The sequence below is a fragment of the Galendromus occidentalis genome, unplaced genomic scaffold (genome assembly GCF_000255335.2).
Source record: "Galendromus occidentalis unplaced genomic scaffold, Mocc_1.1 scf7180000077073, whole genome shotgun sequence".
Taxonomy (NCBI): domain Eukaryota; kingdom Metazoa; phylum Arthropoda; class Arachnida; order Mesostigmata; family Phytoseiidae; genus Galendromus; species Galendromus occidentalis.
In genome coordinates, this window is record NW_003805061.1 from 533336 (window position 1) to 676206 (window position 142871).

The 142871-nt window shown below is 51.8% G+C and overlaps 5 protein-coding genes and 1 non-coding gene across 6 annotated transcripts; 2 read left to right on the top strand and 4 right to left on the bottom strand.

Moving 5' to 3' along the window:
* The first annotated feature begins 57007 nt into the window (after positions 1-57007).
* rau (RA domain-containing protein rau) lies at positions 57008-117688 on the top strand. Its single transcript, XM_029110686.1, has 6 exons — positions 57008-57220; positions 115348-115525; positions 115696-115844; positions 116216-116348; positions 116468-116627; positions 116733-117688. Exons 1-6 carry the CDS (start codon positions 57008-57010, stop codon positions 117046-117048), a joined length of 1149 nt encoding a protein of 382 aa, XP_028966519.1. The 3' UTR covers positions 117049-117688.
* Positions 117689-119031: 1343 nt separating this feature from the next.
* Positions 119032-125737, bottom strand: LOC100902011 (iroquois-class homeodomain protein IRX-4). Its single transcript, XM_003740638.1, has 7 exons — positions 125675-125737; positions 125034-125180; positions 121614-121702; positions 120467-120638; positions 120146-120287; positions 119853-120002; positions 119032-119114 (listed from the first exon to the last, which is right to left on the bottom strand). Exons 1-7 carry the CDS (start codon positions 125735-125737, stop codon positions 119032-119034), a joined length of 846 nt encoding a protein of 281 aa, XP_003740686.1.
* Positions 125738-131691: 5954 nt separating this feature from the next.
* Cluap1 (clusterin associated protein 1) lies at positions 131692-134232 on the bottom strand. The gene is made up of 9 exons (XM_029110694.1): positions 134223-134232; positions 133955-134034; positions 133222-133470; positions 132915-133103; positions 132701-132841; positions 132439-132611; positions 132209-132350; positions 131936-132112; positions 131692-131829 (listed from the first exon to the last, which is right to left on the bottom strand). Exons 1-9 carry the CDS (start codon positions 134230-134232, stop codon positions 131692-131694), a joined length of 1299 nt encoding a protein of 432 aa, XP_028966527.1.
* LOC100902302 (ribonuclease H2 subunit A) lies at positions 134207-135901 on the top strand. The gene is made up of 5 exons (XM_003740640.2): positions 134207-134470; positions 134563-134716; positions 134864-135033; positions 135173-135302; positions 135404-135901. Exons 1-5 carry the CDS (start codon positions 134300-134302, stop codon positions 135664-135666), a joined length of 888 nt encoding a protein of 295 aa, XP_003740688.1. The 5' UTR covers positions 134207-134299; the 3' UTR covers positions 135667-135901.
* l(2)dtl (WD40 domain-containing protein denticleless) lies at positions 135840-138533 on the bottom strand. Its single transcript, XM_003740641.2, has 10 exons — positions 138437-138533; positions 138244-138314; positions 138017-138143; positions 137719-137907; positions 137436-137615; positions 137085-137297; positions 136874-136977; positions 136621-136746; positions 136286-136510; positions 135840-136178 (listed from the first exon to the last, which is right to left on the bottom strand). Exons 1-10 carry the CDS (start codon positions 138531-138533, stop codon positions 135942-135944), a joined length of 1569 nt encoding a protein of 522 aa, XP_003740689.1. The 3' UTR covers positions 135840-135941.
* Positions 138534-141121: 2588 nt separating this feature from the next.
* Positions 141122-141295, bottom strand: LOC114828054 (U1 spliceosomal RNA). Its single transcript, XR_003777085.1, has one exon. It is a non-coding gene; the product is annotated as a U1 spliceosomal RNA (small nuclear RNA).
* Positions 141296-142871: the final 1576 nt, after the last annotated feature.

The following is a 142871-nucleotide window of genomic DNA, read 5'->3' on the forward strand; positions in this document are numbered from 1 at the left end:
CCCCGCTTACCCGTTTCCCCGCTTACCCGTTTCCCCACTTTCTCGTTTGCCCGTTTACCCGCTTACCCGTTTCCCCGCCTTCTTGTTTCCCCGCTTGCCCGATTCCCCGCTTACCCGTTTCCCCGCTCGCCCGTTTCCCCGCTTGCCGTTTCCCCGCTTGCCGTTTCCCCGCTTGCCGTTCCCCCGGAGGTCTGCAGCTCTAGGATCGCGGTCATAGTCGACATGAAGTCTCCGCGACATGCTTTTTCTCGGAGATCGCTCCCCTCAATATGCGGGGATACCGTGGATTCAGAGTACGAGATACAGGATATAGAGGGACGAAACGCGGATGTGCTTACACGGGTAGCGTCGCTTCGGAACTCAACTCGCCGGGATAGCGCTGTTCCTCTTTCGTCCATCCCATCGGAAGCTCGATTGCCCTTCGGGGAACTCCGATTCTCGGTTGCGTCCGCGAGACTGTTGGAAGGTGTGCGCAGCACCACTACGAATCTTCCCGCCGCGTTTCGCCATTGTACTATTCCATCTAGAATCTAGAGAAGATAACGAAGAGAAGAGATTGACACTGCTGCACCGCTTGTTCACGGTGGTTCACATTCCAACAGGTTATGGGCCCAGGCCACCATGTGTGAAAGAGTCGAAACATTGAGGATAGAATGTTGACGAAGGCTGTGCGAGTGCCTATGCGAAATCAATAGAAGTGAACCGAGTGAAAAAGAAATTTCCTCAACCGCGGCGTGGTGACGGAAAGGAGCCCGGCGGGAGGATGGTCAACGAGGACTCAGAATCGCGTCTGTCTTCGCGTCTGGATGAGGTTCATCAGGAGCTCTGAAGAGCCGACACCTGAGCTTTCGCCAAAAGAGACTATTGAGGAAAACACCGCGACAGGCGAAACGGGAGAGAGACGCAGGTGGAGGAAGACCTGTGTTGGGTTGATTTGTGTTCAGAAAAGATCTATTGGAGTGTAGAACTGTGAATGTACGAATCCCGAGAATGAGCATGGCGTGAATGCACGACTAGCTGGAAAGCGATGTTGGTTGCTGCTGGACTCGATGAGAGCTAAAGACAGATCTGGTATCGAGAAAGCTTTGAATGCTGTCTTCGATGAGCACACCATGGTTTCGTCAATCATTTGGCAAGAATCTGAAGGAGGACCGAGGCTTAAGGTAGCGGGTCCGGGCGATGAGATGAGAGGACCGATGCTTGATGTAGCGGGTCTGGTGGACAGCTTGAGAGGACCGATGCTTGATGTAGCGGGTCCGGGTGATGAGATGAGGGGACCGATGCTTGATGTAGCGGGTCCGGGTGATGAGATGAGGGGACCGATGCTTGATGTAGCGGGTCCGGGATCGAGGCTCAATGTAGCAGGTCCACCTCGACGCAAAATCGAAGTCGAATATGGACCCTGAGGGGGACCGAGTGGAAGGGATCCGATGAGACGATGCCACGTGAGGCAAGGTTGGAATGAGATGTTGGATGGTGATGAAGGAACGACGCCATGAGAGGCTGGCCGTGATGAGATGGTCGGTCGAGATGATGAACCCGTGCCATGTGTGGCAGGTTCAGATCAGCTGAAGGGTCGAAATGGGAGACCAATGCCATTCGAGGCATGTTGGAATGGAGCATCGAGCGATGGCTGAGGCACGGCTCAATTGCCCGCCAGCCTTTTTCGGAACGCAGACGGAAACGCTGGAAGCGTCGTTGAGAGCGCTGGGAGCGCAGATGGAAACGCTGGGAGCGTTGAGGACGCTAAGAGCGTAGATGAGAATGCTGGGAGCGTTAGTGGCGCTCGGCGCGCGGACAAAGGCTGCTCGGGAAGCGTCGGGAATTCGAGAAAACTGGATGGGGGCTCGGGGAGCACCGGAAATATCCGACCGTGCCGGGGTCAGGACAGAGATCAAAGTCAGCGGAACACCGAGCTGTCACTACCCATCGATTATACAAGACCAAAACTGGATCGCGGAGTGCTGCGGAATGCCAGAGAACTTCGCGAACGATGGGAGTACTTCAGATAAGTAGAACCTAAGTTGAATTTTCTTAGAGGGTGCCTCATCCACCTTGAATGAGCTCCCAGGTTTTGAAGCAAGGGGGAGCCTTCGAGATCGCGCTCCACTTCGGAGGATCTTCGTGGTTCTGCGCAAGGGGGAGTGTTGGAAGGTGTCCGCAGCACCACTACGAATCTTCCCGCCGCGCTTCGCCATTGTACTATTCCATCTAGAGAAGATAACGAAGAGAAGAGATTGACACTGCTGCACCGCTTGTTCACGGTGGTTCACATTCCAACAGAGACTCGAATGACGTACGTACTAGGATGTTTCAGCCGAGCGCGCAGCTGGGTGCGGGCGTCGGCGGATCCAGGATTTCTTTGAGTAGCGTGAAGGGGAAGGCGGTCAATGCATCATTGGGGTGAAGGGGCGGATCGGTCTTCACGTGCTTCTGTTACGTGGAAGCTTCAAGAAGACGGAATACTTATGGGAGGGAGAGATCACTCGATTCTCCACGTCCTGACCCGCCCCTGGATGGAAGCCCGCTCAGATCGGCCTCTTGGAACTTGAAGAAAGGATCTCGACCCTCCAATGGAAGGTGATCCTATCTGAGAGCCTTTGTGTTTGGAACTCATGCGACCATCAGCCACGAATGGATGATAGCGGGAATCAAGCACGTTGAAGCGATACCTTTGGCCTCTCGAAACGATGAAGGCGCACATAGTTTTCTCGCACGCTGACGCTGCGCAATTGACGAACTAATCTTCCATGTTTGAAGTACGATCCTGGTTAAATTGTAATTAACCAGGAGATTAGTATCCATCTCCAGGAATATGTACGGGTAGTGCAATATCCTCAATGCAACACCTGAATGCATAATCATACAATCGATGCAACGAAATCATCTGAGTGAGATCAGAATCGGTTCACATCTATGAATCGATTCCATGATTGAATCGTCCTTGAATAATGACACGCCCGGCAAGGCTGCTATGCGCTCTTCATCTTCACAACGATATGTTGCGCCAATCATCGCCGGATTTACCTCCATCTCATTCAACCGATTTCTGCGGAAAATTGAACTTTCTTCGTTTCTCGGAGGGAGATCCGTTCGCGCGGGATTTCCGCTGAAGTTCCCCAAGTATCAGGGAGCAATGACCCGTGGATCGAGCATCAATGGAAGACAGACGTGATGGAGTTGCAATGGCAGGAACCGGTTCTCAGTTCTGCGGAGGCGGCATGGTGTCCAGAATAGGCACCCAGTCTGTCGCGGAGCTCACGCGAGGTGAATACCGGGCTAAACAATTTGGCGGCGGAAACGATGTTCGAGAGAATGGAAAATTACACGCCGGAAACTAATGGAGCTTTCCAAAGAGGAAAACTCCGCTCCTTCGCGACGGTCGCTGAACAGATTCCCCTGACAGAACAAGCGCCATTGAGATAGCCGGGAGAACCGGGGTTCAGCTGCGCGCAGTGTGGGAGCTCACCGGCATTCAAGAAAATGCTCACATGCGAGGGCGAGATTATCTCCTGCAATAAAGGAGTTGGGCTCGACAGCAAAGCCTCCCACCTACCTCACTAGTTTCCTTCCATCTCTACATTGGTTCAAAGCCCCATAACTCGCCACGGGTGAAGAGAGGTCGTCCAGAGCTTGAACCTGAGCATCTGAGGCGGCGCGAGCGTTCCTACTGGAATCATAATCAAGAATCGCTTCATGAATCACCCCGCCTTGTGCCGTGAAAGACCTAATCATATATCGTCTTCAAGGTCCGATCTCTAGGGACTTCCATTTCAGGCTTTTGATAACACGGAGAAACTTTTTCGGGTCGACCCTCGGCAATGCCCCGGTGTTTTGCGTTTCCGCTCCAGGCTCGGAGCTTTGTACATGAAGCGTCGAAAGGACGACTCAGCCGTGTCCGTGGCCTCAGTATTCGAGCTATCGGTAGAATTCCCTCGATGTTAACAGCGGAGGATTCTGATACTCTCACCCGTTGTCCGTCTCCCGAGTCCACACTGAGACTCTGAGCGCGCGCTTGGCTTTGACTCGATCTAGCTTCATACTCCAGGAATAGAAGTCGGTGGGGGTGAGAGACCGAAGTTTGATGCTTTGCGGCACAGAGAGAGTAGAAGTGACAACCACTGTCAGCAAAAGTGGTACCTCCCGCCACAAGCAGACTCCTTCAGAATGACCTGATTGTGATGAGATAGAGCTTTCGTTCATCGAAAGAGTCATCAGGGAATCGAGCAGATAAAAAGTTAATGATGGGCGCCCTCCCGAGATGAGACAAAGTTCAATGGGAGTCCGCGAGCTCAGATAGATCGTCCCGAAATTCAATCACTTTGATGCCGGGACCAGCTTTGAAACTGACGACCTTCGCGTCCTCATCGGGCCGTCAGGAATGAAGTTCCCCGATCGTGAGCCATTCTTGCCTTGGGGAGGCACGCCCAGCAATTCTAGGAACTCTGACCTCATCACGTCACAGAGGTCCGAATCGATGCTACTAATCTACCGCGACCGAACTTGCTGACGCAAACTCCTCTCGGGGGACATCTTGAAGGTTAGCCTTTCAATGATATCTACGAGATTCGGAGACTAGGGTCAAGAGCAATGATCCAATTTCTTTGAATGATGGGAATATGGAGGAATCTATGCCCTTCCCATGTAAGTAAATATATGGAGGCAGGTTGTATTTATGGATGTACATAAGTACGTTCCCCACTGAGTGAGGCGAAGCATCGCGAAGTTGTTGTAAATGTCTGACGAATCGAATCGTCTCTCTTCACGTGTTCCTCTGGAATCGTCCTCAGCCGATCGAGGCGTATTCCGTGAGCGTGACTCCCCTGATGTAGCCTCTCGGACTCCTGTATGATCTCGTTCTCGACTAGCTGAGACTAGGCATTGCAGCGGTTTCTAACCGCGGCTAAAAATCGCGATTAACCGCTCGAAATCGCGGTTTTTAATCGTGATCAATCGCATGTATATTTCGATTAATAATCGCAAATCGAGGCCCGCCAATCCCGACGTCAAAAGGCCTGAGGATCAGTCATAGCTCCTTCAAAATGTCTCGAAAATTATTCTCCAGCCTATTACCGAATACGAGAACGAATGAAATATGATTTCCAGAAGAATTTTCCGACAATTGGCTCAGCTCCGAGAATAGCTCGAGGAATATCATCTTCGATCTCGGATCTCGGCGCACAGCACGTAACATTGAGATTTCACGTCCGAAGGCAGGTTGGATGTAGACCTGGCAGCGGCGGAGCGCGCATCGGCGTTTTCGTTGCTCAAGCGTTCTAAATCGAAACATCAACGATACTCTCTGCTCGTGCTGCGAGAGCCATCAAACGCTCCCGGCTTGATCATTGTCTTAGAGAGTACATCTTCTCTGAAATTCGTTGGACTCCATGATCCTTCCAACTCTTGATTCATTAAACACACAAACGGGAGATTCCATTCTCTGAGTGAGCTCGTCATCTCCCTTTCCCCCCCCGAAAGCCTCAAACAAGCTTCAAATAAGCTACAATAGAAATAGATCCATGTTCACATGCTGATTTCGCCTCAGATTACTCGCTGGAGCGATCGCGGTTATTTGCGATTATTATCGCGGTTAGCGGTTTTTCGGCTCCGGTCAATCGAAACCGCGGCTTTCCTGAATTGCGGTTATTTGCAATGCCTAGCTGAGACTCGTATCTCTGGGAAAATTCTAGTCTCCGATGAGAAGTTCTGGTGAAGTGGCTCTTTGCCATCGTACGTTTTCCGTGTCCCCACTCCTATGTATCATCATTTGCCTTCGCTCCAGCACTGAGCGCCAACGCGCCCGCCCAAGGTTTCCCCTTCCGATGGAGGTGCGAGGTTCGAACATCCAAAGTCCGAGCTATGGAAGCGTCAAGCCGTTTCAGGAACACTCATGATTCATGATAGACCACATGTTCGATCCTTTCTCTGTGTTCTCGGTTGAAGTTAACTCTCCGATACGAACTTACCGACTCCTTGCCCGGATCGGATGACACTGCTCACGACAGCTCCTCTGCCGTCTCTGTTTTATTTAACGGGTCGGAGCTTCGTCTCTACAGCAGAAGAGCACAGGCGAACCCGACCGGCACGCTTCAATGCGTTTCCAAACTTTCAATCGGAGTATCGATGGTGCCCGACGGGTGGAATCGATCTCCAGGCGTCTTGTGCGACTTCAGTATTCCGGCGTACAGTTTGGGGCTCGTGTGCATTGCTAGTCTGCCCACGTCTCGTTCCCCCTCGGCCCTGCACGGATGTAGTCCTTACAGAGAAGGGTAGTTACGGTGCGTCGGATGCCACCTCGAGGGAGAACTCCGGTGAATATCACTCCTATGATGAGAACGATCCAAAATGCCTTTATTCGCATAGCGCACTGAGTATGCTGTATGATATGAGCATACGATATCCTATACAATGGATTATATAATTATAATACACCATCGGGTAGACGATCTTGATTGAGATCTAGATCTGAACGATCTGAAATTCTATGCCGCCGTCCGCTGGATCGGGAATCGCTTCAGATCACGACTTCCGAGGCTTTCGATGCCGGGGATCATTGTTCGAATTTCTGGAGTCCTCGTTGTCCCGACGCGACCGGGATTGTGTGGGCGGCTGTTGGAATGACTTCAGTCCATCGAGGGATGGAGGCTAGGGAGAAATTGTTTCTGCCTCCTCTCCGAGTAGGACCCTGACGGAGAATGCCATTTGGATCAGCCGGACGTATACGATCCGTTCGGAGGCTTTTTCCCCCGTTTTCCGTTGCGCATGCCTTATGACGGTGATGGGAAAGTCGATATGAGAGCGCGTGGAATTCATGCTCTGCGGAACATGCCCTGGGGTAGACACGGTGCTCGCGCGGGTATTTCTCGACGGCAGAGGGTCTCCTCAGGCACCGGCGTCGGCTCATCCAGTCATGTTAAGTCTTCAGCGATCTTCTTCGCCTCCAGATGAGAGCCCGGATGTGTTCGAGCGAAACTCCTCGGAAGGGATTCCCGCTACATCGGGAGCTCAGCGAATCCTTCCCAGTCTCAATCGCGGAGGAAGGAATTCCTGGAGGGCGATCCCAGGTCGAGACCGCCTGATCGCACGGCTCGCCGTGCGAGAACCAGTTTCTCTACCTGCAAACAAAAGGAATAGTTCAGCAGCAAGGCAGCGCAACATTTCCGCTACCCTCGAGCACGCCGAGGATCATTTCTCTCCAGAAGATGACGATCATCTCACCAGGGATTCGCGAGTCATCCGCTCGATGGCGCACTTCCGGCTTCGATCATGGAGCAGGGAATTCGGTGTGGGAATCGTTCGTGAGTCTACTGCGGAGGCAACAGCCTGCGAGCCCACGACGAGGAGTCTTTCGGCAGCCGAATCCTCGGAAGACTCAGACTCGGTCACATGCATCCGGAATATGGCGGAGAGAGCGCTCAAGGCTTCCCGTCAGGCCGAAAGTTGGGTCAGCGCGAGAAGGAAGGTTGCGGGCATCGGACAGAGTAGCTCCTTTGAGAAAACGCATCGCTTAGCACGTGGAGTTGCTCAAGCCTGAAGAGGATCATAGGTCGGAAGATCTCTGAGCGGCTCAATCTCCTCCGGACGGCAATGCGACGACCCGAGCTCAACGATGGTCTCCGGGTTCGCAGACCGGTCGCGACCATGAGCTCGACGAGCCTTCCGTTTCACGGAATCCTTGTACACACTTCGCAGCCAATAGCAAAACAACAAGAAGAGTCCGAGAAGGACGAATAACGATCCCACAACCAAACGACCCCAACCTTCGTCTATCGTGGTGAAGACGCTCAGGCTCAGAAGAAACATGAGGGCGCTGGAAGTAATCCAGCAACAACCTTCACAGCTTTGACAACAGGGTCCATCATCCAGATGATTCCCCACTGTCGGGGATGTCAAGGACCCTCGATAGCGAGCGGTCAGGAACATGATGAGCTGCTGGCACAGGCCACAGGCACTGGAGCTCTGGAACTCACATGCGAGACCTCACTTCTGTGCTTATAGAATACATTCCCGCTTTCAGCGGTCTGTCGCGGATCACGTGACGTTCGTGTTGTTTGAACGTCACGAATGGAAACCGCGGCAACCAACGCCACCTACGTTTATGACCCCCGCCGTGAGTGCACTTGACCGTGATGACGAAGTTTAGTTAGGGAAAGAGCATCTGATCTCGTGGGGGTAGCGCTGTTCTCTCGCTAGACCTCTCTCTGGGGTCATGGAGAGTCTCATCGGAGGAGCGGACGATAATCGTTGGGTGTTCGGGATGCAACTCTTGCCTCACATGGGCGTGTTCGGGTGCCTTTGTAAGACAGAAATTCCTGAGGGTGAGGGTACCGGGCCAGGTCACATGAGCCGACGAGGGCCCGACTTGTCAGCGCGGCCCCAGGCACATCTTGCGCGAACTCGCCTCAGCAGCGCTGTTCCAGCCCATGACACCAATCCGTGAGGTGTCAGACACAGCTTGATGAAGTTTCGTTTTGTGATATTAACGGAGGGGAGAAGACTTCATGAATTCCCCGATGTGGAGCGAGACGACGCGGTCCTGGCCGCGAACAGTATCTCATCGGGGTTTCCCGGGCCTGTCGGGCAATCTCACGCGATTGATCTTGACCGGGAGAGTCTCTCGAACTCGAACGACTTCCTCGTTCCAATCGAGCGCAATCGTGTTTTCGGACCTCCAGAGAGGGCATGCTTTGTTCTCGTTCCCTTCAGTCTATTCGAAAAACCTCACCTCCAGCAGGCCTTCGCCCCGCCCCGATTAGGGGAAAACAATGGCCGCGACAGTTTCTCTTGTTTCAGGGACGAGAGCGATCGATTGTTGAACTCGATTGATTTCGGGATCCGTTGGCGAGAAGCCTCGGGGTCATGAAGCCTTGCTTCTCTCCAGAATCCCCATCGTGAATCCTCCTTTCGATTAGGGGCGAGGCATCGGAATCGTGCGCTATTAAAGCACTTATGTAATGATTCCGCGATTCTGAAGTGACTTTTGACGTCTCATTAAATTACTCAAGAGGAATTAGAAGCGATGATCCTCATCTTGGCTGGATACTTCTCTGTTGGGCTCACAGCCACGATCTGGGATTGGCTCGCGATGAGCGGTCGGTCACGGGGATGTACCGTCAGTCCGCATACAGAAGAGCTCAGGCTTAGATATTCGGGTGGAACGTTTTGTAAAAGTCTGCATTCCGTTCCACGGATCTGACTCTTAACTCGCGCGCTCGAACGCTTCGTTCCAAGGAGGGAATCGTTCCGAAAATGCAGGTTCCCAACTCATCAGTCGAGGGGGTTTTCCGGTAGGATTGTCCTGGCTGACTGAATTGAAATGGAGAGATGGTGCCACAAAATATTCTGTGGTCGATCGCAAGACCGCTGAGCATAGCCAAATCTTACAGTCTAAACTGACGGAATCACCAGCCTCTTTTCGTCTCGGATTAGTGGGGCGCCCGATCCGAACCGGGTACCCAACAATGATGCGAGATGAATGAGAACGCTGTGAGAGCGATAAGTTCGGCAAGATGATTTGCTGGAATGATGCGCGCATTTGCTCAAAAGTTCGCGAGCGAGAACGCTGGTTGAAATCGCGCTGGAAGGCTGTCTCATTGTTCCCCGAGGACCGAGCTCTCACTGAGGTCATAAAGTTAAAAACACGGAGATTGACGGCGCTTCGGGCCGAGGCCATTGATATCCCGATCGGAGAGGCACGTTTGAGCCGGCACAGTGGATGGCGCTAACAATTCCGTCCCTCATCGGCTCTTGATGGTGGGAATCGCCTTCGCATCCGTAAGCCACATGCGAAAGAGGAGGCCGAGACACTGGCTTCAGGATCGTTGAGCAACTATTATGATTCGACATTAACCATCAATACGTCCAGTAACCCTTTTCACCCAGTCTGCGAAAACAGCACTGAGCGATTGAGTTATTGATTGGTTTGCCCGATGTAGATCAGGAGAGATCATGGAATACCCGTGTCGATCCGTTGAGGTTCCAAGAAGCCTCAGGAAGACGCATGAATTGCATCTTCTCGGAGCACGAGGCCAACACAATGCGAGTAAAGACGTTTCGTATCGGTTCCATCGTCCTCCGTAATTTTCCGGGGTACAAACTAATAATCCTCAATTTTCAATTCACTTCGTACACCGAAACACCATTCCTTTCTCAGCCCGGGAGCTCTGCCGCAGATACTCATGATCCGGAACAGTGTTCTGTGAGCGCATTCGATAGCTGCGCGAGAATATCGGGGAATATATCGAGGATTGATGCGTTGATGGTTCCATGATCTAATCAACGGTGCTGCCGGCGCCCGCGGCCCCAAAGCGCAGCTTCCGAATCAACGAAAGTACCTTCCAATGACCTGAGCGAGAATACGGGAGAGGAGCTCTGAATGGATGAGTGAGCCCAGGGACAGTAAAACGACGTACAGTGAATTCGAGTCTCCGTAATTCTGGCGAGTCGCAGGATTCGGCGACATCAAGCGATAAACCGCTACCAAAAGTTTTGACGATATGTTTCTGGAGGCCGGCTCGCATCGGAGGAACCTCTCAAAGGGTTTTTCTGAATCTTCTCCTTGTGGAGTATAGAAAATATCATCGACATTACCTCAAATCTGGATGGTTTCATAGGGTGGCGGTGGATCGTCCTCACGAGGCGTTCGCGGAACTTCACTGGCTACGGATACTGCAGCCTCCACTTGAATGATGGCGATCCTGTTCGTTTCGCGGTCTATCCTCTGGGCTGTCTTGATGTTTTTCTCAAGGGAAGCCTTGTACAATAATCTCATCCAGTAGCAAAACGCCAAGGCTGATGCCAATATCAGCATGGAAACTCCCACGAATATTCCTGCCCACTGAACGTGGAAGTGAGTGAACGCACTCACCGCGAGCCAGACAGCGACGACAATCCACGAGATCCAACAGAAGTCCTCACAGAAGGTTTTGCCTTGAAATGAGGTAGTCAGCGGCGCGCGATACCGAGTGATAAGGAACATCGTCCCTGCCTATGCCGCGCGATGAGTTCGGGAGCACTCTGGGAGGACTCAGTGGATCTCGTCGCACGTGGAAATCGGATGTAGTGAGGACCGCACCGGCGTGAAGTCGACTCCGAGGGCGCTAGCGATCGATGACTCACGCTCGACTGTTACTCCCCGAGACCCGACATACGCCGCTGTGACGTCGCTTGTAGCCTTCACCGATGTCCTTTTGTGACGTAAACTCGGAAAGAACATTGGGGATTGCCACCGGGAGCGTGACTCCAGCCAAAGAACGTCAAAGTACCATATGTTCGATCAGGCTGCCGTGACGACTCTGGTGTGGAGGGGAAGCTCCGAAGGGAACTTACGTAATACGATGCTCTGACGCCGGAGTTTTCTGGATCGTGATTCCGCGCAAGAGTTCTCGCAGCCCATATCGGCAACGAATCATCGACGACTGGACTCCCGTTGCCAATTAAAGCTTCCGTGAGCGTCGTGGAAGGGGAAACCAATGAACTCGCGAAATTCACGGTTTCCGTGTCTCTCGGACACGGTGCATGTGATTCTGCCCCCAATTCGGCACATCAGTAATCGAAGGATGGAGAAGAGGATATTTTTCGAGCTTTTGGATTTGATCGCCGCCATAGACTCAAGAAAAGGTCCGGGTCCGTCCGGACCTCAACTCGGATTTTTTCGCAACAATTTTTCTTCCAGCCTCCGGTTCTCCAGGCGGGGGGTCTTACTTCCCTCGGGCTTCTATCGGAACACCCATCCGCAAGTCGTTTCCGACACTATATGGTCAGAGCAATCCGACTCCCCTCATTTTCGACCAATCCTGATGCGGAGATTTGAAGCAGTAATCCGTGCACGTTTCGTGCGGTTCTTCAGCCTCATAGTCCATGGCGTAATCAGTGACGTGCCGTCGGGTACAGGATCGCGATGGCGGCGGATCAAGATGCGGCAATTCCGACGTCAGAAGTTCTGAGGGGACATTATTGATCGCTCTGATTGAATGGAGCATCGTGTAGCCGCGAGGGTATCGACGAAGGCCGAGGTTCTGCCTTTGACGCTCGTACGGGGAGAGCGTCGATGGACTGCGTCGTAATCATGGTTGTCCAGCACGTAACCGTGAGAAAAACAGCTCTCTCTCAAAGACACGAGTCTAGGCAACGATCATTATCGAGGATATTAGTAACGAGCCTGTTGCCCGTTGCTCCGAGATCTACACCACTCGTTCAATAGAACGTCCAGTCTCCCGACATGGCCCTGCAGAGGAAACTGCTGCTCTACAACATCAAGCTGATTGGGCCGAGCTCGTTCCGGTTAGACGGCTTCGGCAACAAAGTTCTCGACGGAGCCGTAATGATGTTGCCCCCACCAAACAGACAGACGGATTCAATCGGGCTTGACGGAGCGATCTGACATCCGATCGCAACAACTACGCAAGCAGGGCCTCCGGAACGCTCTCACGTTGGATCGCTGGAAAAAAAGACGGATCCTCTGCGCAAAAGCAGATGTTCATGATGATTCCTTTTTCCGATGAATTCCATATCCACCCATCAGCTGATACGGAAGAAGGCCCTCGACTTCATCATTCCGGATTTTACTCGGCAATAATTCCGAAATTGTGTGGAGGAATTCAGGATCCGTGATCTCATCCCACCCCACATCACGTTCCCCGACGGGCAGTATTGGTCGATCGAAAATGAGAGAATCTGATCCCGAATGTTGCCCCGAGCACCCATTGAGCTTCGGCGCATAATTCTCCGAAAGATAAATGGGAATCAGCTTCAACTGAGGGTGAAATTCCCTATGCTCGCCCCTTGGGGGATTACGTAAATCACCACGCGCCGGTTCGAGCTCGCAGCACCTACGAAGTTATGCAGGTAAATCAGAAAACCTACGTCAGCCACCACCTTCAAGACCGTCCGCCATTTCATGACAGTATCCTTGCAGGGGAGCTCGAGCGAAATCGACCAGCTACGGTCTAGTATGTAGGTATTTACATTTTATTCGGAAAAGCGACATGGCCGTGATGCCCACGAATAAACTCCATGGGAGCCTCGCGGAATCGCCGGTTTCATTATGGGTAACGGAAATCATACGGGGACAGGCGCTCTGATCTGCAGCCACAGGAATTCGGAACACGAAATGCCACACCGCGTCACGATATATCTCGTGTCTCAATCTCGTTCTGCGCACCACCTCCATCACCTCAGCGGTCGATCATCAGCGGAGATTGCGGAAATCGATGCCCGGTAATTACTCCTATCGGCGCGAGAAGAATCATGTCCGAATGCACGCCCTGTGGAGCATTCGTAACGCCGCTCGTGTATCCGAAGGATCCGGAAAATCGAAACGTCAAATGCTTCGCTTAGGGAGCAGCGCTGTCTCAAGGGTCCATTCGAGACTAATCTCCCGGGTGCACGCCTCGATGCCACTCTCAAGCTGCTGTTCCGCAGCATCATCCGACCTCTGGCGGTCGGTACGACATACTCCGAGCCATTTCAACCATTTTCCCATTTTCTGCCGTTTTTCCGTACACAAGGACCGGACTTGGATCTCGAGTCCTTCCCCCTTGTCGCTCCCCTCCGGGCCCCGAGGGTATTCAGGAAGGCTCGAAAGCAGTCTGTTGAGTGGACGGAGTGGAAATGGCGGGCTTGAACTTCTTATCGAGGCATCAAGGTATCCGATCAGAAGGGAGTTCCGACTACCGCGCGGCGTTCCGAGGAGGATCTGACCTCTGGAAGGACCTCGCTCAAGCTTCATTGTCAGAGAAGTCGAATTTCGGAGATGGAGCATAGAATCGACTACCCCGACCCCGAAACTTTTTCCCGAACTATGTCACATCCATCTTTTTCTGCTCTTGCCCGAACCAGAGCTCTTTCGCTGCAGAGCTTGTGTAGGATCATTATGCGCAGAGACCTCGCCTGAACGCCTTCCGCCCTATTCGCCTTGCGAACGTGACATAGGAACAGGAAACCCACCGAATTTCGCTTGGCTTCGTACACCATAGAAGGAAACCCGAGTGCGAGTAAATTGACCCTTTGGTTTGCGCCGGTCTTCATAGCGACCTCGCGTCGATTCCTGTTCCGAATCCGATTCGGGTTCATCATCAGAATCCTGACATAGATCGTAAATCGTGCACCTCGGGAGTGTACTACACGGTGAGCATGGATTCCGTGAGTCCGGAGAAGAGAATCAAGAATTATATCTCCGAAGCTGGAAATATTCGGCAGATGTCAGCGCGATTCTCGCTTTTCGCTCAGCGGGGACCTCCCCGGAGTGTTCGGTAGATTCCGGGCACCTCCAGAGTGACGTTTCCGAGGCAACGTCAGCGGGTGGGTAGGAAATGCTCTCCTCATGAGTGCCGCGGGGGGCAACGGAAGTCGTCACTTCTCGAGACACGGAAGCGTTCCTTCGGTCGGGGATCGGACGGGGATCGGAATAAACTTCCTCCGATTAGTTTGGCTCAGGAATTTCGGTCGTCTCGCTATCGTGGATCAAGATTCGAGGCTGCGGGGTCTAGAGTCGCTCGAGGAGTCCGCGCACAATCATGCGCTCGGAAAGCTCCACGACGTTCATGGAGTATGTACTATGTATCGCTTGCTGGACCAGCATGCAGGTTTCGAGGACATACTCGATCACTCCGGCGACAGTCCGGGACCGAAAGTTCCCGGGGAGCGCTCGTTCCACCCACTGATTCGATTTCTGAGCGAAACTACCCGCCTAAATATCGAATTGCCTCTCCGGGAACTCGAACCTGGATCAAAGAATTCCGACTTCGAGGCTCTTGAAGACCGTCTCGGGATAGGCTCATTCCCGGAATGAGAATTCCATATTCGCTCTAATGACTCCCGAGGAACACGGCTCTCGAAACCCTCTAAAACTGGGATGACGTTCTACATTCGGAATTTCCAGAGACATCCGAGGCCAGCTCGTATCCGAAGCTTCAATCAGACGTGCATTCGAGACTTCCCCTTTCATGTGCAAAAATACACGTCATCCTGTACTCTGCGTGAGAGCACGGATTTCCAAGGTCTCCGATGCTATACAATAAGCTGTAGGTGCATTGTGTTCGTTCAGAAAAGAAGAATGAAAGCTGCCATCTGCTGCAGATTCTAGCGGGTAGAAAGAGCCTCTCCTTCGCTCGAACACTCACGGCAGGCTTTCGAAGGAAATCAGATTCGACATCGTGTTGCAACTCTCTTTACAAAGGTGTGTAGCTCTGACTTGGTTTACCTTGGGGAAATCTCGTGCGCTCTATTATTTCATTTTCCGGTCAGCGCATTCAATCGAGCACGCAGCGCGTGTCGTGTACGTCGAGACGTCGCATCATTCTAAGAGAATCATCCCGCTGTGGTTTTACCAAATGCGAACAGACGAGGCCTTGAATGCGTGAATCATTATTTCATTCCAGCGTGACGCAACAGGAAGCCAACCATCGGGAATCTTTCAAGATCTGAGTATTGCTCCCTTTCCCAGCCCCAGAGCCCAGAGACTCGCGGCATCATGAGGAGTCACTGAGTCTTCCCCGTCCGGAAGAAGCGATTCTCGTTTTCGCAGCTGATAAATGACCTACGTTGGGAAACGGCGCAGTCTGATCTGAGAATCTTTTCACGATTGTCTCTTGACCATACTTTGGAGGGAATTCATCCAGTCCGTGTTCACGTTGGAGGTATTGCGACCCACTCGGCATGAGGTCCGGTGTGTGCAAAGGCTGCGAGTTTTCTCGGTATAGTTTCCCGAGCTATGGTTGGGCCCGAGCAGCGAAGTCGGGAACCTGCGTGTGCCGGCCTTCACGTCGGCTTCATTATCATGATAATTATTATGAGGGGAAGGAACGTCGCGCCTCGCAAGGCTCCGGCTAGACGAGGATGTACTCATCCTTCGAAAACCATAGTCTCTCGGAGCACTGCGCGTCCGCGTATCACAATCCCAGGAAGTAGCCTGCGTAAGAGAGAAGATCCGCTGCTTATTATGAGCAACGTGACCAGAAGCATAATCGACCAAGTCCAGCAAACGCCCGCATGGGATATGCTATTCGGATTCGCTCCGCCTGGAGCAATCAGAGGATATCGGGCAACGAGCATTTGTTGACGAGCACGTTCGGCAAGCTGCACGAGCTCTGGTTGCCCGCGGTGTACTGAGACACTCGGCTCACTGATTGAAAGTACCGGAATCGACAAACGTCGTCACCATAGGCTCTCAGTACGTGTTAAGAGTTCGCCCGTCTCCGCAGGCGTCAATGCAATCAATCGGGAGGCGACGCTTTCGGTAGGGATCGCAAATGCCAAAGCGTTTTACCGCACACGAGACCATCCCGGTTGTTGACCCTAAGTCGGGAGCACGTATCAACTTCTCATCGTGCTGCGAGCTCACAACCTTATTCCTGGGAGAGCTCCTCCAACTCTGAGGCAGAACCTCCACCTATTCGCTTCGGGAAAAAGACGATTATTCAAATATTGTTTAGGAAAAGCTTTCCCACCTCAGCTGCGACAGCTTCTGTATCAGACATTCAAGTCTTACAATCGAAGCCTGAATTCTTCATAAGGGGCACCGTTCATAACTTGCTTTCTAGGAGCTTCGAGGGTCTGATGATCGGCCATTTACACGATCGGAGTCGCTCCCTCGGCGGACTCTGTCCCGCATAAACACATGGGGCCCCGGTGCTTCCAGGAACTTCGACTGTCGAGAGATCTCGGAGGGAATCTTGAATGGCTAATTTCTCTTGGCTGTCCACAGATAGTCGACATTGCCGGATGGCCTCTTCTCGTTCAGACTCCGGGAAGTTCACATGAGCGAGACCGATCTCGGACAAACGTACGGAACTGAAAGGAAGTTGTAGCTTGGAATGCACCTCAGAATAATTCTTGTTCTGTTGGCCATCTCCTGTATCAACTTCATGGTGAAAAAGACGAGTCCCAGTTTCCCTTCCCATGCCAATCGGGCTGGCGAGATCGTGGTTTTCATTCTTATTCTTTCCTCTGGATATAAACCGCGGAAGGGCCCAGTACCGCCCAGAGATATCGCCGCCAGAATCTCCGCATCCGTAAATTCGTCTAGGAGATTTTGTTAATGCCCTGGCGAGCGATTTTCATCTGACGAAGAGGAAGGGCACAAGTCTGACGACATTCATCCTTTCTGGAGTCGGGGGAGGGTGACCTTCGCCGTTACTTCGGAAACCACTTCTGACAACGACTCGGTAAGAGCAAAACGCTTCTCCGATTACATTCGACGAGACTGAAACCGGAGCCCGTACAAGATCAGCGGAGCGAGAGCGCTGCAAAGCAAGCTTAACAGGAATCACTTTATCCTGCGAGCTTCCCGGCGCTTTTCATGGGTAATGCGCGTCAAAACTCCCACGCTCGGGGTTCTATGTCCCGCGACAAAAGCTCCCGACGGCGATTGCTGCTCCGTAGCTTCCCTGCTCTGCCCAAGCCTAGTGATCGACGGCTTCCCAAGCTCTACGCAGGTCGCAGGTTCTTCTATGGTAGCGGGATCCATGTCACAATAAAAGAATGTCATCCCCATCCGCACTGGACCGCGCCTTGTGGGGCGTGATGCAAAAGGAAATTTCGAGTGCTGATCGCAGACCTTGGATAAGCAGTCATCAATCATTTCTCGCGATCGTTGTTATCCATCCATACTCGTTCCAGCAGAAAGTTCCAATTCCATGGGGTCAGCGTAGCCGATGAAGCCGGAGGAGTCAGGAGATATCTATGCCGAGAGTCATTCGAGACGCCGGCGCCGTCTGAGCGACAGCTTGGTTGAGAATCGCATCTCCTCCGGAGTGATTGAAATTTCATATCTTCGCCCATGATTGACTCCTGAATCACTGATTTCGACCCACGTGACTAAAGGTCTCAACCGGTTTTCCTAGAGACAGGGGAGGATTCTCCGCTTGATTGCGCCGCTGAAAAGTACTCGAGAGACGGTTTATGGATTGAACGGTTTTCATGCGGAGACAGTTTCCTGGCGGCGGCTGGAGCTCGCATCCTCGTCGAGTCGCGTTGGAAACTCGACACGCGCAGTCTCGCGTTATGGAGCTTCTCTCCGTCTGCTCCGCTGAGAGGCGTCATCCCGTTTGCTTGGGACTGTGGAACGTATGCCTCTTGGATCATTCTTGGGCACCTCCAGAAGAGTCCGCGAAACGATTCGCCTGTGGGGAATTATCTTTCTCGGAGCGTTTACGACGAATTTCTAGCGACATCTGAGTTTTGAACAGACCAAGAGAGAATCTCTGGAATCGAACACCGTGAGCTTATGCTGTGGGGCGCGTCGGCCGCGTTATCTCTCGCTGAGCGAGGAACTCGGCGGCCCCTCGCCGCATTACTCCAAAAGGTTCCATTGGCTTATTCTCTTTATCCTTTTCCACATCCCCCCGACGTAGTTCTACAGACTTTGACACGACGGGAATTCTGTGCCCACCAATGAACTCATAAAGGCAAAACTGAAGTCCCTCGCTACTCCGCATTGTGGCGCGAATGGACGCAGATTGTCGGGAATCCCAGTAGACTGCTCCTGTATAATGAACATACTAGATTATACATTCATGTACCTACTTGTATCCTCTATCAGCGATGCCCTCCGATGGGACCAAGTCTCGAGATCAGGAAAAGCACTCTCGATGAGACAATTATGCTTGGTCGTTGAGCTCCCTGAAGCCATTCCGTTGATATTCCGATTTCCTGTATCACCACGATGAAGCAAAACGATCGAAAGCAACTCGCTCGAGAGAGCTCAGCGAAGCTTTATTCGGATAATCAACACAATGAAAATTTGTTCGGTATCCTAAACAATCGGTTGAATATCTAGATCTACAAATGTATGTTTGGTCACGAAGGTTCGGAGTCGGGAGATTTGCTGATCCGTCATGGCTGAATGAGTTGGGGGATATTCTCCCTGGAAGAAATCGAGTCTTCAAGCGAGACCCCGGGATCGCTCGGGGGAAAGTCGATATCACATCTTCATTGGAACGATTGCTTCCCATGTTCACATCCATGACCGGGCTTTGAATTTCCTTCCAGTTTCCAGCATTCGATCCTTGGATTCCGCTCGGATACAGATCATGCCTACATTCTTCGTGGGTCTCCATAAAAGTTCCGAGGCTCATCGACGCTCCTCGACGCTCGACTGTCACAATCATTCTAGTGCGCTAAGCATTAAATCGATCGCCTCTGGAAGCTCGCAGCGAACATCTCGCGAATGGATACCTCGCAGAGCGGCCGCTTATGGTCATTAGATCCTCACTTTTGCAAAGTATCGAGGCAATGTTCCTGATTTACATATTCTCATCTAGCCTGATTTATGCGGCTTCCCGCGGAGAAAGGAAGGCAAAATGAGCGGCGATGACCCTCGTCACGAGCTGCTGTCGCGGCCATCTCTCCTCTTCCCTAATCGTTACACGGGATTCTCGTGCAGTAAAAGTGTCCGAAGGGTGGCAGCGACGAGTACAAATCGTGTCGGCCGCTTTCCGTCAAGACACACCAGGATCACTATAGCTTCCGAGGAGCCGTTCGATTCTTGAACCCTTCGCATTTCTGTCCTCGTGGACTTCGGTCGCTCTCTGAAATGCTTCATCTTTAGTCAGCTTCGCAGAAACGATAACGGCGAGTGCAATCGACGAAATTAGAAGAGCGATGTGTACGGCCAATCCTTCGGCGACGGCGGTGGGAATCCGCTTAGAATCTCAGAAAAAGGAAACCCACAGGTGGCAAGTTCTTCGCCAGCCCGTATCGTTGTTGAAATCCCGCTTCCCAGCGCACCCTCCACCCTCGACAGTGGAAAACGAGTCTAAACGAAAGAGCTACGAGTCCGATGTGCCCGGTTAGCGTGGGTCGACACGCTCCCGAACCTTCACCCTTCGCGGACCGCTGGCTGAGGGTAACTCGTGAGCGTGCGAGTCGCATCGTGACGCAACGGGACCTATCGGAGCTCCAGTGACTCATCCAGAAACTTTGTATAGAAACTATATATATCGCATGAACGAGCGATACCCGTGGCATCTCGCGACGATAAGTTCGCTGTCCCCGAAAAGCACCGATCGGTGGCCGTGACAGCAGAGGTGACTATCGGAATACTAGGGCAGAGGAGCCGAGAAGCCAAGGCCACTGGGACGAATCCCTGGTAGGTAAAACATCTCCATTAGGCTTCATCATATCCGCGCGGCGAACCGCGGTCAGTGTTCTCGGTCGAGGAAAGGTTTGCTTGGTACCATCAATCTCTGTCATAGGGCAGGTGTGCGAGAGCAGTATTCAACCTTCAGCAGGACTCGTGACACAGAAGACACTGATGGAACAGAGAGATGACGGCGGAGCCACACGTTTTGCCCATGGGATGATAATAATTACTGAATCGGATATGCATTAGCCATATATGGAGTCCATCGACAGAAAACCTTCGGGAGATCGGCGGTGGATCTCAGTTTCCTTCTCAACCGGCATGGCCGATTCGGTGAAGGCGCTAAATGATCCGTCGCGATCGGGTTAAACTCCGATCAGATGTCCAGCCATGCGTCATCCGAGACCGAACGTCCTTGGGATCGGGTCCTGATTCAGTTGCCCTCAGAGGGAAGACCTCGTAGAGCGGGTATGGAATCGACTCGACAAATTCCGACCTGCTCATCACGAGCTTCGTGACTCCGATTAACCCTACCTCTAGGGGATCACAGAAGCTAGAGCACGCGATTGAGCGAGCTCACACCGCTAGATTGAGAGCCCGCTCTCGCGCCACCTGCTCATCGGAGACACCAAAACGTCCAATTGGATACTCGCAGAGAACGGATAAATCCGCGAGATGTGTGGCGCATCCTTCCACATTCTCTACGCACTCCGACTCCTTGACAATCAGGAGCCTTATCCATCCCAGTTATTGGACTCGAGTAACACACTATTTTCGTTCTGATAGCTTTCGAGATCAAGATGTCTTCTTATGTTTCGGCCCCCCGCCTCTAAACTTTTCAATCACCGGGGTACAATGCTTCAATGCCAGCGGAGGCTCCGCTCTCTGACTCCAAGGTTTTCAAAAGAAGGCACCCTCTTACCAAAATTGATCTGGATGTGTATCAGCCCAGCTATCCAATACACAGCAGACGACCGGAGAGCTCTGACAGTTTGTGGAAAAGTAGCTTGAAGGGCTCAGTCGACTCGCCTGATGCGATGCTCCCGTGCTTGACATTCTAGCAGGTCGGCGCGGATACGAGGACGAGAATGCATTAAGAGCCCTCTGACGTGGAGACATGCACGCAATTTAATAAATGTTCAGCGTCCTCGTATAGAATATTAAACTCAAACTCGTTTCATTCCGGCTGTTAGCAGCGCATCTGACTGCGTTCTGCCGAGTCCGCGGCTCCGCTCAGTGCACTGGGCCATCCGATGAGGACTCCTCAGTGGAACGCGGGTTGCGTCCTGCGCATGAAACGCGTGACTCCCTCCTGCAGAGGATTTTTTGGAGCCCGGCTCAGAATTCCACCGACTGAGTGTTCTGGCTCCGAGTACGCAACTGTCATTGCCATCGTTCCGACCCGGCGCTGATACAGCGGGGCTACGAAACGGGATCTAGATCTACTTGTCAATAGTGAGCTCAGGCAAAAGCGAACGCGTCAAGATCTTTTGCGCGAGAACGGCTGAAGGAGCTGGTCAGAGAAACCAGAAAAAAAAAACAGATCTTATCAGCTCACCAGATAGAGGTCTCCCCTCATCGTTCAGTTGTCTACCTGACCAGCGGAGACTGACAAGAATCCGTCTCGGGGAAACAACTCGACCCGTGATCTCCGATGACCTCGAGGTTCGGGTCCGTCACTGTCAGGTTTGTACAATGAGTTATAGGTACGACTTGTGTGAACAGATGCCCTATTCGCCCCGCTCCGCCTCCCCGTCAGACCGGTCGATGGAACCATCGCCATGCCTAGCAGCGGTCGTCCTCGGGTGCCGCCGTGCCTCATCGTGAACAAACCGGTCGGTGATCTGCGTAGAAGGAATCGCAAGCCTGAACCGACGCGACGGTACAGGTAGGGACTAGCAGCCTATGAATGGGTACCCCATTTGCGTACAGAGTCCGTCTGGTGAGAGCACGCCACACTCGACATACCGACGCTTCTTCCTTCGTGCTCGCTTGTTTGCTCGCGTTTCCGTTTCCAAGGCGGTGTGCAGCGGATCACCCGAGCACGATTCCGTTCGACGCACATCTTTCTCCTCATTGAGCACCGGCCATTTCGAAGCCTTTGTGGCCGGTGTCCCAACACGGTTTTGAGTCGAGCGAGAATTGAACACTTCGCTCCGGGCTTCGAGGTCGCTTAGTAGTTCCTTAATCGAAAAAGTTCCATTACGGCTCGGGAATCGGCGATGGGAATTCGCAGCGAGCTCCGAGAAGCCATTCGGAGAGGGAGCGGGAAACCATTGTTTCGCGATAGTCGGCAGATCTTCAAAACCCCGCGGTCATCTCGGCCCTTATTCACAAGCGGCTGGAAGCTTCGTTGGCCCAAGCACTCCGGTACCACAATCGTACAACCGAGTGTCCCAAGCGGTCTGAGACCGAAATTCATGATTCTTCCACGGTTGTAACAGGAAGTGGAATTCTCTCCAAACGAAGAGCCGGCTTCTCGAATCTATCAAAAGTACGTACGTTGCCGAAATTCGGAAGGGAGCTCGGTCAGCTGTTCAGGTCAGAAGCCCTAGCGACGCGAACCACGGCTCGACTCATGAGTTCGGGACTGTCCCCGAGAATTCGACGCACTCGACCAGGAATTCGGAATCTCCAAAAGGATCCATACAGACTCACTCAGTCTCCCAACCAATTTTGGGCCAGGAGGAATGCATTAATCGTCTACGGAAGTTGTTGCCAGGGAAAAGCTTCAATTGAAACGGGAATCTCGATCGGGAAGACGGTCGTTGCACGTTTCCTTCGTCCCCGTCCCGCACCTCTCCTCGCGCACTGACCCCACGGTGATTTGATGGAAATTGGCAGCGGGTGAAAACGGGACCAGAATTTTTCCGGGGAATCAGAGAGGAGTTCGAAGCTTGACCTGTGAGGCCCAATCGTTGTCTTCACTCAGCTGAGCCTGGACACTCCGACGCCATCGAGAGGAGCAGAGGCGCTCCCTGCGCGGTCCGGGGAGCATGGGGGGTTTAGTGAACGAGCGAGGCTTCACACGACACGACGATCATCCGGATTACGCTGGACATCGTCCGCTGACGGCTGCCGCTGATTCCGTCATATCGTCCGAACAGCTTTGGAGTATACTTTGGAACGATTAAGGTCATCTTGGTTCAGGGGAAACTCTTCATTCGCTACCGTATCTACCTAGCACACACAACCATAGAGGATTCGATACGTGGGTTCGTTAGGTATCTGATTGTATCCAATGCGAGGCGGGAATAATATCCACAAGCGGTAGGGGAGGGAGGGCGTCCCTGCTTCCACTTTCCTCAGAACACTCCTCCCGCAGGTAAAATAATTGTCGTCGATTAACATTCTTCGTTCAATATCCGTCCGGTTAGAGACCGTAAACGGTATGCGATGAAATAGCACCGAGGTTAACAGGGTAAGTCTCACTAGATGCGTTGTTCCCGTGGCTGATATCCAAATTGGTCGGTGGAGCTATATAGATGCAAATGTATGGTATGTAGAACATGCCGAGGCAGGTACACCCAGTTTAATAAATGAGTAGCACACTCGGGACCTTAGGACGAGCCCTGTTGATTCCAGATGTGTAGAATATTAAATTCCACTCGCGCAGCATACTTGATTCACAGCAGACTATGCAGAGTAGGTTTCTTGATCTCGCACTTGTGGCACACGAGCTTCCGCAAAATGTGGCGGAGTCCCGGAGAGGTTCCGGTCCTGTCGATCCGAATTCGATGACATTCCAATTTCTTCTACGTCTCGGAAGTTCCTCCACGCTCCAATCGAGTCTAATCGAATTGCGTTCGAGAGACGGAAGGGACTCTCGACTTCATCCAATTGAGTCACCGAGTCGTATTGATTTCGGACAGTTGTAAAAATTCCATCCGGCTGATATGGTTGAGGGCAGGGAATGGGACCGATAGCCGAGAAGAAATACGGGGAGTGCCCAGGCATCCGGTAGCTCGAAACTTTGTTCGCCGGAGCAGCGAATGGATGCCCGTTCACTCGCAGCACTTGCATTCGATGCACAGGACCTCGAGCTGCAGCTCAGACGGACACCGGGTCGTCGCGTTGCTCGGACGTTTGCTCCTGAACGTCCCGCCGTTTTCTCTTGATACATTGAGAAATTTTCTCCTGGATCAGCTTGAGAACACCGAGCGCCGTGACGGTGACCGCAGCCGCAAGCAGGCCCATGGCCACACGGCGGTTGCTTTGCAGGAACACGACACACAGCATTAGGCAGATGCAAACGACCGACGTCAAAGACGTTACCCAGAACGTTCGGGTGCACTGGATGCCGGGTTGGCCATGGCCCTTCATGCGGCCTCGGTATCGGACCATCATTTTGAAGTTCGGCGGAAGCAGACACCGCGCCGAGAAGCACTTGGAGAGGCGTTAAACCGAGAGACGGTGGTGATGAGCTTGGGTCGCTGTTGTGGCCGCTGCTGCTGCTGCTTTTCCTCCTCGACCGAGTGAACTGACACTGAACTCGAAGTCGACGGCGGGTGGAGTTTTCGGCGACGACAACGACGACCGCTGCGGCGACGTCAGCGGCGGCTGCGGGAGCAGCGGCGGAGAACCGGTAACGTGAAAAATGTACGGAGGCGATCGATACCTCACTCGCGATCAGCTGTTGGCCGTCTGGCCTGTTTGTGTTGTCGTCGTCGTCGACGTCAACGACGACGGCGGCGGCGGCGGCGGCAACGTCGTTCCCGAAGGAGATCCCGAGGTGCACGAGGTGGTGGCGTCGGTTTGTCGGGAGCCAGCTAGGGTTTTGATCAACATTTTGCGAAGTTCTCTCTCATCGGCACGCAGTGGAACGGGCGCTTTTTACGCTCTCCACGACAGATCGCTGCTCCAACTAACGAGAATTTTAGACTAGCTCTGTTTACGCGCACGTAGCCGCGTACTTGGCTAGGCAACGGTGACGGCAGCAGCAGCAGCCCAGGACGAGGAGCAGCCCAGTGTGCAAGAGCGTGGTGGACACCGAAGTGCGAGGACGCGCGGAAGGCGGCTTGAGGCTACCGTAGGCATCCATTGGAGTAGTGGACAGATGTCCTTGGTCACGTTTGTGAAAGGCCGGTCCTTACCCTCCCTTACCGATAAGTGGCCTACGCCAAAAGTCTCAATAGGTCCCCGTGCGGCTACAGGTTGTCCACTCGCACACTCACGCACTCGGTCAATTTTTCGCCGGCGAACTCATTCGCTTCTCTAGTGCTCCGCTATCCCCCAACGACCTCAGATCCTTGTCCAACGGCCGCGGGAAACTTCGGACCGGCGTTTATCAACGCAGTCCCTTTCCTCCCCGATTGGGTCATGGCGAGTGTTGCAGCGAGGAGCTGTCCTCAATTGGCGTGATCTCAGTCATGAGAGCACGATCTCCCGGCTACGAGCTAAGGATTTTCATTTCGACGACGACGATTATCGGGCTTCTGCATGAAGAGCGAGTGAAAACATGGACAGCATTGGAACATCCCAAAATTCCTTTCCTGTTCTCCTCGACTCGGTGTGTCCCGATTGGAGGGAGTTCGGGGGAGGGCGGGAGCGCGATTGCCTTCGAACGAAGGGCAGGTGGTCGAGTAAGCGGCGGTCGTGGTCGAGCTTTGCACGTATTTGACATCGGCTTACGTTGACAGACGGCCTTTCGGGACTATCTTTCGAAAGACAGGACGGGACTACTTCCCTGAACTCGGTGTGAGCAGGACCACGCAGGGAGGAGAAGGACGACGCTTTAGGGAGCTCGGATGCATCCGACCGGTACCGACAATGGATCCAGTCTTCCCTGAACGCCATGAAATTAAGATGAGGAATTCGAGGCGGACCCAGAGTCTCCCACGGTGCACGTCCACGAAAGGCTCACTGAAAAAAAGCCCCCGGGCTGCTCGCCCGGCTGGTCCTTCCCATACCTGTTTTCGAGTGTATGCAGGTCAGGCGACTGGCGAGCTGACCTTTGCTCGCATTCTCCTTCTGCTCTACGAGAGAGGCAGGTGCTGAAAGAACGAAAGCTTTCCAAGCGCAGTTTGTTTAGCCCAGAAGCCGTTCGAAATTCCACTTTAAAAAGCCTCCACATTCAACAGCTGAGGGCTCTGAGCTCTCGGTCGGATGTTTGTTTGGAATAGTTCCGCTGCGAAAAGACGCTCCTCGCGAGTGTCGGACACGCTCGATGGATTCCTCGCTCCAGGAGTTCTACTGAAACCTCGGATCAGGCTCCGTAGCCTCGGACTACCACTGTCGGGAGCCGTACATTCATTCTGTAAGAGCTTGGAGCGCGGGCGCGAAAAACGTGATCGCTGCAGACGGCGGCGACGGCCTTGAGTGCGGCTTGACCGACTTTGTGGACTTTGTGCTTGTTTGTTGGCTCATTGCTCTTGGTAGGAGCCCCTATATCGGGCTTGCATGGGAACTCGATGACGGACAAGCATCTCGAATTCCAGGCCAGACTCCTCCAGTCCTGACTGAGATATTCACACGACAAAGATACGCGGATTCGGTAAAAAATCAGAACCCCGCGGTCTCCATTCTTTGTGGATGAGTTTCTGTCTGACGGACGGAAGTCGGATCCCGAGAATCTCGTCCGTCTGATCTTTTTGGAGGTAGAGACGCTGACACTCGCTGAAGACCTCGGAGTGGTCGTCCGGGCTCCTCGAGTTGTGCATCTTCGAGTGCAGGGACTTAGTTCGTGCTAAGCTGGTGAGGGTCTCCGAACCCCGTTCTCTGACCCTCCCTCGAAACACACCCTTTCCACCTGAGGGCTTGACTTGCGCTTCCCTCTCCAGCGTACGGAGTTCACTTCACCGCGAAACTTGAGCCGGTACGCTCATAAAGAGCTAAGGCTCCTAGCTGTTTTAGCGCACCCCCTCAAAATGCTAGTGCTGCACTACCGAAAAAACATCGGCACCGAAGTTCCTCAGCTCGACAGAAAATGCTGCGTTTTACCGAGTACGATCATCATGATCCTCGTTGGCTTTTGCGTCATGATCTTCGGCCTCCTGATTGTGATTGTGAGTTTGATCGGACAGGATCATAAGGACTCGTGGACTTGGGAGATGCGGCACGCGGATCCCATTGGATTACTGCACGTGATTTTCGGAATTTTGTGGTTGATATTTACGTTCGTCAGGTGGATTCTCATGGAGCCACCACCGAGAAGAAAAAAGCGCAAGGGACGCCTGGTCAGCCACGAAGCGCATTTGCTTCCCGCGCAGTTCCCGCCTCCTGGGAAAACTTACACGCTGCAAGTTTTCGATCCAGATTCGGACCTGATTTCGTCCTGAAAGTTCCCGCGGGAACCGATTTACCTCTCCGTGTATAGATGACGTCGCGTCGGAGCAACAGATCGTCGATCGCGCTCCGAGGCATCGCTGTGCATCAAGCCAAGTTAGTTCGCGGACGGCTTCCGAGCAGTCGAATCTCATCGCGAGCATCGAATCTCATATGAGCTTTCCAGCTCATATGTGGAAAACTGTGAACGTGCTCAGGGAATGGATGAGACGAGTCATCGACGAATGGAAAGAGCACCAGATCGAACAATAACTCCGAATGGCACATGAGAGCCTCACCAGTGTTAATGAGGGTGGACGTGTATATTTGTGTCGTCATCCAGAGAGAGGGCAATGTAAAGAGAAGAAATTCTATTTTTTAATTGTTGTGATAAATGATGACGCGATTCGGGGCGACCGCTCTCAGGTTGCTTCGAGAATCGTACAAATACGATGAAATTTTCAATCTCCAGACCACTTTCATTTCGGAGGAGAACCATCGGAATTCTCAACTGATGTTCCAGTGATTTCCAGAGAGATCTGTCGAGAGGATACTGTGTTCTCCAGAGCCGAGCACCACATTCGAGTCGCTCGGCTCGATCGCCTCAGCGATCATCTTCCTCGCGCGAAAGTTCTGTCTACATACGTCGCAAAGTTCCGCTGTATTGAAGGCAACTCGAGAACGATGACACCCTGTGCGAGACCCAGGAGTTTTCCCAATCCTATCCCGTACCTTGGAGTTTCTTTTCAGACAATCGATAAGATGAGGGGGAGCCAGATTTCCACACAAGGAATTTTAGGTTTCCTCGGAATGCACAATCAAGGGTGAGCTCCTCCTGAAGAATTGAATTATCCAGGTATTGATGGCGGACCCCCCTCGTCCTCGGCTGGGAACCGTGCGCATTGTTGGAGACCTCAGGAGACAGGAATCTCGGATGTCCCGGAACTCAGGCATCTCAGATATTCCTTCGGAGACCTTCGGAGGAATCCGGCGAATTCCTTTCCTCGACACTGCACTTTTTAATAAGATCTGAGTGGGACGGGAAATTTCCATAATCTGACGCAAGCAACGCGCAGCCGAAATCGAACAATGTCCTGGCTTCAGGCCTCCCATGATCCCGACGACCCAGAGGAATAAGAACGTCCGTGCAGAGGCATCACCCAAAATCCTCTATCCAGCGGCTTTCAGCGTCGATATTCCCGAAATTATCTCTCGGCACGAGTTCTTTAATGGAACACGTCACGGAATTCCCGGAGACACGTCGTTCTTGAGGAGAGTTTCAAGAAAGCCGTCCAGGAGCTAATATAATCTGCACGCAACAGCGTACATGTTATAGCTCCACTGCTGCAGTCGTGCCTCAAGACGCCGCGCCGTGTCTGCAGTGAGACGTAGAGGGGGCCATAGCAGCCGGGTTTATCGGCCGATGTTGCCCTCCGACTTCTTCTGAGTGCGTTCCGCTTCCTATCCCTTCGGTGTGTGTGTGTGCGTATTTTCTGTCCGGAAACTCAGACATCTCCGTTCAACGGCTCGAGATGCTCGAGGCGAGAGCGCGATCCGGGCTCAGCACATTCTGGTGACGACGGAATCCCCCGGCCCGTATGTGACAAGTAGATGCCGAAAGAAAACACTTGCCATTGTGGGACGCGTCCTCGAAACATCGTCCCTCAATGTCACAAGACCCTATTTACAATGGAACGATTGACCGGCGCGGCACGACCGGCGTGCACGGATGCGTTCTGCATGTTTTGGTTGGGGACGATTGTCGTGCTGTGCGCATCGGGGGCCGGTCTGGCGGCTTTGACGCAATACTTCGAAGCAGGACTGATCCTCTTCTGTGGCGGGACCGTTCTCGCAGTGGTCATGTGGACGTTCTTCCTCCGAGCGATAGCCATGAGCACCAGAGTGGCTCATTCGGAAGCGGAGCTTTCTTCTGGCGACGACAATGCGACTGCCACGTCTCCCAAAGACGCCATCCCGTAAATGACGGCTGCCGGGTCGTCGTCTGCGTGATTGCATATTTCCTCGGTGGACTGCCCAAATAAAACGAGATGGATCCATCCGTACACGAGAGAAGACGAGTTGTCCTCTGTCATCACAAGAATATCTTGTTTCCCTTCCAAAAAGCCGTCGCTTACGTCACTCGTTCGTAACGGTGGCTTAGGGATGAGAGCTGCGTACATCCGTCGGGACCTAGATCCGACGGTCGCTTGGCTGAAATGGACGCGGCCTAAAACAGCCAATCTCTGTTCCCGATATTGGCCCTCTCCGAAGCAAACGGACCGAGCTGAAAAGATGTCGAAGATAGGGGACGAAGGTTCTGCCTATCTCGTTATAAGTCGGGTGGAGCCGAAACAGTCGGCCCATGTGTCGGGTGTCATGCACCATTGTTGTTCCTGCTGCAGCTGCAAGTTTTGATGTTTTCTTTTCCGGTCATTGCATTGAGACAAGCCCCGTGCCTCTCCGTGTTCCTCTCGAAGCCCTCGCCGACGGCCACGGTCGAATCGGCTTCGCCATCCAGCCGGTGGGAAACAAATTGCGCGATGAGCGGCCCAGAGTTGTTGTTCCTCGGCGCGCAAGTGCTCCGAGGCCAATCAGTCGTGGCTTCCCCAACGCCCATGGCCCAGAGACTGTTCGTTTCGTCGCTCCCCGATAAGGTGGTCGTTGCGCAGATTGCGAGCTGAAAAGATCTGCGGTCGTTTTGGAAAACATCGCAGGAACAGTGAACGTTGTCGAAACTGCGTCGGATACGGCGGCCTCCGCACAAGGAACAAATATTCCCGCCGCGCCGCTTCGCTCATCTAGTCACGGCGGCGCTGGGCTCGAGAGGATGGTCCGTAATTGGCGAAGGGAAATGACAACGACGGACGACGACGACGACAACAGCGATCCAGCGATCGAAGGGATGTCGACATGTCCAGCGTTGACTTTATTGGCAGGCGGGTCGTTTCTCGCAAAGCCAGGTTTGGAGCTTTTCGGACTTTACTAGGATTGGGGTTCATCGCTGCGATACACGGAGCTGCCGCGTTCAGCTGCAAACTAAACATTTTCCACGCTCCATCGGAGCTCAATATGGGCCCGAATGCTCCGACACCCCATGGCAGAGTTTTTCGGCAGCGTCTTCGAATTTTTCGCGCCGTCGGCCGGCCGCTCTGTCGGCGGCTTTTGCCCTCCGAACATCAAAGCGGTTGACGTCGAGGATTGTTGCAAAATGCTGAAATATTAGCGCTCGGGACCGTTCGTTCGTCTGATACAGCGGCTCAACAGCGGGGAGAATCCCCCAAAAGCACACGATTCCCTCACTACGAGGTACAGTTCTCCAAAGTCTTCAGGAGCTCGGCTTCTGATGCTGAGAACGCGCAGAACCTCATTCCTCTGCCGCTGCTCCCGCCATGGATGGTGAGCGTTAAAGGGAGCTTGTGAGGGATCGACGTGGGAATACGTCCCCGAGTCCACCGAGTTTCGCCTTCCTGGCCGCGTTAGAGCGAGCCTTCCCCCATCCTATTCCTTCATGGACGGAGTCTTATTGGCAGCCGGCTTGCTCGAGGTAACCGCTCGACAGGTGACGGGAGCCTCCGCCTTGATTTCCGAAACTTATAGGCGATAATGAATGCGGCGAGACCTCGTATCACTCACGAGTGAGAAGCTTGTACGTCGACGACGCGTCGGCAGCCCCCATCAAATCCATCCGCATTCGTCCGACTTCCGATTCAATGACGCGTGCCTCGGGGCTGCTCAATCGTACGGAAGCTTCCGCAGTCCACTCAAACACGACTGGGTGCTCCGTCTCGCTCAGTCAGCGTACTCTGACGGGTGTGTAGTGCTGACCGAGTCATGGAACGATTGATGTCGACGCGGATTCCCCGATATGACCGATGACCGCGCGGTAAACGATTCTCTCGGGATCGAGAATTCATCGACAAACTCTTCAAGCTAACAGCTTGTCTGCCTGATCGATCCATTGACCGATCGCGCTCCGCAGAGTCGCATAGCGAGTTCACTGCCGTTGTGGGTTTCGAACTCGGGGCACCAGAACGGCCCCGAACCTCTGGTGGAAGATCGGGTTTTTTATTGAATCTTACTCCGGGTAGTGCCGTAATAAACAAGTAGTGTTACCGAGTCAGCGGTGATTGCTCCAGCTCTAGGAGCTTCGCACAAGGCTCGTCGGAAGTGGCGGCGAGTTGAGCCTTCTATTATTTACGGCTATGTAACGTCGCATGCGGCCTCGATGACCAACGAACGGGCTAACACGAGCGTTTCTCTAGGCGTAGGCCGACCCTTGTGTGAACAGCCACTTCGCTCGGTACACAAGAGTAATATTGAGGCTTGATTTGCATTGGCGAATGTCTACTCCGTCGAGCACTAAGAATAATGGTACGTCGTTCCGACCTCGAGCAGTTGTCCGCCGTTCCGACCTCGAGCACTTGTCCGTCGTCACTCGCTCGGTTTTCCCGGTCGATTCGACGGTGATTGCGGCTGACTTCGATCGACCGGCAAAGATGCGGAAGAGAAGATCAATGAAGCAACTTGGAACAGGAGGAGCTCAAGCACGAGCGCGAATACTTACTCAATCCCGGCCTCTCTGGACAGAGTCCTCGAAGCTCAGGTGGCTGCTCGAACAGCTCGAATTAAAGTATGCGTCAATAATAATAAATAATCGGCTTAGTCGGAATCACTGGAAATCGCCCGCTGTCGCGCGCCGTGATCAAAACGCGATCAGCTGCTCACCCTCTATTCTCAGAGATCGCGGTCGTGGGGAACGGTGATGTTTGTATTGCAGTTATACGGGGGAAGAGGTGACTTATATTCGATCAGTTGCCGTCGTGACACACCACATTTTGATTCGGAATCTCCGCAAGCCCGGCGATTCCTAGAGTCGGGGGATCCAGAGGAGAGCCTATTTCCAGATCAGCCTTCGGTGAAGTGAGCCGCATCGACGGGACTTCCCGTGAGCGGGGAGCAGGAACGAGCTCTCGATCCTTACCCCTCCTTGCTTGTGGATGCTGGCAGCGGGAAGAAAATAAAAATTCATAACCCGAGCTTTCGCTCAAGACTCAATTGCTTGTTAGGGAAAGGTGTTTCCGGTCGACTGGAGCGAGCGCTTGTTTCCCAAGAGGAATTTCGCGCATCGCCGAACGCTGTCTCATCGATGGAAGCCGCGCCGCCGTTCACCAGGATGCTGCTAACAACTTGTCTCGGGAACTAATTTCTGCTCGTTCGGACAGAGAACACCCGCGTAGGTGAGTGCTGTAGCAAGATGCGGCCGCTTGCAGAAGACCGATAATTGGTTGTGATGCACGAGGCTGTATCTGGTGTGATCGTCGAGGGTTATTCCGAGCGAGATCCGATAACCTGGGAGGTACAGGAGATATTTAGCTGCCGGCTGTGATTCTTCTGTAGAATAGACAAGTTCATGAGCGCGCTTTCCGTGTACTGGAGCGCCCTCTGGAGAGAATATGAATAAAGTAGCGCCACGCGCAGTCAGTGAGAGTCAGCCATACGAGGAGGGTGTTCTTCCTTTAAGTAGAACGAAGTACTATACTACATTGGCGCAGTCGGCAGGATCGTTTGTGCAACGAAAACTTAAGTGAATCATGGAGGAATTCATCACGGCTGTGGAAGGACGATTCTTCCTGAACACGGGTGATGTTCCGGCGATCCCGTGGCATCGGTGGATCGAGGAATTCGAGTGCCGATTAGCAGCCAAGGAGACTGTTCTGGATAACGCGAAACATGCGCAGCTGAAATACTACTGCGGCTCAGAAGCCCGAAGACGCATTGAAGGACTGGAGCTACCCTTCACCGACGGTACGACGGAGTACGAGAAGCTCAAGGTGAAGCTGGCACACCGATTCCTAGACGTCAAGGGGAACATTTCGGCCTACATCCAGTTCACCGAACGCCGACAACGCCCCGGTGAGAGCACGGAGGCATTCATAACTGACCTCCGCGAATTGGCCTCTTGGGTCAATTTCGATGCCTTGAAGAACGAAGATTTAGTCGCTTGTGCCCTGGCTAGGAGTACCAACGTCCCGCAAGTGGCGGAAGAGCTACATCGACACCAAAAACGACTCAACTCGCAGCAATTAATCGACCGAGCCATCGAAATAACCAGCAACCTGAAATCGAAAAGCGACATTTGTTCTCGAATCCTGCCGAGGGTTTCAGATAACCCCTTCAACCGCTCGACGCCAGAACTGGAAAACGCGCCGGAGGCGATGGAGGTGGATCTCGCTTCCGCGCGGCGCCGTCCTCGATTTTCAGTGGAAGCGCGAGGCTCCGGACCGACGACACCGCTGACGTCGTATAATAGAAATGCTACACCTCGCGGAAGAGGCAGGCCGCGTAGCTGCACACGATGTGGTTCAACACAGCATGGACCTAATTATCCATACTGTAAAGCTGTCAACGAAAGATGCGACAATTGTAACCGCATCGGACATTATCATCGCGTCTGCCCAAACCCAAGCGCACCAGGGACCAGCAATCGGCGGAACATGGTCAACTCAATTGAAACTCAGGACGATTGCGCCGCTCTGAATCAGATGTACGACTGCATTGAAACGCAATCGGCGCAAAATCAAGAGGTTACTTCAATGAATAAAAACGGAATGCGTTTCGTCTACTCAACAAGTCTTAATTCCGGGCAAATGAGTGCCAATGTCAAAGTCAACAATCACCCCGTTCGGTTCATCATCGATAGCGGAGCCGCAGCTTCGCTCATAAACTGCAAAGACATACCGACATCGAAACTGGGACGGCTGAACCCGTCATCAATCGATCTCAGATCATACGGCGGGGATCCCGTCGAGGTGATTGGAGAGGTACAATGCACCCTCGACTTCCTTGATAAGTCGATAAGTTGCAAGATGTTCGTTGTCCGGGGAGACAGAAAATCTATCTTGGGCTTGGACGCATTAAGTTTGCTGAAGATTCGGATAAACTGCAGTGAAAAAAAATGCGAAACGGTGAACAGCGTGGCCCGAAAACAAACGGTACTCTCGGGTTGCCTCAAAGAATTCGGCGACTTGTTCTCTGGGAGGCTCGGTCTCGTCAAAACACATCAACATCGAGTGAAAGTGAAACCTGACGCTCTTCCAATCCGACAACCGATGAGGCGAATGCCGTTCGCTGTGCGAGAACACGTAGAGCGGAAGGTGGGAGAACTACTGCAGCTCGATGTCATTGAGCCGTTCCAAACAAGCGAATGGCTCTCACCCCTGGTCGTGGTCAAGAAAAAGAATGGTGATTTGCGGATTTGTGTTGACCTCCGTAGAGTTAACGAAGCTATCGTGCCGGACGCTTTCCCACTCCCACATTTCGACGACTTGTTCGCTCAACTTAGAGGTGCTGTCTGTTTTACGAAACTGGATTTGAACTCTGCGTACCACCAAGTCCTGCTCGCTGAAGAATCCCGAGACCTGACAGCTTTCGTCACACCGCAAGGCGTTTTCCGATACAAAAGAATCTGTTTTGGTCTCGCATCCGCACCTTCGGCCTTCCAGGCAATCATGCGAGACGTACTAGCAGGGCTTCCAGGTGTACTCATCTACCTTGACGATATCCTCGTGGTCGGATGCACGGAAAAAGAACACGATGCTCGACTGCATAAAGTGCTCGACCGGATACGTATTGCTGGTATGACCCTAAACGCGAAATGCGTCATCCGCGCTTCAGAAATTGATTTCCTCGGTTTCCACGTCTCAGCCAAAGGTATCCGGCCGTGCCAGGACAATCTGGAAGCCATACAGAAATTACCTACACCGACTAATGCTTCCCAGGTCAAATCCGTCCTCGGTACCTGCTCGTTTTATATGAAGCTCGTGCCAAATTTCTCTGATCTGGTAGAACCAATGCGACGCCTGGTCAAAGAGAATACACCTTTCCGCTGGGGTGTCGAACAAGAAAAGGCTTTCAAAAGAATGAAGGAGGAAGTGACCGGAGCCTGTCCTCTGGCTATATTCGATGCCAGGCTACCGACAATTGTGGCCTGCGACGCGTCTAATATTGGACTTGGCTGCGTGCTGCTACAACGGCACACATCAGGTGAAAAACCCGTAGCGTACGCTTCGCGGTCACTTAATAGCGCTCAAACTAAATACTCTACGGGTGAAAAAGAAGCTCTCGCATGCCTTTTCGCCATTGAACACTGGCACGTTTATCTGTGGGGAAGACGGTTCACTTTGCGAACCGATCATCGAGCACTGGTAACCTTGCTTGGACCTAAAGGAAACGGACGTGGACCTTTGAGAATCGGTCGTTGGCTCGAAAAACTTCGAAACTACAATTTCAATGTCGAATATCAGCGCGGCAGCACTCACAACGTACCGGACATGTTATCACGTTTACCCCTGCCGGAAACTTTCGAGCTAGAAGATCCCGCACAGATGGTGGTGGCCGCGATCGAAGAAAAACTGAAACCCTTCACTTGGAAAGAGATAGCTGAACACACCGCGAAGGATACGGAGCTATCACAAATGATGACTGCGCTCACAGCGAAATCAGGAAAGACAAATGGAGGATTCAACTCGATAGCAGCTGATCTCGCGTGTGTGGATGGAGTACTGCTCAAAGAGGATCGAATTGCTCTCCCAGCCGATCTTCGCATGCGTGCTTTCCACCTGGCGCACAACGACGCTCATCCCGGAATCGTTCGAACCAAACATCGCCTGCGCACCAGATACTGGTGGCCGTCCATGGACTCCTTCATTGAAAAAGCTGTACGAGCTTGTGAAGTCTGCATAAGCCACGATAAAACGGCCGTCCCCCACACCGCCCCAATGATACCGACAAGACTACCGGATGGACCGTGGCAACGACTCGCAATTGATATTCGCGGACCAGACAGTACTTTGGGGAGCCAATCCAAATTCGCGATAGCCTTGATTGACTACTATTCGAAGTGGGCAGAGGTCGAACTTACAAACGAAGTGACCTCCAATCGAGTCATCACATTTCTTCGCCGCATTTTCAATCGCGAAGGAATTCCAAACGTCTTGGTTTCCGATAACGGAGTACAATTCACATCTCGGGAGTTCCAAGAGTTTCTCGCCGAACACGGTGTCGAGCACTTCAGAAGCGCTAATTATCATCCAATCGGCAATGGTCTGGTAGAGCGTTTCAACCGTTCACTAGGTCACATGCTACAGACCGCCAAGATGCTTGGTGGGAATCTACGGGACCGTCTGGTCGAGATACTCGGTTCATACAATTCCACCGCTCAAGCAACAACAGGGCTTTCCCCGGCTGAACTCCTCCACGGGAGGCTACCAAAAACCAAACTCGACGTCAGCGGACAATACCCAATATCGTTTGATGCTGACGAAATTGGAACCCAGGCTTTTCGGGCGAAAGTGGACGACAAACAAATGAAACAGAAAATCTACGCCGATTCGCGGAGGGCTGCTAAATCTCACGAACTACAGGAAGGCGACTTGGTACGCATAAAAAAACCTCTCGTTGCGAAGGGGGGGAAGAAGTACTCGGAACCAGTCCAGATCACGGAAAAGATTGGGACGGACACCTTCCGAACGTCTGATGACCGTACTTGGCACAATAACCGATTAGTCCCTGTCGGAAGCCGCGCACAGAGTCCTGCAACGACGGCCATTTCGGGCTCGTATTTCGACTCGGATGTCCCAATACCTTCCGAGGCACCACGGTTAGAACGCCAAGAACGCCCCTCAATCTCAAGAGACGAGTCGGTCTCTTCAGTCGTGGCTACCGAGACTGCTCACAATCCCGAGCCGCTGGGGCACTTCATCGGAAGTGATCAGCTTGAGCAGGCAGCTGTCGCAGGGGATCGCGACCCTTCGAACGAGGTAGTCGAAGTCGAAGCGGTTGGTCAACCACAAATGCCCAAAGAAACCCGGCCAGTCGCCGATGACTGCTCTGGCCCAGACGATGGGTCCGAGCATGGTTCTGCGACGGAAACGCTAATCGGGTCAGATGATACGCTCACGGCTCCGGACGATATCGAAGAGCCTGGGAAGCGTCCGAGGTCAGTCAGCTCGGAAAACGTCGCTCCGGCAGACCCTCCGAAACGAATAAGGACAGACCCGGTCGATCTCGATGATGTGTGCGCGTTCCTGGGACTTGATAGATTGGAATTCTAGTTCTTTTATAGGGAGGGGAGTGTAGAATAGACAAGTTCATGAGCGCGCTTTCCGTGTACTGGAGCGCCCTCTGGAGAGAATATGAATAAAGTAGCGCCACGCGCAGTCAGTGAGAGTCAGCCATACGAGGAGGGTGTTCTTCCTTTAAGTAGAACGAAGTACTATACTACATCTTCACTGTGGGACTCGAGCTCGATGTGATGCGGGAACAGCTTCCGACTCCAACTCCGTTCGGATTCGGGGACTTCTTCTGGCGGAACATATTCAATTCGGGCTCTTTCCTTTCCCGTCTCCCGTACTCCATGTCGAAACGTCGCCCATTTCGGGGCGAAACCGCGTCATCAAGCTCTAAGCGAGCCCTCAGTTGAAGGATTGCGCCCACGACGGATTCAGAATCCGGATGAAGTCAAGTTAATCAAGGCCGGGGGCCTGCGAATCCATAACTCTCTCCTGTCCAACAGCGTCGTTCTACGGAGAGGTAGGTAAGTTGTGGAGTCGGATCCCACACTTGCTCCAGGAATGCAAGAGCGCTTGATGACTCGTCGATCGTTATCCATCCGTTCCCATTGGGTTGCGCCGACAATCCTATGATTTTCCCGGGAATCGAACATGAGGAAAAACGGAGGATTTTCCCGCTAATAAGAAACAGGAGCGAACTTATCGACGGCATTCCGGCTCTTGTCTCGTGTAGGTATCTGGAAGCCGTAAGGAAAGTTCTCGAGAGAGCACCTTCTCCATCAGGAATTCGTGCACGTAGCCTGTAGGAGCTGAATGCGAATTCCTCCGCGTTCTGGGTCTGATTAGGGAAATTTTTCTCCCTTGACTAAACATCACTCCCGATGCCCGCCCGGCTCTGGGAAATTACTTCCCTCGCCATGGTCTCGATTGAGGGATCCTTGAGAAGAGCCGTATGAACTCCCTTGTTCGAAAATGACCGGGGAGTTCATCCTCTTCATACCGGTGTCGCCGACGCAATCCTGCTGTCAACGCCACCCAGATTGCCGGGAGTTCAGAATATCAGCTCGCGCATCGGACAATTTGCGATTTTAGGGACGCTCTAGAGGGAGATCTCGAGGGATTTGCGAAAGCCTCGCTCAGGCGCTCGTCGTCAACCTGCCGATATTGGCTGACTCTGCTCGGACGTTCTTACCTCGCTCCGGACTAGGATCACGGCGAGCGATTATGCAAGTTTGGTGAGGCCAGCGAAACTCTTTGAGAGGACAGCGGAATCGATCATGGAGGCTCGAGCGAAACTTGGGAATATCTCCTTCGAGTCTCGACTCTCGAACTCCGAAAACATTGTCGGCGTCAGGAGCACATGGAGGACCGGAGCACGCTCCGTGACCGCGACCAATGCGCAGAAAGCCGCAGCCATGTGGCGGGTTCCTTGACTTCTGCAGCCCAGGCCCAGTCGAGACCTCCGCTTCGATGGTGCGATCCGCCTTCGATTTCCTAGACCAGAGAGTTCGATCCGAAGTGTGTCATCCGTTCACCGAGTCGTTAACGAGGATCCACTGCCGGAGGCCAGTCGGCGGGCAGAGCAGTTATTGTTCCGGACATTTTGAAAGACAGGACCCTTATTTGCTCGTCTTGATCCTCCTGCTGTTGCTGCTGTGTAATTCCCGCCGTCTACGTGGTTTCGCGCACTCCTATCGACCTTCGATTCTTATCCTGTCATTTTCGCAATATCCTCGTATCCCCGACCCGCATCACGTTCAGATAAACACTGGAAGAGCTTCACTTCTAGAACTAGCGTGATCATGGGAAGCGTCTCCTCGGGAGGGTCTCAGCGTGAGGTGTCGTGTTCGATTTCTCGTGCGGGCTCCGAGCATACGCAGGCCCGACGCTGGGCTCTGTCGTTTTCCATCCTCGTCAAGATTCCCTAGATCCGAACGTGACATACATGCGTGACACACATTGTCCGTACGGAGCTGGCAGAGCCCGGTGTTACTCGGATGACCCGGAGAGTTGATGCTCCATTTACTTTCCTTGCCGGCTAGTGTCCGCGAGCGAAGGCACGCGATGTGCTATTCCACCATTCATTATTCCTGACCGGACTCTCAACATACAAGCAGGCCTGTTTCCCAGCAGCTCGCTCCGCCGGTACGCATCGCATTCATAAATTTAGCTGGCCAGTCGACGTCGACTTACGTCATCGTTCCCATCAGTTCGTAATTACGCGCCTGTCGAACCAGTCAGAATCAACGTGCCCGTAAGGGTCCCGCACGCCAACATGTTCCAGCACCCCACGAGCGAAATGCAGCGACGACAGTCGGGATCGACGGAATGAACTTCCAGCCTCTCTTAGGTTCCGAAATGCAGGTTCTTCGATCCCGTGTTCTGCAGGTGAGCTCTCGGCATGAGTTATGCGTCCGAGTCCCGCGAAAGTTCTGCAAGAACGTCATACGTCGGCCATGTAAGACCTAGGGTGGGCCCTCGCGGTAGGTGACGGTAGATGAAGGGAGTCAAGGCCGTCCAGGATGACCTTTACTGACAGAGGCCGGCCTCCAGATTGTGCAGATTCAACTAGTCGAAGGAGGGAAGGTGGAGAGTCGTAATCACGTGAGGAGCGGATCCGGAGCACTCAGCGAAGATTCATCGCTAGCGAATTTGTCGACTTCGTCCCGGCGCGGGACCCGATTCCGAGAAAGTAGGTCTGACTGGGGAAATGCCAGAAATAGTCGAGAATTCGGAGATTGAAGGTTTCAGGATCGAGCGGAATACCAGGGCCCCCAATCGAACGCGCCTGGGCTAATTCGATTGCACGGAATGATTCCAATACACAGAGAGAGTTCGGATTGGAGCTCCGAGCTAACGCTTCGAAGCGCCGGCGCCGTCGACAGACTTAAAAAAAATCTCATCGCGAGAGAATCCTCCCCCACTCGTCGGGAACATCGTCTACGGAAGCTCGTAGGTCTCCTTTCCTTCTCTCTTCCGCGGGCGAGACCGGGCAACAGATGTAGTCGAAGAATCCGAAGGCATTCTTATTCCTTTCCCTCCCTACGTCGAGACGTCGTCGTTGCCACGGATGGTCGCAGTCGTCGACGTCGCCCGCCCTCGATTCTGGCATGACTCTACGCTCTATCCCTTTCAAACGGATGTCTCCGAGAGAATTCATCGTTGTTCGCTCATTCCCAGCGCGAGGGAAATGTGCAACAGCGCTGGCTGGCGGAACATGGCAGGGAATCAGAGGGAACCGAAGAATGTTCCAACGGCGAAATATTTGCATACACCCACAAAATAATCATTCCAGACACGCCTCGCCTCGCAATGCTCCCGGCCGCTATGTTTTCCGTGCGTCGTCTAGACATCAACGCTCGGCACCAGGGCATTTCTCGCTCTGAAGGCTACGCTTCCCGGACAGAATCTCGTATTGTGGCCGTCTCCCATCGGACGCGGGGTGATCTAGAGCGCATGCGGCCCGATTTGGCTGATTGTGTGGGCGAGGCGTGGGATCCGGCAGACCCATGAGCGGAACACAGCCATGGCAAGAGTCCGGCTCCCCGGAACAGCCCGCGAGCCTTCTGTCAGTCTCTTTCGCCGTACCATTCATTGTCACGATGTCAATGATTCTTCGCGCGGAGAGTCTGTCATGACTCATGGGTCCGCACGAGAAGTCGACCGGAGAGGAATGCGCCCGCTATTGAATTGAAATAACTTCTCTCCGAGTCAGAGACGAGTCGAAGGCACTTGGAGAGAACGATACCGGAAAGGCCTATATAAACGATAGCTATTTCCACTGCGAGCGGGAGCCCCTTTCGTCGCGATCTTCCATTTGTCGGCGGTAGACGAATTGCTCTCAAGCCATGTAGGAGTCCGAGCCCATGAACCACATTTGCCCTTCCGGATATTCCCGGCACATTAAGCCCGGATATATGAGAACGGCGAACACAGACGCATGACAAATACGAAGACAGAGGGAAGCAGAAACGGAAGGAAGAAATGGGAGCGAGTTCTATACGAGGAACCATTCCCGTGACCCGCACTAAAACTTCGCCTCGGAAGTTCGGGAACCTTCTGCGGGTCGGAGCTCTCAGACGCTGTTCCCTACGCAAGTTCTTCGGAGAACAACTTGACGAGATGTACCGAGCAGGGAATTCCGCTCCGCATTTCATTTGTTTCTCACTCATTGCCTCAGTTAGAGTAGAATAGGAATTCTCCGTGTCTTCAAGGCTGGAATAAAATGATCGGAGCCCGGAGGGAGCATTAAAATCGATGCGGGACGAGGAGCTTCAGTCTATGATGGCGTGATGTGGAGAGAAGACGGAGACAGCTCATAGCTCCGAGCTCAGCTCAGACAGCATTAGAGTAGACGAGACGGACGAACTTTCGAGTGCAAGTTTGGTGTGTGCTTGAGATATCGACTTGTTTCCTGTCCTTTTCTGTTGTACGCCTACTTCTGACCGTAAGAGGCCGAACCACACAAGGACATTTGTTCGAGTCCAGAGGTTTCGAGATTTCCGAACGGATGCTGAAGTTTTTCGAAGGCTAAGGTACTGAGTCTGAGCAATCGCTTGAACTCGCTGACTGGGGTCCCTCCATTGAAGCATTCAGATCCCCCGAAGTTCGCAACGAGACAATCGATGCTCCGAGCCCTAGGTACGCGGAGCTGCGTCACCGAGGTAGGCCATGGACAATCCAAACCGAATCTCGCGGATTTGAACTAGGGGAGCATGTGAGAATACAGGAGCGAACTTTGAGCCGGGTTTGTTTTGGCTGAAATCCAATTTGACCTCGGGAGCCACTCGCATAGAACGGAAAAAATCCTAGCTTTCCTGTCAAAGTTGAATTGGACGATGTTGACGCCTCGTCCGCGAAGCGGCGGACTTACATCATTCGTGCAGGCGAACGGCCACCACCTGCCGCTCGTTTCCCGCGCTGAGTGACGAGCGAACAGAGTAGAGCTCGACATCTAGATGGTACCGACTCTGAGCTTTCATCTCGGAAGATGTGAGGAGAACGGTCTTGTGACTCGACGAGAAGTCTCGCGTTTCGATTCGGGCAGAGTTCCAATGATTTTATTCGGAATTCCCTTCAGCTTTCTTATGCTCTGCGACTGGGCCAGCCCCACCTCCGGAGGTTCCTCCAAGCTTCATCGAGGGCTCGACCGGTAGCACTTCGAAGAAGAGCTTATATGTACGTATGTCCGATGCTCCATGAATCAGAACGCTTTATATTCACGATGCATTCCTGGACCGAGCTTTGTCTCAGGCTAACACGTCGGTGTCCCATTGGGTTCCACCGGACCAATTCAGTGAGCGGATCCGCTGAAAGAAAACGAGCCATCCCCATTTTCGACTTTTTTCCTCTTGTCGTGCGAACGGAGGAAGGCTCCTTCAGATGTCCGGAGTCGCGCTGGAGACTTTCTCAGCGCGACATGAGCTCTTGAATTCCGTGTCGTTCTTATGGCACATTGCGACGAGCAGGAAAATACGACTTCATGGCCGAGAAATGTAAGACCGTTCGAGGAGCCATCCAAATGGGCAGGAGTCAGCGACGGCCGCGATGTACATAAATATCCGCTGCAGAACTCATGGTCGCTCGACTACGACTTTCTCATCGAGCTCATTGTCAGAGGAATTCCGAATCCGGAGCTGTAAAACTCCCTGAGCTGTGCTCCTGATCCTCCTCTTTGTTCGAATTCGTTGATTGCGATTCCTTTGTCGGCGGGACTTCAGATGATTGCACGTGATAACGGCGAGTGTCTTTGTGACGTCTCCCGATCTCTTCTGCGGATCCCATTACGGAGCATTCGCGCAGCCTGGCCGCAGGAAGCATCTACATACTACTTCTGCTCGGATCTTCTGCGATTCTATTCTTCCTCCGACGATTTTTTTCTCCGAATGTGAGGGGTATCCTCGCGTCCATGCGATGATCAGCGATCCAGACTCGCGGATTGGATTCCCGAAAGTCTTCTGAGCGAGAGCTTGACGAAAGCGGTCGAGTAGAAATGATATCTTCGAATCGAAGAGGATCTGATCTCTGACTGCGGAACGGAATTCCCCGGAATCGAGATTTTCCGTCTGGGTCTCGCTTCAATGCTCTTGTTTCCCCGCAATCCTTCAGATGATCGACAATCGCAGCTCTTCTCGAGCGGGGATGCGCGAAAAACAATGATCGAAGCTGACTTCGATGGGACATGGGACGGAACAATAGTCGGAGATCCGATATTGAATTTTCGACTCGGGTCTGCTGACGCCTTGCTCGTTCCTTTCCAACTGGTCGAGAATGCTGGAGCGATTCGTATGCTTTGAATTGTTCCCAATCAAGGTGAAGTCGCTGACGGAGCGAGTCCTTTATCTGGTGCTCGGAGTCGATACATCAGCGTCTGCTCGGTCGCTTCATTGCTTCCCTCGACTGCTTCTCACCCTTTGAAAAGCCGAAAATACTCAGTCAGCGTTCTGCTAAGTCAGATCGCTTCGGGAGGCGAATAAGCATCTCGATCCTAGCTAGACACAGCCCTCATCTCGGGGAGAAATTGTCGGGAATCCACGCATTCTCCCAAGATCTTTGTACTCCGGGCATCCTTCTGTCTCGGTTGATACAGCTCACTCAGCTCGAGATCACCATATTTCGATGGATATTTCGTGCGAGATATGTGGAGGGAAGCCTCGACTCGGTCCCTGGTCCCCAGAAGCAATTCCCTTCGTTCATCGCTTGCGACCGACACCGAAAAAGACCGTTGAGACCAGACCACTGCGATGCTGGCGGTATTCCTGAAGGCGGGGCTCCTCCGAAATAAAGTTTCAGGAGTACCGTCTGAAACGAGGAGCCTTATAAAGTCAGCTGCTCGATTCGGAAGGAAGACCGCCGAGTTTGGAAAATCTCCAGGGAGTCCCTGGATAGGAACGAATTGGACAACCCGACGAGTGGAGGAATAACATCATTCTCTGACCCCGAGCGATGGTGAGATGAGTGGGTTCTGGAGAAAGGCTACTCGCTGCGAAGCAGACAACAACTCGGAGTGAATGTGAGAACAGCAATGTATCCGCTGCTCCCGGGACGGGAATTCTTTCCAGTTCATCGATTCGACTCGCTTGGCTCCGTCTCTCGCCGTAGGCATCTGCGAATTGGGCTGCCATCCCGCGTGAATTCGATTTAGAATTGCTTCGGCGTCCGAAACTCTTCGGGACTTTGAAAATAACTGACTCAGGTCAGTGAAGACATCTCAATGTTCGATCTGCGGAAGGCCCTAGGCAGTGACAGAGGGGCGGTGGCGTAGTGTTCATAAGTCCGGAATTCATTACGGGCTCTCGACAGCGAGGGGAATTCAAACGATGTCACTTACATCTCGAATTGCGAGCGTTGACGCTCTGGGGCTCAGGCGCCCCGGACGCTAATCGCCAATCGTGTGGATCGGACCCGTTTTGAAAGCGCATACATACCCGTTCGCGAGGACATCCGCTCCTGCAGTGGACGATCCAATTATACTCACGCGCCATTCTCGAGGCAGCCTGCGGAAATCCGATGCAGGTGGCTATTATGCAACATGCGATTCCGGGACGGCACTCTCGGGATGGAATTCATCCTCGGGAAGGATTCCCCCGCGAGAACCAGTACACGTAGAGGAGAATGGGGCAATGGATGAGTAGCCCCGACGAAACTGTTGAAAGCTCTCATGGATTTCAGTTTTGCGCTGCGGGACCTTCCTTCCAAACGTGCTCTCCATGCACACATCTGAATGAGCAACGTAACCGCAATCTCTTCAGTGCTCCGAATTTCCCGCCTGTGTTCAATCAATGTTTCGGTCATCCCGAGGGCTAACGGAGCGACTCTAGGTCTCCTAGAAGATCACAGTCCTCCGTCCTGTGCTGGGAGCCAATCGGGGCTGATGGAAATCGACGATGTTCCTCTTCGTTGCGAATGAGGCCGAAAGCAGCAACGCTTCTGACGGCTCTCCGACCAGGAACAAAGGGATGCGGACGAGGCCTGGCGGGATTCGAGACTTTCGAGTAAACCCTCTAATGGTGTTTCGAGCAAGGCTAGCGGTCGGAAAAAACGTATGGTATCCAGCGCTCCGAGCGGGCTTGCGCTGTGCAACCCCCGGTCGGCCATAAAAGGTTCGGGCTTTTATTAGGAGTCTTATTAGCTGCTTGGTTCGCCACTGAATTATTTGGGTGAACCGGCCAAGCGTAACGTTCAGCCACAGCTGCGCTGGCTACAGCTGCGACCGCTCGCAAGAGAGAGAACCGAGGGGTGATGTCACATCGAAATGTCGACCCGTATATGATTTTCCCTGTACGGATATGAGAAAGAAAAAAAACGGGACGTCGCCGTGAAAACCGGAGCGGCAAAAGAAGCCTTACAGTTTCTCCGCGAGGAGAAGGTAGGTTAAAAAGTCTTCACTGATCTCGTTCTCGGTGATCAGATACATGCGCCATATAATATGCTTTTCCCAATGATGATGGCCGGCTCTACGGAATTTTCTTCCAGGGTTCGCACATTCGTTCCACCCATCCTTACTGTGACTTATCTATGGGAGATTCTGGGCCAGAAAATACAGCAATTACGTATCGTGGTGACCATAGTCTCGGGAAGTTGACTGCGCTGACCCCTGTCCCTAGTCAAAGGAGATGCTCATTCTTGCGGCACCACTTTTTCTAGTCCTCCCTGGCTATATCACGTTTTCGCCCCGTATGTCGCGCAAGCGAAAAAGTGAAAATTTCGACGACCTCGCTGAGAGATTCCCTGAGTTTTACGGCACCGACTGATCAAACGCAAACGAAGACATGAGGATTCGCCCCCAGGAATAGGTTGGCCTGAGAAGGGGAGAAAGTCCCGCTCGTCACGGGCGGCTTTTCTTCATTTTTCTCCCGTTTCTTTTTTTTTCCGCCTGGGAAGCTCCGGCATGAGATGACTATGGGCGGGCTCCTCTTTCTGGACTAGTTCATGACTGGGATGACGGGAATCAAGGGGGGCGTCTGAGTTTTCCAAGCGGATTACGATGAATGCATCCCGGAGCTCTTGTTCCCTCTCTCAGCGACGTACACGGAATGTGGCGTCTTCGGAACTTCGAGAGTTGGCTGCCAGGGGCCTCCCCCTCGAACGTTGAGAAAGAATTGGGATCCTAGTGGAATGGGGTGTATTGGATAATTTGGGAGACTGGTATAGATTATCGAAACATTCTCCCTCCTGGTCTCTTTTGGCAGTGGACAAGACCATCTCACGAAGTCGTACCGATACCGGTTCCAGACCCGCCCCGAGCTAACATGATGCAAAAAAGGAGTGTCGGAGTCGGCTCATCCATCGATTAGTCAGAACTCCCTATCCGATGGCGGAGACGGGGGTATCGCTTCGCAATTCTGAATGGGGAATCTCTCCAGCTAGGGTTGTAATCGTTCCACGGAAGCCCCGAGAGCCTCTCTCCCGTGTCGTTCGCGGGAGAGAGGGCTTTAGATAAACTACAGGTCCGAACAGCTTTCACATGACATGCGGACATGGATCGACCATATTGACGTTGTTTCGAACGGGAGGTCGTAACACTGGATCCCGAAGTAGGCCGGTTCCTACGGGAGGCCTTGAAGAGCCAATCGGAAGCCGGAGGAGCGATTGTTGTGTTTCTCTCGGGAACTCCATGGTTCCGTCCTCGAGCGAACGCCACCGTGGCTTTCGCAGGCCCGCTGTATCCGAGGAACGCCCCGATATTCATTGCCCCGCTTGAGTACCTCGAATAATAAGGAGCTCCCCGTCGATTCGCGAATTTTTCACCGATGTGGGGCTCAACAAGATAGGATGCTGCGTCAAGAATACGGTGGCCGGAGGCTCGGTATGCAGATCAAGGAAGGTTCCATACATCCTACATCGTTCGAAACCGTTCAAGTGCCACCGACCGGGATTCCCAAGATTTTCGGGTAAACTTAGGGACGCCGGCGTCCCTTAGTGGCGCTATGACGGTTTGAGGCGAATGGCAACGTACAGAGTTGGTCCCTTGGTCTCCCTCGTTGTTGACGCTATTAAATGCCAGATCTTGCGAAGTGATCCACCTAGACCTGATATATGTATATATACGCAAAATGAGATCAGTCTCGGGTTCGCGCGAATACCTTCGGATTTGAGACCGCTGCGATGAGGTCATCTCCCCAATCGAAGTATCGCAATCTGCGCTTCATCGAAAATGGAGGTTATATCCAGAATTTCAAGTGCTTGGCTAAATTGAGGAATCGTTGATGAGCTCCTTTCCGCCTTGTTTTATGTCTCTAGAAAGCATATCCCGAGCACGGGAAAATGCTTTCTCCACGCCTCAGAATCTTGGGAAAAAAGCCCCCGCCAGCTCGTTCTCCTCGAGCTTCCCGCTCACTGCGATCAGCGACACAGTCCGTTGAAGCGGGAATCCCCGACAGAAAGAACGATCATCTTCCTCCACATTATCCGTACCACCACGAAACTGAGGTGGGAACGAGGATGATGATGATGATTATGATGACGCCGTTTTTTCGTCAGGGGCATTAGTCTGATTACGATGCGTCAAATCTACCCTAACCATTGACCCTAACCCCGAGACGGTTCTCGTGTCGAGGTTGGGAGAATTTGATGCACGGAACAGCACCAACGAGAATTACAACGCGCCGATGATGGTAGCGCTCACAGAAAAAAAAAGCTCTTAATACAATGCTCGCTCTGGCCGCGGAGGTGAGTCCGAGCGTCTTGGGAATGCCCGTCAGACTTGAATCTAATTGCTCCATAATGTCACCAGTACAATGTTCATCCATTCCTTTGCAGGAGCGACCTTGTGTGAAATTGCGCGCGACTCAGACGCAGCAACCTCTCAGGCCCGAAAAAACTTGAAAGATACGCGAACAACGGAATAAACCGAAGACAAGTTTCCGCGAAGACATCAGAAAATTTCACACAAGCGCATGAAGCGTAATTATAATATTATCGTGTTAATTATCATGCTATGAATGAGTAAATAATTTTATTATAATTATCAATCTTGATGTTATTATCCCGCGAGACGCTCCTCCGAGTCATTTCGTCCCACTCCGCGAGGAGAATCGTTCATCAATCTCAAATAAGGCACCCGACCACCTCGATTCGCTGATGTCTCCACGGATTCCCTCTGTGCGCTTTCTCGCCGTCGGCACGCGCATGGAATTTCCGGAAATTTTTTAGTCCTCCAAATTTCTCAGATGACATGTGAGTCAGAGAGTCCGCGTGCGGATTCTGGACTACGGTGGAGAAGATCCGTGATTAGCCGCTAACGATGAAATGCTTGATGGAAGGCCGAGTGTCACGTTCCACCGGACGTGACCTGAGCTCTGAGAGCTTCGGCTCTTCGTATCTCCGGAATCGTGACCCATTCCGGTTTGCTGGGAACAAGTGAGGAAGTGGGAACAGGAAGGAGTTTGGGAGTAATGGAGGGATAAACGTCCAAGCAGCTGGCCGACAGGAGTAGATTGGAGAAAAAGCTCTTGGAGGGCTTTCGGGCCGCGCGGCCTCCGACGACTTTGGCAGAGCCCGCGTAACGAGGGGACCTACAAGAAAACGGCCCCCAATGAGCCGGAGCTCGGAGGAATCTTTCTACGCCCAGCGGCCCAAGTCGACCATGTGCTTCGCCGCGAGATCGGCTGACCGCCCGACCCGCCGAAGCGCTCACGTTTTCCCGTTTTCTGTGTCTCCGACCATGGGAAAAACGGGCTACACCAGTAGAATTTCGGGACTCATTACATTTATGCTCGAATCCCTTTCTCGGCACTTTAGGAGGAACAACAGTCGAGGAAAGCGGCCGATCCGAGTGTATGTCTTCTCTCAGCTCCTGTTATTTTCCAACGCTTGTGGCGGCAGAAGCATGTATCAGAAAAAAAGCTCCGTGAAAGTATGGTGGAAGATCCCGTAAATAATAGCCTGCCTTCTCGCATGGCTCCGAATTCCGAAACCGGGAAGAAAAGCAGTGGGAACCACTGATCCGGTCACCCCTTCTTCCAGAATGCGGCTGTCACAACGCGAAACGGCACTGATATCCGTCTTTCTTTGTTCTTCGGATCCCGAGTTTTCCACATCCATCACCGGGAATACTACGGGTCGTCACGGGGACTTTCATCAAACAATTGACAGTTCAACCATGGACCACGCACACGGTCCAGGTGCACTCAGGAGGCGCTTAAGGATTTCGATAGGAAACAAAATCGCGGAACGGAGATTGAACGACCAGTCTCAGGATCGCGATGCGCTTCTGGATATTTGACCTCGCAATCAAGCTGGCCGCGTCTATCGAGCCCCCGGGGCTTTTCTGCGAAGAGAGACGGTGGATAACCCGGAGGATGCTCGGAAATAAACGAATATGGGGATCTCAGGCGGAGTCTCGGGCGAGAACGTCCCGTAAAATCGAACCCACCCATGGAGCGAATCGGATCGCTTCCCGCGCCGACAAAAAATATCCAGGAGAGATGGAGGGCATGGGGGAGTAACCTTGTGTATAATCCCTTATCTTTGTCAAAGGAGCGTTTCAAATGTGGGGTTCTGAAGTCTGAAATCTGAAGTACGGGAAGTCCCCCGAGATTCCACCGCCGGTCACTAATGTCGCCACCGATCCGCGTCCTCACCGCTCACTCGAGAGCTTGAGCTGTCATGATATTTGTTCCCGCGAAATTCTCCGAAAGCAGCGAAATACCGCGACGACAAACAATGAACGCGCTTGTTCAAGAGCCCTGTGCACACCGGAAGCAGAATGATCCGGTTCTCAGGCATATCTCCCTCGGAGCTTACGCCGGAGATACACACCCAAGACTGAACAGCATTATTGGAGATTTTCCCTCAAACCTCTCGGGAGATCAAGTCGCGGGAACTCCATCCGAGACAGTCGTCGTGGAAGCTCACATGCATCAGAGTGAAGGAAAACTACGCACCGGATTTCCTTTGTGAGTTCCCGTCGAGCTTCCCGGGCAGGAGCCGAAGAGAGTTGACAAAGAGAGGAGGGAGCAACGACTGGAAACATAGGGCCGCACCTGACTTATACTTATGGGGAATAGGATACTCCCCGGGACACTCAGGCATACGTGGAAAAACTTGTTCCTGGATGTTCCCTTTGTTCCGAAGGCTGGTCATTGGAAAGAGGAAATTGGGGGAGGATCGCGGCCTGGCGACACTCCGATTGGATTGAGCTCTTGGCCAGGTACTCGGAGAAAATATTTTTCCCTCCGCGATCCTTCCGATCTCACCACAAGGGCCCAACAGGTCCAAGGCGCGGGATCAGGCATCCGAGCTCGGTCGGCCATCACCTGACCGCTGAGAGATCTTTTCCGGCATTTTCCCGAGCTGAGAGGCACCTTGAGGTTTCCGGAGGATGTGCCACTGTCGGCTCTGCGTCGGTCAAGGCTGAACTCGCCGGAGAGAGGACAGAGTCGTCGACGGAGTGAGTACGCTCATGTAGGAAGCGCTCGTTCCATACCGAAAATGACAACTTGTGTTCAGAGAGGGATCATTTGGAGCTTCCAACAAGTTTTTCTCCCGGAGAATGGGACACACCCTCATCCTCGGTTTTAGCGTTGGAAGGCTTCTCCTTCAGACTCCATAAAAAGGCTCCCCGGCTTGCAATTCATCCCTGCTAGCACATGGGAGACGGTAAGCTCTTCAGCAAACGAGCCACTTTCTTCTTCCAAAACGTTAATTAAAAGAGCCTAGAAGGACAAAGACGGTGTAGCTTAGAAGGCTGTCGGTCGACACTGTCTGTAGAGGCTCCCTCCTGCTCCAAATTGCTGAGCTACCGCTTTTACCGAGTATATTCGGTCCGATATCCGGCAGCCTGCAGAGCAGGCCTGATTTTCTTTCGAGAGCGTGGGTCGCCATGATATCATGCACGAGCACAAGATTCTAGCAAGAAAAAGGTCAGGATAAGGCTCCTCGAATAGATGACAATGTACCAGTGATGAGCGCGGCTTTCAGCCGAGTGAGAGACCTCGTCTCGTGATATATGTTCCTTCCGGTGATATACTACCTGATCCTCTCGTTTCAATCCCGGCCCACTCATTTCTTGTCTGATGATTATCATACGTGATCATCACCGCTCGCCAATGCCGCTCGAAATGCTGCGCAGAATCCAAGCTCTCGTCGCTGCACTAAGAAGAGCAGTGCAACAAACAAGATTACCGGAGCCTCGCAACCAGATACGACCTATCCGAGACAGGCAGGATCTCGGCTGAGTGTCAGCAGAGGAATGTCCGCTGATGCATTGCGGTGAACATCGGCGGAAATACTCGGGCGATGATGGAAAACTCGCTACGGTGTTAGGCAGAAACGAGCCAATGCAACGAGGGAAATTAGCGACAAGGAATGAGACGCGCGAGGGCTCCGTCCCATGGCTAACCCCACGGTATCCCGCAGTGTCGCGCAGTTCGGAATTTCTTGAATAAGTCTGCCACGTCACTCAATTTGTCTACAAGGCGATGTACTGACTATGACTCATAGCGACACGAACATTTACCGTGAAGGAATAGGTATTCTTGCGGGCCACTTGCAGATCTCCCCTCCTCCGCAGTCCGGTGACGGCGTCGATCTCATCTGAGGTCGCTTGGGGCTGTGCAAGTCTTTCTGCCCGGGTTTCTCCGTCTTTCCCATGCTCAAATCATGGCGGTTGCTGGAGGTTTCTTCTCGCAGTACTGACTATGGAGTCTCCTGCGCGAATAATCCTGGCATTTTGATTAGAGGTCGAACACAATGGACTGCTCGATCAGTGGCTTATCGCAATCTCTTTCCGAACCGGGAATTTACTCAGCGAGAGCCCCGATCCTGGAATTAATTCGGTAAAAAATAAGAGCAGATAAAATTGAGATAGGGAGAATTGTTTAGAAAGGGTCGGGAGCCCTTTCGAGATCCCCATAATTTTCCCCACAGAGTCTAGTGTCGAGCAGATTCAGCATCTGAGACTTCCTGAGAGTCTCGATCCAGATTCTCAGCGTCTTATGGCATGCGAAATACGTATCTTGCACGGTCATTTGCTCTCAAAAGAGCATGATGCGGAACCTTTGAAATTGAGAGATCGCCCCAATCGAAGAAGAGGCGCGGGAGTCGTTGAGCGCGATCGACCCATTATTGAAGCCCCATCGCTCTCCGCTAAGCCCCATCTCGGAACCCGCTCAGAGAGGAACAGTGGCTGAGAAGCGGAGCTCTCCGGGGCAGTGCTCCCGCATCCACTCCTATCAGGACTGTTTCTCGTTAGCTCGGGGCTGACGGAATCAGTTCGAGCCTACAGCACTGGAACAAACAAAAGCAAGGCGCTCAAGTGAGCCGCAATCAAAGCCAGACTTAGGAGTGGGTTTAGAGCCCCTCGGAACAGTAAGCTCGTTTCATGACACGACGCTCTGATGGACTTGACGTTTCCCAGAGCTTCCTTCGGTTCCCCCGAACCCAGCAGACTTCTTTCTCAACCTCTGCGGCGGAGCTCTCGTCGTGTTTTCCCGTGCGTCTGTTTTGGGAAGGCGCAACAGTTCCTCGATTGCCTCATCATTGAGCATTTTCGTCGTCTACTCCGCGCTACTTCGTGTTCCGCTAACGTCTGTCGGTGCAATGCGACCATTGCCGGCAGCCGCAAGCGTCGTGCATGCGATCGAATTGGACGGAGGGGTTCCGCGAGTTTCTCCGGAAATCGTGAGAGGGAACGGTGAACGAAGAGATTCCCGGTCGTGGCGGTAGTTGCAGTGAACACAAGACAAAAAGTTTCCGCGAACGTTCCATGTGGACGACGGGTTTCTTTCTTCTTTTCGACCTCTTCCTCCAGCCCCCACGAGAGTGGACGCTCACCCGACGCAGAGCCAATCAACTCGGGAGAACGAAGTACATTATTCTAATCAGATCAACGAATAGTTCTCCTGGAAAAAAAGTTGGGTACTAGCTCTGCTGTTGTGGGCGTGGCTCTGATTGACTTTTCGAAACTTCGAGCTTTGTCAAGCAAGTCTGACGAGCTGTTGTACATACAAGTCTACTCTTCGATGCATCCATTCGTCGCGTTCCGCCGCCCAGCTCGTGCAGCAATTCAGATGCGCGGATGAGCTTTCCGAAAGACGCGTAGGCGAGTGGACACATCGCGGAGGGGCGACCGCATGATTCTGGAAAAACACTCTGGGGAGCAGTGGGAGCCTCGGAGTCGCTGTTCCATAATTCACCGCATCAGGGTGCGAGTCATGGATGGTGTCCCGGGAAAAATAGTGGAATAAGTCACCTTGCCCTCGAGCTGACGTTGAGGCCTGAGTGGCCGGAGCTTCGAGTGCACCTCGTTCCACTATATTCTCTCTAGTATCAACATAACTTCGTCGGGACGTCAACGTCCCGTGTCAGGGAAAAAAATTCTGTGATGAGAACGGGACTCTCCGGTGGACGGGGGCACTCCCGGAGGCGTGAGCACTGGTGTTCGACACCAGGAATGAAGTTCTGTGTGGAGCATCGGAGGAGCGGATATGCGTAATTTACATCAGGTCCACGTTTTTACGCGGTGTCCGACTCCCTCACATGAACACATTTGATATCTTTCCATGGCCCACCGCATAGTGATCGAACCATAGCAAACGATGATCATCGGAGCAAGCTTGAATGATTCGCCTAAAATTCCAAGTGTGAGGCCCGTTTGGCGGATCATTCGACTTCAAAATCCCGATAATCCTCTCGAAAGTGTAGCGCGACTCTGTGGCCTATCGATCGTCATGGGTCTGAACATTATTGAGAGATTCCGATGCCGGACCCGCACGACTGAATCACAACTGGCTGTTGAGCTCGGATCGCTTTATGAGACACGTCCGGCTTGCTATCGATGCGCGTTTTCGCTGAGGTTGAGTGAAATTCCTCCAATAGATCCGAGCTGGCTCGTGTCAAAAAGCGTCGGGCGACTCGAGCGATTCTCGGATACCACCTCGGGTGACAAATTGAGCGGGGGTTATCGAAGAAAACAGTAAACTTGATAACCTTTCCCACACGAATCTTCGGCACTACCGAATTCCAAAGACGGCGACGATGAAGGAAGAGAAAGGAGGAGTGAGAATAAACGAATCCGAAATTTTACGCTGCTTGCACTCAATACCGGCGGTGTTTTATGTTCCTTTGATCTCTTGCAGGAGCTCGTCTTTCCGAAACAGAAGCCGAAAGACATTGAAACAGGTAATTATAATTTTATAGTAAACCTTCGATGCCGCTGGCTTTGCATCCAGTAGGATCACTTCTCAGAAAATGAAAACGCACAAAAAACCCGCGAATTAGATTCTCCACGACATCCACGGATGAGTCAGGGTTAGCAATGACGGCCGCCATCTACTGGAAGTCCTTCCGAGTGCCTCCTTCGACGGTGCTTCGTTCAGGCATCGATCTTTACCGGGTGATTTATGTCGCCGTGCGATACCCATCATCCGCGTTAAAAAACCGTGATAATGCAAGCGATTCATTTTTTCATGGAGCAAGGAGTCGAATGACTAATTATTCAAAGTTTTATCTATCCAGCGCGATCTTCTTCATGACACGAAAGCGATGATACGACGCGACGGCGCGATAAAGTGTGGGAAACAAGCGGTTCATCCAGGGACTACGCATCTTCTGTTTCTTCGGCGAGCTGACGAACCGCATGTCTCGATTGTACTAAGTAACGGTCGCTTCGAACACTGAACATCTTTTCGAGGCAAATCGAGGAAACCTCATCAGCGTCAAATTGACGTTCCCGCGGCTTCCCCATGGAAGTCTCATGAGATCAGGCTTCTTCTCTCTTCACTATGGAAACATGATTATGGCCCGTCGTAACGGAAACGTTGCTTCCGCTCCCCTACGGCCCCGCCATTCCGTTCGCCGCTCCGCGTAATACAATCCCGCTCAAGATTCCACCGAAAACACACGCGTATTGAACTTCGACTCCCACTCCGATGAGAATCGGCACAGAGGAAATCAGCACTGAACGAAACGGAGAGGAATGATTCGCGTATATTATGACCGCCGCGGCGCCAGACGATATGACAATTCGAGTGATGAGCACGCGATGCTTTCTGGAAAACCTTCCATCAGCAGAACGCTGATAATGTGCGCCGAAAACTCCACTTGAGCACCTCGGGGGTACGCGGACTGTCGCTTGGAGAATTCCCGATAATTTGTGCAGAGCTGCCGCTCCTGGGCGAGCCTCAATCACAAACCTGGATGGAGTTCTGATTGCAATAGTTGCCACAAAAAAAAACTTGTGGAAATTGTTCTGCTTATAGAGTCGACATACTTTCGCCTGCGACACTCGGGTATCTCATCGGGAGTTCAGTCCGGAGCTCCTGGCAGATCGAATCGTCATAGGGTCTGGAGTCTCACCTGCCAGCCGAAAACCATCGATTAGCTACGGAATTCGAAACTCAGCTCCCCTCCCGCGTTCCATAGAGCGAATAAACCATAGCCCGACGCAGTACCCACCCGAAAATCGTGCCGCTCTAACCGAAAGACTTGCGAGGGAACCGAGGAAACCCCGGAAACGGACTCACTTCGTTCGATGACAAATATATGTTCCTCATGCATCGCAGATCTTGCCACGAGCCAAGATGAATTCATTGGAATGGTGATCGACTCGAGGAAATACCTCTCCCGCGGTTTCAGCTCAAAGAGGTGGAACAATGACAACGAGATCTCTGCTCTCTGAACGAGTGACCGCGATGCTTTCGGCAGATGCATCTGAATCGGAAGCGGAAAAGCGGAGGGTACCTCCGCTGAAGCGCGGCGAGTTTCTCATTCGCCATGATCGAGGATATTTCATGTCCATGAATTTCTTCCGTGAGAATCATTCATCTATCTCACTGGGTCGTCCAGCATTATCTCTCGATTCCCTCTCGATCGCTTAGTTCCAAAGCTCCGTCGGCGGACAATCTTCCACCTGGAGCGAATAAAACTGACGTCTTGGCGCGGTATGCGACCATATTAAAATTCCAGAACGAAGAAATACGCTCCTCCAGGAGTACATACGGGTGGGCTGTCAAAGTTTCCGCGGCTAAATCTGTCTTCGGGCTATATACCTCCGGCCACCACTGCCGCCGCTGCTGTCAATTTCGTGATGGGGAAAACAGGGAGCTGACTCTCCCCAAGGACATCGGACGTTATTCGTTAATCCCATACGTACATATGAAGCGCCCTTGAGACGGATATCTTGAACGAGCCAGCGGGGACGTCTCCCGTCCGCGTTCCACAAACGAAGTCTGCTTTTCGCTAGCTCCTACGGGCCCATTCGCGCAGAGACTCTCCTTGTTTCAATTCTGACAGAACAGTTTTCCCCTCTGGCTTTATTTTCAGCTGATTCGCGACCATAGCGGGGCTATTGCCGGCCGAGCGGTTGGCGATCGTCATGTGGAGCCCTCACCCTAGTGGAGAGTGAAGCGAATCCCAAAACAGATTCCATGCTGCCCATCCACCAGTTGCTCTTGGACCCGCGGTCGCTCCGCGCCAGTTTGTGTTTCGTGATAACTTCGTACTTTTGACACAATGGATACATAGAGCGTGCAGGTGTCGTTTCTGATGTTGTCGACTTGCTCCATTGAGAATACGTGCTAATTCATCAGTCGTCCGTGACTCCCTTCGACTGGCAGTTGGATACGCTCCTGACAACACTGGCTGCAACATGTTGAAGCACGTTCATAGCTCGACAACCTCGTTGTTCCGTTGCGGGAAACCGATCGCCAAGGACTCGTTGAGTCTCAACTCAACGATCAGCCTGAGTTCGGGGAGCAACTCCGCCAATCTCGAGCTGGCGAGTTCCCGCTCGTCGAGTACGTGCTCGCTACATGATTCGCTCAGCCTAACAGGATCCCCCCAGAAGCCTCAAGTGAAAAAGGTAAGGCCCCGTCGAACATGTTCACCGTGGAATAAAATTCCAGCGGCCCATTTTTCCCAGCCCCCTCGCATTCTCCTACCGCTCGAAAAAAAATATCGTCGAAGATCCGTAGAACTCGTCGGATGGGGTCTCAAGCTGACTCAGACTCTAAAGGCATCAGCCCGAATAGATCTAGGCTACGGGATTGTAGGCCACCAGAGCCCAGAACTGCTCGATTATTATCAGAGCCATTTTCAAATCGGGATCGCATGGCTCTTTTTGGAGAAAGTTTTTGACGTAGCGCCTTACATCGTCTCCAAATCTGGCAGACGGACCTCAGATCATTTCTGTGAGGGCGACGCGATGGACAATCGGAAATCGGACCCTCCAAATGATTTTCGTAGCAAACCTTGACCAACCTAGTGCGTGGGTCGCTGGTCAACAACAGGAAGGGAACGTGCCTAGTGCGGGACTTGTGGTCAAGTTGGAAGTGAAAGCTGGAATTAGCGAGCATGTTTGCGCAATGGTCAGCTCTGCGGAAAGTATTCCTGGAAAGCCCTTTTCGTACAATGACTTGTTGCAGCCGAACAGTAGCAACAGCATCGGGCGGCGACCGGTGGTTGTTCCGGCTGACGCGGTTGAACACGTAAAAATCTGGTCTCTTGCTCAGCGTATTTGCTTCCAGAAGAAGTTACGCGTTTTTGTCTTGGATTCACTTCATTGTTTCAACTCCTGCGGTGATGGCCGTCGACTGTGATGGCGGTTGCAGCTGCCGCACGCACGCACGTTTCGCGTGTCCATAAGCCTTTTCGCTGGTCTTCCCCTTATGTGTTTTCTCTCGACGTTGCGGAAAATGCACTTTTTGCGCTAGCATACCGGACGGATTTGCCAGAAACAAGCCTCCACACGTTTCAAAGTGGAATCCTTTCTCCCGCGACGCCCAAGGATTCACCTGGTCGTGTCCGCACTCCGAGAGCTCGCTCGAGCCATATCTGTCCTAAACAGCTCTCGTCAAAGAATCGGAAATATTTCCGGAATTCGCGAGCTCCGAACTCCGCGTCGGGATCTGTTGGATGAGACCGAAAAATATTTGCTGATGCGGTCGAGACTTCAGCACCGTCCGATCGGGACATCCGTGGTCGCATCCTCGAGGTCTCCGGTGCTCGCTGAGGAACTCTGAGAATAGTGGAGACAGGGGAAAACGGAAGAAGGCGCGTTATTCTCAATGAGTCGATTCCGCCTTCCGCTGAACTTCAAAAACTTCCACGGCATCGTCACGACGGGATCGGCTGCGCGATGTCCAAGCTCGGGGTGGCGGGTACCTTGACGCTGGTGCCGACATCCAGACTTGAAATGGTCGTCTATGCCAGAGCCTCAATGAATGAGTCCCGAATTAACCTTTGGCGTTTTTTTCCTTTCTCTTCCGCACCACAAAAAATTAAAAATAAATTCCGCTTTCAAATGCTTGTTAGGCTCATCCCGGTTCATTTTTAGGTTGAGCGACTCCGCTCAACGTAACCTGCGGGGTCCCAAAAATGACTAAGTAAGCTTCGCAGAACAGGGCCTTCCGTGCAGGTAGCCTTACCGTAGGCTACAATCGTTTTTTTCTCTCCGTGATCCGGCGCAGTTTTCCGTGGTTCGGTGAAGTTCGCCATTCGGGCCGTACTCCCATCCTTGAATGACGTAATCATCATGGTTCCACGGAAGGCCACCGGATGTCTCCCGATTCAAAATTCAGCACCAGCTGAATCGAGATCACTCATCAAAAAAAATAGGTCCATCCGGCTCGCGTGACGTGTCGACAGCGGCGGCGACGCGCGACGTCTAGCGCCAGAGATGGACGAGGACGAAGTGAATCACGGACCGTCTGCCAGCGGATCTCCGATTCATACATCATGTTGGCAACTATATGGATTTGATGCCCATGGGTCTAATGTTTTTCTAAACTAAGTTCGCGCATCATCATCATGATGATCACGGTTATGAGCGCAGCATATTGATCATTAACGTGATATCGAAGGGCTATCGAGGCTTTCTTCGACAAAACCGTTAGCCCCAGACTTGGAGCAGCGTCGGGCCAAGTTTTGTGAGTTGGACGCTCGCTTGCTTGCTTGGCTAGCTCTTTGTCTGGTGGCGAGGCGACGCTCGACTCCAACTGAGAGAGGAAGCTCCTCATTCAAGCACCGGTCGTCGCCAGCTGGCTCTCAATTCAGAGGCTGAATCGGAGCCTCAGCTCAGCTGGTTTGAAAATCAGAGCATCACCCCCGATGAACCAGATGCTTCTCCTTCCCTCGAGCCGAAGGTCTAGTCTGGTGGCCGCAGGCCATGATACTGTGTATGAATGGGCTCAAAGTCATGTTTGTGTTTATTCAGATGTCATGGACGGGCGTAAACAGCCTAAACCGAAACTTTCGATGGGAACGTAGCGCCAGCGATCTCGGTCGGGTCTTGTGATTGCAAAGTTCCCTGCTGACGGTAGACAAGGACCGTCGTCGGAGGACAGGAGACGACGAGCCCTCGAGTTCGCTAGTGGGGGACTCGAGCGAAATCTCCTCAGCCGGCCGACCCTCGGTCAACGGCACTGTGCCGGAATATGGCCATGGAGGAACTAGCAACAGTATTACGATGAAACTTGATTGGACGTTCTTTCGCTCGCTCGCTCCTTCGTTCGTCCGTCCGCGTGTCGCTCGTCTGTCTTGTTGTCGTCGGCATCTTACATTGTCGTCCCGGGGCCGTGGGACTGCCAGTTCCACGTCGATCGAGCGTCGCGGTGGGGAAAAGAATTTCCCACTGGGACGACCTGTGTGGAAGAGCCTCGTCGCCACAGCAGATGCTGTTTTGTTAGAAGTCAGCCGGAGTCGATGCGGAAAGTTTGAGGCGGGGTTCTTCTGTTTGTGGGAATGACCCACCGAATGTCCGCCGCACCGGCCTGAAGAACGGCTTTGGTGATGCGCACGACGGTTAGGGTGGTCATGATGTGATCACTCAGGGACAATGAAAATTGTTTGTCGCCCTGATAAAGCCCGACCGGACGGGGAAATGTGGAAGTTTATCTCGCCGAGAAAATTCCAATTCGATCTGATTCAATCCGGTCGCACGCTACCAGATAAAACGGAGCCCGAGTCGTTGTCCTTATCAGTATTGGACCTTTGCGAACATCTGGAGATGCTCATGTCGATTACAGCAGATACGATAATGAAAGACGGTCAAGCGACCGATTTCCCGATCGTTCGCCATCGCATACTATAACGGAATTTCGAGACATGACCGTCCATGCGATGTTCGCTGCGTCAACACCGCTGCGCTAACCGGGCACTGTCTCTGTACGGCTCGGTCTGCTTCGCGCAGGCAAAATGTCTCCATCGCGCTGGTTTCGCGGAAAATCGCAACGATCGTCATCAGCACGACGAGCTCTAGATTAATCATCGTATTTGAGCTCTTTATTCAAATATTAAACTTCAACCAAGCATCAGAAAATCGACGGCTACCGACTGCGAACCAATACGGAACCTAGAGCCGATATCTTCTGTATCGGCTGCCGTACGTGATCCAAATGTCGGGATCCGAATGAACGTACGAATTTCTGTATAGTTCATGTATCCACGGTATTCACCAGTCATGCCGGGTGACGATGGTTGCAACGATCATTGCGGAACAGAACCGAGGGAGTGCCGGTCAGGTGTTTGTGACTCATGAGCGTAAAATACAGGAGCGGACCGAATTCAGAAGCGGGCAATTCCGGAAAGTATTTATTTAAGCCGCGTGACGAAAACACCTGATCTCTCCCGGGTTAACTAGGGTCAGAGACTAAATTCAGACGTTTTTCGCTATTTCTATTGTAGCTGTGTGCTCCGGTGTCACTTTTACCCGGAGCCGGCTCGTTCCCGCATTGTTGTCTCAAGTTGGCGGATTCCATTCGAATTACCCTTGGAAACTCGCGGAAAGCGTAGAATCTCGGCAATGGTTGCTCCTTGCCTATTCCCGCGGAATGCATTAATTTCATCAGCGGTGGACATCTTCTCGTGCGCTTCTGGTGGGTAATTCGCATCACCACGATAGCTACTTGTCGCTCGCTCGTTCACTCGTCCGTCCGCCGCGCCACCGTGGTCGTCGATGTCTCTTTCCCGAGGTCAGGCTTCGTATCTTCTGCTCCGTGTCTCGGAGTTCCTAAATTCCACTCGATTTCCATCATCTGTGCGCAGAATCGACGGGCGATCCACTCCGTTCCGTCTTTCACTGACTCAGCCCGGTCCCCCGATCAGGGCTTCCTTTCCCCTTTTCGGCTATCAGTCATCGCTCGGGGCGTTTTGAATTTCCCTATTGTTTTTGTTGCTGTCGTCGTCGCATCGCTGCGCGGGAACGGTCGCGTCAAGGAAAAACGACGCCAACGACGGCCGAATAAGCCACGCTTCCAACGGCAGCCATTGCGGGAACGCTGCGACGGCGGCCTGTTCTTCGGCTCCTCAATATCCTGATCGCTAATCGAAACTGCTGTTGCGTACATCGCTCAGATGATGATCCATCAGAGTGTCACCCAGGCTCTGGAGAGAGTAGCCGATAGTTTCATGCTTTACCGCTATCCGTAGTAATGGTACACAGTCGAAGCTACGCCACCGAAGATGCCCGCGGCCGATTGCCCCTCGTCAAAACAATGTCACTAATGTCGTCCATTAATGAATTCACGAATGCAAACATCGATCTTCGGCTGCTGCAGACGACAACAAAACCACGGAATGTCATACCGTCGAGTCATTCGCTGGGGCGTTGATCAAAACAGACATTCCTACCCACCGACAGCACGCGACTCCCCGATGGAGAGAGTGGAAGAGCGTTCCGAGCTCTATATCCTATCCTCCATGAAATTCCGTCCCCGATGACGTGCAATGCGTCTCGTGGAAGTAGCTCCAACGATGGGAAGAACGCGTCTGAGACATACACAAATCGAATTGCGTGAGAATTTTATGAGAGACTATATAATAGTCGATTTCTCCAAACTTCCGTGGCTCTTCAAGTCTGATAAGGATGGATGCATGGATCCGAGACGGTCTCCGTGCCAATCCTGCCCTGTACGAGCCATCAATCTCACCGGTTGATTTAGCACGTATCTCCCGAGGTCGCATGTCTTGCTCAAGTCATCCTCAACCAGAGCGGCTCCAGTGGCGGCATCGCTGAGTTTTGAGACAAATGGTTACGTGAGGTATCCAAAGGATTGCATCTCAAGTTTCCATACCGTTGCCCCCATATCCCTCTGCGAACCTCAAGCTCTAGGCTTCAAATGAAACCCACCATCAGTCAGACGATGGCATCCCGAAACGAGGGAGAAAAAATGTCCTTGGTCGGAATTTCCGAAGTGAGGTCGCTGGAATGAGATGTCAACAGGTTTTCAGCAGTGAAACGGAGAAAAATGTGACTGGCTCGGCGACTTCCACTCAAAAACCACCAAGTCTCAGAATATTGAATTCCCCATGAGCACAATGGTCATTTCACATGACATGTCCGTGGACTTGCTGCTTTTTCCCAATCTTCCACTTTCCAAAGAAACCTCGAGGCTGTAGTGTCACGACAGCCTGATGATTTGTATTTGAGCAGCGGATCCCTATAATTAGCTCTGGTGTATTTGGAGCTAGACGCGTGCCCAAGTCTACATCTTGGTAATAAAGCATATTTATCAATTACTGAATTCCTATGGGTCGCCGTCGTCCATTCGGCGTAGGGAGGCGATATTGTCAGGCTTCCGAATGAGAGAGAAAGCGAGACCAAACGATGGGCATTGATCTGTCTGGGGTTGGGCCTACCTGTCTGGCTGACAGATTAAGTAACTGCCTTATTTCCAAATTAAAGGAAATTTGTCCAAGCAAGAACAAGAACACAGGCTGATTGATGAAGACTCTACCTCCGATATTTATATAATACAAATTACGCTGCGTCTTTCACCGTAACATAATCGGCGGAGGTTTTAAACGGCACTGAACGCGCCGCTGGAAGAAGACTCGATATCAAGTGTCGTCCGCCTTCGGATTGCATCTGCTCTGGCCAGATTTCGTTCGCAGTCGGTGGCATCCCGTTCTAGAATCCGTATACGATGCCACGACGGTGAATGGATAGGTGGCTGGATGCAGCTGCGTCTAGAAAATGGATTCGTCTTGTTATACAATATACCGAAGCCACCGATGCTGGATTTTTACCCACTCTGCGAGCTGCTCTCACAGTCAGATTCGCTAAAGTACCTCATGGTCGATCCGGAATTTTGAATCTCAGCAAACCGCTGGATTCTTCTGAGAATCCGATTGATTGAATGCTTTCACTGGGGGATCAATCGATCTCATGCCGCGGTTCGAGTTGTGGCATAACTACCGATTCATCTCCTCAAATCGGAAGAAGAAACTTCTTGCCAAAGCTCAATCTCGGCTCCCTGATCGCTGATCAACAGCCATTGATTCGGGTCCTTGCTGCGCAAAGAAGGAGCATACTGACAGAATTCGGGGAGAGAAGGTCGCGCGCAAAGCTAATTGACGTCGAAATTTGCGGTTTTCAAGTCAGCCATTTGTTAGAAAGGGGTCATCTCCGCTCAGCTCGGCTTGATCGTCAGTCAGTCCTTCAGCAAGTCGTCCTCTCATCAGTCAGTCGTCATTCGGTGATTCACTTCATCCGGACGAGCAGCGAGCCGGCGCTTAGCGCGTTCATCGTTCTCTATGCTCTGCGGCAAGCATCCATTTGTGTCATAAATTCCGGAGCTGTCTCGGAGTGAGATGTCAAGTTCTTTTGTGTTTCAAAAACCACCCCAATCTAATTATTACAGCTTTGAGCATATACTATCAAAGCCGAGGAAATAACAATGCGTCGTAGTGGTTGCGGCTTGCACACTTTCCAGTTCTTCCATCAGAGGGCTAGCACCATCATTTGCTTTCTTTTCTAGCGAGGAAGTATTGTATGTGAGTGTGTGGCTTCTTGACTCCGTGTTTTTTTTCGGTCAAGACAACGCTTCCCGACGGAGCATGGGGGCAAGGCGTCTAGGTGGCAAAGGTGAGCCGACGCTTGGCGAACGCCTGCCGACGGCCCGAGGAGCTCTGGAATTGTTGTTGCTTGCTCGTAGGGTAGCTAGTAAATTACGCCATTTAGCGGACTTTCAAGAGCTACTGCTATCAGTGTTTAGAACAATTGAGCCGTGATCATGGGGCGGGCTGAGCAAGGAGCCGAGTGGACGGCGAATTCGCTCGCTCATCCGCTTGCTGCGCGGCTCCTGCAGCTGTCTGTCTAACCAGAAGGGTCATACGGGCTTCTCGGGGCTCGCGAGACGGAGAAGTGACAACAGAGAAAACCGAGGGACCTACGAGCGACAGCGACGAGCAAACAGATGAGCCACTGTGGTCCGGTTTCGGACGGTTCCATGCACAAACAGTAGTTACACATAGCAAGGCAAGCAAATTAAAGTTTTGCCGGAATTTCCATCAAGGTCCTGAGCGGCGTCGTTTCCGACGGATGAAGCACATGGACGAAGCTCGTCGACGAAACGCTCCATGAATGAATGACTCGGCGGCAAGAGTTGTCGGGATTCCACTGAGGGGAAAATCTCATTCTGTTGTTCGCAACAGCGCATTCTGTGGAAAAGCACCGAATAGTCAGCGGTTTCGCTAACGACTCCGTTGCCCAAACACAAGCAGAAAAATGATATTTGATGACTGAGGAAGCTTGAGCGAGGTAAACACCTTCAGATTTCGTCGAGTGAAAAAAAAATCCACCCGGTTACCACCGATCGTCTCCAACGGAATTTTCCTCTCCGAGGATGAGAGAAAATCACTCACAGAAAGCGATTACGTGACGACCGGTGCAGGTGAATGAGGGAGTGAGCAAATCATACGGCGCCGGTCCACGACGAGATTCCGGCAGAAAAACGGGCATCGTTCGTTCGGCCAACTGCTGAGTGAATGAGCCATACGAGTGGGGCTCCGGCTGCGTGAATCTGTCAAAATATTGTCACGCTTGTCTGCGCAATCCATCTGTTTCGACTTTTGCTTTCGTTGTTGCTCTCGGGTTTTCGCGGTGTCTTCGGTCAACAGTTGGTGGACGCGCTTACGGTTCCTACTTCGTCTTCTCCTCGGGTCGTGATCGTAGTGATTCCAGTCATCGAGTGAATGCCATGCCATGGTAGTAGCGGTCGCCATACTATCGAAAGAGTGAGCGGGGCTAGCGGTCGCGCTGGATCCGGTGGTCGTGGCCGGTGGTGATGCTGCCGTTGTCGTTGTTGACGGAGGTGGTAGGGACGTCGCGGTTGTGTCTTCTTCAACTGGTAGTCGTCGTCGCCGCCGCCGATGTCTCAGTCGTCGAACAACGGTTTATCACGGGATCCGTTCGATGATCGACGGTCGGTCGGTCGGCCAGTCAGCGAGCTAGCATTCTTCTTCACCGTATTTTTCTCTTGCCTCTGCTGGGTGGATGAATGGAAAGCCAATCTACTGACAGATGCCACAAATGTCATTACGAAACTTTGACACTAAATTACGGTCAGGCCACTTTTTCCTAGTTTCTTCTTTATTTTCTCTATTCGTTCACTAAGATTCCGGCAACCTCTCTTTTCGAATATGACTGGCGCGATGTGAATATAGGGTCTATGTCGTGCTGTCGCTCCTCGTCGTGTTCCACGTATGACAGGCAATAGTGTGCGCAACGCTGGTCGTCATTTGCCGCTGGATGATTGATCTCGATACGAGAAATACATAGATCTGAGAAAGCATCCGCCCTCAAGTACCTGGGAGCATCAAGAGGTACTAGAATGAAGATGAGATTTCTGCGAGAGATCTCGTGATTGATTCGAGTGGACATCTCCCTTTGACGGCGGGAAGATCCAAGGCCAGAGCCCGAACGAAAAGGGAAACGATCGCTGTTGAAGAAGACTGCGGAGGTCACGGCAGGGAGCAAACTCCGGGTACGAATCGGAGGAATAAGCTCGAAAGTGCGCCCGGAGTTTTTTCGCTTAACGTTTTCCAATATGATCCGAAATTGGGAATCCTCTGCCCACAGTACCAAACAATCGATGGTGGTACAGTCAGTGGTTCTCCTCTGAGAAGCCGAGTGACCTGCTCGAGGGACAAGGACCGGGCAATTCGACTCGAGTCTCCTTGCCTCTCCATAGGGGCGGATGCTCGCTTCTCCAGACTCGCCCTCGCAATGACTGAGGATTCCGAGATTTCGGTCCGAGAATGGCTCCAGGTTCCGTGTCATGTCGGGAGGATGGAGCGTTAATTATGCACGGTGCGTTTCCCCTGAGGACGTCAAATGATATTTGCGACGTCTGGCCGGAAGGAGATAATGGACGAGCTCACGAATCTCTTACGGATTAAAATTAGATTCAGCGTTGCACTCAGTTCGCGACCGCCTTTCTTCGCCCGAGAGCGGCCGCGCCGCCCCTGTCCTGAAGGGCGCCGGCCCGTACCCTGAAGGGCGAAATGCTCACTGATCCCTTCTGCTGATGCTCGGAAACAGCTCTTTCTGCGGTTCTAGATGAAATTCCTCCCATTCTACTAGGCGGCGGATGGATCCGTTGTGGCGTGGAAAGCCCCATAGAATTTCCGCATCCGAATCGAATGGAGGTTTTTCTTCAAATAGTTCTGGGACATGGTGTGGTCACTTTCGATCGATTCGGTGCACTTCAAATCGAATGACGATCATAAAACCGACGGGAGTAGCCGGATCGAATCGGGGAAGCTTCTTATGAGAGTGGATTGATGACGTTCGGATCGATCATTGAAAGATTTCTCCGATATTTTCAATGGAAAATGCACAAAGTCGATCGAGGAGAGTTCCTTCATCGCTTCGTCGCGATAATCATCGGGAATGAAATGGATGACTCCCGTCGGCGTTCCAACTCGTTCATTCTGTCTAGGAACACTGATGCAAATTGAATGAACGAATTTCTGATGAGTTTCATCGAAAATTGAAGTCATTACATTGCTCGACGTCTTTTTATCGTATGCTCGACACGTCCGGATAGAGCCTGAATAAGAATGCGTCTACATTCTCAGTCCACGTCTTTTTTCTCTAACAAGCCTGTTCCGGAGCGGGTTTTTCAGGGGCCCGGAAACCGGGGTGCGATTCCGTGAGGACCGGTGCAGTTCCCTGAGGACCGACCACGAATCGTGGATGCGGTTCCGCGGCAAGAGCTCTCCCCTGCGTTTGTTTTAGGAAAAACTTCGTTTTTCTCCGCAAGTCCGCGACTGTGCGTTCGCATGAGTTCGTGTCGACTAGACATCGTTGTCGGGGGCTGAGTTCTCGGTAGCGTTGACCAGCTAAAAACGTCGATCGCCCTCTGAGTGGAGGCAACTTCGATGTCGATATGCCGCTTCTAAGGCAGTCCGGATGGAATGGAGTTTTTTCCCACCGCTGGGAACCGAGGGAAGTTTTCCGCTCGTTGTATAATACAAAATTCTTGTTACTTGCCAGTTATGCTTCGCAGTCCGTGGCCTTTGCACTCGAAGGCCTCGGAGCTACTTGTAATAATTTATCCTTTCAAAGGCTCCGATCCCAGCAATCCGCTTTGCGGTGGACCTTGATTGGCTTCGTCGTTTCCCTGCTCGACAGTCGGTCAGGTGCGTCGGAGATTCAGAAGCGGAGATCGGCGCAGAAATTAACGAGACTCGCGAGCGAGACTTGCCGCGTGTAACTTGCTCGACGAAATCGCACTTGATCGACGCGGCGGATTGAGAAACGTGATACGTACTGATGAGATTCAAATAATCCCCGCTAATCTCAAAGTCTCTCCGGGACGAAGTTGTGCTTGACTGAACTTACAAATTACATTGCTTCTGAAACGGGGCCTAAGTCTGTCAACTTCAAAGCTCTCAGAAATCCCGGTTTCGAGCATACGCCGAGCCGACCGACTCAGTCGGCCGATGTGTTCTTCGGTGGGCGGACGCGAGCAGATCACTGCTCCGCGCGGGAGTCTGCCTGAAGCGTGCCAGATATAGGTGATGAGTGATGACCTCGAAGATGCTCCCAGCCGGATTCCAGATGCATCCATTGCTACTTTCAAAATTTATCCTCAGGTAATCGCTGGGCAGTAAGGGTCGAATCTCGATGTCCCGAAACACCGAGATCGTAACGAGTAACGAGGCTCCATGTTTCCTCGTGCTCATGCGGGCATTACACTCCGATTGCGGCGATCCGATTCTCTCCAAGCGATTACGCTGACAGATTACTCGAGGGTTGAGCGAAGAGATACGAGACATGCTTACGGTGAACTTAATCGCGTCATTAGACTTCTTGTGAAACAAAGCGATGCGGTTTGAAACAGGTATTCTCATGTTTGCTTTGCTTTTTCCGTCGTTTAGTTCAGCGGGGCGTTCCTCGGCGACGATGTGGTTTATGACTTGAGGAGTTTTTCTCCTCCCTCGGTAAATGGATGAAGAACTTCTTTGTAGACTGCAGCTGTGTTCCTCGGTCGGTTTTGCATTAGCAGCTCATCCTCTGAGCTGATGACAACGAATACGTGGGGCGGTGTCGGTTGCATACATGCGTCGACGGCGTGTGCCTGAGTTTCTCTCGATAGTTAATAACCATGCAGCCCACTCAACTTCCTTTTTATCGCTGAATACACCGGCAGAGACGCGGTAGGAAAAACCTCCGTAAACAAACGCAGCAGAAAAACTTCGACGTCAGTCTTCCTCCCTTGAATGTTGAATCTACTCGACGAGAATCATCCAATCATGAGCGCTTTTGATGCTATACATACATACATCGCAGCGAAAACATTGACTCAAATCAGGACCTTACGAGAAGAATCTCAATTAGCTGAAACGGCGTGACGTCGCGAGGAACCAGCCCAGCTATTGCGGGAAAAATCGCTCCGCTCAGGCAGGAACAATCTCGCATGACCGAGTCGAGAACTGGTTGAGGAAGTCCTCGACGTCGGGAAACTCGCATTAATTGGACTCGAATCGAATCGACGGATCGAGTCGAGCCGCTCGAGATGGAAAAGCGGAACAGATTCCATTTTATTTCTTCCACATCTATCGGACCGCGCTCTGGAAGAGGACGGTCGCTGATCGAGTCGGTCTGACGAGTCAGTCATCGAATCCGTGTCCTGTAGATCTGTAGGGGCCACCGAAAGGCTAGGGAGCGGGCAACTCCCGAACACAGAGCTCCGTTCAGATGCATGGTGCTCGCCCCTCTGGAAGTTTTTTGTTCCAATCACTTCTGCCCATGTACTCGATTCCGCTTCACGCTTCTCGTGGGATAAGTTGCTATACACCATGTTATTCCTCGTTTCCCGACTCCGAGACGTGACCCGAACGACGCCGAGCTCTCGCGGAGAGAACCGCACAATGTTTACTTTGTGTCCTTCACGTTTCCGAATGCTCTCGAAAGGTGCTCCCACGGCTGTTCACGCCCGGAACTTTTCTACCGGAACAGGGCTGAAGCAGGAAATGGCCTCAATTGATCCGATCGAGAGATTTCCGAGCGGCGGTCCCATGCACTCGCTGAGAGTCGTCTGGCTAACTCGAGTCACGGCGGGGGAAATTCCCGACGAACTCGTCGCGATCTTCCAATTGATCGCTGTATGAAGTCCGCATCGCTCCGTGAAAGCATCTTCCACAAACGTCGAATCAGATCGGCTCAAGGTGTGAACCCTGCGCGATAAGAAACACAATCGTTTTGCGTTTCGTGCTTTCAGACATGTATTGCCACGCAGCCTGCCAACGGGCGACGAGCCGATAACATCGAGAAGAACTTTGACTGGTCTTCAAGGGACACTTGACAACATTTCCTCTTTTGGTATCTTTCAAGAGTTGGGGCCCTCCTCGTGTCAAAATTGTACTGGTAGTTGTGACTGGCGGTGGTATTGATGCTGCGACCGGAACGACCACGGCGGCTCGCCCCACGACTCCTCAAAACAGTCAAGTCCCAGCATTCATCAATATTTTTCTTTTCCTTATAGCAATAACATTGTTCTCTCGCGACATGACGAACTATCGCCTCGGAGTGGTCATTAGAGAAACGATGTAGAACGCTTTCACCGCGCGCGGGTGAATTTCGACGCAAAGAAAATGAAAGATGTAGGGTATCGAACCAGAAATGATTCCCATTATTTATTTTCAGGTAAGCGACGTGCAATGATTGGTAAACTTCGATCTTCAAGGACCCGGAACGCCTCTGAAAAAAAGGCTTGTTTCAATCTTAGCGCTCCTAACGGTTCATGAGGGGAATTTATTATGGAAAAATCGAAGAAGGAAATTCCTTACCTTCGACGTCGGATAAAATGGCTGGTTTCGCTCGGACCATCCGGAAGCTATGCTCTTCATATTCCGCTCGTATGCGAGTGATTACGAGCTCCAGAGGAACAATCCTGAGCGCAGAACTCGAGCTCCGAGTTCGGCATTCGGGAAGGACTCCTCGAAGTTCTCCTCGAGAAGGAGTTCATCGACTTTGCGTGTCGACGACGAGCGCAGTAGCTCTGTGCCTGCGAACTCCGAGTGAGAGGGCGTCGTACAATCTTAATTCACGAATATTGCGATCGGAACAACCGGGATGCGGAAAATCGAGACCCCCACGTCGTCATCTGGCTGACGCAATCGAATCGAGCTGGAAATTCAGTCGTTCTCGGACGGGGTTGATTTCGATTGGCGGAGGGAAACGGAACTCGGATCGTGCGACCTAAGATGGAACATCTTCTGGAGAATCATTCGGGCTTCTATTCGTTCCGCCTAATCGTTAATCTCGATCAATTAATAGGTCGACTTCCGTTCGTCTATGATCGGTTTCCCCTTTTCCACGATAGATTCATAGAGGACACGAATAGTTTGGATTTGGGAGGAAGAAGCGATTTGGTTTGAGCGGATGCTGCATGCGCCCCATGTGTTGTTCTAACCTATTTCAAACTATAAGGCGGGCTGGTCAAAACGAGGCATACATTGATAGTCAGACGAGCCAGCCAAGAGAGTGACGCCTTTGCTGGAATTTTCCGGAATAGTCAACAGCTCAGAAAGAGACAGTTATTCAACTGCTTCATGTATCCGACTCGATAGAGAAGGCGACAGATATTGCCGAGATTCACCGCATCGCGTCGAGGACGATTTCGGGCGCAGAGAGTCGATGATTCGTCGAGAACTCTATTCGTAAACCCGAACCAGCGACGCTCCGTCTCCTGTGGAATACATATCGAATTTGTTCGTATAATCGGAGCGGGCAATTAATGAAGGAATTCCGAGCGAGCGAATTCCAATTCTCGCTTAATGAGCCGAGTGAATCGATCTTCTCAATTCGTCATCATGATGTTGTCTCTGCCGAGAACCGCTTCAGGCCGCGTAGTGGCCCTTGCGTCAGTCATATACGTGGATACCCGGGTGCGTGGATGAACGAGTCCTGTGAGCCGGTCAGAGACATTCTACTCGAACGAGAGAACTGCGCGGTAACCTCCGGGAGCCCTACCAGCTGCGGATCAGCCGAAGAAGAACTATGCATCGAAAACTCCTCGTCCGTCGAGCGAGCCTTTCGTTCCCTGATGGACTGACTGAGCAGCTCGGAGGATCAGGAACGAAGAACAACGACGGGAACGACGACATCTCCGTATTAGAAGGCGTTAAGACACACTTTGCAATCAGGAACGCGAAACCAAGTTTGACTTTTGCGAACATTCACCATTCTATTCTTTTGACGCCGTTTGTTTTATCACCGTCCGACGGTCCTTGTACGAATCATGGGGAACTTTGACCGCTAATTCTATTGTACCCGCCGTGAGTGCTGTCGGGAGCAACCGGCCAGCCGCTGGACACAAGTCCAACATATCGATGACGTCAATCCGACGCGGACCCAGCCACCGACTGATCCGATACGTGAACGAAAGCTGGGAAAAACGGCGCCGCCGAATGAATATGATCTGACTGGCGTCCGTGAATGAATCGAGCGAGCCGGACCCGAGATGAGCGCCTTATCGAATTTCGTCCACTATGAAAATCGATTGGATCCGTCCGACAGCAGAAATTTCTCTGGAGAAAGAACTTTCCCCTCCTGCGCATTATTCCATTCCGTTATCCGATCTAGTTCGACTCGGATTCCATTCGGCCATTTCCCCGGAATACTTTTCCATCTCGACTCCGACAATACGCGTCTTGAGAATTCTGAGTTTTTCCTTCTCGACTCCGTCCACTCGCGTCTGCTCCTGGAAAGAGGGGATCGAGACTGAGCTTCCGGGCGAAATACCGTCCAGCTCTGCCTATCCGGTCAGGTCCCCGAGTGAGTTCCTCGGAATTATTCCTGCTCCCTGATCTCCGATTACCGATACCAACCATGGCAGCGCTGGTAGAACGACACTGATGACGACGAGCTCCGTCGCGGGATGCTCTTTTCACTACTGCCGTAGGGCAGCGCGAACGCTCAGCCAGACACCGTATTCGAATACATTCGATCATTCTAAACTCTGGACTTGGATTTTCTGCTCGGAGTCTGTATCGCATCGTCCGGAGCAGCTAGACATTTCCAAGATCTGCGGGCGGCTTGATTTGCACCGATTGAAATGCGGGTTCTCCAACAAGATTCCGACAGCCTAGATAGAAGAAGAAGATTGGCGCTGGGTGGTGGGACCTTCGGCCGGAATTGGATAGACTTGATACATTTCGTCCAAAGCGCTTTTCGAAGTCACAAATTCCGCGGTACCGTTGTCGAGCGAGCCGACGGCACCAAACCTCCCGACTGGCACGCTTCTTCCAATCAGAGGCCAGAAGTCGGGCCTGGATCTCAGAAACGAGCGGAGATCGGAAGCGTCCTTTCTCAACAATAGCCCCCGGGCTCCAAGCGATTCTAATAATAGCCTTGGATCTCACTCTCAACTTGTCTGCATCCCGTTCGTCCCGATTAAATCATCCTCCGGGCTTTCGCACTCGCGGTCTGCTGAGAATTCCCCCAAACAAAATCACCGGAAAGATGGTCTCGCGCCATTTCTGCGAATATCGAGTATTTTCGCGGGTGCATGCTCCGATTGGAAAGCGGGAAGAGGAAACGGAGAAAAACGGTGAAAAAAACATTCCAAGGTCTCAAACCAGCTCGCGAGATTGCGGTGGCCGACTGGCGAAGGGGAGACCGTTGTCGTCGACGTTGCCGTCGTTCTCAATGGTGACTTCTGAGCGTAGCCGTGAGTGCTACTGCAGCTGACGCTGCTTTGGCTAAGTGTGGCATCCATCGGACGTGGCTCAGTGGGAACAGGGGTTGTGTCGGGAGGCCATCGCGCTTGTATCGCTCGGCTCGATGCTTTACGCAGATTGCTTGCCCCCGTCGGTTAACGAGAGGGCGAGCGAGTGAGCGAGCGACGGCAGGGTAACTCGCGAGCGACTCTCAGTCAGTCCAATCCTCGGACGCACCAATCGAGCGACCAGGCGACCGACCGACGGACCGGTTGACTGAGTGAGAATCCAAGTGAGCTGAGCGGCCGTCACCGGTAGCAGCGTTAAGGGCCCCTTGTTTGCAGTAAATTATTACCGGATCACGGCGAGAAATCCTCAGTCTTTAAGGCGCCTGACGTTTTCTCAACTCAACTAATTTTCGAGCATCATCGCAATCCGGCCGCGCGCGCGGCGACGACCTACACTCGCTTGCTGGTTTTTCGCTGTCTCAGTTGGGCCTTCATGGATCGGCGATAGCATCGATTTCATTACAAACGAATTATCCCATCACATAATTCACTGGGTTTATCTTTCAATCTGAGTGCGACCCATCTCGTTGTTGCTCGCGCGTTCCTTGAGGCCTGAGGGAAAACATCGACTCGATTCCGCGCGACCCGCGACTCCTACGGTCATTCACAGACACCTTGACATTTCTCCCAGAGCTGCTGTTGTTGTTGTAGCTGCTTTTTCTCTGGTTACCGCGTAACGATATTCTTACACGGTGTTCTCGGCGCTTTAATTGTCGGCGTCATCGGTTTCTTACGAAATAAATGTTTTCACCACTTCCCCCCACGTCATCACCTTCGAAAAGCTCCCATCCTTCAGGCCTGATCTCGTAGACCGCTTATGTCAAAGTTCGGGGGCATATCAGCGACACAGGATTTCGATTACGTACGGTGCGAATGCTCGGCCTGAACTCACGTCCGTGAGCGCATGTGTCCCGAAGCTCGATGACCGTCTGTAGAACACTCTCGAAAAATTATCGATTCTCCGTCGTTGGCTTCAATTCTTCGGGAATCATCCGCAGAAATTCCCCGCCAAGTATCCTTCCGTGGAATATACGAATGACGGAGGACGGAAACGATGGAATCGCTCTACGGTGAGTCGCTGGCAAACTCTGAGGAATCCCCCGGCGAGCACCGTTTTTCAGTCGAATTGTGACCGCATCCCGATCTGAGTTCGGACTTTCCGTTCGACATCATACCGAGAAGCCGATGACGTGCTGATTCTCTGAAAGTGATAAGACAGCGGGAAGCGCTGGGGAATGCCACAGCTTCGCGACAGGGAGCAATCATGTACTGCCTTGTCTTCACTCCAGGCCATGACTACGATAAAGAATTATTTGTTCGCCGGCCGCTGAATTCAAGGACTCGGATCATCGGTTGCCAACTTCAATGTGACTGCATAAACGTTGGACGACACATTTATCAGACTTCAGAAGACGCGTTATTCCAGATATGTAGGTACATAATATGTTGGGGGCAAGGCAACGGGAATTCCACATTCAACAACTCGAAGCCCCGAAGCGGTGAACGATGTTGGGCTCGGGACGACGCGGGTTCGGGGTGAGAAGTGGAACTGATTATCACCCAAAGGTGACTGATTCCTCTGGCGATTCGGTGGAGAAGATGAGCGCCAACCTTCACCGATTTTCTTCTGTCTGTCAGACGCCGCCGCCACCATCGAGGAGTTGTTCGCCCGAAGATCGATGTTTCGTGACACAAATCTATTTAGCATCGGAGTCAATGAGGTTCGCTCGTAGTAGTGGTATAATATCTAGTCACTGGGCCAATGGTTCTCGCCTTCCCCTGATGTTCCGTTCAATGATAACGGCTGTTACGCTGTCGGTTCGGAGTTTTTCGATACGAGCTGATGCGCGGACTGAGCAATCCCTGCATTTGCTATGCAGAAAGGAATCTTCGTGTTTCTGTCGGCCGATCCGACAGTTCGTGCAGGGTTTGTTGCTCCTCGTATCGGGCAGCTGAAAGCGGCAGAAAGTTTTTGAAATTTCCGTTGGAACGCCCCATCGTTTTGTTTTGATTCCTACTCGGGTGATAGAAAAGGAGAAAATACCGTAAAAAATCTTCGCCAGGATAGGTAATTCAAAGCAGTGCCGAAGGTGATTAGAAGGAAAAGCCACCAGAAGAGTGTGAACTCTTTCATGATCCTTTCGTATTTCATTTCGTTACGTACCGACAGTGAACGTCTTTCGCAACGCCGCGCCGGTGTTCAATTGACTCAATAAGTGTCGGCAACGGCTTGCTGCCAGCGAATCATTAATTCATCTCTATTGATAGCTTCTTCAATAAATCTTCAAAGTGAGCTTTCCATGTCGCGTCACCCTCGGCAGGGCTTGACCGACGGGTACATGGGGGCCTAGACGGATTTGTCGCAGAGCACCCTTTCCGCCCGCTTTGTCGTGACGGCCATGACGCCAACGGTGACGGAGACTTGATCGATGTTTATGAGGATCGATTCTCGAGCGGATTTCGTCGCTGTTTATATCGATTCGGAAGATGCTCGGCGGAGCTTAAGTGCCGTGGAGCATTAACTCGTATTTAAAATGAAGATCTGTTTTACTCTACAATGTAGAAATCCACATCTATCAGCTGTCGGAAAAGACGAACTAATGCTCATCCCGCTGCACTGGAGCTGTCTTCGCTGTTGCGGTCGCTGACGTCGCGGTGGTGCTACATCTGGCAGTTGTGCTGAACTCGCGATGTTTGACAAGAAGAGCTGGGTTACGACAGGTGACAACATCTAGATGAGCTCGACGCTTGGCCTGATTTTCGCCCTTTCAAGCGGATGAGCTTCAATTTTCGATTCTTCTCTAAGGATGTCGTCGTTGTGTTCGTCTCCCGCCGCTCACTCAGAGCTCTTTGAGCGGTGATTGCGAGCGTAAGCGAGTTTTCGGCTCATCTGCTCCATGAGTCGAAAGACGACCCGAGCTTCAGGTGACGCAGACTCGCCGGAGTTCCACGAGAAAGACTAACGAAGCGGCGGGGAAAGAGACAAATGACCAGATGGGAGAATGAATGTAACGATGATTTTATTTGTGCTGCTCCTGCCTCCGGGGGGTGCTCGCTTCCAGAACAGTACGAGCGGAATGAAGTGAGTGAGTCATCTTTGATTGAAGTTAGTCCTGGAGCGAATGTGGGGAATCCCACGGCGACGGTTTTCCGCTTTTCTGATGTAAGATCACAACCATTACAAAGCGACGGGAACATCCAAATCATCAGCGGAAAGACTCCTGCGTTTCTTGTTATTGCCTCACGGCACCATAGGCTCAGGAACCCCGCCGCCGCCGCCGTGGTAATACACGATGGGAAATAGAGATTTTTCGCTGGCTCGGGCTCTGGGCTCCGAAGGAGTTTGAGATTCTCGTTCTCGAGCGAACGCTTTACGCCTCGAACCGCGGGGAAGAACCCTGACAGCTAGTTTACATTCGTCGAATAAGTACGGTACAGAGAGAGAGAGAGCGACCGAGAGAGGGCGATGAGTGCGAGTCGAACCCCTCGGAGAGAGTTCACGATCCAAACTCACTGTCTGCCCCCCGTCTGATAGAACCATTGTTGAATTTAGGGCAGGATAATACAGCGAGCACAAAGGGCAGAGCCTCACAAAGAGTCTGCTTGCTCTCCGTGACACAAAACCAACTCCGACCTCAGGTGCGGTGGCGTCGTGATCGGAGTTATTCGCTTGATCTCTTCCATCAATACGGTTGAACATTAGACTCGAGAAGACTCTGTTGCTGAAAGTTGTGGACAAAATCGACTCTACGAGACTTCCGTCGGAAATCCCGGAAATTTTCTGAAACAAGCAGCTTCCCGAACACGAGGGCCGAACGTGGCATCCTGGTCGGGGGCGCAGCCGACCGTTCGGGGGTTAGATCACGGGTACGATCTACTACTATTCCCGCTCGATCGATGGAGGTGCTGTGACTTGAATTTTGTCCCCGATCGGGGAAGAATTCAAGAATGGCACTCCTACACCTTCGCGAGCGAGATCGAAATCGGCGTACGATGGCTCGCTCAAGATAGTGTTATATATATGGGCCATTGTCAGCAGCTTGATGGGAGGCCTGGGAACCTTTGGTCCGAACCTCGATAAATGCCCTCGCTCGTTTCGTCGTCGTCGTCTTTTTTTTTCATTTTCTCTCATGCTTGACTAGTCCGGCGCGGATACTCCCGCAGTCGGGCAGATTCGCTAACGGTTCTTCATGGCGACGACCCTCGCGATGACACTGCGGAGGAATTCCTCCCCTGACAATTCCCGCCATGGAGAGGCTTCAATTAGGAATGGCAGCAATAATCTCCACGGGTGGTCTTCGGCTCCCTCGGAGCCGTCGGGGTTTTCCATCGGTTCCTAATGCCTCGCCTGGCGTCGCGTAGTAGGCCATAGGCACGATGACGAAGACGTTCTGCCGCGGTCGTATGAACGTTCTTCCGATGGACCGGGGTGATTTTCTCGCTCGGTACATCTTCAGGGGAATCTACCTGACATTGCGAGTCGACGCCTGACGTCGTACGCGCATTATTCAGATCTCGCTGGCTGGAGTCCAGGAATGAGTGTATGTGACCGCTTCTTGAGCGACAGAAAACCGCTGGGCGCGCTGTTACGCCGCGATATAGGCGCAAGAAGTTTCCTTAGTTTGAGACTGATCCCAAGTCGCAAACGGCTTTCAATCGGATTGGGCTTCCATCGGGTTGACTTCTGTTCGATCATACGGTCGTTTTCCTCCCGCTTCCGGAGCTTCTGTGAATCCTCCAATCTCCGGAATTTTGCTCCTGCAGGGCGAGAACGGTCCGGCGGATACGGCAGATGTCTGCTTGCAGCAGGGGCAACGCCGGCTTATCTATCCGCTGCAGCGGAATTACGAAATATCCATCTGTTCTTGAATGAAGAATGGCGATTGTGTTATTCGAGGCCAGTGTGCAACATACGTGGGAATACTTGATTACTACAGATATCTCGTATACGGACCGCGGAGCAGAAACACGGGTCTCTTGAAATTCTTGGGAATGAACATCTCGTCGAGGAGCGGTCCGCCTCATCCCGATCGTGTCCTACCGATGCGTCGCAGTTCCTGATGTTTTCTAGCCATCGATGGGCTTCAGCGTATTTATGGAAATCGAGGAGCATTCTGAAGAATTCGCTGACGGAGCCGGGATTCACGGCGGAATTAATCGATGATTCGTTAATAGGTTCCTCTTGGCGCCGTCCGGATAAATTGCTTCGAGCCTCATTGGATTGTCGAAAGTGTTGTTGTCGCTCCTGAAACACCGTCTCGCGATAACGACTGAAGCTTAGCGCTACTCGCCGCACCGAGAACGCTGCTCCAACACCCGGTATCGTGACTGACAGACTGAGTGAGAAGTGCCCGTCCGTCCGTCCGCCCGTCCGACCGACTGACTACAGCGAATAGAGTTTTGTTGAACGCTTTTCTCCATCGACTCGTTTCCTCATCGATGCCCGGCCGCTCGTTGATTTCGTAGGTCGACTGGGCAGCCCACTCGGTCGGCACCTTTGGTCTGATTCGAAATTCCTTCACGATTTGCCCCCGTCCTTGGGAAAGGAGGGGTACCGGGTCGTGACCAGACGAGATCTGAAACGGCGACAAACAGCTTGAAGACAACCCACCGCTACATGTCCGCCGGTCGGCTGGGTTAGCCATAACGGCTCATCATCGTCGTTGTCCGGGGGATCGTTCCCACAACAGGATTTCGAATCACGGATACTCAGCAGGTCTTTGAGGATCTGCAGAGCCTGCATCGGGTCTGCTAGATTTCTATCTTGACGTTGTTTCTACTCGGTCCGTCCGGGGAGCATGACGAAAATGCCTGCGTCGCCATTCGTGGTAGCGCGGTCCAATTACTCCGCCCAGATATTGCGCACACGGTAGCCGAGGTGTTTCATGAAATTCTATCGCATAGTGGCGATGCTGTTAATGGAGATCATTTTCGACATTACTAACGTCGCCACCGGTCGATTCGCGACCGCTCCGGTGGCCTGCCGGGTACTTGTTCTGCCAAGAGGTATCGGCTACCGGGTTGACGAGACAGCGTAATTTCTCGTTTGTGATTGACGGATGCGAATTCATTCAAGGATTCAAGTTTGCATCATCGGGACCCAGAGGCATGCCGTCGGAGTTTCAGAGTTTTTTTCTGATCCGTTCCTCAGAAGCATTGAATGCTGCTGTGATCCTCGTAGATTGTCGCCATTCGTAAACTTCAGCAAATCGACAGAGGACCACTCGGGATCCGAATTAGCCGCGCGACAGATTCCGCGCTGGGTCAAAAACGTTTTCGTCGCGTGGCGCTAAATTCATGCGCAGTGATTACTCTTCTGACAACAAGATTGTCCGATACGACGTAGCTCGGCAATAAATTCCCGGCGGTAATTTCGGCTTTGTCCAAGGTTCTGTCCACCGAGATCACTTGCCCACTCGACACGGGGCCCCCCGCCTGTTGAGGGGTGACAGCGGGAAACAGTGGCAGTTCCGGATGGGGCCGCCGCGCGTCTTCTCGGAGCAGGAGCTTTTTCACTTTATGTATTTTTCCTCTTTCACTTCATTCTTTTCAACCGTCATCGATGTCATTCGCGCAGTCCGATGTCAGTCTTTTACATCCGGTGTAGGTTATCGTCTCATTAAGCTCATGGTGGTCTCGTTGAAGGAGGTTCAGCATCCCACGTTATCGGTAGTTAGGCTCGTTAAGCTCGCTCGGTCGTTCCTACAAGAGATCGCCTCATTTTAATCGGGACCATACGGAGTCTGTTCTTAGAGAGATAAACAAAAAGTTCTAAAGCGACGGTACGAGACGCGTTTTGATCGGAAGCGGCCTTGCACTCCCTTGACAAACGATCTCGCCAGAGCAAACTACACAGCGTCCAGCCGCTATCGCTGCGGGCGTCGATGCGGTACTCGTCCGTTGCTTGCTCGATGTTCTTGGACAGAGCCGTTCTCGTAATTCTCGGATCTGCTTCTTGAGTCTCGCCTCCTCTCTCCTCCTTTTCTCTCCGCAACCTTCTGCTCTCCTCAATCACGGGGGTGATGAAGTGGTGAGAACCCGCGAGAAACGGCCGAAGACGGACTAAATGCTTCGTGGAAGGACGGTGTCCGTACCTTTCAACCAAGACTTTGAGGAACTTTATTGCGGGACTGGTGCGCTCCACGAACGAGCGGAGAAGAGCATGAATGAGAATAGAAGCCAAGCTCTGCGGCGAGAATTGGATCTTCGACGGATTCTGCGAATTTATGACAGACAAACGCTCATATATTTCCGGAAGCATCCCGGCATCGCGTATCAAAGTCAAGAAGGCGTCGCGGCGAATTCTTTCTCTGAACGGCATGTTGTACATCCTAATCGAGTTTTATCTGCGATACGTGACTGCGGCTATTTTCGCATGGATTTTTTGTGCTTCGGCGGATTTTTCCAACGCGAGCTGGGATTCCGACAGAAGCAGGGAGTGTTTCCTGATAACGGACACTGTTCGACTGAAGTTCTGACGCCGAGAAGGTCTCGATAGCATGACATTGACCGACGTCGCTGCTCCTGCTGCCGCTGCTGCCACCACCGTCGTGCCGGTGATCCGTCCCGTACAGACAGCACTGGAATTGCTGAGTATTGATTGCCTCGCTCGTCGGGTTCCCTGATGATGGAGCAACGTTTGTTACCCTGGAGTGTTTGTCCAGTGTCCACTTGATGCACGCTTCTCGCAGCCGTCGCGAGATCGGCAATCCAGCTTAGTGGATTCCTCCACCGAATGCGCTTCCCCTTTTCTCCTTGACGACTACTTTCGGGTGGCGAAAATTCCATGGCAGAGCGAACTTCAAGAGTTCCACTTCGGATTCTCTGAGTCATGGTCATGTCTCGTGTCGTTTAGGGAACCTGAGAAAAGGAAGGTGTCCGGACAAAAATCGCAATCACGACATTGAGAGAGAGAGATGTCACAACCACAAGTACAAAGGATGGAATATATAGACCATCCATCTGAAGATGATGACCTCATCTCTCGCATTAATGCCGCTGCTGCCGACGTCGAATTGCTCGACCGACTTCTGAAGTGGCGATTGATGGCGACTGGCTGACAATTCCTTTGGTGCTTCATGTTTTTTTCTTTCCTCTCCATTTGTTCAACCTCGGAGGATTTGTGTCCATTGTTAGCTGACCGCTGCCTTGACGGAGAAGAGTGCCGTTAGAAACAGTCTGCTGCTGTTTTCCGTGTTTCTGCTGCCGCTGCCATCGCCGCCGCCGCCGCTGTTGTTGTTGTAAAACACTTATGCACGTTGAATAAGGTCGAGTTTTCGGTTACTTGTTCGATTGCTGCGCTTCTGCTCCCGCGTGTGCTGACGCTAGCTCGCTGCAAGTAGCCGGTGGTCTCTCCCATCGATAAAACCTCTTCAGCTGAACCTCTGACGACGTTGTTTTTTTTCTCCGAAGAGACTGACGACTTGCGAATAATCAGACTTTCCAGAGCAGGGCAGATATTCTGACGAGGAAGAAGATCTCTGCCTTATCGGCGGTCCGCATTCGTACAGAAACCGATGACCAATCATTTGCAGCGCCTCCAGCCTCGATACGACCTGGTCGCGCTGTCAAACTCGTCCCCTTCACTCGCTTGCAGCTTATCGAGTGATCATTTGGTTCATGCATGCCAAGGGAAACGAAGAGCTAATTTCTTCCTCGACGGAATGTCTCCGATACATGTGCGAGTTCTCGGTCGCGTGCATTCATCTATGCAGGCGAAGGGAAAAGCTCGTTAAGCACAAATGAGTCGAAACACTGCGTCTTCGTCAGGGTACAATACAACAGTTTCACTGGAACTGGCGAACCGTGAGTCGAATACACGCATATGAACGAGGAACCTCGTCTCCGGTCAAGGGAGGATGACCCGACAAGAGCGTTTTTTCAAAAAAATGGCTCTTGCGCGCGACGTCGCCAGAACATTTCCATGACGGGCGCCTCGTCGTATTCAGATGCTAAAATCTGACTTACGTAACGAACAAAGAAAAGTGTCGTCGGAATACCTCGTCGGCGGTGAACCGGAACTCTGAGCAGCGACGGAGATGTTGTGATGGTGATGCTTATCTCGTCGACGGACTGGGCTCGGAATCCGAACAGGTTCCAAATTGGTGCAAACTCGAAGACGCGTGGAGCATCGCGAGCATCATGCATTTCAAGAGATACACAGTTTAGTGATATCCATCGACATTGTGACGACGATCTGACGCTGTCCGCAAGCGGCGTGGAGCCACTGCAAGCACTCAGCGGTGTCCGCCATTCGGAACTGGTCATCACTTCGTCTATTGTCTCTTTCGGCGAGGATGCTACCGTCTGAAGTTCGTTTGTCGGATCGACCGACTCATTGACCATCGAAAGGAAAACTTGAGTGCGTGAAAAACTGCCGGTTGTACCATGAAATTGTTTCGTGGAAGTTCCCCCATCCCGTTGACCCGATAACTGTCGTTTTCGACACGCAGACTGGTCACTGCGAGTGTAAGAAATCCCTTTACGGACCGCATCACTACTAGAAACAACGGGTCAATCGTCGGTCAGTGTTTGTTACTGGCCCGGACTTTCACTCCGGAGATATATCCCGACTTTTGAAGTCACTCAAAAACACGGTGGTCGAAGAAATCAGAGCGGAAGCGTACTGTCGAGCTCAGTTTTTGAATCTGTCTCCATTCTTTCCAGGTAAGACATCAGAACCATGATGGAATGACTTCCCGATGACGAACGGCGGTAATCGTCTCGAGACATGAAAGGTGGAAGCGGGCGCGGAGTCGACGGCATCACTTGCAGCCGTTTCAAATTCGACGAATTATCATAGAAGCTCTATCGCCACCGCCACCACCAACACCACCGACAAGTACCGCTACCCAACTAGATTGAATGTGGGACATCGAAGCCCATCGGGTGATTTATTGAACGGCTATTAGCAAATAATTATATCCTATCGGAAGCGAAGCAGAAGATACTGCGGTGAGATGGTGTGCCCGTTCGGTTCCCGGTCCCTCGTTCATTCGTTCCAAGCCTGAACAACGGGAAAAGAAAAACGACTCGATGATGTCTTGATCACCGTGCCGTACTTTTTCGGAACTCGTTTCCGATCGCTGCTAATTTCCGACGAGGGCGCATGGCTTCCATTTTTTTTGTCGGTGCCCGTCAACCGGCCTTATTGATTCATCTCGAGACACAATACCTGTTCCGTGAAGAATCGCCACGGAAATGCCACGCAATGCTTGCGCCAGTGGTCATGCGAGTAGCTGTACTGATTCCGCGATGTCATGTGAATCATTCTTGGTTTTCAACGTCCAGATTTTAGTCACCAGCGCCTCACAAGGACCGGCTGGTAGGTGGCGGTGGTACTCTGACACCCAAGTCTGAATTTTCGTTCTGACTCATGGAATATTCCACCACGCCGAATAGTTCCCCATCGTCGCTTTCATCATTGTTCCGTCGATTCCACTCTTTCGGAAACTGAAGTTCGCTAGTTCGAGCAGCGATACTCCAAAGGGAGTCTACTACTGCCGACTCGGCGATGGAGTGTCGTCTTGATTCTTGGTGCGGACCTTTGCTTTCACCAAAATGTCTAATCTTGGAAGAGGTACTCACCTCCTTGGCTCTGGTCCCAAACGATTGACTTCTCCTTTCTTCGACCGATTCTGTGGCCGTCGTGGCGGTCTCTCCTTGTTGTAGATATATAGTAAGCGATTGCAATGTCGGCGGATGATTATCGTCATCCGCTAAAGGCGATAAAGACCGCTTCTTTCTGGATGGCAATGGTAAGCGGGCAAACACCGCATCTATCGATTGGCTCGAACGACTGCTCTATTGAGAAGCGCCGTAATTGAAAACTGAAGAGCTCATCAATAGGTTGACATTCCGAAAGAAGACGCCGATGAAAGCTCCTTCACTGAGTCGCTTATGCTTCGCTTATCCGGCGACCGCTCATCGGATACTATATTTCTCTTCTGGCACGTTCAATAGAACGTTGTCGAAGATGGGGAACAAAGTTTCTGACCATACCACTGGTTGATCAGGGTCGGAGTAATACTGCAGCAACGAGTCGGTGCGGACAGAGCCTTTCGGGATTCCGTTTCGGGAATGTGGAGATGTTTGAGCAGAAAATACGTTCCGTCGGCGTTTTCTCTATTTCATCTCTCCCGTTGCACTACCGGGTTCCCGGAACGATCACCGTGTTCTACAACTGTCGGCTACCGGCGCGTCGAATCAAATATATCTGCGCTGGCCACAGTCCACCCCGTAATGTTAATCGCGGCGGTCACGAAGATCGCGCATACCACCGAGTCATTTTCGATATTCTGATAGCCTATGACCCCTTCTCACGGGATTCAGAACATTATCTAGGTTTTATCTGGAGGCGCCAACTACTGCACAAGACAATATTATGGCCACGTGAATCGGGAGGTTTATTCACCGATGATTCGGATATCCGATCGATCGTTTCGTTGAATGTATTCATTCGAGCGCTTCGAGAGATCGCCCTGTATATAGAATTTCATGAACCGAGACATATCGGTGGCGAATCCTCCCCAATTTCGTCCTCGCGAGGATCGTTAACAGACGCCCCTGAGTATAGCCAGACCAACCTTCTGTAACAAGTTCGAGCCTCCGGAATACGCACCTCTGGGCTGCTTCGCTCTGATTGCCTACCGCCGGAAGCCCCAACCCGGGGGAATACCGACCCGACTCAATCATGGGGTGGGCTTCAAGTGCTCAAGTCGTTCAAAAATATCGAGCTACTCGGTCGCGTCACGTCGTGGCTCAAGCGAGCGGAGGCAAAGCTCAGACGTTGGCTTTGTGGATGTTTTGTGTTTGATGTATTAGGATCGACCGCAGCGATTATGTCTTCAGTGCGTGAAGCGTCAACGCACGACTACCCAAATCAGTATGAAATCGCTACGTCTTTTCTCGGTTTTTGTTTTTTTCCGATCTGACGCAAACCGATGGCAACGGTCAACGACGATTATTTTTGCTCAAAACAATGTAGTCAAATGTCTCGAACAAAAGGCGCTCATCCCCGCCGCGTTAGTACTGTAAATAAACACAGCAGTCGAACCTCGGAGAGGTTTTTGCCTCATTGCGAAATGAGTATCAAGAAGGACTCTCGGTGACGATCGTGACGCGATCACATTCTCGATGATGATAATTCCGCCCCGACTCAATCTCCTCCGTCGAGTTTTAGCTGGAAAAGCATGGGGTATACCGTTGGGAGCGCTTCCCGGAAGGAGGGGAGTTCGGGCTGCGCGTAAGCATTGGAAAATGGTTGAGAATATACGTTTCGTCTCTTACACGCGCACAGGGATTTCAGCGACCAATCGGTACCGACTCGACGAAGTTGAGAGGACGAAGCTGTTTCCCCATTTGATATTTACAGAGACGAGAACCAGAATCGATCTATAGTGAAATCCCTTTCGCCTTCGACGTGGTCTGTTGTCGGAATGAATCATTTTTAGAGTTCCTAAATTTCGGACATTTCCGTTTCGCTCTCGTTGTCCGTTTTTTCGGAAAAATGTCCGAAAATTCGGACAGATGTCCGGTTTTTCGGAAGAATACTCGGAAATCCGGACAAATGTCCGGTTTTCCAGAAATGTGCTCAGCATCCGCCGAATCCATTTTCTCTGGGGGAATAGACCTCAGATCTTCTCAGATTCGCTCCCGATGGCAACTTGGGCGCCGAGATTCTTCGCTGCTTCATTCTGCTCCTCAGTTTGAAGCATAATCTCTGGTCGGAAATCGGAGGAGCCTTCACGATTGGCAGCGAAGCGCTGAAATGACAGCATTGCAAGATAACATGACACTGTCAAGTGTGGAATGACGATATCGAACCTCCATCACCTGATGTGCACATCTGTGAGGACCGAGCTGATCTCGCGGTTTCCGAGCCGCGAGTTGTCTGGACTCTCCGCATCGCGCTCAGAGAGACCACGAGAAGAAGTGAAGCTCGAAGTAACCAGCCAATCGTTCCCCGAAACGGACGCCTCTTGCGCTCGTACCGACCCGGAAATGGACGTGAATCTAGAAACGTTGGTTCGAAAATGGCTCGCGAAAGCTGAAAATCAGTGCTTCCGTCGCCTTAACGGAGACGTGGTGTGCGAGATTTGCTCTGCGACGGTGACCATCAAAGACCGCAGGGGAAGTGCGAGACTCTCCGAGCATCTGAGGACAGCCAGGCACCTGCGCGCAGAAGAGATTTCGGGCAGTCAAAACGGGATCGTGAACGCTCTGAACGCGAGTGAGACAGAAAATGTGAATCCGTTCAATTACGAACTTTTCCTGCTTTTCGTATCTTCAAATATCCCGCTTCATAATTTGTCATCACCACGTTTCAAGAGCTTCTTTCAAAGGTACGCCGGTCGGCCGGTGGAGTATGCGAAAAATCCGGAGAAGTACATTGCCTTCGGCTATCAAAGAATCACGGAAGAAATAAAACGCCGGCTCGAATCAGTTCCATACGCCATATACATCGATGAGACTCAGGATGTCCGAAAGCGAAAAGTGGTGAACACGATTGTGATCCCCCTCACGGGGATGCCCGAGCAACCCCTCCTTTTCGATACAGACTTCGTGGATTCCGCAAACACCTTGACCCTGGCTGGCATCGTTAACCGAACAGCGATGACAATCTCGAAAGATCCGAACTTGTTCAGATGTTTGTGACCGACCAATGCCGTACAATGATAGCTGCTGGCCGCGAATTGAAGATTTTCTACAAGAATTTCGTACACATCACTTGTTTCGCTCATGGCTTACATTTGCTCTGTGAATTCATCCGAGAGAAGTTCCCAAAAGTGAATTCTCTCGTCTCGAGCATGAAGAGTGTTCTGAACTACTCGAAGGCAAGGACAGATCTCTACCAGGAAATACTCGAGGATGAACCGCTACCTCCCAAGCCAGTTATAACGAGATGGGGCACTTTCCTCAACACTGCGTTCCACCATCAGCGGAATTTCGACAGAGTGAAGCTATTTGTGTCAAAGATTGAAGCGAGAGCCGCGGACAGCATGGCTCTGAAATCCCTTGTCGACGACCCTGATTTGGAGACTCAGTTGGATGCGATTTCTCGTTTCTCGGAAATACCTCGAGCGATCGAGCTTCTGGAATCTCACTCGATCACGATGGAAACGCAGCTTAATATAATATTTTCCATCCAGAGGAGTCTCGAGGAACCTTTTGCCTCTCGGCTGAGAGCCATTTTCGGAAAGAATCCCGATTTCAACCACCTCGAGAGGATTCGGGAACTGGAAGCCGAGTTGTACAAGTATGCAATTTTGTCCAATGCCGAGGTTGAACGATCCTTCTCGTTATACAAAAATGTTCTGAGCGACAGGCGTCATCGTCTGTCTCTGATAAATCTCAAGAGATATCTTTCAATCCAATTCAACTCGGACATACTCTTTGACGAATAAACTCTTTTTTCTCTGCGGATGACACTCAGGGTCTTGTCAACTATGATGGGGCAAGCCGAACTCGAATATTCGATCCATGTCCGGTTTTGTCCGATTAATGTCCGATTAATGTCCGATTTTGTCCGATTAGTGTCCGATTCATGTCCGGAATTTCCGTCCGATTTTGTCCGATTGTCCGAAATCGAAATGTCCGGAATTTAGGAACTCTAATCATTTTCCAATAATCTGAAGTATCGACCAAGTCCCATGCGAATGTAGCAAGAGCCCACCGTTGACCATCAGCTGTGGGTGAGCAGCGGACCTCTGCTGATCACGAAGTTTTCGAATCTAGCGACTTCATTCACAAGGTCGAGGCAATCGTCGTCTGTGCCTTTCTTTCTGTTCTCTCTGAGCCGGGGCGTTCTGCTTTTTATCTTGTGCATTGGTAATTCAACTTCGATCTCTCTTCTCTTCAACTTCTCTTCGAGCAGGGATCCTCGCGCATGAAATTATCCAGCCATGCAATTTTACTGGAGCCTCCGACTGTGACGATTCTTTTTTTTCGTACGATAACGTTCACTGCCCTCTGGCGTTTCGAGTATGCTAGTGTGGCGTGATCTAGGGACTTGGCTTCCAATCGATACTGCGATATGAGTCGCTATCTCGGCTTCGGTATGATTTCCTGCTCGACTGAACGGCAACGAAGAAATCCTTCCTCGTTTCCCGATCGCCTTGTCCTGACAGTGTTCCGCCGTTCCTTTCGCTCGTTGACGGCTCCCGCTCAGTAGATCTATGGGAGGCGACAACAATCGAAGGCTGCAGTGATATGCTCGCACCATACACTGTGCAGTGTGGCTGGCGGCGTCGGTCTGTCCGTCTGTCGATCAGAAGCGTTTTTTATCGCTATCGACCATAAACGGGGTCGAGGAAAAATGGAAACAACCGTGGCTCGATGCGGTTCTCATTCACTTCAATCATTGATGAGTTCGACACTGTAACGCGAGGGAAATTAAGCCTCCGTGGCGGCATTGATCATTCTTCGAATCACAGCGGAAGGATAGGTGTTCTTTTCTTGTTTCCCAAATCGATTCCGACGCCGCCGAGCAGGCTGCCGATTCCACTGGTTGCATTAAAGCGGAGCTAGGTATCATTTACTTCCAGTTTGGTGGGTACCTAATCCCGGCTCTATACGTTGATTTATGAAAACAGAATGCATCGTTTACTTCTCGAATCAATGTCGGCATGCGTTTCCGCCGAAACAAATGACTTTACTATTCCACGAACGTCATGACCACCGCAGCACCTTCTTTCGCACGGTGCTCCTTCAATAATAGCGTGCGTCAATCTGTCTGTCCGATCATTTGTCTTGGCTGGTCCGGTCGGACCGATAGTTCGTTTGACTTTGAACAAACTATTTGCGAAGGTCTGAGGATAGACGGCTAACATTGGCGGAACAATTGATTGGTGGCTAGAAGTCGCGAGTATCGGACACTGAGCCTAACTTGGTCGTCGAGCGGATCTTGAACCGTACAAGAGACTGGCTGAGCTCATATTAGACTCAAAAGAAATCGCTTCCCCAATCGGGAACCCAAAGGCTCCTCGGACACTCGACCCACTGACGGAGTGAACGATAGACGAGCTTGATGGGCAGAGTTTCATTCAATCGTTTCCCATATAGAAAGGTTCGGAGCTGTCCGACGTTTTCGATGGAAGTATAATATGCGCCATTGTTTGTGCGGCGTCGGAACGTATTGGAACTTTCGTGAACGTGCGTCGGTGTGTGCGTCAGAGAAAACAAGTGTCGGCTGGAATCTACTCGGGACATCGATGGACGACGTTAATTGAATTTGCGGCCGGCTAGGCAACGTTCTCCTCCGACAAATTTCGTTGTTTGAGCGTATGGAAGATCTGTCTGGAACTCTTCAAAAGAGCTGTGGCCAATCAAAGTACAGGCGCATACGGAAGTTTCTGACCTCGGGATCGCACTCACGTACGAACCACCCCACCTATAGCGCGATTTTCGCGAAGCTCGGATCGTGGAGCCTTGTTCGTGACGATGACGTTACTCGCCGTTCATTTTTCGCCAGTCGATAATTTCAGTTCGTTTGTCTCTATCAGTTCTGGAAGAGAAGTAGACCGGGAGGAGACGACGACATCTATTTTTGACTTGACGTGATGCTCCGGCAGGGGCTAATGAAAATATATCGTGAGAATTCGTCCGCTTTAGGACGACCGCCGGCGGTTTTTCGCTCGTCGCCAGATATGCTCCCTGTCACCACTCTTGTCTCGTGATCCTGTTTCCATCGTTGATCGTCCCAAGCACACAACTTGATTTCGATCATCACGTACTGCGCCGCCACCGCCATGATACAACCGATCCCGGAGACTGGCTTCGTGTTCGGGGACGACTCGACTCCGTATGTTGGTCGGACCAGTCCCACATGGACAAAGCTCGACGAGGGGAAGATTTTTGGAAGGGAGAAAAAAGATTCGACACGATCGCCTTCTGGGCTGATTAGTTGCGCGTGGCGAACTCTCGGTCGCTGCTTTTCCGGACGTTCCAAAGTCCGCTCTCAAATAAAGCGCTCCTTTCTGCAAGTTCTCCGAAGCGTCTTCCTGTTTTGAAAGAAAAAGGGGAAAAAAGACTCAGGCGGATAAGAATGCGCGCTCTTTGTACGCTTGACCATTCGGATATCGGCAATCTGAACGATGGATGAATCGCGCTATGGCGACAGGCGCATCGTGTAGGCAACCGTCAGATGCAGGGAGGAGACAGGCGAGCAAGTGGACGGGCGGACGAGATAAAATCGCGAGATGTCTTGATTTGGAGGCGATTTCTACGATCATTATGGCCGGGTACCGACAACGTGACGTCGGCTGGAACAAGGAAGGGGGGAGGGAGACAGGATCCCCTCCGAACTCGCTTCCTGGACCGTCAAACGAAAAAGATTCTCCCTGCCGATGGGCGAGCTCCGGAGTCGTCTTCCAGTGGCGGCTTTCCCCACAAGGAGAGATTTGTGGGTAGCGTTGTTTAGATGCCCGTGGGATAACCCCGTCCGCTCGAGAGTCGGATGTCGGGTGTCGGTTCTCTCTCCACGTCCCGCTGCGGCTGGTTTCGTCATATTTCGATCACCATTAATCGACAATCGTCGATCATGGTGACTTCCAAACGGCTCCGATCGAGCGACAGCTCTCGGTCGTCGATCATGGCGGTCAACGAATTCGACGTAATTCTGGACCGGACTAGAGCTTTCACGTTCCCACTGGAATCGAGGGGTTCCGCGGACGCGCATTTCTAGCTTTTTATGCGTCGTTCTGGCGGATAATTTCTTTTTACCTTCGGTAAGAGATTGATTGAAGTTGACCGACTCTCGTTTTTTCCTCAGATTTCCATCCCTCGAAGGCCTCCATGCAAATATGGGCGCCTCTCTAAATGTTGACTACTCTATCCAGTCATCCATCCGTCGGCGTCGCCTGTCTGTTTGCCTACCGAGCTGACCACTCACGGTTTTTTCGGTCGCGAGCCTCGCTCTTCGGATCGGATTCTTCAGCTGATTTTTTACTCCACTTATTATTTTCGTCTCGAGAGGAGCTCTCCGAGTGTCGCCCGCCGTGTGTGGCATTACCTACTATTATGCGTTGCTTACTCGCTTTCCGCCGTCTGTCGCGAGAAAAAGCGTCGAGAAGGGAAAGAAAACGTCCCCGATCCCTATTGTTTGCTAAGACGGGTGGTCTGAATGAAGATCACGAGTTCTGCTAGCTTTCAAGCGAGCAAATTGGTCGAGTCTTACACCGGAATTCGATCGATACACTCGTTCGCAGACGGTTTGTTCGCGCCGCGAGGCCGTCGAGATCGCATTTATTCGGCTCCAACACTGCCCAAGTTACGCTCAAGGAATCGAGGATTTTGAGCGAGTTTGTGTTCACCTCCGATTTCGGTTCGGAGATTCGGGCTCGGGCTCCATGAGAAGTCCGATTTCATACGTTAGGCGCTGCTGGTGAACAGTTGCCTAACGGCACAAGCAGATGTTGTGTCCGAAACTGCGGATTCCACGCCCTTTTCACACAGGGTTCGAACCTCGTCTTCCCCACTATTGTGTGAAAGGAGTGCGTGCGTACGTAATGATCCACTAGAGTGTTTGGCGTCGGGCAGCCCCGGACTCATCAAATTGCCCCAAGACGCTGGTTCTGCGAAAGAGAAAGCTCCTCTCCAGACAAGACAAGAGCCTCTCCGTGGGACACCGGACTCGGAATCTGTCTGCGAACGACACCGCTGGGTCGTTGTTCTGCCACAACAAAACGTCACGATGTCCTAACATTCGCAGCCGGTTGTCATCGGCGGCATCATCGATGAGGAGTGATTTTGTTGTCAGGGCAGTTGGCAGCTGGGCGACAAAGGAGCTGATTCCTCCGGCGAGCTACCGACCTTCTAAACTGTCAGGGACTCTGCGTCTCCCATTCGATATTTGGGCTGTAATGAAATTTGATCGGTCGACACGCCTTATCCACTGATTTCCGTCAAGTCCAATGGCGGTAGATTCGATGGTTCAATTTGTGGCTGGGTGTTCTGACCAGAAGAAGTCAAATCATTAAAAAAAAGGAATTCGCCATTATGGTCCTCGCAGATCGATTTCGGATGGAGTTTTCGGACTTGCATTTCCATCGCCGGCTGCGTGTTCTGTCGCAAGACAGCTTCTTCGGCTTTCCTGGCTCTTCGTGATACACGATAGAAACTCGAGTTCATCGCGAATGAGTTTCGTCTTTCCAAGGCGACGAGAAATTGTGATTCAGACCGATGTTCTCTGAGTTTAGAACTCGCTGATCAATGGAAAAAAATGCTCATAGAGATAGCCGGGAGTCGACGACGGGAGCGAGAGAAGAATGCCGTTCTTTTTTGGGGTTGCTTGATGACTGGCTACTGAAACCGATGATGATGTTTGAGGAATTCTCGCTCTCGGGGTGTTGGATCGGTGCCCTCTCATGTGAGTGTCCATCATCGTACGAGAAGATTTAAATTGGTCGTTTTCGTTGCCGATGTGTTCGCCACGGCCTCTTTCGCTACGACCACTAGAAGCCACCAGTGGCGGCGAGGAGACCAGTGGGGAACGAAAAAGAAAGAAGAAGAAGAACAAATCAGGGGGCGAACACATGCAGAAAACTGCTTCTGTATTCCCCTGCGTGACGAGCACGGACTCCGGTGCCGATACGCTCCGGTTGAAATTGGGTTAAACAGTACTGACCGAGCCACGAGAGCCCCAGTCACACGGTACAGAAAAGCGAGTTGACGCTTGCACAAGGCTCGTCCCTGTTTGCCGACGTTACCGTTAGGCGATACCGCCAGGCGCTTCCTCATGATCTTTCATGGCTGCAGTCGACTGCTCCAGTGGACGTCCATCCCTTCCTCGTTTCAGCATCATCGCGCTTTCTCGTCGTGTTATACGGATCTTCGCGCACCGAATCCACGTGGAAAACGCTGACCCAAGCGGATGATTGTGTTGCCGGACAGAGGTTTTCTCTTGTTCGGAAATGAATTTGTTCCTTTGCAACAATCCCATCGAGCCGCAGACGACGGCGACGCTCGCTTCGCCAGGATTTTCGAGCGGCGCGTGAATTTTTATGCGAGATCTTTTTTCGTCAAGTAATCTAGTGGCCGGGTGAATAAAAGATTTTTAGTCTCTCCGAGACTTGTTACAAGAAGACAACGAGCCCCAATGCGACAGAAGGACATCGGTGAAGGGGAGTGGGTAAGTGCATGAATAAAACGGATTCCAGCGCGTGTAGTGAGGCTCGAAGACGATTCCCGGAGTTGGAATGTGAATGAATCGATGAATAAATTGCATTCCGTGCTGTTTACTCGCTCAGAACATTTCATGGAAATAGCCTCGGCGAGCGTCCGACCCTAAGAGGTGTCAGGAGGCTCGGGGTCGGGATGGAATAACTCCATTCATTGACCATGGAAAAATGCCCCGCTCCAGCATGTGTCTCGCAGAGACCCGAGCTGGCTCATCATCGACATTAGGATCGTGCTCAGAAGCCGTCGTCTTTATAGTCGGTCTCGTCGTCGGCGCCGTCGTGAAATTTCTTCTCCTTGTCGTCGTCGTTGTTGTAGTCAATGTCGGCGACTCAATGAAAAGCTGTGGGAACATTTCAGTTTACTCTAAGGTCCACAGACCTCCGTGGGAGTCAGCGACTCGGTTCAACTCCGGTGTGAGACTCTATTACTCGGTCGAGAACGAGCTTCTAAGAGAACGAGAAAAAACAGACAGGTGGATAGATGGAAAGTTCGGGGGCGGTCAGGGTCGACTGCTGGGGCGGATTGAGCTTCCACCATGAAGCCGGTGCGACCCGAAACCCAGTCGGGAAGACGGACAGGCAAGTGAGCTCAAAAGTGAGCGGACAGACAGGTCGCGGTCGCTCACTCCACAGCGCGAACCCGACCCGTCCTCCAGCCCTAGCGGTTCGAACGGTTGGCTCCTTTCGCTCCGCTTCCTTCTTCCGAAAGCGAATGAAAGCTTTTCCGCACCCATAAGAGCAGCTCGTGACGACCTCGCAGTAATGCAATAACGGCTCCAAACAACGTTTCAAGTTCACGACGGCGACAATGACAGAGCTGAAGCGACGCTGCGATTCGCTCGAATTGATGATCGAATCGCATTCACACCTGGAGGAAAGACGATTTTGGAATAAGTTTCCTTCCATTTCCAACGCCATCCCCGACGCTCATCTACGGTCTTTCATCTTCGGCTCAAAACCGCCAAATCTTGACAAACGGGTTGTTTTGCGTAAGTTGATTTTTTCTCCGTTCCTTGGCGTTGAAGTGACGGAAGCCATAAAGGCGGACTTGCCCTCCGGATTCCGCGCTCATCGGCGCCATCAATCCATCTATATAAATGGAGCGATCAAAAACTATCGTGCGCCTCCCTAATCCGCGATTTGACAGTGTTGAACCCATATCGAACGAACAAACAGCCCCACATAGCCGGAACTACAGTCTCTTTTGAGCCGAAGTCGAGCCGACTTCGTATTGACGTATTCCCGCGGACAACACAACGCTTTTTCCGTCTTTCGTTCATGGATGCCGAAGTGTTACGGTTTTGGTGAGCTTAAAGAAGATTCTCTGAACAAACGCACCGAGAAGAAAAACGCGCGTTCCGTCATGAATTGATCTTCATTCCGAAGCGACGCGTTTGGCTCAAGACAACCAAGCGGTCCAAGTTCCTGGAGCGGCTGTCTTCCCGATCGGCTAGCCGCCTGTCGCTTCGGGAACTTCGCGCCGCAGATATCATGCAAGAGATCTCTCGCCACCGCTGTGACGGACGAAACTCGATTGCCTCGACAGGGTGTCGCCGAGACTGGGTTTCGGGTTTCGACGAATATCCAAAGCCGTGAGCTGTCGGTCCAGTATGTATCCTCTCATAGACTCTCTTGTGGGGATCAGATCGGATGGGTGAGAGTTTTCGCTCACCCTCAGGACAAGAAAGAATTCTCGAGGTTAAGAGATGATGCGGCGGGCCAGAAATCCGAGCGTGCGCGTGCCACAGGTGCCATCTTCCATGCCATGTCGCCGCTGCTCTAGAGAGGGTAGGAATAGCGTGCGTATAAAGTGAAGCTCAAACATTCCCAAGTCCCGCACCCGGATCTTGGACCTGGGACTCCCTCGTGAGCTGCGCGGATCGGGCTCATAGTCGGGAATCAGAAATGCGCGAGATGAATATTTCATTTCTCATATCGATATTTCAGACCCATTCATTCGGATATAAACCTGATCGATGCCCCAGATCGGCCCATCGCCGAACTAGGCGTTTAATATATGATGAAGCATCGTGCGACACCGACATACGTCGCGACGTATCGCCGACCTTGCCGCGAGCTCCGATTCCAGAGACGGCTCCGCCTGGAGACACGTTGCGCTGCTTCCGAAGCTGACTGAGCCCTTGCAATCTGTCGGAACCTGAAAACAGTTTTAACTCATTTTTCTGCGCATGTCCTCCGGCGCTAAGGGATGATCTGTTTTCCGAGTCGCTGAAGGAAATCCCTGCGCCGCATAAATCGAGCTCATGCATTCGAAGAATGTCTATCGTTCTCTGAACAACGATCTGTGCGAAATGGCCGAACGGTCCCGCTACACCGGTTCAGAGCGTGTCGCGGTGCTGGTCAATCGGGTATTCTCGAGTTATCCCCACGGGTCCGTTCTTCTACCTGTAAGAGAAGTTTAAATTCATAACGGAAGAGCATCGATGCGGGCTGACGTTATATCGAATATTTTCCGCTCACAGGTCCCGTCCGACGCATGTTTCCCTGGTCGAGCGTGAAGCTGTTGTTCGAAACTCCCGAAGCCCTTCTCGGCTTCTGACCGCGTTGTGTGGAGTTTCTTATTTTGTTCTGTGGTCTCCCTTAAGCGAGATCGCCCTGAGCAAGCCGCGGCCACAAGAGCATTTGCATGAGTTCTCGTTTTTCTTCCATCCGACCTGCCTGTCAAACAAGCCGGCCAGCGTGAAAACTGTAATTTCCACGGGGCCAAATGTCACCGAAAGCCACAAGCTCCTCCTTTCGAAGCGGACTCGGCCGAGAAAGAGGGACAGAATCAAACGGATGGACATGAAAAAATAAGGACCGCGATGGGTCTATCATGAGCGAGCTATTAATCGTAATTATTATCAGCTCCCGGTCTTCCGGCTGCTCCCGAAAGACCATCGAAGAGTGTAATTGTCCCATGGCCTCTCTGACATCCGTCGGGGATTGTTTCACTTTTATTAATTTTGACGGTTGGTGGACACATGCCTCAATTCAAAGATCGCTCTGATGTTTCCCGCGAAGCGATACTGATTATTGGCTCTGGATTCTATTGGGATGGGGAGTACAAGTTCTAATAAAAGAGCCGATCGGTCGCGTAGAGCCGACAAAAACTGCGATGACCCCTTCCGGAAATCAAACAACGTCTGGAGGATTACAAGTTCATTCTGAAACCGATGAGAAGCCGTTCATCACGGTTGCGAGCCGATGTGATGTTTCCACGGTGAAAAGAGTTTTTGTGACGAGATTCGGCGCGTTTGCCTGCTTTCTATCGGAGCAAGAAGCGGCCACGGATAAAGAACAAGGGACGCGTTGCATAAAACGAATATCTTCGAATCTGGGAATGCATAGAGACAGGCTAGACGAACGCAATGCCAATCGCGACTTGTTGCCGTGAGTCGCGGAAACATACTTAGCCATTTTAAATCCGTCGCTTCGCTCTGGGATCGATTGCTGATTTTCGAGGAGGGCTCTGTCGTCTGGAGTCGAAACTCAGCCGGTAAGACAGGCGAACAGCGGAGCTGCTGGGCAGCGTCGACGCGGCTGAGTTCGAAGGGACGCGGTCAGCTAGTCGGTCAATCCAGAAACGTCGTGTTTTGAAAAGTCAAGTAGAGAATACGCAACATGAAACACATGAAACAAGTGGACTGTTTTTCTGGTCAACGTCTACGCCATCGTTCGCACCTCGAGAGAGCGCCGCAAACAACCGGACACACTAGGTTCCATTCATCCCTTCACCCATTCATCTCGAAACCATGAGCCCTGTTTTCGAACAGAAGGGCCGATCATAAGAACCACAACGCTTAACGAGACCGTGTGCTGTCGAGTCTGCGGCTCGGTTATAACTCATAACGAGGGCCGATGTTTCCGAGTCTTACGTCGGTCCTTCCACTCTAGGGTTTTCTCAAGTCCTTCTTGATTGCGTTTTAGAGAAGTTTGGGTCGACTTTCACGGGGAACCTGAAAGGACCGCCTTTTACGACCGGGAGCAGTTCGGGGAGAAGAGTTTCGGGAGATCTTAGTCCAGACGTTGAACTTTGCCGACCACCGGAGCCGTCCAGCTGTCCGTACTTTCTCCCTAGATATAAACTCGTAACGCTTTGAAGCGGTGGGGTTTTTTGACATCGCACGCGGGTACTTCCCCCTGGGTCCTGGGCTCCCCCTCAGATTCCCATCGGATTACTGATATTTGGGGCTGCGGAAACGCTCCAGCGTCGGAGATTGCTGATTAGCTTGGAGCCGGTGGCCGTTGCGACATTCTGAAGAATACTGTTGTCGCTTTAACAGAACAGCCCACTTTAGCTCAAGCGGCTCCCATCTTCAAAGCGACAATAGAGGATAATCGCTCGCTTGGATGCTTCGATACAAAAGCACAGCCCGCGAGCTTGAGTCCGATTTCTCTATCTGGGCCATGCAACGCGTGCTACTCCTAATTTCATCAGACATTCGAATGATTATGACGATCCTCACCTCGTCAAACTTGTGTAGCCTTGATTGAGATAAAAAAAGCCTCCGACGTCGGAAGGATCCTATAATCCAATCGCTATCGGAAACGAGATCTGAATGGATTGAACTCTATGGTCGAATTGTGGCTTTGCCCCGTTCGGGGCTTGGCAGCTTGTTTCATGAGCTCACTCATTCCCGGGAAGAAAATCGCCGACGCATCAAAAGCGATGAGCCGAGACATTGAGGCGCTTACAGACGATCCGAGGTTTTCTGTTTCGAGCGACGCCGGGCTAATCGAAGAACGGCTTCGGGTGCCTTTGCGGCGTCCAACAAGCTGGTTATCGCCATTATTCATTATGGAGTAATAGTTTTAAAATCAGAAACTCGCTTTACGCGTAAAGGATAGACAGACTGCGAATTCTGCAATGAGTCGATATTGCCAAATAGGTATGCTCGTTCGGCAACAAGGTGACACAGACACCGGTAATGACTCGCGATGGTTGTTCACAGAAATCCATGTACGTATGTATATCATTGGCTCGCCCGTTGAATTTTTTTCCCCTTCTGATTTCGATCAATCTGTCCGAAACTTTCAGCTACGGTGCGAACTGCGTGAAACGTTTAAAGAATCAATTTTTCTTCTCGTGCATGCACACACCCCGAAACGAAAGAAAAACGCTTTCTCGTGTCTCTGCCGTCTGTCGCCTAACGCCACGAATGCTTTCGGTTGCGAGAAGAGATTGTGAATTTGAGCGTCGCGGTCCTCGATTGGCCGTCGTGCGATACGAGCTGAGGTCTCGACGCAGATCCAGAACATTCATGCGCGAAACGTTTTTATTTTCCTCGTTTCCAAATTGAAATACAGAGTCGGAGTTATCACCGCCCTTCTTCTGCTACATGCTTCCCATTTATTTCATCTCGCGTACCGATTGAATCGATCCGGACTCCGTTCGGGCCCCTCCCCCCGCCCGTTCGATAATAACATCTCGCTCACCGTTAATTGAAAGTGCTCCCAACCCCGGGGGAAGCACTGAGAGAAATGAGAAAAAAATCCCTTCTCCTCCGGACAGATGCGCTTCTGTAGTTCTGTCTCACTCAGTCAGTTGTCGTTCACGACAGGGATGTCGTCGCGCGATTTGTTCGTGGCCAAAAACAGAATGGAACGGACAGAGTCTAAAAAAAAAGAGACCGAGCGCGACTCGCAATCGGCCAATGGATCACTGGGCGAATCGATTTTATTTTCTCGATTTTTCTCCTCTGTCTTGCCTGGGGAATTCAATTGACAGATAATCATAGTTTGCTCCGAATGATTCCCAAGGCTCCGTTTGAACATTTCTTCTCTATTCTTCCTTGACTCGATCAGCGAACATGCTTATCCGTTTTTTCGCTTCAGCGTCGCAGCGAAAGAGATGCCGTGTGTTGGCGTTTTTCCGCTGTTCTTCTGCCGCCATCAGAGCCGAATCAATCAAAAACGTTTGCTCCAGGCGACAATCAAACGCGCCATAACGCGCTGATTTGGAGCGTCTGCTACATTTTTCCCTTCACTTTTGAGGATTCACCTCCCACGGCAAGCGATCTTCTCTAATGTAGTGACCATAATCTTTTCGGGATTGAGCGCAGGGATTTCGATGGCGCGTCTGTCATCTGCGACGAGTTTGATGCGACTCCGGACAGGGGGCGGTGCGAAGAACACGAACGGGTTCCTGAAGATTCCCGTATCCCGAGCATTTGCAGGGAAATCTAGTCTTTCGGGAGCAAAAACAGAAAATAGTTTCGTTCCGACGATGAGCAGGGGGAGCTCCGGAAAAATTGATGTTCCGAGAAGAGCCTCCTCCCACGATCACCGCTCACGGCTTATCCCCGTCGTGAAATGGAATCAAGTCTATAAGCATGGGGAGCTCAGTTAGCATAAGCAGTCGGAGCGCTTAGAGGTTCGGTTCTCCGTTTGAGACGAATATGAAAGACGACTTTTTGACTTGTTTCACCACTTCTTTCCATCTGCATTGTGCATGTGTCGTAAGCAGACCGCCAAGCCGTTGTTGTCTTTTGTTTTACGAAGCGCACAAACCATCTCACTTGTTCTGTAACAGCTCGGGACGAGGGGCTCTGGCACCGACCGCGGTCCGATAAGATTCACCCGTGGAAGTGCGTGGCCCTAGAAGGGTCCGCTTATCCAGAGCTATTCAGCAGCCACAGACGCATACGTGATAGGATAATCTCTGCCGACACCTTCACCGAAAGATCTCCGCAAAGGGCCCTTTAGGCTCGGGGAGCGACTTCCTCTGTGTTCTTCTCCCTTTTCCGTATCCGTCCGATGCGCATTTCATGATGTGGACGCGGGACGAAAGCAGGGAGAATTTCTGAATCGGCTAATCGACTCAAGCGCATCTCGATACCGTTGACAGTGTCCGCGGGGATTCGGCTACCATCACGACGTCGGCGGCAGCGGTCACAAGGGTCGGGTCGATTCCGTGTTGATAGTAATTTATCACAAAGGTCGTCGGAAACCTCAGATGTTTCCAAGGCCAACGAGATCCCACGGTCCGGAGGAAGACGACTTTTTTCCTTCGTCTCGTACCTCAGGTTCCGCGGAAGGCATTCAAAAACGATTTATTGTGAAGCGGACTCGGCGAAAAGCGGGAATAAAAATCGAAAGACGAAAAAAAAGCATTGATATTCCCACCTGATCCGAATCACAAATCGGACAAAGAAGCGAGGGTTCGTTAAACTCTTTGAGGGGAGCAGCCGAGCCGACGCGACGGGTGGAGATCATTCAGATCCGATCAACAAGGCCGATGACGCTCGAGTAATTAAATAGAGAATCCTTTCATTCCCCGCTGATTTATTCTACCTCTTCTCTCTGCTGCCCCCATTATCACCATTATTACTTTGTGCGTGTGAGTGTATATAAATAAGTACAGTCATTGAGACGTGCGCGACCGTTGTTGTCCCGCCGAGGCTGAGGATACCGTCTTGGGGCTCCGCGAAGCTCAACGGACAATCATTTATCGAGCGATCTCTGAAAGACGCTCGCTTGTACCAGGTCTTCAAGTCGAAGTGAAAAATTACGAGCCCATAAGCCGCGTATTCTTCAATTTTTCTATTTCTTGTTTTCAGGTAAGCGAGCGATGGGACACACGCAACAGAGCATTCATCAGCGGAGAACGTTTTGTTTGTTCTCTCTTATTGTTCACTCCGGAGACGAGAAACGAAATCATCTTCGTCGTCATTCCACCTTGATTCCGGGCTCCGGAGGCAAGCCTTTCTGCGTCTACTGGCAGTAGACTTCTGCATCACTCCCTCCGCGATACCCGAGCTTTCGAGCTCGCGGGAATCGAATTTGTAGAGCAAACTACCGGTTCCAAGAACGGGATCGTTGAAAAACTCCCTTCGAAATGGAACATTCCGTTCTCGGCTGTCCTCGCATGCTATCTCCTCTTGGAGCGCGGAACCTCTGCATTCCGGATTGGATTTGAATGTCGATCGGGCTGTAAAGGGAAACTACGGGTTCGCTTCCCCTGGGGAACGGAGCGACTATTGCGAGACGGAAACAAAACTTTATTCCCGGATAACCCTCCGCTACAAGAGTCCGCTTGAGGGAGCGAAACTTCGCCGGGAATTAAGTGAAGATATCAGTGTTTTCCCCCGATTATGTCACGGATTCCCATCGACTTGAGGCGCGGGAACAGTGTGCTCGAGGTCCTCCGACTGTACTTCGAGTTGACTTCGGCGTGAGGAACGGGTCGAATATGTTTCGGAAACGGATAAGCGTCAGCCTACATGAGGAATGAGCATTTGCAAGCACTCTGAAAACTATCGAGTCTCTCTCCATCGGTCTTCTAGGACCTAGGACCTGGTAGGAAAAATGCATCGGGAGGTCCGGATCGGTCCACCTGATCGCGTTCCCTCCATTTCCTCGCATTATCAATCAGGGAGTAGCAGAAACGGCTGCGAGATTTTAAATTATCTGTCGAACAGCCTAGAAGGCTTCCAATGAAATATTGGAAGCGCGCTCTCCTCATGTCTCCTGAACAGTACGCGACGGGAAAGAGAGGCAACGTTGTGCGCTCCCCTGGGAATTTGGGCACTCTCGTGATGTCGCGGTTTCTCTGTGTGGAGTGTGGACCCCCATGATTCGCGACCTCATGAAGCAGATGAGTTTCTGTCTTATGAAGTCCTCAGAGCAGCTGGACATTATTGTTCGATTGTCGCAGACTTTCCGATAGGGAAACGGCCGGCGCTGACCTGATCCGACGGCCAAGGAAGGGGAATCACGCGAGTTTTCCGCGATAAGGGTTCTGGAATGATGAATAGCGGAATCCCTACGAATCTTCGGTAAGGAAGATATCGTTCCTGAATACGAATCGATTCTCGGCAGATAAGCAGGCGTCCAGCGGAGATTAGATTCCATCGTGAAAGAGAAGGTGCCAATAGGAACTGAATATGGTCCGACCGTGCTCCCCAAAATCGGCAGTGGACACAGAGCGGGCAATGACGTCGTTCACGAGGAATGCGAATGAGTATCGATCTTGGGCAGAGAATGACCGAGTAGCTCTACACTGCTGACGGCCTACAAAAGATCGTGGACGTCACCTACGAAGTTTGTAGATGCGTTTCGATTGATTGCATCGTTCGTTTGTCGATGGCGCGCGTTGTTAGTATTGTTGTTTCATTGGCACTGTCGCTTCTCGTTTGGTTTCGGTTCGGTACGGTGAGCGGTATCAGGATATTCGCTCATCGGAGCACAACAGCGCGACTCGGCCGGCTCATCATCGTACCGCCTCTATCGAACTTCCTCTCTCTCCGGACTTCCGCCGGAAGTGAGTTGAGGTAAAGCAGAAGAGCCACGAAACCCGAGCCGATGTCAAAAGTTGTCCGACGGCATCCTCCACTGGTTGAGTCGGTATGTGCCTCGTCATCGGAGGCGTCGCGAACAGTTTTCCCGGGCTCGATCTGCGAGCGATGTGTCGATAACCCCCGACTCATTTCCCGAAAGTCGTTTTCGTGACAGAGATGACCCGGAGCTCGGGGACGATTGCACATACTTAACGTACTAACTTGTGTTTCTGGGAGATTGAACTCTTGAAGATATGGAGTGATGTTGTGCCCGTAGAGGGAAGACTTGGTATCAACTTGAGATTCGTGAAAATACGGGTTCGCGCTCCGGATTGGAATCGCGAAACTCGTATCGTCTCCTATATCTGCGATGAAGTCCGGTGTCGCGGTACGTCTCGTTCCACGGGTAGAAACCGGGTACGGCCATGTTTGACGGCGCACACGTGGAGGAGAAAAAAAACGTGAAAGTCTCAGATGAGATGAATCCACTGGCTGACTGAGTGAGCCCGACGCGTTTCGTATCGCTCACTCATCAGTGGAGTGGTTGGATGCACGTGCGCCTTGTCCTGGTTTCCGGTTTGAGGTTATTTTCTCTGCTCCGAACGCCTGGCTGAGCACTGTCGGCCTACCGTCGCCTGGGTCACTACGGCCCCTAATTCGCCATTCTTCAGTTTTTTTTTGCTTCTCCGTTCTACTCCACTCCAAACCTCGTTCGCGTTTTCTCAATCTATTCCTACCGAGTTTCAGCTTTTATTTCTCGGACGTCAGACTTCAAAGCGACTCCAGTGTTGCCTGAGGAGATCTGTCTGGCGCACACAATGGTCGAAGCGCGAAAACAGTGTTCAGTGACTGAGGAGGCGGACGGCTTTGATGATCCGGCGACTCATACCGTTTCGATATCTGCCCCGTTAGTTAGTCGAGGATTTCAACGTCGTCGATGAGAAACCGAGACGAGCAGGAGGGCGATCCGTGGATATCACTCCCGTTTGCTTCGGCCTTCGGTCATCGTCACGTCCTGATTTTGCCCCGGTCGGACGTCTTGCGGTCGTCGATTGTGCTAGCAGAAATCAAGAGTGGCGGGACTAGGTTCGGGGACAAAATCGACCGCTTTCGCCTTGATTCCGACGCGGGCTGTCCGGCCGGACTCGGCTTCGTTGCACGCGCACATTCCAAGCATTGTTCCAAGGTGTACGAAAATAAGACAAAAAAAAGAAACCACAAATGTCCGCCGTGAACTTGAACGCGTCGATGAAGACGGCGAACTTGACGATTCGATATTGATGCGTTGATCGGCCGACACAGAAAGCGCAACGCAGTGATGACATCGTTTCCACGCACGGTGTTCTCGTCCGGCAGGTTGGGAAGCATCGGCATCTTGATTTGTTTGCCGAGAATGAAGATGCGAGCAGAATGACCCACGCTGCGGCAAGTCGGCTGCTGTCGATAGCGCCGAGCCGCTACTTTCTGTATCCTAGAGTCATTCCCCTTGATGAGCATCCTCCCCCAACGATTTCCTCGAGCCGAATAGTTGACGGTTAGATCGGCTAGAATTTCTTCTGCTTCTGATCCGAACTGGAATAAACACGGATTTCAAGCGTTCCCCGGTCCGTCGTTTCCAGTCGCCCTACCGCCCAATTTTTCGAATTTTCTCCGGGGAAATTTCAGAAACTAGGGACCTGCCTCGAACCGTGAGAAAATCTCGATGCTCTTCCTCCATTCACACCCGGAATTCCATCGCGTTCCAACTCATTTTCGAAAACGTGGATTGGAGTTGTGCGAACGCTAGGCCGCGGATTATACTTTGGTCGAATGAGGGTGTCGATTGATTGCCGGCTCCGAGCCCTCAGCGCGGGAAAAGCTGGCGGATAATGCCACCCTGTAATATCTGATTGGATTCGAATCGATGGTCACGGTAGATCTGGAATATCGGATATCACCCGTAGTATGTTTCCATGGACATTCAGCTAATATTGGGCGTTCCCAAATTACGCCATAACAGAAACCTTCTCGCATCACAAGTAAAATAATCAGGGATCACATTCTGAAGGTTCTGAGATTGAAACAAATTATAATTTGGTCAGTGCCTAGAATGGGCGTCTGCGAGTACGTCCAACGCGTTTTCAGTCGCCACCCAGCACAACTGATTGACGCAACGCCTCAGGATTACAACGCCCAGTGTCGTGTGCTTGAGAATCGCTATTCCGTACCGGTGAACGCGCAGAAACGGGGAAAAATCGAAAAAAATCTTGAGGGGAAAAAACGAATGATGAACGAAGAGCGAGTGACGTCGATTTTCTCTTCATTCAACGCCCTTCCCATTGAAATCCTCAGACTCTCATGAAAATTCTGTTCCTCCTATCGCGCGGGGACCTTTGTTGGATCATCTCCTTACTTGGCAACGGATCCGAAGTTCCTCTAAATGAAGGAGGAGGGAGTCGGACACCCTCATTCAGATCGGAATGCACGACGTTTCGTCTGTCCGCCCTGTCCGAGCTCTCGGTTTCGTGCGATCACCCCCCAGGTCGAGAGGTACACTGCCAGCATCAGGGCGGGGGAAAAAGCGTTATTCATAGAAACATTCGGAGCGCGTATTGTCTGATTGAGAGAAGACTTGCCGATAGATTTCTGTTCCCACGGCATGCACATTCCTTCAGTAGCGGCGGCGGTGCCTGTCGACGTCGTATCGGGCAACAGATGCTCCTACTTTCTGTCCTGCAGAAAATTGTAGTGTTGTCGCGTCGACGAGTATACGATGCCGCTAATGCAGTGACTGAGCCCCCAACTCAATGATGGGTGCACTGGGTGTGACCACGTTTTTACGTTGGGTGACGATGCCCCTTACGGCGACTGCGAAGACGTATCACGGACGATTATTCGGCCCCTCGTTGGATCATCGGCTGATTCACTCACTCTTCGCATGATCGTGCGTGGATTCTTCTCCTGACCCGATACTTTCTCTTGTGATGCTTGAGCGAGCCATTCTTCGGTGAGGGGTTTCCGTGTCGGACGAGCTTCGAAAAACCGCTAGAAATCGAGAGATTGATATTCGAATGAATAGATAAGTCGGACCAGAATTCCCCGAAGTCCTCGCCAACGTATCGAAGCGGACTACGGATTGCGTGCGGGTCCTCGGCGGTCTTCAACGATGCCATCCACCTGCTGCTCGATGGTGACCGGGAGGACGAGCGGGGCGAACGACATCTTCGGTCTGAAGAGCATTCCCGAGCGAGTGAAACTGAGCTCAACGAAATTTCTTTTGGAACAACGAAAATTACCAGAACTTCACTGATTATCCGAAAATCATACCTTAGCCCATCATGGCTGATCGAATCTGTTCGCACGACGACCGAGAACCGAAGGAGCGGATCGTGCGCAGGGAAGCGCGCAAGGGTCGGGCAGGGAAAGCGGCGCGAAATCCGTGGCTGGTAATGATGCAGAAAATCATGGAAGAGAACAGAAATCTATCCGCGAAAAATGCAAATGTGGGCACGCGGTTGGCACCCAACTGCAAAATACTTGTGTTTCGCCTGGATTGGTTTCCGAATGGAAGTCTCGAGACGGTGAATCCGACCGCATTTCTGCCGGATGAAGGGTCAGCGACGTTGAGGTTGGCGTTTTCTCTCCGAGCCGGCCGTGCCATAGGTTCTGCGGCCGCTGACGCTGGGGTCTCCGTAGTGGAGAGGGGAGAACGCTCATAGAGCGAACAGCGCTAGGAGGGGTTCCACCGGTTTGTTTCAGACTTGCTCTAGCAGCCAGTCGCTCGTTTGGCACTCTTCGTCTCGGACGGCGCGCACTTGTCCGAGATACAATTGAAGTGTCTCCCTGGTGAACATGCTCGTTTGCTTCCCCGGCAATTGGTTCTGTTCCTAAATCGAGTTGGAATACCCAAGAGAACGGAACAGTTCACGTAGTGGTGACATTGGTGACAAGTAGTGTGCATTCAAGCTGGATACGCTCCTGTGTACTGTGCTCGAGCACGACGGCGAGTTCACTTTCATTGTGAACAAAATGAACGGATCGAGGAAAGTGCTCCTCCCGATCGATGCGATCAGGAGTCCGAGATGCTTCAAGGTACTTCCTCAGAGACTCGCCTACTTACATAATATGATTCCTGAATTCCTGAGCCCAGATCGACTTCGAGGGATTCCTCTGGGGTCTGCGCGGAGACACCCGAAAAGCGCTCTACAACCTCGCGAACGCGTGTATTTTATTCCATAATGACGAACTATCCCGCATGTTAGGCAAACGATGTACATACTATACAAAGCTGTCCCGTGGGGATAAAGTGGGTATAAATGTCAAGCTCGCGCGGCGCCCGTTGAGGGGAGCTTCGCACCGCCGATCTCGAATCGGCTCCTCGCCGTGTGTGCTGAAATGAAGGCAACAGAACTTCATCAGAATTATATCTTCACGTTCGGCTCCGGGACGGATAACGTCGTCACCTGCGCGTCACCGAACTTGAGCGGCCAGCAAGTCAGCGGAGCGGTCAGGTTTAAGCTTAATCTGACGGTTCCGCTTAAGCTCAGAATTATTTCTGACTCTAATTTACTTTTGTGACTGGGTGTATACCTACATAGATTCCGAAGATGGGGGTTCGAGCTCGGGAAGCCATGATTCCGAGCCCGATGCTCCAAGCCGGCCTGCATGCCCTCCTCGACTTGGTTCTGCTTTCGACTTCGCTCATCTTGACCCTTGGGTGAAGAGCGTTCTCACTGTAGAGGAACGGTACGACGAGCTGTACGGCCGTAGATCGTGATCAAGTTTGCCGAACATATCTCGAACACACATCTGTGCTCAGAGCAACAGGTCTCGTCTACTCGTTCGTCTGTTGTCTGCCTGTCCGTCGATCCCTTTAAGGCGCATGGTAAGATGGGCGCCCCACGGTAGCCGACGAGTGCTGTGGGGCACTGTAACTGGCAACCGAGCAGACACGCAGGCAACCAGACAGCCAGACGAACGCTTGGTCGGACGGACGGTCTGGCAAAGATCTCGGTGTGCAGAGGCCTGAATTCGTCGGCCTGACACACTCGGTAATTGTCGATGCCGCGGGTGGATTTGCAGACGATGTTAGAACAGTCCGCTTCGACAGATGGCCCAGCACCTGATTCATGTCGGGGTCCGTAACGTCGGAGTGGTCGGAGACGTTGAAGCCGTAGACGTTGGCCGCATCGACTTCGTCGTTTACGTCGACCTCGTAGTCTACGGCTCACGGGCGGCCACGACAGCGGAGCGTTTTGCATCGCCGACTCTCAGGAACCAGAAACAGGAAAGTATCTTGAGAGCCGTCGAATACGAGCTCTCACGAGATTGGACGCCACACCGATTTCTTTATGTTTTCTTTTTCCCATATTTTATGGATGTGTTAGGGAGTTTATTTCTTCTCCCGTAAACAAATCGATCGGGCCCCATGCGACATCGGTTCGGTACGGGGTCTCCTCAAGTTTTTCCTCTTCTTGATACAACGGATCGCAGCCGTCATCACCTACCCATCTGCTAACAGACGAACCCACCCGACGTCCGAGGGTGTCTATTCGGCTACCTGGCAGCCTCTCCCGATTCTCATTGAGAAAGTTGAATCTTCGCCCATTCATCAATGGGTCGCGTCCGGCACCTGCTGCACGTCGGGCTGCTTGTCGAGATTGTTGTTCGGTTGTAAACATCGACCCGTCTCCCGAGGGCACTATCCAAAAGCCTATCGCGTGGAGTGACAAGGTACGGCCCGACGACAGCGTCCACGGTGTAATAAGTCTCTCAATGACCAGGACACAGCTGTTCTGATCACGGCGGGTGTTTGACGCGCCATTGTCGGTTGCGAGCCCCAGAATGTCCGGAAGACTAGCTGTGATTGCGGGCTTTGCGGTGCGATACGGCCACCTTCCGTAAACTGACTGACTGACTGAGAAGGCGCCAATGCTCAGACGGATTGGTCGCATCGATCCGTCTCGAGCTTTGGCGCGAAGATTTTCGGCGAATGACAAACACAAAAACGCATTCTGCAGAACTACCAACAAATAAAGGGAAAACTACCGGCACGCACGGGGCGAAATCCGAGGCTCGGCGCGGCCGGAGGAAAAAAATTTTCCGCGGAAAAACCAACACGAGCAACAAACCCCCGCGATCATCTGAGGGTGAATGAAAACATTCGAGTGGCGCTTTCTTTCCGTAGAGAAAATAATAAATGTCTCGGGACGCCGGAGGCGAGACGAGATCTGGAGAGCGAATCGACAGAACCTCATTTTCTCAAAGTCGACGTCGTGTGTTCAGATTATTATATTTTCAACCCACAGTCTATGGGCTCTAACGGCTTTTCCGTTCTTCTGTGTTACCGTTGGACCCCGCCGGCAGGGCGAAACAGTGCGTCTTCGATTCAATTCTTTATTCTGCACTGTCTGTAGTCTCTACAGAAGTCCGTAGTTTCCGTCTCTTTCGCGTTGCTGAGGAACTCCATCAGTTCGAACGTCTGTACCTCGTTTTCGTCGCCTCGCTCCGTGGCTGGCTGGCTCGGCCGTTCGCCGGAAAGATCCATCCATCGACTGGCTATTTAGACGACAATTTCATAACGAAGATGTCTTTCTAAGTGGCTGCACGCTGCGCCCCACGCAACCCGAAGAAACGACTTCAGTCACTTGAAGTTTTCGTCGATTCTGCACTGCGAGGTCGTTCCATTGATCGATAAAATACAGTCGGCGTGCCATAAATCAGAACCACATTGTGAACTTTGACTCTCCGCTGGTCAAAGGAGAGAAACAGAGAAGAAATCTCGCGCGCCCGAGCGGCCGCTTTCGCGTCGACGTCTCACTAAATGCTGTCCCGAACCGCATCAGAACACCCATTAGCGATGAACTCTGCGTACGAATCACAGTGGGAGCAGATAAGATCACCGAATTCTGGATGGAGCTTCAAGCCCAATTTCGGAACACACAAACGTGTCCATTCAGAACCGGGGAGCGATATTCGGAATCCCCGAGCAGCGAATGCAGCTGGAAATGCGATGATCCATCCAATTATAGGTCCCCATGATCGATGAAAGATAAACGATCGAAGAGGGCACTTCTCCGCTCCCTTCATCCCTGCTGTCCTCAGTCCAATTCCCCGTCACCCCTCCTACGATCCGAGATCGCCAAATTGTGCTCGGAAAGGGGCGGCTCCTCTTACCTATCGAGTTTCGTTGCACCGCGTAGTATGCGTGTCTTTGACTTCACGTCGAACGAGTTCAGGTTGACTGCATAATTTGCTTCACGTGTCTCAATTCTGAAGGGCCCGCATGAGACTCTGCCAAGAAAGAAGCTACTGCGGTAAATACGGTCGTTGTCTGATCGCGTAATTGTCGCGGTAATGACGAGAACTGAAGCAGAAGTCTAAAGATAGAAATGCAACAGCGATACCGTCAGTAGCTCGAAGCTGCTCGATTCCTCTGACTGAGATACCGTTACGGTACACCCTCATTTTTCTTTTCCTGCTCCTATATTTATCTCTGATTCTTCTCGGCCGATCCGTCAGTATCATTCGGCTGTCGTTCCCATGGGGTCGAACTGAGTCGGAATTGTTTTTTGAACCACATCGTATAGCGGTTACATCGCGATGAGCGATGGCAGCCGGATCATAATTTCCTTTGCGTGGAGATAACGTCGCGTCGTCATCGTTTCAGAAAGCGACCTGCAGGCTCCCGCGATAAAAGCTCCATTTTCCGTCGTGCTTGACTCCGGTGGAAATGTATTGATGTTGATGGAGTAATTTCGGAACGGTGCGATGGGCAGATTCTTCGAAGTCCGAGCATTGGAGCTGTTTAAGCGCTTTTACGGCTCATCGACGCGGGGCGCAGGTGATACGATTCGTATTTGATAGGGGGCAATTTTGAATTTCGGTAGACTTTCGATGCTTGTCTCCCCCGTACCAAGGTCGAGAATGTCCATCATTTGTGTCATTGATTTGGAAATGTCGTCCTTCATTATCATGTTTTCCCGCGATCGTCCACAGAAAGAGACTCAGACGGCATTTCCCACAGCGGAATCAACTTGTTCACATGACAGCTTAATTCTCGACTAGCTGAATTACCGCTGTCGTTCGTGGACTGAACTGAGAACTTGACTACCTTCCGACTCTCGTTCCGATTCCATTCCACAATGAATTCGAACTCATGCAACGAGCCTGACTTGGTCTGGAGGCTCGATATTTTTCTGGAAAAATTACCGATTTGGAAAGCGTCAACTCTTCTGTGGTGCGTGTTCGCGTGATACGAGGCTTTCGCCATGCAACTCCTCCGACGGAGAGAGTCTCTTCGGAGGGAATCCATAAAGCTGACGCGAAAGAACGATTTTTCTGAATCTATCCCCGAAGCACTCATCTTTCCCGAGTACTAACTCACAAGAAAACATCGCTCACCGAAACGCGCCCTAATGATTCCATCAATGTCACTGGAAGTGAGCTTCGCTCCTCCATTTGTTCACTCATTCTACGCGCAGACGATGAATCGAGTCATTCATGTATAAATATTCTCTTTGAAGAGGTTCAGCAGAGTGCGCAGTTGTTTGGGCTGTCGACTACGAAGACAAAGTGCGATGTTTTACGGTAGGGCATCACACGGCTCTCATTCGAAGGAGCACGTGAATCGGACGGGGAAGTAGGTGCGGCGATCATCGACCTGCATTTTCAATGAGCACAGAAAGGGCCATGGAAGCCCCGTGATGGACATTGTTCCCCTTTAACTCGGTTTCTGATTGTGGCTGTGGCGAGACTGAGTCGATTCTCCCCTTTCCCTCATTTCCCTGAGAACGCGCAGATCATGCGGAGCAAGATAGATAGGCTGTTTCAATTGGGGGGTGGGCAGGATCGCGTAAAAAAAGAGGACCAAAAGCAATGATCTGAAGGAGAGTAGCTGACGACGGGACCCGATGGAAGCTCCTGCTGGCTCCATCTCTCTCGCTTTTCCTAAAGATGCGGTAATGCGTTCCGAAAATACGAGCTCGACGCCGCGATGCGATCGCTTCAGGTATCGAAAGGCTCGAGTGAATAAATTTCAATAAAACTTGGCCGCAGAATAAATCCGATGGGGGCCTCTCCCCTTTCTGAGGCCGTGGTTAAGTGTGGCTGGCTTCGAGCTTGACGGGTTTGTTGCTCGGGGCTGCCTCTACTTCATCAGCACCTTTCGATTGACGGTGGCTCGACAACTACACCGAACGACCTGAGAACTTTTCCTATCTTTTTGTATCTGCCTTCGCTACATTCCGTCTCGTCATGAGCTCGGTCGGACGTTTCGCGTCGGTCAGAATTCTCTCTGCTCCTCTCACGATCTACCGGAGGCTTGTTGTGTTTGTGACTCTTTTTTGTTCCTTCGATGTGTGTGTGTTTGCGTTTATCACAGAAGTAGTGGAAATCCAAGAGATTGGCGCCGTAACCCTAGCGGTCTTTCGCTTTTCGGACCCGTGACGTTCTGCTTCTCGGAACCGAGACGTCCGGACTTATACATACCTCGGGCTAGGTTTACGTGCGACACTCCTCTTCCGTGGATCCGATCCCGTTCATTTCTATGGGGCCCACGTCGTCCGATCCTTCGTTGGCGATAAAATTCAATCGAAACTCGTGGACTTCTACCGTAGAGCTCCTGACCAGCAACTTTCTGCCTGCTTCTTGAAATAAAGTTTCCAATCTCGGAATAATGGTCCCCCGAGCATGGTATACGACACTGAGTTGTCCTGATGGCGCGAGAGATTCCCAAATCGAAGCAGGGAACAATCACAAATCCAAAGAGTATAATCACTCGATATGCCGTTTGGGAAACAAGGCGCGTGAAGATGCTTCCGCAGCCGCTCGGTTCCTCCGTGCAGCTCTTGAGAAAAACAGCTTAGGAGAGAAAATTCGCTTCGGTCTCTGGTCTCGGATAGCGAATGAACGGCCGGCGGGTTGGCGGGTGAGTGTTGTGTGCGGGTCTCGGGAGGCCGGACGGTCGAAGATTTTCTTATTTTTCAAAATGGTGGTTGTAGTTCGGGATGTTTGGACACGCCATAAAATGCCGCCGCGCGTAATGTTTCCGCGTCGCTGGCTCCCTGTCGTCCGTTAGACCTCAGGTGGCTCGACTCGACCCGACTCAGCTACTTTAATGTACCGACGTCGACAACGGAATCAACGGCAGGGCTCATTCGATGGGAAAATCCTCAAGCAGTCTTCTCCTGCGCTTCAATGGTACAGTGGTGAGATCCTATCTCGCCGGGCGGATCTCGCCGGAAACAATCGACACAAGCTTCCCGCGAATAAGGTTCGTCAAATTCGCGGTGACTTTTGCTGTAATCTGCGTGTTGAAACTGTCCGCGGTTCCGGGGGACACGAGTCATTCGGAGGGACATATGTCTGGATTGCCCGGTTGCCGTCGATTGAGTAATGCCCTTCAGGAACTCATAGAATTTACAACCGTGGGAGTTTTTTAACGGATCATGCGATCGTCCTAACATCGAGCGCGATGGATAGAGCATTGTTCCCTGTCGATGGAACCAAAAAAAGTCGGGTACCACTCGGATGGCGGATTAGCCGAATCTTTATCGAGATAAGTCATATCGCCGTGGGATATCCATTTTTCTCGACTGAGGATGTGTACGATATTTTCGTTTGGTGCTCTAGGCCATTTTGCTCGCAACGCTACGATTCCCGTTATCTCACTCATTCGTCTCCTCATCCATTCAACAAGCGATCAATTCATCGAGATCGATATCTTAAACGATCGTTCTGAGCAAGAAGATGACTTTGGCGGATCGATCACCGTGCTGCTGTCGAAGATCCGCCGGAACCCGCCGTTCCCCATAGATACCGTCAGTGTCTACGGAACCGCGCAAAGAACAATGGGAATGTTGCAAGCTTGTGGTTTCCTGGATTCTCCGGGGAGGAATTCGGTAGAATATCTTCGTTTCTTTGTTCGAACGGAGACGAGTTATCGCGTTTGTCCATAACACGCTCCTTCCATACGGGGCGATCGACGACGCGGTAAGTGCACGGGAGAACCTGTAGTGAATCAAGAAGTTGATGGACGCGATCACAGTGAAGATGTCTGGCTTGCGTGATCGGAGCCACGGTTTCAGATCTGGACGGTATAGCTCGTCTAACAAGCTTCATCATTGTGTCGGAACGAAGACTTCTGTGATTTCTCGGCGGTGTTCTAGGTGTGGTGATCTTCACGATGTCAGTCACTCAGTGTTTGTTGGCCGCCTGGTTGCTTGATTCTCCGGTTATTCGCTCGCCTGCTCGATCTTTCCTGTCGCTCGGCCATCGACTAACGCACTCGGACGCCCGTAACATCCTGCCGCGCATCTCGGATGCGTGTGGGGTCAAGAGACTCCTGGAACCAAGTGGAGTCGGAGCCGAAGCATTGGTGGAAAGCGGTAGCGAACGACTTATGACTGGCAGGCGTAATAGGTCTGAGCATTACAATTCGATTTGTTGTTAGCTCCACTCTTTCTTTTTTTCTCCTTTTTCTTCTCGGCTCCGGCGAGTTCTTGTGTCTCCGACAAGCTCACGAGTTGAGAAATGCCGCGTCGATGCATCCGTGAGGAGGCCACATTCATGCATGGATCCGATCCGGTAGGCGAGACGAGGAAAAAAAAGAGTGAAAAGCGGCGAAGTTCCGTTCGCACTCGGCGCGTGAACTTTGCTTCGACTCTGTCCTTGAGCTGTCCATTTTGATTTTCGCGTTTTTTTCTTCTTCTGTGAGAAAAATCATGATCCGACACCGTCATGCTGCGCTACCTCACTGTCGCGCCCTTTGTAGTGTCTGTCCGCGTACCGGGGACGATCCGTCGCCAAAGACGCCGAAGATTTCTGATGCCTCGCTTCCGTGCCCAGTGCGATTATTCATTACGTGTGTAGGTAAACGCTACGGGGTGTGGACTAGTGGACGGTCAGAATTTACAGGAATTCCGTCTCGAATTCCGCCCGTTCCCACGAGGATCGCGGCGCGTAAAAGCCAATTAACGCAATTTCATTGATAAGAGCATCCTACTGTCCGCGCCGAGAACGGTAATGACGTCTCAAATATCGGGATCGCTAACACGACAACCATCTTCATAGGTATTTGCTCGGAAACCTTTTGGAGCTGATAGTGAAGAAGACGAGACAAACGCTGCCGCAAAAAAATCGAAGCGTCAGAGAAATTTCCGATGCTGCCATCGGAACTCCGCCGACTCTGTGAAAGCCTTCTTAGCCGAGATGGGCAACCCAGCAAACGAGTCGGACTGACAGTATGTGAAAGAGTCCGTTCCGCACCTGGCTCCGTTGCGGGCAAAAATTCAAGCCAGGTGGACTCCCACCGACTCTTTTTGACGGATTCGTACCCGCACCTGAGATTATTGTCTGGAACGCTGGAAGCAAATTACTCGAGTCAGCTGCCTCCATGCCACGGATGTTGTGCATCTTACATAGACACCTGGAGACGATAGTCCGAGACGTACCTGCCGCATGCAACGAGTTCCTGGCCGTGAAGAAGTTCTCGTGTGCGGAGCCGAGGGGCTAAAAGAACAATTTTCATTCCAGGTGATGGTGAAAGTATATGCTCGCGTTCTCTGCTCCGACATAGAGTACAAAACGCTGTGCATCGATGGAACGACCTCAGCGCAGCAGGTCATCATGATGCTGCTGCAGAAGTTCAAAATGAAGCACCGAGATCCCAACTTGTATTATCTCACCATGGAGGTTTGGATGCGGAGCACCGGTGCGTTCATTGCGGAAGATCATGCGAGACCCCGTCCGCTGATTCGGAACTAGTTCTTTTCATATGAAGATCATCCCCCTCTCCAAGTCGAATAAGGGGTTTTCCAGTCTCCTGACCTCCCTTCCTCGGCGGAGATCCGCTTGAATAACAAAGAACGCGTGCTATTTCAGGAATCCCAATCCGAACTATAATGGTCCTGGACGACGAGGCTCGACCCGCGGAATTGCAAGCTTGTCACCCAAAAGGCGAATCCAAGTTTTTGCTGCAGATGCGGCGAGGAGGATTGATCAAAGTCTACGACAGTTGTTTGATGGCAGGGGTGAGTCTCATGTTCATCTCATTATAGTCTACGAGGTCCTACAGGCTTGCGATCAATATATGCCTTAAGCCAAGATCATGGCTGGGGATTCGGTGCGGCTGCGCCAAAGGCCGTGGATTCTCACGGCATCCTCCAGAGAAAGTTCACGGGGGCCGAAAACGCGATGAGTTTTCAGAAATAATGCCGTGGATAATTCCCAGCCCGAGCTACGATATACGTACGCCGTCGTTCTTACGCGGGTAGCGCTTGTCGGCAGCTCGCTGCACTCGTTGCGAAGACTTAACGCAGCACATCGATCTGATCTTCGAAGCGTGAATTTATTAATTATCATCGTGATTTCGTTTGAAGTTATCTATTCCTGACTATTTCAGTCTCTGTACAAGTCCTTGCTTGTCTCAGAAAAGACCACTGCCGAACAGGTTGTGCAGTTAGTTCTGCACTGCTACAACGCCCCTGATAGACCTTCAAAGTATGCTCTATTCCTCGTGTCACATACGTCCAGCTGTGAGTAAATTCCGCCTTCGGATAGTTTGGGGGATTTGATGAAGAAGATTCGAATTACAAGACCCCATCCCAGAGCCACGAATCGGAGGTTGACGGCTGATGATGTCGATTCTTTCCAGATGAACGTATGGTGTACCCTCAGGAAATTCCTTTGAAGCTTCAACAGGACTGGCCGTCATCACAACGTTTAGCTTTCCATCTCCGCAGTGCACAGCCCGCACCCTCTTGCCCGTCAACTTGGAGCACGGGGTCCACGGGATCGAATTCATCTGCATCCAGGTACGGTGTTGGCGGCCGACCGCCTTATAGCCGCGCTGTCCCTCGCTTAGAGTTTTTCAACTTACGGACAATTCGTTCTCAACTCGGATTCCTATCTGTTTGCAGCACTCTCTCGACGGAGTCGGCCGCGAGTATGCAGTCAGTATTCAATAGCTGCCCGGCACCAAAGTCAGTGGTCACAAGCCATAGCCACAATCACTCGCTCACGCATCAGCTCAGCGAACCCAGACGCCATGGACCGCTTCTGACGCCACAGGACGTTTTCATCCATCGACTCAGGTCGTCTCGATCGTCGGTGGAACTGTCTTCGTCTGGAACGTCTTCGCACTCTTCATCGCCCTCGCCTAGCATCGCCGTTCACGGCCCGACCAAATCTCAACCTACCGTATACAATCCCTACGAGAACTGCTTCTACATCTAGCAAGCTGATCCGACGCTGCGATGCGAGAAAGGCTCGTTCGACGACTCTTGTTCTTCGCTTCGCAGAAATGTTTGAGTTGGAGAAGAGCAGCTAGCCGTAGATGTGTCACTGTTTCATTTGTCTCGAATTTCACTCTGATTATGTACAATATCACGTGTGAGGATTGTGGTTTGTGAAGGCTGGATGGGCTCTCGCGTCATGTTTCTGTTCTGACGCTGAGAACCTGATCCGGCGCGATGCTAGTCAACTGTGCGACCAAAACCCTGAGCTCAGCGAAAGCTGTGCCGAAGCTGACAATGGAGCGATGCATCGATTGGTGATCGCAATTCGGAGAGAAGGATTTTATGTGGAATATTTATTCACCATCCGACGCGGACCACGAGCACTCCGCTCGATGGTCATTCTGGTGTACTTTGTAGATGTAGTTGTAGCGGAGGGCCATTGGCACCTCCGATCACAATCATAAACCAAAGCCGGAGCGAATCGCCACCGCGAGCGTTTTTATCCGGAACAATGCCTGATCCAGTATTGAATTGTCGAGTCCACCGACTCGCAGAACAATCGTCGCTCCCGTGCGGAAGGATCGGGGAATCACCTCGAGCACGCTCTGTACAAAAATAAATTCATGTTTTCGAAGCCTTCATCTGGACTCCTGCTTGCCTCTTATTCTAGGTCCCTAAGTGCGGATCCATCTCGAGGGCGGATACTGATTGAGCTTATAGAATTCAAGGCCCGGCCAACGGTATTCTTTTCTAGGATACGGAAAAGTCAGCCTCACGGATGCTTATTCTCATCGATCATCCTGATTCTTAGGTCATTCGATAAAATAACGTTTAAGGGAGCTTAGAGTCGAGATGTCAAGCATGAGTTACCCCCACGCGTCGAGACCAAGCTTCTCTGTGGAGCCGGAGAGAAGATATGCGCATCCAGATCGCTATTCCGAGTGGTCAAGCGCCTGGTTGAGACTGGGGCAGGATCAGCTAAGCGAAGAGTTTTCCAGGAAAGAGGAACCTGTAATCCACTCCCCTGATCATGATGGTAACCCGAGTGCATGCATCAGCTGGTCTGTCCTGTCAATGCACACCGTATGCAGTCGGTCCGAGCGGGGCCAAGAAGACCCCGCCATCCGAGTCGCGGAACTCGACGATGAAACACTTGCTTGTAGAAGGAACAAGGACTCCTAGACTCCCCGGCTTCCCCAAAGCGAGGCTTCAGATTCGCAATGCGTCGCCAATATTCAAATGAGAAGTGCCAGATGAGGCGAATCCGGAAGTAGTCATTCTACGTCGAACTTGAGCGCTGAGAAGAAGCGAAATTCATAATTCGTTTCGCGTTTGGGAGAACTCCGTATTTCACTCCTTCCCTAAGGCTCTGTAAGCGCTCATCGGAAATCAGAGGTGTAAGTTTGGCTGACGATTAGACGACGACGGCGACGACGCAGAGACGCTCTAACAGAGTTTCGTCGTGAGCTTAGGAAGCGAAGGTTCCTCATCTCCGGGGGTTCGTTCCAATTGCGGTCCACTCTTTGACGGAATTCATCATACGAGGAGCCCGCTATATGCGGAGTTCCCCGTCAAGTCGATCTCCAAATGAATAACCTAGGGCGAACCAGTAGAGTTCAGAACGATTAATCCACCGGATTCGAACGACGCAATCCATCTTGGAGAGCCCGATCGAGGACACTGCTGTCCGAGGAGCCGACTCCGTGATTTCCTGAGGTTCATGAAACGCCGGATCATCTACAATTTATTGCTCGTAGTTCACCGAATACTATCCAGCTGTGGAGGGTGGAAAGGATGCAGCAGGCAGTTTCAAAGGTCACAGAAGAATTGTGTTGACGCCATGTTTATTACACTGTTCGTTTGCTCGCTTTCCCTTTCGATCCGAAGAGATGCGTGGACAGACATGTATTGCTATCGAAAGTTCGCCGAGGTTAGGCGTAAATTCACGACAGGGAACATCTAACTATGTAATTCTCCGACCCTACTGCTGGGCTGTGGAGCTGTTCGCTTCCTCGCCTTGATGATAGAAAAAATCCAGGGCCATCGATGGGCTTTTGTTGTTCTCTGAAAGTGTGCGGGCAACTTTAGATTCACGTCGGCAGACCCAATACAGGTCGGCGACTACGACGAGCGGATCGAGGCCGAACTCTGGAAGAGTGACTCTTGTCGAGCAGCAGCGCAAGCTCCTCCAGTAACCGGAGTGGCTGCGGCGGGACCAGCAGCAGCATCTTCTTCGTCCCCGCGACGGACGGAGAGTGCAAGCAGGAGAAAATATGGGTCGGGGCTTGGGTGTTCCGGGGATCATTTGGGAAAACACGAAAGAGGCGGAACCCTGATCCCCGTCTTGGCAAACCCCGTTTTCTCGAAGCACACGAGGGAAGGAGACGGAGGCGGCGGCAGCGGTCTTTTTAGGCATAGTTATGATCCACTCGCTGACTTTAATACCAGAACGGAATAACGCAGCCATCCTCCCACCAATCTGCTTCTGAGCTAACTCGCGAGGAGAAGACAACGTTCGGAGCTGCCGGCCTAGCTGAATTTGCCGCCGCCGCGCTGCCGCCGCCACCGAACCAATCTGCCTATCCACCTGGCGCAGAAATTGCGGGGCATATTAAGAAATTGCCCGATGCGAACGTGTCTCCGACCATCAATGTCATTGAAACATGGAAATCAGATCGACCAGCTGGTCAGGCTTCCAGCCGTGCATCCTCAATTCAACATATATATTATCGGACATATATATACGAACGGGAGAGGAGTCGGCCGCGGCTGGCTGCCCTACAGACTAATAATACTCCTCACCCGATTGTGGATGAACTTCGTCGGTGTGCCAACCCGTTTTTGTGGCGGTGTCCGCTAGAGACCATATCTTTGGTTTGGGAGACTCCACCCCGTTCGAAGGGTACATCTCTTGTGAGCTGAGGGGGTGCATGACGTTATGAGGTCCGACTTCTGCGGGATCGGCAGAAAAATTTATCCCGTCTGACTGCGCACATCCATCCCCACGCAGAGACTCGAATGGTTCTTTTCGAATTCTTCTACGGAGTGGTGGTAAGACTCCGTGGAGGTGCTAGAGGGCATTTGGAATCGCTTACCGGTGCTCGTCTGCTGATGGAAGTTCTCCGGCTGCTGTGGGTCTTCGAGGTCGCCCTCGAAGTCGCATTTGTTCCGGGGCTCCCAGGTCATCTTGTTTTCCTTTTTGAGTCTCCGTCGAGCGTTTGCGAACCATGTGGAAACCTGGAGCGGAATACCCGTTCGCTCGTCTCCATGAGTAGCTATGCTTTTCGTCTCGATCATCCTCTCAGAACAGGAATCGAGAAACACGGTCGAAAGGCACTCGATATTTTCTCGTCTCCGCTCTCACGTCGGAGATTCCGATTCGTTCGGAATCCGGGCATGAGGAAACTTAAACGTACCTGAGTCAAGGTCATTTTCGTTATGATAGCCAACATAATTTTCTCGCCCTTCGAGGGATACGGGTTCTTCTTGTGTTCGTTAAGCCACGCCTTCAGTGTAGACGTAGAGTCGCGGGTGACATTTTTCCGTCTCGTAGTTTGTAGTTCGAATCCGCCTCCGCTGGGCGAGTACCTGGTATTGATAAGGCGTAACTAAATTGACATTGAGCGTCCTTTCGATCTCCACTAATACAGGCTGGCGATACTCCCGCCTGCCGATCGGCCTGTCTATCCGGCACGATAGGTCCTCTGAAGCAGGCCGATTAGTTTCGGGATTCCGGCCATCAGGATGTCTTCCTCAGGCTCTGTGAGGGACAAGCGTGTCACGCCTTCTGAGCTACAGTCACTCAAGCTCTCGCTGCTCTCTGTTCAGGGGGGTCGGAATCGGGGCAGGGTGAGCAAAACTGGTCCTCGAGACTCGTACCGAGAAACTTTTTTTCCTCTTTCCGGGTGATTTTCTTCCGGCGTAACGACATTTCTGATTCGGAAATGTCGCTACGAAACTCGAACCCTTCCGTATATTTATGGAGTAAATGCAATTTCCTCAATACTGCGATCAGGATGGGGGACATCGAGATGTTCTCCGTGTTTTTTTCTCTCGTCGCAACCGTCGTTGCCGCTCAGAGCAGAGCTCTCCTTTGTGTTCCCGACTCCGAGCGTATTCGTGTGAAACACAAATCGGATTCAACACGAACGCGCGTACGGAGCAGACCCGTTTAGCTGGGGTTCCGCTCCGTTTGATGAGGAACAAGTCACATGGGCAGATGCGGTTCGTGGTCACTTCGATCTGCGGACAGCTGCGGCCGCTTCGACGTGTGTCCGGGAGGAACACCGAGCTGTACAGACAACAGTTCCACTGGACTCTACTCGTTCGGACTGTCATTGAATCGCCGCTCGTCCGGCTTTCGGAAACTGAGTCACACTGTCGTCGCAGCCGATGCCGAAACCGCTGTCAAGGAGGCGACCATCAACACTACCGCCGCTGCCGTTGACTTCGATGAAGAGGCCTTATTGAATGAGACACGCGTCTGAGCGCTAGCTATGCGACACTCCCTCGTACAAAACCCTGCCACACACACACCTGAGGATTCGACACAATGGCACTCACCCGTAAGTGAACGTAGCGTCGTAATACGGCTGGGCTGGAGATATTCCGCGCCAGGGGTCGCTATCCTTGATGTACGGAGTCGATGTCGCCTAAAGTAAAACGGGTGTGCGTTCATCTGAGTCAAAGAATCCAATTCTAGGAATGAATCTCCATCCTCGTAAGCCAGCTTCACCTATTCGAGACACGAGGGAGAATCTCCCGGTCCCCCCAAAATCCACTAAGCGGCAGAATAATCGACGACTCGCGACTTTTCAAGAAAGGTTCACGAACTGACTGCTGAACCGCACTTAATTCGAGAAAACCTCCGCTCCCCTCCCCGCACGGGGGCTATCTGCCTCGAAAAACAAACAATCGGGGGAAGAGGGAGCTGATTAATAAATTTCTTCGAGGGGGCGACTGTCGTAACAAACAGCAAGCATACCCGCTGACTACCTCCTCGCTCTCTCCTTCGTCTTCCCCTCTCATACATGCTCAGCGTTGAACAATAATGCGGAAATTAATCAAAATGAGCAGCAATCTCCTACGGCGCACCAGATGGGCTGTCATCCACATGCTGGCAGGGATTCTGCGGGAGCGGAATGGGAGTCGAGCTGGGCCGGCAGCGGTGGCTCAGGGGCTTGAGGGGGAGAACTATATGATGATATGCACACCCCCTTACAGTGACACTTCAGGGTGAATCCCGATAGATAGACAAAACCAATCGCTCGGTTTCAAGTGGGTGGTACCGGCTGTCGGACAGGGAAAAGGAAAATCAAAGCACGAAATCACTAAACGACTATCAGGTTCTTCTGTCGAGACGGGATGGAAGACTTCGTTGGTGTGTGTTGAAGATGACAAGAGTCGGATAGGGGAACTGAGGAGAGCTGTATGCACTGAGCCTTCCAATACGATTCTCGAGTTTTTTTTATTATTTCCGGCTTGCCATCGAGTTCGATGGACTCGAACTCGAGTCATCCGAACTCGAATCATCCGAAATACGACAGAATACGTTCATGCCGCACATCAGTAGATCAGCGATCATCAGACTGAAGAGCTCTTAGGAAACGTTCTATTCCACGTCGAATTTCAGTTGAGAATCAAGGGCGACTGATTGGAACAAATGGGTATTATGAGTGAGGCTAGCTGATTTCTTTTGTGCAAAGTCAGCCAGCGCACCAGAGCAGGGGAACGGATGGGTAGACGAGGGGATCAGAAACTTCCGCTCCATCAGGCACCAATTGGTCCGAACAACGAGCGACCACCACGGTCGGTGGCAGCGGCATCATAAACTCAACTTAACTAGATCGAGCGCTCGCTCGCTCGCTGGAGGTGACACCCCAACAATGGCGGGACGAAAAACTTGCGACTGGATTCAAAGAGTTGCCCTACGGAAAGTAAACAAAGGCATCAGGCATCCCGCGTATGTTTAAACTTTACTTCTGAATCTCGTACTCGCTTCCCCCGCATTCCTCTCGATTTCAAAGGGATCTCGTCCGCTCCGACCGACCGGCGTGACGACGAAATCCGGTGCTTTTCAACCGAAGCTCCGTGAGTCCTGAGGAAACGTCATGACTAAGTTGAGCTTCAGACTTCAGACTATCGACAGGGATCGTTAACTCTGTTGCCTTTAGTCTTTGTCGACGCTGCGGCTGTGTTTGGAGCTCCCTTGTCTCAATCGAGCTCTCCGATAGGTAGTAATCGTCCTCCGGGTGAGATTCCTGAGGGTCTTGAGACATTCGCCACGGAGAGCATTCATACTCCGGGGTGACGAAAGGCTATGCCAGGGCGGACCTCAGTGATCCGTCGGCGGCAGAAACATTCATTCTAGCTTGCACTGAGTCCGGCATCCGATGCGTGTCGCGCATTGGAAGAACGACTCACTGAGATCAGACGCACTGCATATCCGTGCTTTTCTCGTTTGAAGAGCGTTCGTTCCGGGGGAATCATCGCATCGCTGACAGCGCTGAAGATTTCCCATGCGTGAGCTAGGAATTCCCCGGCCTTCCGAATTTAATACTCGAGAGCGAAGATTCTTGATTGCGAGACACAAAATTGAGTGTTCTTTTCCGCAATCACGAAAATATCAGGAATCAGGAATCAGGAGCATATCGGTCGCATTGCTCGTTTCTCTGGGGTACAAACTACCTTCGCAAATGCTTTTCGCATTTCGGCCGCCAAATTGAATCGTTCCCTTATAAATTTCAGGAATAAGGTCATTATCTCTTGTTGTTCAGTGCAAGCGAAAGTCTCCTTCACGAGTCTCGGGGAGCCATAGTTCTCCCACAGTGATTTCTTGATTTGTTATTCATGCAGTTGGCAGCATTTCGAAGAGCGTCGCGGATTCGAAATCTGACTTCGTCTAACAGGGCAGGCAGTCTCAAATCTTCACGTTGCTTGGAGATTTCTCGGCAAAAATTTTCTGGGGCGCGGCGATCTGAGCAAGCCGTCTTATGTAGCCGTCCAACCCTTCAAGTATTTCGGCAGATATCAATGAGGACGCATCGCCTCGTAAATTCGACGGAACGCGAGCGGATTCAGTTTTCTTGAATCAGCTGTATCTTGATTCCAACGTTCCACGACTTTCTATCGTATGGGGCATCCTTCAAACGTGCCGCACGATGAATAAAAACCCCAGTTGAGCGATACTTGGAAGCTCCGATTCCTTTTCTGCCGAAATTCGACATGATCCCAATCGGGCACAGTACTTGTAATGGAGGTAGGTACAGATACGGGAAGGAACATCGGCTCAAAGATAACCGGAGGCGAGAACCACGCTTTCGACGTCAGCTGTGATTGGCGTCTCGACCCAGGGCTGGTTGTCGATTCGCCGGGCAACAAGATGTTTACTCGGTTCGTCAGTGGCTCGTGGTCTGTGACATCTGACAGATGCTTTTCAATAGAGTCGTCGACGCTCGATCGGAGAGGATCCTTGGCTCCAAAATTGACAGAATATCAGAATACTTGTTTTGAAGTCGTGCTGAGGCTTCCGCGCCTCATGTCTGTCGGAGCATTCCACGGCGGGCCATGGTTTTGATTGAGGCGCGCGCAAGACCAGGAGTTTTTCCTGTCAATAAGTCAAAAGTATGATGCATCGCCTTTGGTTGGAAGAAGTTCGAGAAAAAAGGACCCCCTCGGCTACGATGGATCCCCACAGTATAATGTCCGAATTGGCGGGGCTGATCTCTGCACAGAGTCCCGCGAAAATTCGTGTAGCTTTGCAGCACAAAACTGAAAGGTCTTTCCGTGCGGAGGGGACTCGCCGACGCTGGGTTTTCCTCCCCCGGACCCCTAACCCCAGCTTCGTCCGCGGCCTTGAAGACTTTCGTACTGGTCCTCTTGCTTCATCGCGCTCGGTCAAAAGCATCGACCGCCGTACAGCCTCTCAGGATGAATGGTGTGCTTGGCTTGGATAATTATTTGCGTAAAGCGAAAACTACTTACAATCGTTGGGTAGAAATTCGAAGGAGGACCATGATGCGTGTAAGGATTCGTTGCCGACATATCGTAACCCTGTGTGGTTGGATATCCGTCCAGTGGAGAAGGTGGAGCTTCTCGGCCAGGGCTCGAGCAACTCGGTGTGAAAGACGCCTAAGGGTCATGATTGAGGAGTCATTCAGAGCAAATTTCTCAGAATCCGCTCGCTCGGTCGATGTTCTCTTCCGGTCAGACCGAGGGATTGGATCTTCTATGATTTATCTCGAAATGGGAAGTTCTGCATGCGAAGGCGTTATTGGAAAAAGGAGCTAGCTAGCTAGTAGCTCGGTACGGCAGTGAACCCGAGATCCGAGGAGATGGAGATATCTCTTCTGAGGAGGGGGATTGAGCCTCCCACGGATTGCCATACGATTATACGTGCAGCAGAAGTAGAGTCGGTCATTGAAACTCCATTGGAGTCTCTGAGCTGCAGAGTTTTTGATCCGACGTGGATAGGGGATTCTTGTCAGAACTCTGAACACAATCTCAACCCTCGCGGTGAGTCCCTCCAGCCCTGAACCACTCTCTGACTTGCATCTGAGTCTGAGATGTTTCGCCGCGCGGAGGGTTCACTATCGAATGTACACTGTAAGGTTCGGGCAGCCTACCTGAGGTAAGGGTGGAGTCGTGCTCGTGTTGTAGAATCCGAATCCGCCAGCATAGTTGGCCATCTTGCAGATTCTTGTAAAGTCCAAAGTTTCCTTCGCGTCGACGACAAGGCTCGTCTTACTTCACAGACCTGCTCTGACTCTGAAGAATCTGGCCTCGATTCCCAATCTCAGCGAGTAGATCACCGTCAATCTAACCCGGAATCCATTCGCGACTTGTCACACAACCGATGAACTTGCGGAACTTCCGAGGCTCGCTGGTTAAGACAGGTGGGGGTACACTCCTTGCAGGGCTCCACGAGATGATGAGGGCTCGATGCGAGAAACAATCCAACAGGAGAGATTTCGCATCCAATTGCGAGCTCGCAGCGATTAATGCGCTGTATGTTGCGTGTCTCTGACACCGATGTTAACAAGGAATGTCCTCGTCTTGTTGTCAAGCGACATGCGACATCAAACGACGTGCGACTAGGATGCTGCGAAAATGCTGCTCTGGAGCAATCTCTGAAGCCGCCATTGGATGCCGCCAATCGGAGCTGCCGGGCGGAGTCGAGCCGGCGCAGAGGCTCCGCCCCCCGAGAGTCGGTCCCGTCTTGCTATTCGTACGCTGTCGCTGGAATCGAATGCTTCGACATTTTTCATCGACTGTGGTTAGACAGGTACTATGCATGCTGCTGGTACGTGCTTGATCACTAGGTGCTGCCTGGCCGCCCAATGAGGTCGCGATTTGTACACTCTTTCATTCACTCGAGTCGATGCGGCACAATGAGTGCAGCGATCAAGAGGCACAAGACACCCTCATTCCATAGGTCCTGTGATGTGTTCTTTTTATCAAGTGAAACTTGGATCCACAGCAAGGGTTTACACCTTTTCCGACGACTTTTTTCCTGAATCAAAATGACAGTTCCCGAGTAGAATCGTCAGACGTCCTCCCGCACGCCGAGCACTCGGGGAAGCTCGAGCTAGGGAAATATTCCATGTATTCTCTTCCGGGCACCAAGCCGGAGAGGTCGTCTCGCTCCTCGCATGCAGCTTGAGAGGAGCCTTGATTCCTATCGGCATTGAAGTAGGCTCCCGGTCGTGATGCTCGATGCCGATCGATGGGAACTTGAGGCAGAACGCAATGAGTGCCACAAAAAGCCCATCTCTGAGGTCACGTCGGAATTTAGCGTCTCCCGGATATTTCCCGGAAGCATTGCCTCTTTCGGGTCTGACAATTGGCCCTCCCCACCAAAAGAGCCCCCGGAGGCCTATCCTGTCGCCTTTATTGTTTGCACAATGACATCCTCAAAACATTTCCGTGGTTCCAATTATACCCCTTCTCGCTTCCGATTTCCGATGATGTCCTCCCATCGGCCAGGACCCTCCTGGAGATGGCGGAGCGAAGCCCACTCATTTGTGTCGATTGAAAGCATTGATCTCAAACCTGAACGAGCTAATCATCCCGCAGCCGGATATTCCGGGAGTTTTCGGACTCCTTGTCTCGAATGAGAGGGATGATCCTTTGCACGAGTAGACTCAGGTGAAACTCATGACTGTGAATCGAGTACGAAGTACGGACGAGTCATTTCGCGGCGAGAGCACAGAAGAAAGGATGAAGCTGCTTGTTGTCAGCCTTCCTGGACCTCTCGAGTAGAAAGAAGCTCTCCAATATGGATCTCAATTATGTACGATACGGACCTGATTCAATGCGCCATACTTTGCCTATACATTCAGTCTTTCAACGCCACTCTGACTGCATGCCCGTTTATCATTGGCTGAACGTCCAATTTCCAATGGGGGATAGTTGTGGCCTCACAGATCACTGAGAGGTTTACCCGGGACGTTGAACCTTGGCTGTGTGGATCAGCCCGAAAAAGTTTTTTTTAGATCACTGAGAGGTTGGGAGGAGATGCATTTCAGCTTATCTTTGGAGGGATTGTCGATCGGCATGATCTAAGTAAGCTGCCCTTAGGAATCATATGGCTTTGGAGTTCGCGAGAACTCGCGCGGGGAATGCGATTCGTTCCCGCTCCTCCGTCTGACGGAGGAAAAGATAACCAGGGTCTTGATATGCAATATTGGAGAAAAAGTCCGTGAGGCGTCAAATATCGATTCACGATAAAATGATTACACTCATGAATTCTCCGGAGATTGTAGATTCCCTCTTCGGATGCAAAGCGCGTCACGATCTCGCAGCATGAACGAAGGATATTCGCTGCTCTGGGCCGGGATTGCTCGCAGGGTTCGTTTTAGCACGAATAAGCCGAGTATTCGGGCCTCGAACAGCCGACAGCCACAGTGACGGAAATACGGTCATTCTCGAAGCCTAGTCCGAGCCCAGGAAACCCTCAACCCGATACCTCGGCAGATACCAAACCTTATTTGACTTTCGCGGCCCTTGCATCGAGCGTGGCAGCACAGCATGACACCTGGAGTCGAATTCGCGACTCCCCAGCCTTCATTGATTGATAGCAACCAACGCTACGAGCTACAGTATATCTCGCGGTTCGAGAGGAAGCCTAACTGAGTTGACACATCCCCTGCAAGACTCGACAATTTACTGGGCTCCATATCGGAGCCAGCTCTGCCTCCGGCCTTTTCATTATCCGCAAGGCATATTTCCTGTGACCCGTCTCTTTTTATTGGAACTAAATATGATGAACCGTGTGTTCCACGGAGGCGAGGTTCGTCCTTCTCATCGTAAAACGCGTTTTCCACGGGATGAGGCAGGCGATGGATATCGGCTCTGTTCAGGACCTCACTTTTTCCCCACAGCAATCATCGAGGGGGACGCCGTCTTCTGACGGGGCACAATTCTCCCGGCAAAATTCTGAACATGCGTCATGTGCCGGGCACGATCAGAGCAGGTCACGGGGCGCCGTAGGGAACACCGTTAGAAAGGCTCAAGTGCATGGCTCGAGGTAATCTTCCGACTACATCTGGGTATACCCGGAAGTTGGTACTTGGCCCCCTGAGGCTGTACAATACCGAGTCCTCCCCATGAACGAAATTACAGTTGCTCTCCTATGTAAATCTTCTCAACTCATTCCCCATGCGGTTCCCCATGAGGATTCCGAAAATCCCCCCTGATCGATGCTCGACCCCCCTAGAATCGGACTTGTGTACCGTCTGTTCTTCGGCGGCCGATGGTGAGCTGGAGGAGTCAGCCGTTTCACTCACTACGACAGTCTGTCGTATCGCGGTGAACCACTAGCTTCGACCGCGATCCCGCGAAACCTGAGGGCCATCCGACGCTTGCAATCTACATACGCACCGAGCAGAACAACGAGATTGACAGGACATACGACTCAAATAAATGGCAATCAATGACTTACCTAGCATCGATAGGAACTCGTTTTCAGCGTCTTCAATTGACGGCTCCTATTTCTCTGATGCGACCCGTTATTTTCCCCCACCCCGACCCCGCGTCTCGGTACAGGCAGTGCCCAGCAGTGCTAACTTTAATAAGCAGCTTCCCCCCACAGCTGTTGTGTTGCGCGAGGTTCTCAGCGAATCCTTCAAGCTCGATGTGAATACACTTCTGCGATCGGTCAGCAGTCTTCCGCCATCGAAGACGGGCTTGCCTCCAGGCCTTGGGACGCGACATCTGTCGGAGGTGTAATACCTTCCGTGGCGACAGATGAGGCACGTGAAGATGACCGCGTCGAACTCAGCTCGGGATTCCATCTTGAAAAGTGTCGCTGTTATTGAAGTTCAAAATCCAAATATCGTCGCCGGCTGATTCGCTCGAGCGGTCCGGACGGGAACAACAAAAATGGCAGTCGTCGAGCGAGGACTCTGGTCAAATTCTACGCGTGAGGATTCCCGACATCTCGCTCCTTTCATTTCTTTTCCCCTTGTTATACGAGTACAAGAGGATGCGGAGCCTTCGCGACGAATTTTTCCTCTTGCTCATCCTACGAACGAAGTCGTTGTCATGCTGCTGCTTGTCGTGTCTGTGCTCTCGGGCTCGAGCAACTTCTGTCACAGATGTTCGGAGTTTTCGGAAAATTCGAGAACCGGTCGAATTTGGTTTTGTTGAAACTGGCGCCATAATTTCGATTCAATAGAAATTGAGACGGAATCCGATAGAGGCGACAATGGAGAGCCTTTCACGTCGATTTCTGATAGCTCACGGCCGAATTCCAAAAAGAGTCCGAGAAGTCCAAGAGGGGAATTCGATGGGGCTGATTCAAAACGATTCCTGAGCCCATTTCAAATATAGGCGACAGAGGTTCCCTGGTTGACCGTTTCCCCGTGGGACGGAAGGAACGAGTGAGAGTTCAGCAGTCGAATTCGAGGCGGGCGGGCCAAGTGAAAGAGCAATGAGTCGCCAACAATCTCAGCTCGGCTCTACTTTGTGATGAATGGCATCACACAAGTGAAACTTTGTTCGTCCGCAAATGGGCCTTATTGCCTTGGCAATAGCTGCACTACTTCATGAAGCACTTCATCATACTCGCTTGCCGCTTTCTCCACCCGTTTTGATCCCGGTATGATCCCTTCCCAGTCAGTGGTTCTTCGCTGTGCAACAAAGCGACACCTCGCACTTTCTCTATATTTCGCTCCCTCTCCACTCGTTCTATTTATTGGAGGGCGGCCGGGCGATCGGCTGTCTGATCGGGTACTCGATACACTCTTGACTGACGCTGAGCCGCGGATGACGAATGTCTCGGTTTACCAGCGCTCGCATGAAAACCGTCCCGCCGGGGCACATAATGCGGTCCCTCGATAGGCACGAAAAGGGAGACAAGGTTACGTTTTTTCGTCGTGCCGCCCTCCAGACGGACGCTCGCGTTATTAATAATAAAGCGAAATTACTCATTCACGACCCCCTCCGAAAGCCTAAACGAGTCGACCGGAAGTCAGCGTTCCACCAAACAGGCTCCTCGCCGCTCGACGTCAGATATGACGAAGAGGCTTGTGGGCGACTCGCGTCGCGTTGGGTGCGGATTTTCCGGCGAAATGAATCGGGCTTGGAAAGGAAAACTGAATGATCCGGCTTGCTCCGCCGGAAAGCTCCTCGAGTCGCTCGAACTGAAGCACGCTGCTAGTCACACCTACGCACTTTGGAAGATATCACAAGCTGTCGCCTCAGTTTCATCAGAGCTGCAAAAAGTATCCGTTAATTGGTACAGGGCGCCCCCTGACATTCCCGCGCCGCGAAAATTCCCTGTTCAACATACTCTGTGCTCTACAGCGCGATATTAAAGCTCTCCGCAGCCGAAGCGGCGCCGCGTCGGCATGCCCAGAGGAGCGGCAGAAGCGCTCCGAACCTCCCTAGAAGACTGAAGAGAGAAACGAGGATGAGGAATAGTGGCCCGCCAGCATTGGAATACCAGACAGTGTTCCGGAGGTCCTTCCGATATAAATTGGAGGCCGAAGATGCTGGATATCAGGGGAACCCACGCGGAGAGAAGGCACCATCTCTAGAGAATCGTGCTTCCGTCTACGCTACTCTGTCCCCATCGGATTCGACACCGACTGAGAAAGCTGGCTATCCCTGATCGTTCCCGCATTGTCTTTGATTGAATCGCCTTGGGGAGCGAAGAAATCTGGAAGGGTCGATTCATAAATTCAATCCAACGGGAATGGAGTCCACGCACCCTCCCACTGCATTGTCTGGATCGATAGTTCCCAAAGCTTCGGCAAAAAAAGGCGATGTCGTGGTATGGGTCCCTGGAGGGTCCGTTACCACTCCGAGTTCCTGCCGTCCCCTGTTCCCGCCGATTAGAGGAGGGAACCTCGATCAGACCGCATATATGAAGAGAATAGGCTTCAGGAAACCACTTTGTCTTTCCAGATTCTCCCGGAATCTCGTTCCCCCGCTGTGTGGGTGCTTCGTCATGGAGACCCGCGAACTGAATGAGATCAGATTCATTCCGTCAATCGGGATTCTGATCGAAAAAACTCGTTCACTCTAACCCGCGGTCTCTATACAATATATTTATTCTTCCGCTTCTATCGGAGCGCTTGGAGGAGGATCGAGGAGAAAACTCGAAAAATTCAGAGTGGTTGGCATCACACAGGAGTCATCAGAAATCGTTGTCGGTGTCGTCATTCGCCGGCTGCTGTTTCGACGGGGGCTTGACCGCGCCGAAAGCTGCGAGGTCGACGTCATCGGATGAATTTGATCCATTGTCATCACCGAAGTCCAAATCTGAGTCAGAGTCCTGGAACGATTTACTCTCAACTATTCTAATATAAGTTCCCCCATTCGTCCGTAATCTTTCCGTAATTCGCGCTGCGACTAATGCCTAAATCCACGTTTCCACCCACCTTCAGCGGGGCGCTCATCGAACCGAAGACGCGCTGACGACCCGTAGGATCGCGACGAGTTCTTGATTTTGTCGCAGCAGCGTCGTCGGGAATTTCAGACTCGTCCTCCCCGAGTTCACTCTCGATCTCACTCTGTCGCATTTTCGCAACGATTCGCCTCACTTGCTCCTCACGCTCCTAGGAATCATATTGACATGTCGATTAGGAGACTTGCGCCTGGTGAAAACGCGCGAAGAGCGCCATGAATCGAGGTGAGGAATGAAATTTACGAACCGCTCTCTCTTCGTTCTCCTGCCGTTCGAGTTCTTCGAGTTGCTGCTCCAAATAAGCTAAACAACGATATTTTCGGATATATTCCTCGTAAACTCCTTTTAGTTCGTCCTCGAGGATCTCATACTCGTCCATATAAGCTGGCCTGAAAAATCCATCGTGAATTTGGAATCAGCACTTTTGACGATGACGCCAAGCGCCCGATGAGGTTCAGCGCCTCTTGCCCGACGTACCGCACGGCCCGGAGGGTCTGCAGTCTGTTCTGACTTCTTTCCAGCTCCTGTTTTCTCTTTTCAATTTTCTGTCCCAAGTTCGCCTCGTCTTCGTGTACATTCTCAATGAGGGTTCGGGTCTTCCCAACTTCACTCTTGACGGCATCAATAACTTGACCGAGACATCGTTCCACCTGCGATTGAACAGTCTGAGCAAAGATTCCGTGGAAACAAGAATTTCATCCAATGAAGAATCTCGCATCAGAGAATCAAATGAGCAGACCTGCGATATTTCGAGGTGTCGAGACAGAGCATCGTTCCTGACTTTTTTCAATGCCACCTCTTTCCCCAATAAATCGAATAGCAGCACGCCTTCGTTTGTCAGCTCGCTAGCCAGCTGACGAGCTTTCCGAAGCTCTGAAAACTGCGGAGAGAATGAACTCAAGACTCTTCGTCCGATTTCGGAGCGCGCGGCCGCTGATCCTCTCAGGTAGTACCTTCGACGAGATGGCGTAGGAATCGTATGATTCTTCTTCATTTTCGTCTTCGTCCAGATTGCCGGTCTCGGAGCGGTTTGCTTGCAGTGTCTCTTTCAGGAGTTCCACAAGTTTGAGCATTTCCCTGACAGCATACCCGTCCGCTCCATAGAGCCTTTTCGTGCTGAGTTTCAAATTCGCCTTCAGAATCTGAGGAAGGAATTGATTCATGCGACTCCTAGCCTAACATCGAGCACCGTGGGTGAAATGCAAAGCAGAGAGTGCTACAGCCAAAATTTAGTACAATATCCAAGAGGGCATCCCGTACCATAGTTTCAGCGATGATTTTCACGAAATAAATTCGATCCTGCTCCTGGTCAACATCAGGTGGGAGATTCAACTCAGGATCGATTCGCGTCATCAGGAATTCAAGGATGTCAGCCATCAGACGGAAGCTCGGTTTCCTGAACGAATCCATCGGCACGAGCCTCGGATAGCCGAGAGCTTTGAGGCTCTCCACAAGGTCTGTAATTTTTTCTCGGAGAGTCAGTACCAAACGCGATCTCGACACGAGCTCCTACAGCTCGTGGATGCCCTCTATATGTGCTTGACGGACTCACTTTTTGTTTCTCGGTACGACATCGTTCTGGTCCTTGGAGTTTTGACGACGGGCCTCTCTAGAGGTAGGCGCATCACCTAGCAACGCGAGGCAAACAGAGAAGTTGGATCCCCTCTCCTCTTCGGCGCCTTCAGATATGACGTCGAGCACCGGAGGAAAATTTATCGACGGACTCGCACGGCGACTTATTTGTGGACAGCCGGGGAAACGTCAGACCGGCTCTTGAGGAGGAAGAAACTTCTCCACCACAAATTCGAAACTTGAGGCTGAACGAATGGGATTGGCAGTCGACTTCCAACAGCTGGCACGGACTATCATAGTTCTTCGCGTATACCTATATGCTCTGCCGAGTTTCAACTCCGTGTGTAGAGTTCTTCATTCATACGATCATCTGCCTGACAGAATGAGCTTGTCCTGGGTCGGCCATCCACACAGCTCGTACCTTATGTCGAGCCCACCGCTGCCATGCGATTATGATGGTAGCGATAATTAATGATTCGCTCAATTCGTCGGAGATTGCCGCTGTCGATCAGATCGAGTGAGATGAATTTCCCTCAGTCCAGGCAGGCACCAATTCAAAAACCCCCTCAAAGGGTCGTTGGCGCGACGGGAAAACATATTGCGTTTTCGAAACTCGCGCCAAAAATTTGGCGCCAGTCTCCCAGCTGACAGGAAGGCACTCTGATCATCAGTCGTCAGTCGGAGCTCACCTGGACCCATTTCCACTTCCAGTGAGGTTCTCTTCGTCCACGAAATACCATCCAGGGTATCCGCGTCAAGTGACGAGATGGACGCCGTCGATAATTGGGTAGACAATTCGATCAACCTCGAGATATCATCAACGGAGGAACCGACCCTATGTTTCGAAGAGGATTGTGTGCTCGGTATCGATGAAGCCGGCAGAGGCCCCGTTCTCGGACCCATGGTTTATGGAACGGCCTACTGGCCACTCTCGAAGGTAAGCGTCAGAAGAGCTGAAGCAGCGTCACATTCGTGATGGATTCTTCATTGGTTCCTCACTGATGCATATGTCTCTTCTCCGCACTCTAGTCGAAACATTTCGGAGAGATGGGACTCGATGACTCCAAAGTTCTATCAGAAGCTGATCGGGAAAAACTCTTTGAGCTCTACAACAAGGAGAATGCCATTTCTGGGTGGCACTTGGTGTGCATCTCCCCAGTGACCATAAGCAAATCTATGCTGGGTAAGCCAAATTGGACGAGGAAGCGACAGCCGAACTTCACCCCCGGTCCTTCCAAGGTGTACAGCTGACACAGAATCGAGACGCTCCTTTGAAAAGGCGATGAGGACCTCGTTCAATGTTGAGCCGAAACTTCTCACTCCCTTCCAGCGAAAGACAACCAAAGAGAGAGCTTAAACGAATTGTCGCACAACGCTGCCATTCATTTGATCCGAGTTACTCTCAGAAGAGGGGTTCGAGTAACGGAGGTCTACGTAGACACTGTCGGCCCTCCGGAGAAGTATGAAGCGAAGCTACAAGCTTTGTTCCCTGAGATCAAGGTGAGGAACTTCTTCATTCCGAATCAAGTCGAACAAAACCTGACTTCCGCTACTTTGAATTAGAGACTCTCGGAACTACCGATGTTCCCTGCTCTGGGGTTTCCGCGTGCATTGTCTTGAGCAATCGATCTGCCTCCAGATTACTGTGAGCAAGAAGGCTGACTCCCTATTCAAGTGCGTCAGTGCAGCCTCGATCTGCGCCAAAGTTGCGAGAGACAGGGCTCTCAAATCGTGGAGCTGGAGGGAAGGGACTACATACGAGAAAATCGGTGAGAGAAACTATCTTCACGATGCTGCGATCCATCCCTCGTTTCGCGAATATCGTGCTTCCCCGGGGTCCGCTGGAATTGCATATGTGAATTCCTTCCAGGCTCCGGATATCCAGGCGACCCAGTCACCAAAAAATTTCTACGCGACTCTTGTGATCCGATTTTCGGTTTCCCGTCAGTGACGAGATTTTCGTGGTCGACGGCCGAAGACCTGCTGGCGAAGGAGCACGTCAAAGTGCAGTGGACGCTCGAATCCAATAAGAAGTCCAAAGGCGCCATGGACCTTTTTGTGAAAAAAGAAGCCACACCCAAGGAAGATGCTTTTTTCACCAATCGATGTATACAACAGGTCGTCAGCCTGTAGATTTCGGGACAAGGATACCTCTTTCGAGCGAATAACAGATTGCATCGATCATACCTCAGGAGATAGGTGCATTGATGCGCTCGCTTCTTGATGCAAAATTTGTCATCGATGTGATGGGCCTAGGCGAGCTCGAGAATTCCAATACCTAACATGGCTGCCATAATTCCGGAACATGAAGAAGTATTGTTTCTTGTTTATTTGTACATGACCGTGACCGTCGAGAATAAACAGGTTCTCAACACTCGGCGCCGTTTCTATTATGATTCCATTGTGTTTCAATGACTTGTAGGCGTCCTCGGACCAGATGGGTCGGTCTCCCTTTCTTTCGGAAAGAAGCCTGTAATCGCTTTCGACCTCGGCGTCGACAGCTTCTTCCTTTTCGGCGTCTGGGGATTCGCAGCCGACGATGTCTGAGAGGAGGATCTCTTCTGCGACGGAGTCGACGCTCTCATTCTCAGAGGGGTCAGAGGAGATCGCATGGTAGCTGGACTCTGGGGCGTCCCAGGAGATGACTGTGTGAGGAACGAGAATTCTCAAATCATGATATTCCTTGAAGTATTTCGATCCCCGATTGCGGGCACTTCTGCGGTTAGAACAACGAGGCGAGACGTGAACGAACCTTGAGCCAATCGGCCAGCGAAACACTGCAACGGATCGTCTTGTTGACTCGCGGCGTTGCATCGCATTCTTTCGGACGGTTATACTGTTCATGCATTTGCATTATCTTGTCGCTGAGAGGTTTTTCCTTGAATCCTTCACAATATCCGTATACGATCCGATTGGTATCCTCAGCGCTGACAGGTTCCCACAATATCAATTGCTGATCGTCTCCACAAGACGCGAGCTGCGAAAATTCCCCAATTTCATAGCCCATTCTTGAAAATATCGCTCCGTCGAAAATTAGCCGGATGAAAATTAGGAAGTTTGAAAAACCAATAGCTTCGCGAGCCTCACTTTGAGATCGGTGCACCAAGATGGACAAGTGGGCTCGGCGTAATGGCCTTTGAGCATGAGTAAAGGAGGTCCTGGCCGCTTCGTATCGAATATCGGAATGGGTTGCTCCTCACAAAGCTCATCCATCTGGGAGGGTAACGAAGGAGAGCCCGGTTAGTGAGAACCGGAGGCTGATTCGAGACTCGGGAGAGGATTCAGCCATTCGAGACGTGTCCGCGAAGGAATAAAAAGCAAGGAACTGTGGCAAACTCACCCGCGGAGATCCAATCGCTAGATATCTACCACTCGGACTGACATCCATCTTTATGAAATAGGCTCCTTCGCCTCTACCGGCGTTGTGTCCATAAAATATGCTGACTAGAGAATAGACCAAAGAAAAGTATCATGAGTGGTCCGCGCCCACGGTACCAGGAGCTGAGAGTATCATGGGGATCCTGTGGAATCTTTCATCGTGGATTGTGTACCTGGTTTGTCGGCATATGTGTTTATGTCGAAGGAATAAATAATGTTGTCGCTACACTGCGCGTACAGAGATCTTCTCTCGGGACAGACGGTGGCATATGTGAAACCGCTGCTCTCCGGGATATCTGCGCTGAGTTTCAGGAAAGGTCTCGGCTCACGCATGAGACTGTAGCTCCGACGGAGATCCCAAACCAAGATGAATCCACCACCGCTGGCTGCAATGAAAAGCAATGAACGCTATCGCTCGCTGATTCGCCGCGGCCTGGGCATGGAGCGTGGATCTTTGGGGTATCGGTTCGTCAATCGTTAGGTGGCAGGAAATAAACTTGGCGGATATCCGGGAGTTCATCTACCTGTGGATATTAGGTGGTGGTTTCCTCGGAAATTCAGACTAGTCACTCCATAGCTCCCGTTCGATTTGTTGCGTTTGTCGCCTTTCTTCGGATGCGCCCCGTGCACTCTGAGAACCTGATCGTCAACTCTCTTGTCATAAACTATTATGTCGCCGTCTCGGCCTCCGGACGCGAAAACGTCTGTGAATGCAGGAAACGATAAGAAGTACGGGAATTTCGGCTGCGGGTGACTTACGCTTCAATTTATAAGCAAGACATTCGCTCGATTCCGAGTCGGACTCACCTTCTTCCGTAGCTTTCTTGGCAACCACCTTCACGCTGCCTTTGTGTAATCTCCCTTTTGACCAGATTTCCTGCCCTCTATCCACATCAACGATGCCGACCTGATTGTGCGGTGGGCACGTCCCGCTCAGCAGGTGATTCGGGGACAGCCAGCTGATATCAGAAATCATCGACGGATGCGGCGTCATAGCTGAAAAATTTGAGAAGCGTCAACTCGCTGGAGGAGGCGCAGGACGGCTGACCACGAGCCCAGCAGAGATAGGAGGGCCCTCGGCCCAGAGCATATTGCGAAAACTCACTTTTCTTGGGTTGGAACTTGTTGTGAATGGTATCGATGATTTCGATGACCCCGTCTTCGTTGGCTATCGCGAGAATGTGATCGTGATGGGCTCGGAACCGACAAACGATGGGGTGTGCGTCACTGTCCTGATGGCATAATAATTTGAACGGATAATCATGAAGGGTCGTATCCGACGGTGAAATTGTAGCAAGTGTCATCTCACTGCCGGAGAGCGGAACCCCTTACCTGTAACATGTCCGACGGTATTCGAACCTTGTCAATGCCCTTCAAGAGTTCCACCGGGGGTCGCCATTTTCCTGCAAACAGGGATTTATGTTCCAGCGTCGAGACAGCTTTTTTCCCCTAGGATGGAAGTATTTTCCGTCGGAGGGAAACGCGAGAGTAATCATGTCTCTAGGCAGTCGAATGGGGAACTCACCGAGATTGAATCCGCGGGATTTCTGGTACTCGACGTATGACAAACCATTGAACTTTTGCCCGACTTTACGTCGGCGGAGTGATCTCAGATCATCCATATCCTGAACCGTGTTGAAGTTACGCTTAGTTCAGGGAGGAATGATCGCGAGGAGCTAACCAGCACAGAATTACATCCATAGAGGACCCCGTCGGCGCGATTCAGATGGCGCTTCTTGTGGCATAGTGATTCCATAGAAGCTTCAGAAACGAATAGCGAAGGAACTGGACCTCACCGGGAGACTCTCTTAGCGTAAGAATTGACTGCTGGGCTATGTGCCAAGACCATGAACGAGCACAAATGGGGCGATAGAGGGCAGACATCTATTGAAAACCTGATGCAGGAGGAGAGACAGATCTTCACTGGAAAAGATGAGCTCTGTCGAGGGCTCGGCTACCAGGACAGAGCATTTCTATCGGGTCTCTCAAAGCACAGGGGACCCGAAGCGGGTCGGAGCCGCTTCCCTCTGAAACAATCCAACAGATGCATTTCGACGCTTTACCAGTGCTGTTTGAGTGCCAGGTTTCGTCTCATTGGCTGAATAAGGGGTGGCCCACGGGAATTTTTCATTTGTCGGAGAACTTGTGTCGATTCCGATTCGCGGTAGAATATGGCTGGGTAGTGGTACTGATAATGATCACGAGGCGACACAGCTCCGGCGGGTACTTCTTCTGGTCATAATTCATAATTCGGGACCGAAATTTCCCCATTCGAAGATCGAGCCGAAGAATATCGAATCTCCTGTTTAAATCTCTCGAACATCGCTCGAGCGAGCTTGAGTTCCCACTAAGAAGCGAACTTGATTTCAGGCCTCAAACTTTGCCCCAAATTATCAAAGAATAAGAAGCCGGCAGACCTAATAGTCGATGACTTCGATCCTCAATGCTCAATCTCAATCCATATCAATCGCGGCGGATTACGCACCCTATGAAATCCCAAAATCGCCCCATAGGGAAAGCAGCCTCGTAAACAGCCCAATTCTCAATTCATGTGATGTTTCATACTAGGAGCGAGTAACGATTCTGCCGGTATGGAAATCTTCAGTCCAGACTCCAGACGGTGTGGAGAACGGTCTGGATATGAGAGATCGAGCCCCGTCGCTCGCTCTTGGTGTTTACAAATACGCGGAAGCCGCACAGCTGATTTCTCCTCAGGGCTGTCAACGAGACGGTGGATCTGCTCGGGTGGATCGATCATGGATTATGGATCGAAATTGGAATCGGAGATACGCTCAGATTTTATCCGAAGTTTGGCCTCGGCCATGTATTATTTCCCTTTGAAAATTCGGCGAAGCTCCCGAAGCTGATACCGGAAGGCGCAAAGAAGTGCCAGCCGAGTGAACCCAGACACGAACCACAAGCATCATCCAGCTCGCCACCGAATTCCGTTATACACTGGCATACGGTAATCGTACGAAGATTGTAGCATAAATTTAAGAGTCAACCGCGGGACATCACGATTCGCTCAGGGTCTTCGCTGATGAAAGATTCATCTTTCGATCTTCCCAAGGGTGGCCTAGACTCGCCCGGCATTGCCTTAGACCGAGGTTCAATGCTTCGAATCTGCCAGCTAGCCGCGGCGCAGTCTCACGAACTCCGCTAGCCTATACACTGCACATCGTAGTACACACCGATGCCGAAACAATTTTTTTGAGGTTCATTTTGATTACTGATCGACGACAGGTGCGCAACCCGGCCTGCCGAGGGTCAAAAGGTGAAATAAATACAAGCGCGATAATTGATCACTGATCAAAATACAGTGAAACCTCGAATAACGAACGCCTCGATTAGCGAACTCTTCGAATAACGGACCTTTTTAGCTGGCAAAATGTGTTTCGAATAACGAACAATGTTTCGGATAGCGAACGATTCCTCATGTCCTTGGGTCGGGTGATATCCTCCTCGGCCGGTCATCTCTCTATATTCAAATAATGCATTCTCGACCAGAGATGGAGGAGTTTCGAATCAGCTCGATTCATTCAAACATCAGGAAATGGCGATTCTCCTTCACTGGGTGGAATTCAAGCTTCTTCTGTCGGAATCATGACCGCGCACGGAACCGAGCGAACGAGTTCTAGATGATGCTGGGTCGGAAGGTGGATCGCAACCTGATCCAAACTCTTGAGGCTGCCCTGGCCTACATACAGAGCCAGAGTACGCTGATTGAGTTCTTTGAGAGGATTTGATGAAGCTTCTGATTCAGATGTATCATATGATCATTGATCATTATAGATTCACGTCATGCTCGTAGTCGGGAAGGGCTACATTGATTTATTCACTGCGAATCGTCTTCTATGACCCATCCGGAGCGATTCTCTCAGAAAGCATTGAGTCCTTCAACACGGGATCCTATGGAAAACTGCGTTTCGGATAAGGAACCGCCGCGTTGAACGAACCAAGTTCGCTATTCGAGGGTTCACTGTATCTTGTTCCACCCGAGGGCTGGCTCATACTCGAAGAGCATGGTGCAGATCTGCCCAGCTAGGTATGTACCGATTCCCGACGCTGACGAGAACGTTGAAATCCTACGAGAAGATCGTTCAGCGGGAACCGCCCCGGGTCGCGGGAGACTTCGGCTCCATGGTGATACGTAGTTATAATTCAAGCAGTCCTCGCTGTACGATTGTTAATTATTTTTCGAGTTTAAAGAGGGAGGCGTGGCGCGAACGCAGACCCCCCACTATCAAAAACTACATGCCCCATCTTTCCCAGTTTGGGAGAGCGGAAAGTCTCAACCCCGTCGAAGTGCAATGGCAATGACGAGGCCTCCTCCTGGGGTCTCCACCCCAATGATCATGGAGGTCCCGGCATGCGGTGCTAGGATAGCAGTGTACTTGCTGCGACTCCGAGCCTGCCACGTTCGATGAGCTCATCACCGCGGAATACCGAGCGAAGAAACAGGAGAGTATAATGAGGAGACAAAAGACTCTTCCTATCGGGTTCTCCGCACATGGTCTAAAATCCTTTTACATTCGTATGTTTGTTCTAATTGTCTCTTATCACCGGAACGCTTGCCGCAGGACCACCATGGAGGCTTCCACCGTCGAGCTTCGGATTGCTTCGGTTCATCGAGCCAGACGGATCGGGGTTCGGAGTCCGATGGTCTCAACCGACCGGAAAAACTCTTTTCGGGACTTGATTCTAGTGAATAAGGACCGGGGATGAATCAATAGAAAACGGGGAAACGAGAAAGTCCATGTAACGGAAAAACTCCGATTACCACAGAGCTCTTTCGGTTCCACAAGGCTCATCGAGGAAAGTAGGCTTTAGGCACCCGATACCTGGACAGGTAGTCGCGGGCCTCGGAGAAGAGCCTCGCGGACCCTTTGTGGCCCGCCCTAACCACGTGTTTTACACCCCTGCGTCTACGCTCTCGCACCGACAGATTTAATTTTAGTGCAATTTGACCCCGCGTGTTTCTTGTACGCACTCTCGATCGACTTGACATACGTGCAATTATACGGTATCTCAAGCATGCGTCGAAGCGAACAAAAAGTACCGCGTGCAACCGCACAAGTCGAACTTCGGATCTGTGGTTGGCGCTAGGCTGCCCGAAGAACCGCATATTTTGAGAACCGCGGTTCCGGAACCGCGGTTTTCGACCCTGATTGATAATTGCGAATGAACCGTGAAGAACGCCCCTCCTACCTTCTGTGCTATATCATCTCTTCTTTCAGTGAATGCGAGGAGTCTTTTACAAGCAGAGGATTTTTATTTTATGGTCATGTGCACAAAAAGACGTGTTTTGCTAGTCTGACTGGATTCACAAGGCTCCGTACTCGAAAGCTTTTCGCAGTAGAGAGATGCTATCGAGCGTCTTCGAGTTTAGCCTCGCGCGATGTTCACCTAATAACAAGCGAACTATGCTGAAATCGCGCTCAGGTTGCACGGAAGTGGGCGGCACAGCCAACAGAGTCTGATGGCACCGTGTAAGAAGTAGGCCTTCCAGCGGAACGGATCCGCAAGATCCGCAGGATTTTCGCGGATCTTGATCCGCAAGTTCTGCAGGATTTTTACGGATCCGGATCCCCAGGATCCGCACGAGTTTGTTCCACGAATTCCACGAATGTTGGGAAAAACCATCGTACATACATAGTAGTCGGGAGGAAAACGACCATTAATTGCGTTCCTCCGATGGAGGAAGCAGGTAACGCGAGTCATGAACTTCCAATTTCGGTTCGGAACCGAAACTCAAAACTGAGGGCTTGTTCCCTCACTCATTTCCCGCCGACATGACGGCTCTGCACGTCGGACTTCGCTGCGACCTATGACCGGGATCCGGTCGATAGCAGCTGAGAGACAACTGTTCATACCTCAAGCGCAAGCGTTCTTATTCAGCAGTTCGGGATCTGGACTGCTCCCCGCGAACAAGTTTGTAGAGCCTTTAATTATCGAGAATT

Excerpts from the sequence above, each read along its gene's own strand:
- LOC100902302 (XM_003740640.2), top strand. The coding sequence starts at position 134,300 with ATGGACGCCGTCGATAATTGGGTAGACAATTCGATCAACCTCGAGATA. Across the intron at positions 134,471-134,562 it reads CCTACTGGCCACTCTCGAAG|TCGAAACATTTCGGAGAGAT; the intron begins GTAAGCGTCAGA and ends TCCGCACTCTAG. Across the intron at positions 135,303-135,403 it reads GACTACATACGAGAAAATCG|GCTCCGGATATCCAGGCGAC; the intron begins GTGAGAGAAACT and ends AATTCCTTCCAG.
- LOC100902011 (XM_003740638.1), bottom strand. The coding sequence starts at position 125,737 with ATGGCCAACTATGCTGGCGGATTCGGATTCTACAACACGAGCACGACT. Across the intron at positions 120,288-120,466 it reads CGAAAATGACCTTGACTCAG|GTTTCCACATGGTTCGCAAA; the intron begins GTACGTTTAAGT and ends ATTCCGCTCCAG. Across the intron at positions 119,115-119,852 it reads CGAAGTTCATCCACAATCGG|AGAACAACAAAAGCCCATCG; the intron begins GTGAGGAGTATT and ends GCACACTTTCAG.
- rau (XM_029110686.1), top strand. The coding sequence starts at position 57,008 with ATGTTGAAGCACGTTCATAGCTCGACAACCTCGTTGTTCCGTTGCGGG. Across the intron at positions 115,526-115,695 it reads GGTTTGGATGCGGAGCACCG|GAATCCCAATCCGAACTATA; the intron begins GTGCGTTCATTG and ends GTGCTATTTCAG. Across the intron at positions 115,845-116,215 it reads ACAGTTGTTTGATGGCAGGG|TCTCTGTACAAGTCCTTGCT; the intron begins GTGAGTCTCATG and ends TGACTATTTCAG.
- Cluap1 (XM_029110694.1), bottom strand. Across the intron at positions 133,104-133,221 it reads AAATCATCGCTGAAACTATG|ATTCTGAAGGCGAATTTGAA; the intron begins GTACGGGATGCC and ends TTCCTTCCTCAG. Across the intron at positions 132,612-132,700 it reads GACACCTCGAAATATCGCAG|GTGGAACGATGTCTCGGTCA; the intron begins GTCTGCTCATTT and ends GTTCAATCGCAG.